The 144,179-nt window shown below is 44.4% G+C and overlaps 1 protein-coding gene across 1 annotated transcript; it reads right to left on the bottom strand.

The window, feature by feature from the left end:
* Window positions 1–27,306: 27,306 nt before the first annotated feature.
* PPP1R14C (protein phosphatase 1 regulatory inhibitor subunit 14C) lies at window positions 27,307–114,456 on the bottom strand. The gene is made up of 4 exons (XM_059176785.1): window positions 113,676–114,456; window positions 51,734–51,817; window positions 50,603–50,635; window positions 27,307–28,887 (listed from the first exon to the last, which is right to left on the bottom strand). The coding sequence occupies exons 1-4, from the start codon at window positions 113,982–113,984 to the stop codon at window positions 28,813–28,815; spliced, it is 501 nt and encodes a 166-aa protein (XP_059032768.1). The 5' UTR covers window positions 113,985–114,456; the 3' UTR covers window positions 27,307–28,812.
* Window positions 114,457–144,179: the final 29,723 nt, after the last annotated feature.

Consider the following 144,179-nt stretch of genomic DNA (forward strand, 5'->3'; position numbering starts at 1 on the left):
CAGTGTAGGAGTAAATGAAAATAAATCCAGGACACAAAAAGGAGCAACAGAAGACTCATAAGTCTCAACTTGCCTTGGGTGAAGGTAGGGAAAAAATATTCCCTGGAGAATTTGAACCCAAGCATGTAGGACCCTCACCGAGATAGCTGTAGATAGACCTATCCGCAGATCCCCTATTAAGAAACTTGATTTCAATCCAAGTTGAATGCAATTGTCAGAGACTTTCTAATTTTAAAGGATGTTAAAATGTAGGAAAATATGCATATTAAAATCAAGAAAGCACAGTAAGCCCTATCAGGGGAGATTCAGGTAAAATGTTCAGAAATAGTTTAGAGTCAGCATTCTTTAGGGCAAGATGACAAAAATGAAATCTTATTTTTGAAAGAAGAACAGAACCTTGGTCCATCTGCTGTGTTCTGTTGGCCAATACTGTGTCCTTTCTCACATCAGTTTCTTAGACTCAGCTAATTACAGAAGCAGAATATGAAGAAAAGCAGAAAGTTAAGATGGAAATCAGTGTAGAATCAGTAGAGATAGGATGAGGTTGAATTAGACCTACACCTGAGACCCAGGTCTTCATAGCTTTGTGAGCTTGAGCAAGTTGTTTTACCTCTCTGGGTCTCTAGTCATATGATCTTTGACAATGACCTACCTTTCAGAGTTGTAAGAATTAAATATTACAAGTATGAAACACCTAGCATGGGGCTTATCATATTTGCTCAACAATGATAAATGTTATGATTACTACTTATCAGTTTCTAAGACTACACACATTTTTTGAGACTTTTTCAAAAGCCTCAACAAACAGGAACTCTAGGATCCAAGGAAGGCTACCTTTCTCCTACTGTTCACTCAGTAACAGCTGTAAATATTGATGGAGTAGTCAGTCTTAATTGCACATGGGTCCTGGACTCATGAGTTATGCCAGTCCTACCACCTAGGCAGCCCTGCCTCCTTCCCAAGGAGCTGTAAAGATAATGAAGCTGGTTCTCATGGCTTCCTTCCCCCAACCATCACCAAAAAGAGTCCCACTAAGTCTCCATTCTGAAAAAGTTACTTTTATTGATTTGGAGTGAATGGTTCTTTATTCTACAAACATTTACTAAGTATCTTCTAAATTCCAGATTCTAAGTCAGTTTGCAAGGACATAGAGATTTATATACATGGCCAGTGCCCTTGAGAGGCTGACAATTCTGTGGAGGAAAGAGCAGGGAGAATGAATCATGACAGCCAAGTGAGAAGTCCCATGAAGGAGATGTAGGTGGAGGTTGTGGGAACAACTAGGACACATCAACTCTGTCTGGTAAGACCAGGGAAGGCTGAAAAGAGGAGGTGATGCTTGGCAAATCTTGAAAGATGAACCATATTTTGCCAGATAGATACTATTGAGATCTTAGGGGTTCGACAGCATATAACACTCATTTATTACTTCCCTTCTCAAGTATGGAATCACTTGGGAAATAAGACATCATAGATTGACCCATGGAGGTAAAAATCTCAGCTTTATTACTGAGAAAGCCAACTGGAGTATGTGGCTCTAGACCCATGGTTAAAGTAACTTTATGGTGGGGAAAAACCTGAAAAGAGACCTCAGCCCCATGATCAAGGTCAGGATCAATAGTCATAAATCATGTTGATAGCAAGTACCCTTCATATGATAGGATAAGAACACTTTATGTCCATTGCCTTCCTCCCCAAACCCATAACCCAGTCTAATTATGAGAAAAAATTCAGACAAACTCCAGTTGAGGGACTTTCTACAAAATACCTAACCAGTCCTCCTCAAAACTGTCAAGGTCATCAAGGCAAGGGAAATCTGAGAAACTGCCACAGCCAAGAGGAACCCAAGGAGAAATATAAAAAAATAAAAAACAAAACAAAACCCCCAAAACTGCGATGTGGTATCCTAAGTGGGATTGGGAAATAGGAAGGGGACATTAGGTAAATGCTAAGGAAATCTAAGTGAACTATGGACTTTAGTTAATAAAAATGTATCAATTCTGGCTCCTTAGTTGTGACCAATCTACCATAGCAATGTAAGATGCTAATAATAGGGGAAAGAGTGCAGAATATTTGGGCCTCTCTGTAATGTCTTCTCAAATTCTCTTTAAATTTGACCCTGTTCTAAAAAAAATAAAGTATCAAAAAGGAAAAAAAAAAGGGGTGGGGATGGGTTGCCAGTATACCCCAGCCCTCCATCCAAGTGTAGACAGTGGGATGGATATTGGGGAAATGCAGAGCAGGCCCCCTGACACAACACTGCTGCCCAAAACAATGAGGAGAGGACACTGAGTTTCCCAGACCTGAAGACATTTAATAGGGTGGCCCCACCCAGCCGTGGCCCACTGGCTATGACCCCCATTCAGATACGAGGGCGGCCTCCATGCAGGGTCAGAGAAAGGTTGCAAGAGGTCAGATATGTTTCCAGAGAGGTCTTTGGCAAAGCAGTCAGAACACAGGTGCGGGAGCTCAGCCCCTGAACTCAAAGCTTGGGTTTGCTACTTTTGACCTGCGTGACCTTGACAGGATGCTTACCTTCTCTGAGTCTCAGTTTTGTGATCTGTAGGATAGAGATGGTAGGGCTGACAGATTAAATGAGATACTACAAGCAAAGTTGCTGGAACTGTTCCTGGTACCCAGTAAGTGTTCAATGGGTATAAGCTATTATTTATTATTCTCGTGGAAACATAAAGCCAGGGAAAATGTGCCCTCCCTGACCTAGCAGTCATCATGGAATAGGACACTGGGGGCCCAGGAAGCAGCACCTACATGGTCAGAGAAGTGAAAGGGAATGGGTCACATCATTGGTGTGGCTGCAGCTCAGGGTACACATGGGAATTTGGGCAAGATCAGTCTGGAGCACAGCTGGGCTCAGCCACAAAAGCCAGCAAACGTCAGGATTCTGAACTTTTCTAGGGATGGACAGGAACTTTTAAAGCTATGGTAGGCAGACTGTTTCTGTAAAGGGCCAAGGAGCAAATACTTTAGGTTTTGCAGGACAAGAGGCAAAATCAAGGATATCATGTATCCTTGTTACATAACTATAAATAAAAATATGTGTATATACATATAGATAGCTATGCATATTATATCTACATCTATTATAGTTACAAAAAAGAGAAAATTATCCATTAACAAAAGTGGATTTCAAGAAAAATGGCAAGAACAGTTATTTTGGAACAACAAATCGGTATTTAAAAACAACCATTTGGTAAGTCCAGTGCAGCTGTAAAGCCAAATTCCACCCCCCCACCAATCGCCAACCCCCACTGGGAGCACAGATTTAAAAATTAAAAGAGCCAAGGTAAATTGGGGACTCTTTGGTTTACAATTGTCTGCAAAATCATCCCTAGCAACTACTGACTAGGAGCCTAGAGATTCAGATTTACTCCCCCTCTTCTCCTTAGCTCTGTACTCTGAAGCCTTTGGAATAATTGGTCATAAAAAATAAATTGGGATATCCTAGAATGGCAGAAGGGTGACACCCTAAACGCCGTTGAGTTATAACAGCATCATTCCAATTCATAAAGCGCCAAGGGGCAAAGCCTTGTGGGGACTCTGGGCAACTGCTGAGTGTCAGAGCAGAAAGCAGCGGAGACAACATGTGCACAAATGGGAGGGGCTGCGTTCCGATAAAACTTTATTTGTGGGTATTGAAATTTCCATTTGAAAAATGGAAAAACGACCCTACAGATACAGACATCAGGTCGGATTCTGCTCACTGTCCAGAACACCCACTCCTGGTTTTTAAAAAGTATTTTTATTCATCTTACTTTATTATTACTTCATTTAAATAAAGTTGACACACATTGTTACATCAGCTTTGGGTGTACAACGGAGTGATGCATTAGGCTGTGCTCACAGCAAGTGTACTCACCACCTGTCACCATGCGACTCTGTGTCCTGGGCTCCCCTTTCGTCCCCATAATGCCTGCTTCTCTTTTAAAGGATGGTCCTTAAATAAACATTGAATCTTACCAACTCCTTAGAGAACAATGTACCTAAAGTGTCTCCTCTCCATGTTCTAGGGCTGAGGGGCTCTCTGTCTCCAGGGTTCAGGAAACCCCCTCCAAGTGACTCATGAGCTGTCTGGTACCGTTTGTGGCATCTCTCCCCTCCTTCCATAAGGTGCTGTCTCAGAGGGAGCAGAGGGAAATTCAGAAAAATTCTTATCACTCCAAACGAAGGGGATCCCAGGCTGCCACCACCATTAAGAAAGAGCTTCTTTTAGCCTCGTGACTATTGCCAAAATGGAATAAGCTCTATTCCGTTGCTGTAACTCACTGCTACAGCATCCCCCTGCTGTGCAAGGTATGATGCTAGATGGATGCTCTCGGCTCCCAGCCTCTAGGAAAGGGACTTAGCATGTGCTTGGGGAGAGTGACATGTAGGACACTAAGGATATAATATGCTATAGAAGCAATAGACCCACAGTTGCGTGGTTTTTGATCTGTAATTGGGTTGGTTTGTATTTTGAAAGGTGTTTTGAAATGAGTCACAATAACCATGGGTGCAGCATTCACAGGTTGGTGCAGAATGAGGCGTGGGTGCTGGGTGAGAAGGGGAGAGGACAGAAAAGGAGAAGACGGGCTGGAGTGCCCTCCCCTCAGTCAGCACTGGCCCGGAGTGAGGGTTCATCTCCCTTGACAGAGAAGACAAGTCCACAAAGGCCAGTGGGTCTTCTAAGTTCACAGAGCTGGCAGCTGCACCCACTGTTCCTGGGTGGGAAGGACAGGTGGGCCGGACTTCTCTGATCAAACTGGCTGAACCCACGGGGTTGACATCAGTTTACACTGACTATCTCCAGTTCCTCCTCTTACGGAAGTGGACACTCCGTTGAGTGTCCGGTAGAGTCTTATGGATATTTTTTCCAGGTCGCTAAGAGCTCCCTCTTCACTCTCAACAGCGTGTGGCTGAGAATTAATGAAATGGTCATCCTACTATTTAATGAAGGTAAAGAACTTAAGGTTCTGGACATGCCTGCAAGTGCCTGCCAAACCTCCTGGACAAGTAAGAGGGAAGGAGTCCCCAGACCCAGCTGGAAGACCACAGGCCCCCTAAGATGGCCCAAAGCTTGTGTCCAATCATGCTTGTTTTCTTCATCCAGCTCTTTCCCAAAGTATTGGTTAAGTTCAAAGTCTTTTTCTTTTTTTTTTTTTTAAACACTGTGCAGCCATGTTCTTCATGCATACAAAGCTCATGGCTTGTTTTCTGAGAAACCAGTTCCGGAGCAAGACCAGACCAGGTGCAGCACATCTGCACATCTGCCCCACCCCTCCCCATGGAACAGTGCAGACCCTTCCAACAGTCCCGGGGAGCAGCGACAGCAAAGCTCGAAAACCCTTTTCACTTTGAAGTTCTGGTTTGACATTGGGTGCTCTTGGAGGAAGGAAAAGATTAGAAATGTTTGGTGTTGAGAACACTTGGTGTTGGACAACAAATACCCAAGTCTGGACAGAAGAGAGTTAAAGGTAAACATCAAGTGGTCCCTAGAAATACAGTGGGACTCTGAGCATCCTGGCACTCAACAAAGGGAGGAGAGACAGTGGGTGACAATAAGGGGAGGAGAGACAGTGGGTGACACTGCTCTGAGCAGATTTCTTGAAGCGTGAACTGAGGACTTCCTGGGGATGTGGTGACTACAGATTCTTGATCCGTGTCCAGGAATCTGAGAACAAGGTCAGAAGCTACATCTATAAAGACTCCAGGATCTTCTAAATCTAAAACGCATACTTGAAAGAAATTGATTTTGAAACGTGTTTCAATACACTCTGACCATTCTTGTTATGCCTTTTCTACACCACCATGTGGTTGCTTAATGGGCCTTTTCCCCGAGATCCCTGAAGACACATTTTGATTAATGATGGAAAGAATCAATCAGTCAATCAATCCATCCATCACAGAGGGGCAAAGAAAAGCGAGGAAGGGAGAATCAATCATGTGAACATCCAGCTGTCTACAGTGAACTGCCCCTCCCCCTCAGATAACATAGCTGACTGGGCTCATGGGATTCAGAGTATTTCCCCCTGGTATTGTCCTGGTGGGTTGCAGGCCTCATCTCCCCATGGCCTCACCTTCTGCTCATCCTATTTGCTGCAGGGCGCCATCAAATATCTTTTTCTCTCCATGCCACGAGGCAGAAAAGATGGAAAAGTGCTGAAATTATTTCACCACACACTGTTAACCTTCCAAGATTCTGCACCTAATTCTAAGGGGTGCAGGACTCCCCACGGAAGAGGAAGTCTCCCACAACGGCTGTGTGTTCTGCGATTGAACTCAAGTCTGACGCTATCTACCCAGAGATAGCATCCAATCCCACAGGTTAAGGACTCGGTCCACAACACTTCTCCCCCAGCACCCCAACTTCAAATGCCAAGTGCAAGCCCAGATAGTCACCCATGTTTCTAACTGCCCAACTATGGATTGGAGCTTCCAATGACCCCCCTCCTTGGATTCTACTGAATTTTCTAGTGTGGCCCACAAAACTCAGAGAAACATTTTACTTAGTAGAAGAATAGTTTGTTATAAAAGAATGTAACTCAAGCTGGAAGAGAGGCATAGGGCAAGGTAAGGGATCAAGGGCAGACTGAAATGCCAATTAAATATTACCCCCACCTTAAAAGACCACCAGAGACGTGAGTCAAAGCCAATCAGCAAGGGTCGTTTATTGCAGGTTCGAACCTGGACCTCTGCGGCGCTCGTTGCCGATAACACCGAGAGGTCCAGAGCAACCTGGACCTCTGCGGCGCTCATTGCCGATAATACCGAGAGGTCCAGAGCTGGGTTGGTGCAGGGTTTTTATAGACAGGTACAAACAAGTGTCGGGTAGGGCTGAGCATCCCTGTTAATGAGATTTAGGTTTAGAAGAAATTTAACTTTATTTACTTTTCCTTCTACCTCCGCCTCCTTCCGTTTCTCATGGAGGGGAGGGTGACATTAGGGCTATTGATAAGGTAACTTCTTTGTTGTGAATCTCAAGGATATTTGCAAACCAGGGGAGACTCCTACCTTGCAGGACTGTGATCTCTGCAAGTTAACTATTTATCGTTTTATGGCAGTCAGGGGTGCCTGAGGAATGCCACACATATGGAGGGGAGCTGGTGAAGGGGGGGGTGCAAGGCGCCAGCTTTTGCTTTGTCCTCAGCCAGCCTCCTGCTCCTTCACAGACCTTCCATGCCCTCTCTGGGGCACCACTCTCCTGGCGCCTTTCTGTGTTCACCAGTCTGGAAGCTCTTCCAACCCCATTCTTTGGGTTTCTATAGAAGCTTGGTTACATACCGATGATCGATTAAATTATTGGCCACTGATGATTGACTCAACCTTGAGCCCCTCTCCCATGTCCGAGGTTAGGAGGTGAGATTGAAAGTTCTGAACTTCTGATCCCACATCTGGTTCCTCTGGTCACCAGCCTCCATCCTTGTGGCTACCTGGGGGAGGGGTGAGGAATGTTTTCCAAAAGAGACGTCATCTATAAAACAAGCGATGCCTTTATTGCTGTCATCACTTAGGGACTTTCAAGGGTCTTAGGAGCTCTGTGCCAGAAACAGGGATGAAGACCAAATATATAATTTTTATTATAAGCCACAGCACCACATCCTCTTTCACAGGTTGATTTTGGGTGGAAAGTGCTTTCCGTTCGCTTGTTACTGAGTGGGGCAGGGAAGCAATGTTGTCTTATCCGTGTGTTCTTTGTCAAAGTCCAACCATCAACACAAGACTAGTTTATCACCAGAACAGATGGAAGGTTGTCTGTCTGCCCATAGCTTCTCTTCAGAAGAGGCTGAAGCTCACACACGAATTCGACCTGAAAACCTCGCATCTTACGCCTCCCTCTTCTCCCCCTGCTTTCCTTCTGAGTTCACTTCTCCTGCCACGTTTGCTGGAGGCTTGTGAGGTGTCGGCAATAAAAAGGAAAAGCGTGGGGTAGGGGTCGGGGGAGTATCTGAGTGGAGAGGAGAACAGGAAGTGCAGAGATGCTGCTCACCAGCCCTGCCCAGCCCAGCTGGTGCCCGTCTGCCTGGCAGTCTCAGCGGAAGGTCCGAGAAGCCAATGCATTTCAGACCTTTTATGTCTCTGCAAACTGTACGGCTCAAGGAGAAAAAATGAATATGGCTTTACCTCTGAGAGAATCCATTTAGGACCGATTTGCCCTTTCAAGTCCTGCAAGTGTGACGCCAGAAGATGTGGGAGGCTCTATTTAACCTCCACCCCAAACCCAAACCTCAGCCGTGGTCAGGGTGAGGAATCAGCCAGCACTGGCCTTCCCTCTCACCCACAACGGGGTCAAGCAAGGCCAGACCGGCTGGGAGCCCTCTGAAGGGTATTTATTGGTAGCAAAGCCGCAGACACTGCTTTTTCCAGAGCAAGGCTGCAGCAGGCTAGCGGACTTGCCCTGGCCTGCTGTTTTCCCCTGGGGGAAGAGAAAGGAAACCATATGCTAACTTTTTGTGAGCTTCTGTAACGAGTCTGACCGGATGTTAAGGGAGTCATGGAGATGCTCCCCGTTTAGCACGACCTTTGTCCACACGCTCTGGGGAGAATGAAAAGCCCTTATTCATTCAAGGCTCTTCCTCCGACTGGCCAGAAACAAGTCAGCCGCTTGACGATTCTACCAAGAGTCTTCTTTGTTGACTGGAGAAGACTGTGAGCCTTTCTTTATACCTTCCGGAGAGTGATGGCCAAATGCTATCTATCAGCATGGGCAAAAGCCTAAACATACAGGCTGTAACTATACCAGTTTTTTGTTTGTTTGTTTGTTTGTTTGTTTTTAGTTAGCTGTAAAAAATGAATTTGCTCGGGGTGATGACTGCTACAACGGTAAGGGGTGACGTATGCCTCGAATGTGGATCTAGAAAGATCCGCATTCACACAACCACCTCACTCCGCTATATGTACCTGGGTCTTGTTGGGTTGTTTTTAAAATCCCAGACTCTGAGGGAAAAAATGCCCAAATGTTACTGTGTGGGACAATTAAAATTAGTTTTCTCTTACTTCCTGTTAGACACATTTTCCAGTGTTCTGCAAAAAGCCATCTAATACCTTTGTCATCAGAAAGAAGGAGACGTGTTCTTGGCACTGGGACGGCTCTATGTGGTGCCATGCAAATGGGCTCCCTTTGTGGCAGGTGCTCTGTTCCGTGGCATGGAGGCGTCACCTCCGTGAATCCTGCAGGTGGAATCCATCGTCAAGAAGTCTGCCACCACGTGGGCAGACCTGCCCTCCCTCAAGAATATGGCTAGACCCAGAACCAATCCAGCCCTGGAGTTAGGTAGGGAAGCAGAGGTTCATGAGGTGTGACTCAGCCACACTTCCAAATCCCATTGTAAGCAGGCTTCCAGAAACCATCTTGAAAGTTCAAGAACCTCTTTCTCCAAAGAAGACATCCCAATGGCCAGCAGACACGTGAAAAAAAATGCTCCCCATCACTCGGCATCAGGGAAATACAAATCAAAACCACAGTGAGATACCACCTCACATCGGTCAGAAGAGCTAAAATGAACAAGCTGGGAAACAACAGATGTTGAGAAAGGGGAGCCCCTGGCACTGTTGGTGGGAATGCAAGCTGGTGCAGCCACTCTAAAAAACAGTATGGGGGGGTCGTCAAAAAGTTGAAAATAGAGCTATCCTAAAACTCAGCTATTGTACTACTGAGGATTTACCCCCCAAATACAAATGTAGTGATCTGAATGGGCACGTGCACCCCAATGTTTATAGCAGCAATATCCACAATATCCAAACCATGAAAGAACCTAGATGTCCATCAAGAGATGATTGGATAAAGAAGATGTGGTATGCACACACACACACACACACACACACACACACACATACACACTGGAAAATTACTCAGCTGTCAAAAAGAATGGCATCTTGCCATTTGTGATGACGTGGATGGAACTAGACAGTATTATGCTAAGCGAAATACATCATTCAGAGAAAGACAAATACCCTGTGATTTCACTCATATGTGGAATTTAAGAAACAGAACAGATTAATATAGGGGAAGAAAGGAAAAATAACATAAGATAACCATAAGAGACTCTTAATTATAGGAAACAAATTGAGGTTTACTGGAGGAGAGGTGGGAGGGATGGGGTAACTGGGTGATGGGCACTAAGGAGGGCATTGAATATAGTGACCACTGTGTGTTATATGCAACTGATGGATCACTACATTCTACCCTTGACACTAATAGTACATTTTATGTTCACTAAATTGAATTTAAATTAAATTTTTTAAAGTTTGAGAGCTCTCAGCTTTAATGAGAGCTATCATCAACCATCCAGTCTTGGCGAGGGGTCTGGGAACAAGATTTGAAGAGAAAGAAAGGAAGATGAATGGGCTGCCTTTGGCCCAGCTGATTCTGTCTCTAGCTCATAATAGTGGCTATTGTCAGAAATCATCGTGAGACTTGCCTCACATTGGTTTAGCAAGTCATTTCTCCAAACTGTAGTTGCCTTGAGCACAAATTGGGTACAGGGGACAGAGTAAGTGTTTGGATTTTCTAGGTAGATCTATATGGGTTTCAGTTAGGAAACTCATGAAAATATTCCCTCTTTCCGTCTCCCAACACTAAGCTTTAATAGCATATACTAGACAAAGGCATATTCAGATACTTAGTGAAGTAGAAATGCTCACCTGGTAGCTCCTTACTCCAACATTTTTCTAAGGACTTTCATATATTATAGTCCTTTTGAACAGATTCTAAGCAGAATTTCCCAGACCCCTTGCAACTAGGGTTTCTGGAGGGATTGGAATTTACCACTCAAATGCACTCATGCAGCCTTGAAGAAGCACCTGAGTTAAGTTGGGGGGGGGCGGTGGGGAGAAGCAGGACTCATAGGCATTGTTTAGTTTTGCAGCTAACAGGTTGGATAGTAGCTTTTTTTTTTAATTTTTAATTTTTTATAAACATATATTTTTATCCCCAGGGGTACAGGTCTGTGAATCACCAGGTTTACACACTTCACAGCACTCACCAAAGCACATACCCTCCCCAATGTCCATAATCCCACCCCCCTCTCCCAACCTCCCTCCCCCCAGCAACCCTCAGTTTGTATCCTAGGATCAAAGCTGGGCCAGTGTGTTTCTGGAACCAGTATTTGGAATACCTACTTCCTGATCCTTGGAGTATGTCTAAGGGATAGGACCTGGAGCCTTGTATTTGTTACAGTGGCTTTGCCGATCCCCTAGATTCCTCAAATTCCCTTAGTGGCTCTGTCCTGCACTCCTGTTTTCCTGAGAGTCATTTCTGGGGGCCCAGCCTATAATCCCACTCCTTTCGCCCTTCTGACAATTTTGTAAGCAGCTAATTCTCTGTATTGAATCCTTTTCTACTTAAAATAGCTATTGTGGACCCTGTTACCTATAACGGAACACCAGCTCTCAGTAGTGGTATGCTGAATGCCCATAATATGCCAGGATCTGTGCCACCCAGAGACTACAGATATGAATTAATCTGTATTGAGCACCTCTTCCGTGTCACACATCATTCTGATATCCCTTTCCTTCAAGACCTTATTGGTGATAACTACATTTGGATATGTGTAAAAATAATGACAGATGGTTCATTATTATGTAACCAGTTGGTGTTATAATAGGAGATCTAAATACAGTTAAGGAGGAGCAGAAAAGACAGAGAGAGTTGGTTTCAGAAGTGGGGTTGCACACCCCCATCCTTGTAGGACTACTACCAGCTGCTGCTGGACCTGCTACATTCTCTGCTTGTGCACCTGCTGGGGTTTGCCCCCTTCCACTCCAGCCAGCTTGGTCTTCTCAGGATTTCCCACTTCTCTGTCTTTGCTCATTTTAATCCCCAACACTTTAAGTGTGCCTCCCTGCCCACCAAGATTGGCTTTCTCATTCAGCTCTACTTTCTCTGTGTTCCTGTATTACTAGGGGGCCACACTCACAGTTTTGGGCTCAGTCTCTGTCGTGTGGGGCCTGGATAGTTTGTCACTGTCACCATTCTGCTTATTCAGCTCCCCCGGCACTTGGAAACAAGGGACTATTCATTAAGCATGTGACAGTCGCTGCACAAGTGGGTAGACACACTTGATTTGCGAGTAGCCACCATATCATGGTTCACCTGCTTATGCACAGGCCCTCACCCTTGCTGTCCTGAAATGAGATCAACCACAACTGGAGTTCAAGGAAGATGGGGCGACCAGTTTAAAATTGAAGAGAGGACAAGAAAGGCAGGAAGAAAGGGAGTCATGCACAAGAAAGGAGATGAAAAAGGGAAAGGTAAAAAATACTTTGAACCTGGCTGGCTCAGTCTGAAGAACATGTGATTCTTGATCTCAGGGTTGTGAATTTGAACCCCGCAATGGGTGTCGAGCTTACTTTAAAAAATAAATAAGTACACTTAAAAATTAAAAAAAAAATTGTTTGCTCTTAGTCTAGACAATACTTTTCTGTCTTCATTTGGTGGCATTTCCATCCTAGATGGTACCAGTCTGACTTTCTAAGGGCCCAGTCAGAATATATGAGTCATGCTGGATCCTTATGATGCCCACAGGAGTGTAAAAACAGAGTCCAAGTTCCCAAGAAGCCCCTCCCCACAAATTAACCCCCCCTGCCAGCCTGCTATTTGTAACCCTCATCAGCTAAGGTTATGCAAGCCACTGGAATTTTCTAAGCATGAGTTATTCTATTATCCCAGGACCAAGAACAAAACCCTATCCATCCTTTTCTGCCCACCATACTGCTAGGAAAATCAATCTGTCTCTCTTCCACCAGTAAGCTCAGGAAAATAGAATACTTCCCCTGGGAGCAAACTGGGGTTTGGAAGGTCTTACAATATTTATGTCATCTACTCATCCTCCACATAGTCCCACACACAGTAGTCCATGTGACCAGCGAAATGTCTTGTCGGCAGCTGACCTGCATATGGCATGAGCACGGGTAAATACCGGCCGACACCCAGAGATACATGGGTCTTCAATGGGTCCAAGGTTTTTTAACCTGGAACTCATAGGCCCTTGCTTTTAACCCAGAGAGATTGCTTGTGCTGTTTTATGATTCTTCCCCAGGGACTCTTTCTAGACATCACTTACTCATCTAGACACTCCCAAGAGTGAGATGCGGATATGTGGTATGACAGTGTGTATTCAGGGTTATCCAAAGACACAGAACCCACAGGCAATGAAAGGTGTGTGTGTGTGTGTGTGTGTGAAGGTATTTATTATAAGAAATTGGCTCACATGATTATTATTGTAGACAAGTCTTAAGATCCGTAGAGTGGGTCAACAAGCTAGAGACCACTGAGAGCTGATAGTTTCATTCCAGTCCAAGTCTGAAAGCCCAAGAACAGGACAGCCTATGGTGTAATTCCTGCCCAAAGACCAGCAGGCTAGAGATCCAGGTAGAGCTATAGTTCTAGTTCTCATCCAAAGGCAGAAAAAAACCCAAAGTCTCTGTTCAAGGCAGTCAGGTGGGAGAAATTTTTTCTTACTTGGGGAGAGTCAGCCTTTTTTTTATCCTGTTCTGGCCTTTAATTGAGTGGGTGAGGCCCACCCACCCTAGGGAGGGCAATCTGCTTTACTTAGTCTACCAGTTTAAATGTTAGCCCCCTTTAAAAACACCTTTGCAGAAACTCCCAGAATGATGTTTGACCTAATGTCTGAGCACCCTTTGGCCCACATATTGACACATAAATTAACCATCACAGGGTGCCCTGAGGACAGACAGCTAGAAACCCAATCACGGGCTTCCATGATTCCCCCCAAGACCCCACTCAGGGTCTTTTCTCTCTGTTCCATAGTCCTCATCACAGCCCTTGTCAGAGCATAAAGCTGTTGGTTTATGTGTCTCTCCCACTAGACTACAAGCTCCTCAGCGTTTCCACAGTGCTGCTAAGACCTTGCTATGAAGTCACACCAACTAGGTCAACGTCCTGGCTTTCCTACATTTCTTTCTTTTTTATTTTTCCTGAAGATTTTATTTATTTAATTGACAGAAAAAGAGAAAGAGCACAAGCAGGGGGAGCAACAGACAGAGGGAGAGGGAGACACAGACGCCCCGCTGAGCAAGGAGCCCGATGCGGGATCTGATCCCAGGACCCTGGGAACATGATCTGTTGGCTCTCCTACTTTTAGCTGGATACGTGGGCAAGTTTTCTAACAACACTGAGGTTCAGTTTTATTTGTGAAAAGGCAGCCTCACAGGAATGCTGTGAGGATTAAATGACATAGTAAATGGGAAGTGCTTAGTGCTGTCTGGTACACAGTAGGTCCTCAGAAAATAGTGGCCATTACGGTCACTCACTGGGGAGCTCCCAGCTTGTGACCAGCCCCATCCAGTCAGATCTTCTGTTCACAGAAAGACTGACTTCAATCAGGGAACTCGTTTTTGGCCAATCACTTTTGAAAGGAGCAGAGCTCCAGACAGTCCATTATCAAGCATTTGATTTCCACTTGAAGGAGAAACAATATTCAGGGGAATGAATCAACATGGGACAATTTCATCTTTTTCCATCAGTAAGAATGTGTCTTTCTCAAGAAAGAGACTTTAGTTCCTTGTTAGTCTGAACCCAGTGGTGGGTTCAGGTCGCCTACCACAACCTTCCACCTGCGGCTGCCGAGTGAGTCTAGGAGGGGGATCTTCCTTCAGACCCTGCCTCTCTCTACTCTGTATCTCAGTTACTGCACCTGTAAAGTGGGGCCAATCACCTTGTCTATGCTTCAGGGTGATCTCTTGTGATAGGATACCTGTGTCAGGGAATAATGGTAAAAGGGGTGGGAGAGTACACAGTGTTACACACACACACACACACACACACAGCAGTAACACTACATGGGAGGAATTCAGCCTGAAGGCCTTGAATAACCAAAACTAATTCTTACATGGGAATAAATGTAAAGTGGGAGAAATAACTTCTCACAGCATGTAAATCAACAACCGAAGTTGTAATGCTTTAGAAAATTATCTAGCATCATCTCTAATTATTTCAGCGAGCTCCCTTTCTTCTGAAGCTAATAGCATCGTGTACCACGGTGCCTGGCCTTCATCATAGCTTTTTGTTTCTAGTTTTCATTCCAACCCATCCTTCAGCACTAGCACCACCAATTTAATGAGCTAAAGATATAAAGATAAGCAATTTAAAAGATGCTAAAACATAACCACAGTGAATTTCAAAATAACAGCACAGTGGCCCCCAGCTTCACTCTGGCTGGAGCCCCTGGGCATATTCCACTGTGTACTTTAGAATTAGCTCTTTATTTATCAGCTAGAGAGCACTGCCTCAGGGACAGAACATAAACACAGCTTATCATTCAATAAGCCCAGTATGAAAGCTGGGTATTATGTTTTGAACCATGTCCCTCTTAAAAGATACTGAAATCCTAAGCCCCATCCTTGTGAATACGACCTTATTTTGAAATAGCAGATTTGCAGATGATGAAGGTGTAAGATAAAGTCATTAGGGTGGGCCTTAGTCCCGAATGACTGGTTTTCTTATGAGAAGGGGAAGTTTGGACACAGAGATAGACACACCTAGAAAGAGGATAAGGACGATGTGAAGACACAGGTAGAAGATGGCTACCTACAAACCAAGGAATGCCTGAGAATATTTTATCAATTATTTAAATATCAGACAGCGTATGATCTGCACAATAAGCAGTAGTAACCTAATGATCTAGAAAATGTTTGAGGAAGAAGGATGTGTGGATCTCTGGACTTCCTACAGACAAAGAGTGTGGGGCTCAGAGCGAAAGAATTAAGTGTTGATATGTACATAATAATAGAATTGATAACTAATATTTATTGGGTAGTGCCATGTGGGAGGCACTGAGTAAGCCCTTCACATGCATTAATTCATTTAATGTGCACAAGAGCCCTATGTAATAGATACAGTGATCACCCCCATCTTTTGAATGAGGGGAATGGTCGCAGAGAGGTTTAGTTACTTGCCTAAGGTGGCATAGGTAGCAAGTGGGAATGCCATGCGTTAGTCCCTCGCAGTCAGGCTCCAGAGCACACCTCTTATGGCCAGAAAGACCTGAAGCCATTGGTTTTACAAGTTGTGGTTAATTCCATGATTTGCCTCTCTGAGATAATGGGTGGGTGACCCAAGGCAGGTGGATACATATTTACGGATGGCCTATGGTGACCAGGTACTATTCTGGGTGTCCAGGATCCCAAGCTGAACTTGATGTAGACCCTTCCTACAGGCAACACATCATCTATCAGTTTCATTTTCATCCCACTGTATTGTCTTAGTTCTGTCCCCCACAAAACTGAGACCTACTAGAAAGATTTCTATAATACCGTTGTGATGGTTAGTTTTATGTATCAACTTGACTAGACCATGTACCCAGGTATTTAATCAAATGCTACTCTAGGAATCCCTGAGAAGGTATTTTGTAGATGTGGTTCATGTCTGTCATCTTGATCTTAACCTTGACAGTGGGGGTGCACGTCATCCCATCAGATCCATTAGATCCGTCCATTCAAGATCCTTAGAGCAAAAACTGAAGTTTCTCAGAGAACAGGAGCTCTGCCTGAAGACTACAGGGCTGACTGGTACTTGCTCCTGTCAGTGTATTGCAGAGAGCTCAACAGTCATCACTGGAGTCTTCCCGAAGCCTCCACTCCTCCCTCTTGTCTTCTCACATCCTTCACAAAGCCAGATGACATGGCGCCTGCAGGGCCACAGGACCACTTAGCTATCCCAGGTCTTCCAGGTTTATCCAGGCCAACAGACTGTTTCTGAGAACAAAACGTTTTCTTTGCAGATCCAACAGAGCCAACACTCCTCTTATACTGTAATTATAATTTAAAAAGTGTCCAGTGTGGGGCACCTGGGTGGCTCAGTCGGTTAGGCTAACTCTTGATCTCCACTCAGGTCATGATCTCAGGGTCATGAGATCGAGCCCTGGGTCAGCCTCCCTGCTGGGTGTGGAGCCTGCTTAAGATTCTCTCTCTCCATCTTCCTCTGGTCTTCCCCACATGCTCACGTACACATGAGCTCACTTGGTCTCTCTCTAAGAAAAGTGTCCTGTGTGACTGGCATGGGTTTGTTGGACACCTCACTGCCCACAGGCTGGGATTTCCTCATTTTCTAGAAGCTCCTTACCATACATATTCATCATAAATATTGATCCCATACTTACCCCCTGAAGACTTGTCATACTTTTATATTTTCAAGACTGTTCAGTGTTAATATTTGCTTTGTCTTCCAGGATTACCTCCATTCCCCATATATGCTTCCCTCTACGTAGTCATAAAAATCAAAAGCCTGAATCAGTATGCGCCATCAAGTATGCCAAATAGTTCAAGCATATTTATGGCTCCACGTCCAGTGGGCACTATCTACCCCATTGTCTCCATGACAGCATCTGCTCTGGAGCTCCGCCCCTAGAGGCAGCAGACTGTTTCCACACTGCACCCCTGGCCAGGCCATCACTTGGGTTTCTGGAAGTAGGATAAGCCTCATTCTAGAATTCTTCAAATATAATTGGTAAACATCTGAGTTTAAGCAAGAAGGTCCATTGTATAAAGAAATGATTGATGTGTGTGCAAACAGCATGTTGGAAGGAAGGAAGAGAGGTAGGAAGGAAGGAAATCAGTCATCATGGACCACCAGGCAGAAAACAGAGATGCCAGATTTTGTGCCTCTTCAAAATCACTGTGAGCATTTGATGATACCTGGTAAGTTTAGAGGTTCGGATAGCCTCATTCCCAGCAGATGCCAGACCAGGGCCCGGCACTCTGCCAACAAGATGGCCAAATCCAGCTGGAGTAATATGTATGACCCTTAAGTTGAAAATGGTTTTTACATTTTTATAGGGTTGTTAAGAGAAGGGTGGTGGGGAGAGATGAAATGGTAGGACTTATCAAAAGCTGTGTGGCCTGCAAAGCTTAAAAATACACAGGATCTAGCCCTTTCCAGAGAAAGTTTGCTGCTCAATCTCAGGACCCTGAGATCATGACCTGAGCCAAAATCAGGAGTCTGACGCTTAACTGACTGAGCCACCCAGGTGCCCTGTAGCATTGCTTTTAATCACTAGAAGTCAGAGCTGGTCTCACTCATGAACAAATAGATACCTCCCTTAGAATAAATGAAGTGGCCATGAGTATTCAAAAAAGAAATTCTCACATGTAAAAAGCATATTGCAGATTAAGAAATGGAATATGATAGGTGCGCCTGGGTGGCTCAGTGGGTTAAAGCCTCTGTTTTCAGCTCAGGTCATGATCTCGGGGTCCTGGGATCAAGCCCTGCATCAGGCTCTCTGCTCAGCGGGGAGCCTGCTTCCTCCTCTCTCTCTGCCTCTCAGCCTACTTGTGATCTCTGTCAAATAAATAAATAAATCTTAAAAAAAAAAAAAAAAAGAAACAACACATTCTTTAAAAAAAAGAAATGGAATATGATATTCTTTATATGAAATTTGAAGTGGAACATCATTTATGGAACTTACATAAGTAGTAAAAATATAAAGAAATACATGGGAAGGGTAAAGATCAAATCCAGGTTAACAGCTGCCCCTACAGAGGGAAAGGGGTAGAGGCTTCAATTTTATCTAGAATCACAAGTAGATGGACAGATCATAGATTGCTATAAACAGAGGTTGGTATTCCAATATCATTGCCTGGATTTTTCTGGACACCAGAAATTGTTTATAATAGTGATCTTTAAAAATATTACTGCTGATCTTCCTAATGGATATTCCAGGAAGCCAAAGTCTTTTAGGGTTACAGTGTGGGTCACATGAAAGAAACCCTGCATTTCCTGGTTCCCTTTTCAAGGATAAATTTATTGAGTGAGGGAGATTTTTAAAAATCAACTAGGTTTTTCTGATTTTAGTAAGAAAAGTCAGCAGGGTCCATGCCTGATTAAGGAGGTTTTTCTACCTCTTCTCCCAGAAATCCTTTTATCCCCTCGGAGTTTCTGGCTGAAAAAAGGGAATATCGCATCTTTCTGGAAACAGCAGGAAATGCTGGCCAACATCTTCATCAAAAGACTGTGGACAGGTGGAGGCCAATGCAGGGGAAAGCAGGAGTGAGGGCCACTGGGGTGGTGATGAGCAGGAGGTGGGGAGTTAAGAGAGAGCAGGCTCTGCCCTTCAGTGGCTCACAGCCAGACCCACTGGAAGAGAACAGAATGCAAGCTGAGACAGCAAGAAGAAATCCTCCAGATGACGCTTCCAGATAGGAGCTGCCAGGGAGAGGCCAGACCTGTGAATAAAACCTCGAGGCCAGCGGGAGGTCTCTGCTAATTAGAGTATATAATTTAAGAGGTGAACGCAGCACAAAGCCCTCGAGGGACTGACTGCAGGTTTAATTAAAGATGATCTTCCACAACCTTGTCCTTTGTTTAAGATCACTGGCCCGGAGAAATGCTGGGGAAAACAGGTATGCCTCGTTAAACGAATCTCCTCCTTTTTTGAACCTCGGATCCGAAGGCCATTTCCCGCTCATAATTTGGCCCACTGGGATGGCTGTTGGATTTAGGATTTTTGCTCAAGGACCACCTCCCTATGCCTGCCAAATAGGACCCACCAGGAGGGAAAAGTAATACACGTACATTTCAATATTAAAAAGTAGAAAGTCTAACCCACAGACAACAACAATCAAAACACAAGTTTTTTCAGGACCTCGAAGTGTCTGACTACAGAACTCCAGAGCTTGAGAATTCTGGGGTACGGATGCTTGTCCCCCACAGGCAAGTGCTCCAGACTTACTTCTAAAGACACCTCCTGCATGTACCCCAGTGCCTTACGATGCCCCTGAACTTCCTATGGATTCCTCTCTTGTGGGTTAGCAGAAGCAGATGAATCATGGGAACTGACCAAGAGGGAAAAAAAGGGAGGAGGAAGAATGAAGAGTCTTTAGGGAAGTGGTTGTTTTTTTTTTTTAACTGAAAATGAGCAAGAAAAGTATTCTGAGTACTTACATGTTGTCTTTTCCTAATTATAGAATCGTAACAGGTGCTTTTTATAGAACAGGCTTATAGACCTGTAAAATCTAATCTTGGATTTAGATTGGAGTCTGCTTTAGACTCTCTCTCCCATTCCCTCTGCTCCTCCCCACCGCTCTCTCTCTCTCTCAAAGGAATAAATAAGTGAATGATTAAGTGAATAAATAAATAAATCTTTTTTTTTTAAAGAAAGTAAATACTCAGACACGACAGAAATGTAATCAATAGTAAGTGGTCTCCCCAACACCTGACCCTATATTGTTATCAGGATAACAATTGATGACAAAGTATTCTTCTACTTTTTAAAAATGTATATGATCACATGTATATATTGTTTTTAAGAAGTGGGATTACAGGGACGCCTGGGTGGCTCAGTTGGTTAAGTAGCTGTCTTCGGCTCAGGTCATGATCCCAGCATCCTGGGATCGAGTCCCACTCGATCCTTGCTTGGAGGGGAGCCTGCTTCTGCCTCTGCTTCTGCTGCCACTCGGCCTGCCTGTGCTCGCTTTCTCTCTCTCTCTCTCTCTGGCAAATAAATAAATAAATAAAATCTTTAAAAATAAAAGTGGGATTACATTAAATTCTCCTGTGTAATTTCCTTTTCTCTCCTGGCGACCAACACCACGTTGGTGTATCTTTCTTAGAAAACCCATATAATGTTTGTAGATAGGCATGAGTTGGTTTCCATTTTTCTCTATTACAAAAACACTAAAAAGAAACTTTACACATATATTTGTATAAGTATTAGGTACATATTAAAAAGTGTAACTATTGAATAAAAATATTAACATTTTATATTTTAATAAATATTTCGAAGTTGCCCTCCTAAAGTATGGTATCAGTTTATATGCCTCCTCTGCTCAGTCTATTGGCAAAGACTTTGCCCTCCTTTTAGCTTGACTTCTTGCAAATGGAACATGAAGCTGCTCACATCACAGGGTTGCTGTAGGAGATAACTGAAAGTCAAATGACATTCAAACTGCCATTGGTCAGGTCCCCATTTCCCACTTTAACTAGGCCTCACAGCCTCATAACCTAACCCTCCTCCAAAATAAGGAATTGGATGAAAGTAAATATGCTTATAGTTTAAGGCTTCTACCTGGTATATGGGCGGGTTAACTTGAAGGAGAATGGGTGTCTGGTTGTAGGATCTCCGGCACGGACGTGGTGGGGGTGTTACAGAATTAGAGCGGAAGGATTGCTGGGCTTCTGGAAGCTCACCGACTGGTGCCGCTGACTCCACCAATTCTACTAACCTAAGCTTGTTCCTTAGAAGATTTTTCCTTTTGAAATCCAGGGCACATAGCTTAGCCTCATAGCCACCATTTAGGAGGAGAACAGAGGGAACCGGCATTACTTTAAAAACCTGATGGGCAGTATAGTGGGCAAGCTCCATTCATCTTCTTGAGGAGCCAATGTGCTCTGACAACTACAGGTAATTTAAAAGCTTTTATGGAGCCTTGGGTGGGACCCAGTGAAACTTCCAATCCCAGGCAATTCAATACAAGCATCTGAAAATTTAGTCATAAAACATCCTTTCCTAAACCATAGCAGACATTAACGTTGACTTTCCCAATGACCAATGAATAACCCTCAAGGACTTTTCGCTAAAACTGACAACACAGAAATTATAAGCCCCTCAGTAATGAAATTAGTATCTGAGGGAGACACTGAATTGATTATTGGTTAGGATTTTAAAGCCCCTTCCTTTCTGCTTGTTTGTGTCTGGATAGTCATCACCGAATGAACATTAAGTTTGATATTATTGACAACAAAATGGGAATTCCAGTTCTTTCACAGTTTCTGCCTCCAGGGTCTGGATCTCATTAGAAATATGACTTTGTGTGTCCCACAGTAGGGGTGGATGGGTCATTCTGAATCTCAGAGAGTGGGAGGGGGAGCGAATACTCAGGCAGGGGCCATTTCTGCTGCTAATATGACATGTGCCTCGTGGCATGAAGTATCTTTAGTATTTCCGCCATACAAAGACCATAAATCATGGTCCTGTGCTTTGGATTAAATGAGACTCATGATAAGACACAAGCAAAACAAACAGCTAAGAGCTTCCTTCCTCCTAGAAGGTATAAAATATTTTATGGGATTTAAATTCCCAGCCCCAATTAAACACCAGCCCCAATAAAACACAATAGTTTTCTTTCTTTGCACACCTATGAAACAACAAAAGAATGTTTCAAAAAGAAGTGGCTTGTTCTTACCTTCTTTTCCTCTTTTTCTCCCCCCAGGGACAAGACGACCAAGTATGGACTTTTCTCCCACCCGTTGCTCTGCCCCGTATACCAGTATTCACATGCCCATCTCAACGTGTTTGTTTGAGAAGCTAAACAAGATGGCAGCAGGGAGTGGAGGCGGGGGTTAGGCTGAGGAAAGATCTTTCTGCAGGTGCCCTCTGGCACCCACCGCAGGCTTGTTAGCCAACGGGGCTGGCGGTTGAAGCAGACTGTGGAGCTGGGCATGTTGGAGGTGAAGCTGTTCTGGAAGCTTATGATCATGGGAACCCCTGCACAGAGCCCAGTGCTGACGGCAGAAGAGGAAAGACACCTGGAATCTGCCTCCAGAACAAGCCTGTTGTTCTCTGCCAGGCAGGCTGTTACTTGCTCCTGGGGCAGTGTGTCTGGGAGAGAGTCCATCATCCATGGAAGGAATTCAGCGAAGTGGAACATCTGAGCATGAGGTGGGAGGGAAGGAGTTTGGGGAGTGCATTCGGGGAGGTCTGAGGCCGAGGAGGAGAGGCTGGCCTTGCCACCAGCTCTTTGGGGGGCTCCTGGCAACCCTGGCTTCCTGCACAGCTGTGGCCTCCAAAGTTCCACGCCCTGGTTCTTCTCCAATTTTTTGGTATGGACATTTTGAAAACCCAGTGATGGCACAGACCCTCTCCTCCCCAAATTGTCCGTGCCTCTCTGCCACTTTTTGTATCCTTCTTCTTTCTGACACATGATCTCTCTCTGCTGCTCTGTGTATGGTTCCGTCTCAGTCTGTTCTCTCTCTCTTTCCTGCAAAGTCTCAGAGGTTTTGAGGACTCCCCAAAGCCTCCATGAGCTGTAGCTTTAGGAAAATTTAGCTTAAAGTTATTGGCAGGGAGTTCTCAGTATACCTATTCAAACAGAAAATAAGATTCAGAAGGAAAAAAAAAAACCAATTTCTCACTCATCACTAATTTCAGGAAGAGAGAGGTCTCTAGGGCTTTGAGGTATTCTGTTTAAAGTGAGGCAAACCTACACTACCGATTGTACATTTTGGTCCCCACCCCCACAGCCCGAACACTGATCCCCTCTGGGATTATAACTGAAAAGAGTAAGGCTCTGTGCAAAGGGCTATAAAAATATTTCTTAAAGATAAATTATCTTATTTATCTCCTTATCCATGAGCGATCAGAAAGGGGGTTTTGTCAGTGATGTCCCCTTTTAGGAATATAATCAGCCACAAAGGAGCATTTTCCTGCTACTAACAATAGAAAAACCAAATAGTAAATCTCTTGGGCTCAAGCCACTTGTGACCCAGAAGGGCGTGTTGGGTTACACTTTCTATGAATCATCCTGCGAACTGACAGGAACCAATCTGGTAGCAGCAGATATGCCATGAACTCTTTTTCTATTTTTGGCTTCAGAAACTGGGCGTACTGGGATACACAAAGATATGACGGTCACATACCTGCTGTTGGAGTTCAGTTTGGGCACTTCAAAACCACAAGCGATAATGTGCTACTCGTATTATTCAGCCCCTGCCTGCTCTTTGCTTTAGAGGGAGAAATGTATTTCTGTCTTCCAATACTGACATTAATTCAAGCATGCAGAAACACAAGAGACCTGTGTAGAATTGTCTCCCAACAACAATCACACAGAATTAAAAATATGTATGTAGATGAGATCAAGTGTATATAGCCATGATGGTAAAAGTGTACTTTTCTTTACCCTCATGTGCTTGCTAGGACTATCTACCTCTAGAATCTACCAGAACAAGGTCAGTCTTGAGAAGGCCATCCAACAGAGTCACTCCTGAAGATGAAGGAAAACTGTACTTGAGATTAATCTAGACTTCTTTCTCCAATGGATCCAAGGAAAGCCCTAGAAAACCTGATTTCCAGGATTGGATTTGTAGTTGTTTTAACGTCAGTGTTCTAGTGAAATGCCTGTCCACCATGTTGTAGTGAGAACACCATGGAGACAAGAGAAGGGTTGAACGATCCAGTCTTTTAAAAATAATTCATCCTCAGTCGAGATATGCCATGATGGCTTAAGTACACTGAGAAAGTGAAACGTTTCTGGCATGTGCATCCAAATAGGGGTGGAAAGAAACCCCACCAAGTCTGCAGAGACTCTGAGAAGCCAGCCATTTTTTCACAGGCAGAATACAAACACACAGTAAGGGATATCCTGAAGCCCAAAGGAAATGGCACTAGTTTTTAGTAAAAACTCTGCAGGCCCCAAGTAAATTCGAGAAGAGGAAAGCAATGGGGAAACTACTGGTATTCCTACTTATGTCCAATTTGAAACGGGCTTTTTACAAAGTTTCAGTTACTGAATACATTGAATTATTTTGGTTTTTTAAGACTGCAGACCAGGGGTCCCTCCAACCCCAAAGTACTTCCCACCAGGCCTTCTTAGGTCCTTTGTGCCATTAGAGGGCCCTGAGTCTAGTGACCAAAGATGGGAAAAAGGAGGAGGCAGTGGGTTTGGGAAGAGGGGAGAGAGCACCTCCAAAGTGGCTGCTCTCAGAGAAGTTTCCTGAGAAGTGGAGGGAACCCTGAGGATCTTTGCCTCAGAAGCAAAAATGATGTGAGGATAGAGATGTGTCCATCAGCTGTGTGGCCTGCCTTTCCCCAGCTGTTAGTCACACAGAAGCCTAGCTCAAGGTCTGGGAGTCTTGCAGAGCAAGAAAGTGGTAAAATCCTAGCACTGGGTGGGAGCAGTGCCCACCACAGAGCTAAGCCATGGAGCACATTTCTGGCCCCCCACTGGCAGCCTCACTGGGGGACATCTCCCAGAAGCTATCCCACCTGCTTCTCCAGGTGCTAGGCTAAGTGCCTGGGCCATACTGGCCGCTCTCGGTGGTGGCCCCTTTGGTCATTGTCTCCTGGGGACACAGTAGCCATGGTTCAAAACAGCACATGTTCTGAACCACTGGGTCTTCTGGGAAAGAGCCAATATAATCGTGTACTTATCTATTGTTGATAACGGATTCTGCACAGCACGCTATCTTTTATGGGGGTTTTAGAAGTAAATGAAAATCAGGTATCTGTGTTACAGGAATTGAGAAACACCTTCCTTGAGCTGTTCTTCCTCCCAATTTTGCCTCCTTGGGAAACTGATGGGAGGTATTCCATGCTGAGCCTCCAAGGCCAAGTCCAAGAGCTTTCTGTCAGGGGAGAGAGGGCAGGGGACAACAGCACAAAGCCTGGGAGCCCCTCTTCTCAGGAGTGAGAGAGAGCCCATAGGGAGCCAAGGAACTGCTCCAACCACAGAGCCTCCCACTCCCCACCTCTCAGCTCAGGGGCTTGGCTCACTTTTGATGCAGCTCCTGGCTTTTACTCTTATGGGGGGAGCTGAGAGCAATCCCCCTCTAAGGGGCAGAAAAGCCTAACAGTCAAGGGGCTTTGAATCAGACATAGCACTGGGTTTCAGTATCAGCTCCGGGACCACATGACCTCCAGGAACCTGCTCAATGTGTCTGAGTTTACTTCCTCTTCCATAAAATGAGGATAATGCAATTTACCTCATAACATTCATTTCAGGATTAAATGAAATAAGGCAGATAAGTACCCAGGACAGTGATAAGTAAGTGGGGACTATTATTATAATTGTTATAAATGGATCAAATTTAAACTTAGATTTCTTCACACTCAAGTGGAGCACCAAACTAGAAGTTGGGTACTTTGGAGTCATTCCCCTAGTGCTGGACTATAAACTCTTCTCCAGCAGAAGACAAAATGAGAAATAGTCAATGTGTTAAAGCCACAGATGCCACCTGCTGTAACAGCATCCAAGTGATGAACTGAGGTCAATGAGGTCAGACTTGTATGCCAGACTCCATGAGAATGAGCCAACGGCCCAGCTGGTGCTCAGTCTGGGAACTTGAAAAAGAAAAATGTCCAAGGTCTGTTCCTTCAAATTTTGATTAAATGGGCTACGACTTGTTTTTAAAGATTCCCAGGTGATACAAATGCATATTCAGTCCTAAGAACTGCTATCCCTGCCAAGAAGGAAACAGTTGAGTTTTCTTGAAGAATCTTTTATTATATTGATTCAGTTGCAAACATGTATTGACCCCTTGGATGGACCAGACTCAGGACTAGGTGCTGTATTTCTAAGACTTGGTCCCAATCTCAAGGATCCTAGAATCTAAAAGAAGAGATGAACAGGCGAATAGACAGTAATAATATGGCGGGTACTTGCTGTGATTCGGGGTAAATACTAGAAGCTTGGGAAGGGCTGTAGACCAGTTTTCCAGATAGAACCCATGCATGGTCAGGGTATTCCAGACTGAGACAGTTTTGCAAAGCTTCAGGGGAGAAAATACCTATGTTCTGGAAACCCTAGTTATTCAGTAAGACTGGATGTTAGTGGAAAGCCAAAAGATGAGGAAGGAGAGGCAGCGACTAATGCCTTGTAAGAAATGCAGAGGAGTTTGGGTTTTAAGTAGGGGGTAGAGTGTAGAGTGATCTTAGCTGTCTTTCAGAAAAATTATTCTGGCTACTGAGCAGATCAGAGATAGGCAAGATTGGACATGGGGAAGCCAATCCCCAAGATGGTTACAGAAATCAAGGCAAGATTTAACTAGGGATATGAGAGGCATTAGCAGAGGAAGAAGAGCCTGGTGATTGAGGGTGTACTGGAGGCAGAGATGAGGAATCAAGGAGGGGTCAGGGGAGTCAGGTGATGCAAGGCCCTCAGTGACGGAAGGACAAGAGTAAGCTGTGTGGCAGCAACAAAGGGCTTCCTGCTTCATTAGCCCATAACCTGAGCTGGTCAGGCCTAGCGGAAATCTGGCACATGCAGTACTTTTGTGTTTCTAGGGTGCATGGCATTCTTGCATAATTGGAGTATCTGATTAATTTGAAATTTTCTTCAGAATTTCTATCATATGGGTAAAAGGGAGTTTAAGTTAAATGCAAAGCCCGTGGCCCGAGAGAGGCCCCAGAGCACACGGTCAGGCAGGACCAAATACACAGAGCTCATTCTCACTTTCCTTCCCAACCCAGGAATGTGTCCCAACACCTCTGCTCTCCTTAGGAGAGACCCAGGATCAAAGGCCTGAAAATTTCCAGGGGAATGAAAAGCGAGGTGTAAGGACTCGGTACCCCTGTCTGCGGAACATCTCAAAGACTCAAATTATCCTTCAAACGTGGCTTGCAATGCAAAGGTGGAAGCAGATTTGTAAGCAGCTCCATTTATTTGAGTAAATAGCTTGTAAATAAATCATTGGTAAACATTACAAAATTAAATACATTTTCCAAAGCTTGCCAGTATACATAAAATTCACAAACATAGTTCTTTTAAAAAATAAAATATGTTCAGAGCACCCTTGTTATAAAATGTCTGACTCCTGTCCTCTGACAGGGCCGCCTAGAGATGCCTTACAGTAGGTGGGGTTTCTGTGGGGAGGCGATGGGGGCCTCCGGGGGGGAAAGGGAGAGTTTCTACTCTGACCTTTTACCCAGCCCACATCCATCTGAATTTTGACCCGTCTCCAAGGAACTGATCTATCACTGGGAGGCAGGGGCCCTAAGCCTAGCTCCAAGCAAGGAGGCCGGGGTGCATAACTGGGGCCAGGAGCCAGAATCCTCAGCACATGCCATTGAGAGGAGCCAGAAATGCAATCTCCACCACCCTTCCAAAGCAGCCAACACTCCTATATCAACTTTCTTGAAAGCAGGGGAGGCTTTCTCACCTCTTACCATGTTCAACCCTCCGTTGACCCGCTCTGGTCTAATGCTACCCAGGCATGGAATTGACCAGAGCTATTTCTAAGGAGGAAAATAGGTGATTTGTTAACTTCCTTATGACCTGCTTTCATGGACAGAGAAGAATACACAGTATTTGGTTGAAAGCAGAGAGTTAATTGCTACACAGTGCTCCCTTTTTCCACTGTGAGACACCCCTTGCAGTGGGCTTCTCTAGAAATCTGAGTAGTTCTTCAAGTGAAGGGTTCATAAAATTTTAAAATACCACGAACGAGGCAAGAAGTACATGACCTGGCAAAGCATCTCAATGAATGAAATAATATGAAGTCCATGAATTAAGCCCTTGACCAACTCAACTTTTTGTGGCGTAGCTCATTAAAATAATGGATACGCTGAATTCTTTCACTTTGGTGCAGAAAGTGAATGCTGGAGGTCAGCTGAAGTCACATGAAGAATAGCTAGTGGCTTCTTGAAAACCCATGTGCTGTGACCTCCAATTAAAGGACAACCACAAGTGTATCCCATCAATGTGAAATAAAACCCACGTCTACATTTTAACTTAGTCGCGTGTAGATATATACAAGTACGAGAAATTTGACATCTGAGACAACTGTACAACTTAAGAAAAAGTATTACCAAACGAGTCGTGAGAAAACCATCATCCCTGTATAGTTAGGTTCTAAACCTGCAATTTCTCAAAGAGTATGCTGCTGGGATCAACCCATTCCTGCGTGTCTGCCTGGTTTGATAATCCTTGGTCGTATTGAAACCAAAGACCTGCTGGTCTTGCTATTAAAATAGTACACTAACAAAACCTCCCCAAACAAAAAAGGAACACTCTTGAATAAATGTCTAATAGGCACCCCCCCAAAAAAAAGTTTCTCATAAGGGCAACTATGCTTTAATAAATGTCTTCATGAAGCCCAAATCCCAGGACCCTTCTTCGTCTCTGGGAGAGTTGCACCCTGTGCCAGCATTACATGGTCTTCTTCTGTGGAGGGCTCAGCTTCCTCATGCCTCTTATTCGAGAGAGCAGCTCCTGGATAAATTCCTAGAAGAGAGAAGAAGGAGTTAATATGACAGTCTCACTCTACTACAATTGGGGATTAAAATCTGCTTGAAGTCATTGTGGTCAATGGCAGTTATCTTAGGTTGATGAGTTTGGTGGGAGGTGTCAAGCCCAGGGTCTTCAGGAAAGGACATTTTTAAGCAAATGAAGCATGCTTGAACCTCCACCACCATGAATACCTTCTCCCTGTTGCTCTCTTTGGGGGAGAAACACAGGCTGCCTTCACCCACTGACAATGTCTACATGGCCTCTGAAGACACTTGTGGTTTTAGATCAGCCTTCTCAACCTTTAATAAACCTTTTATAGGAGCACACAAGTCACCCAGGGAGCTTGTGGCTTCTGACTCAGTAGACCCAGGCTGGGGCCAGAAACTGCATTTCTAACTGGCTGCGAGGTGATGCCCATGTTAGTCTCTGGACCATGCCTGGAATAGCAAAGCTTGACCAGTGGTTCTCAGATGTAAGTCCTCATCTAAATCACCAGGGGGACTTATGAAACCAGAGTGCTGGGCCCAAGAATTTGATTCAGTAGTTCTTGGGATGGTGGTTGGGGGGCGGGGGGTGGGTCCTGAAAATGTGCACCACTGAGAAGTTCTCAGCAGACACCTGCTCCTGGCTCCAAGGATCGTTCTGAGAACCACTTACCTAGATCTCAAAAGAGTCTTCTGACTTCTCTTGACTGCTAATCAGTTTTTTTAAAAAAAGCCAAACACGTTTTACATTTACAATTCAGTATATTCAAACACATACCTTCAATAAAAATCTAAAGAATGAATACTTAATATATAGAATACACCCTCTATTTTCTATTCTAATTTCATTTAAAGGGGTTGCAGAGGGAGATCCACTAAAATGATTCCATGTCCTAGTCACAGACGAACACCCAAAGATCAAAGAATCTAGAATAGTTCCTATGTTCTACCATCAGGAATCTTTCCTTGTCACCTTCTGTTTTAAAATATTTGCTATCTAAACAGTCACATTTATTAGATAATAATTACTTTGTCTTTCTATTTTATATGTCACAGACAAAGAGGAAAGCCAGACTTTCTGATCAACAAGTGGCAGTCATGGGTACATCAGGAATTTACCAAGAGTGAAAACACTAAGAAATCTTCCTCTCCATTTGGCCTTCTGAGAAACCATGCTCAATCTCCCCTTCCAGTCATGAGCTCCCAGGCCAAGTGATCCCAGCAACTACTCTCCAGCTCTAAAACACAATAAGCTTAAGCATTCAGTATTTTGTTAGCCACCCAAATTTTAACGTTTTTGCTCTTATAAAGTAATATGTGCTTTTTCTAGACAACTTGGAAAATATAAGCCAGCAACAATTACCCTCAGAACGAACGACTAATGTATTTTCCCTTATGCAAATGGATTTTTACCTAATTAAGATCACACTGAATAAATATGCCCTTTTCTTCAACGTAGCATTATGCCAGAAGCTTTCTCCCACAACACTAAATAGCCTTCCTAAAAATTTACCTCAATGGTTATACGAGCCTTTATTATATGGATATTCTACCATCTGCTTAATTCCTCCATTATTGGATATGTGGTTGGTTCCGGACTTTTCAGAAGTAGAAACAATGTTACAATTAACATCTCTGTGTATAAATCTGCAGTTTTGAATATTCCCTTTGGAGAGCTTATCCAGAAAAGCATTTGCATCACCACCATTTCTGATCTTGGGCAGAGTGGAACACATATGAGGCCCTGTTTTAACTTTCTGAACATTATTTTAATTTAAAAAATTCTTAGGATAAACTAAAGCCAAATTTTCACACTTACATTCAGTTTTCATTGTGTCAAGTTAAGTGCATTTCCTGTTTCTCCTCTTGCTATATGGTTTCGACAATATAATATGTAACATATACTTTCAGTTTTATTGATTTGGAACCTACTACTCAAATGAATTCTGTAGAAAGTTCCAGCACTTGAGTGTAGATCTCCTTTTTTTTTTTTTTTTAAAGCAAAGGTCAGAATCACAAATCCTATCACTTATCCTGTTAATAGCTAGTAATTCTTCTGCACTATTTCTATAGCACATTTTTTATAAAGATCATTATAAAAATAAAGATTAAACATGATAAGAAATAATATATCCTAAACTACAGACCTTTCTTCTTCAAGACAAAAGTAATTTGGTAATTTAAATAAGATTCAAATTATCTCAAAAAAATCAATCATGAGGTATATTAATCTCAGTGATTAAAAAGTTCAATAAATAGGGGAGCCTGGATGGCTCAGTGGGTAAAAGCCTCTGCCTTCGGCTCAGGTTTTCTCCTGAGATCAAGCCCCACATTGGGCTCTTTGCTCCGTGGGGAGCCTGCTTCCCTTCCTCTCTCTTTGCCTGCCTCTCTGCCTACTTGTGATCTCTGTCAAATAAATAAATAAATAAAATCTTTAAAAAAAAAAGTTCAATAAATAACTTGCATTTTTAAGAAATTAACATCAATGAAACTCTTAGTTTTATGTCAACTAATTTATGTTAATATACTGTATTACACATATTTTAAAGTGTTCATTAAATTTGTATGAGGTATTCCGCAGAGTTAAAAAAAAATAGCAAGATCAGTACTTATGCCCTATATAGAAACTTATGCAGGATTTTAATGATTACAGATGATTCTCAAAGAAAAACCAAGAATCTCTAATCAAAAATACTTTGATGACTCTTGTTCCTGTTACTCAAAAATTCTCTATGTAAATAAGAACCTAGCTCATTTACTTCCAAAATAGGTCACTCAGCCTTGTGTTGTGGACACTACTTGAGTCAGAGAAGGGCTGCCCCTTTGAGGAAATGACATCTGATGTGAGACCTGCATTAACAAAGAGAGGCCAGCTGAGAGAAAGTCTGGGGGTCTGGGTCACGGCCCATGTTCAAAGGCCCTGTAGAGAAACAAGCAAAGAAGTGGGTGTTTCTGGCAAAAAAAAAAAAGGCCAAGAGGAGTGGGGTGGGAGCCATGCTAAGGGTGTTAGGGGCAGCTTACCAGGGTCTCGCTGTCCACAGTAAGATGGGTCAAGGCCAGTTCATGGGTTACCACCCACAGTTTGTAAATACATGATGTAGACCAAGGCTAAGAGATGCTGTAACCCCCAAGCACATATACAAGTAGTATAAATATAAGTAAATATAGATCCATCTTCATAGTATATATGTAATATATATTTCTATATTCTATAATATGAATGACATAGTGTGACTACTTAAATGTAAATCAATTAAAATAAAAACATTTTAAAATTCAGCTCCTTATTCACACTAGCCACAATTCAAATAGTCAGTAGCCACATGTGGCCAGTGGCCACCATAGCAGACACTGCAGCTATAGAATATTTCCATCATTTCAGAAAATTCTATTGAATACGCAGGAGCAATGCTAAGGCTCAATGAGATAAGCTTGGAGGAAAGTGGAAATAGAGGGGAAAAGAAGGCTAAAGACCAAAGCCAGAGGCGCCCTAGCAAGCAAGGTCTGGAAGAAGCACTGGCCCAGCAAAGGAGACTGAAAAGGAGAAACCAAGGAGAAGGGGGGAAAACCAAGACAATGTGCTGTTAAGAAGTCTTCTACTTTTTTGGTTTCTTTTATGCAACATAATTATTTTGAGATTCAGCCACATTATTGGATTTATTTATTAAAAGAGCTCCTTTTGGTTGAGACTGAAATCCATAAATCAGTTTGTGGGGAAAAAAAAACAATGAATGTTCTCAGCAACGTTTTCTAAATCTCAGTGTACAGAGATTACACATCTTTCATCAGATTTATTCCTATGTGTTTAAATTATTGCTGTTATTGTAAGTAGTATATTTTTATTCCAATTTCCAACTGTGGCCAGCCATAGATTTTCATAGACTTACCTCACATCCTGCAAGCATGATGAACTCCCTTGTTTATTCTAGCAGCTTTTTGTAGACATTTACCTTTTGCAGATGTTTTTTCTAGAGTTTAGAACTTTCCCTTCTATTCCAAGTTGGCTGAGAATTTTTAACCACGAATAGAGAGATTGCATTTTGCCAGATGTTTTTTTCTGTATCAACTGACATAATTATAGGAAGGGCTTTTTCCTCCTAGTTCCTTACCACAGTGACTTACATTGATTGATTTTTGATATTTTGAGCCTTCTAAGTATATATATGTACTGTTACATTCAATTGGACAAAATTTTCTTTAGAAACTTTTCAGCTATGCTCATGTGGAATAGTTGTGTACATTTCTGTTTTTATGTCTTTGTCTGGTTTTAGTATCAGAGTAGGACCGTCCTCATAGAATGAGTTAAGAAGTATTCCTTCTTTCTCAAGTTTCTGGAAGACTTTGTATAGAGCTCGTATAATTTCTTCCTTAAATGTATGGTAAAAATTCCCCTGTGAAGCCATTTGGGTCTGGAGGGTTTTTGTTTGTTTGTTTGTTTGTTGTTTTGCTTTGTATTGGTAGGTTGTGTCTTTCAAAGCATTTGTCTATTTCATAGATGTCGTTGAATTTATTGGTAAGAGGTTCATAACCTTGGTTGAAACTGTACTGATGTCATCTCTCTCATTCCTGACATTGATAATTTGTCTCCTATCTTTATTTCTATTTGGACTAGAGGTTTATCAATTATATTGCTCTTTTCAGAGAATGAGCTTTTGTTTCACTGATTTTCTTTATTCAGTTTCTGTTTCATATTTCACTGATTTCTGCTTTCATCTTCATTATTTCCTTTCTTCACCTTACTCTGATTTTAATTTGTTCTTCTTTTCCTAGTTTCTTAGGTGTATTTTAAAGCCATTTATTTAAAACCTATTTCTATTATATATAACACTAGAAATAGGTTTTATATATATATATATATATAAATTTATATATATATATATATATAAATTTATATATATATATATATATATATATATATATATATATATATATATATTTTCTCACCTCTAATCACTGCTTTGGCTGCATCTCACAAATTTTGGTATAATGGGTTTTTACTTCACTCATTTCAAAATCATTTCAAATTTCATATTTGATTCCTTCTTTGGCCCAGGAGTTATTTAGGAGTATGTCATTTAGTCTCCAAATATTTGGGGATTTTCCAGACATCTTTCTGCTACCGATTTCTAACTTAATTCTATTATTCAAAGAACGCACTTTGTTTGACTTGAATCTTTTAAAATTTGACACTTGCTCTGTGGCCCAGAATATGTCTGTCTTGGTAAATGTTCTGTGTGCATTTATAAAGAAACAGGCTAACTTCAAGCAGACCTTCTACCACTGTGTTCATATGGCCTCCTGCCATGTGACATGTACACATAGAGAACACACCAAAAGAAGGGATGAACAAAGTGGTTCCCCCAGATGCAATATTTCTACAAGAAAATGATTCCCTAACCACAGAGGTCATGATTTTTTGTGATACTCAAAAAAGGACCTTCATGACTCTTTTTTGACCTTTTAATCTCCAACTAAAAGGATAGGTGAAGATGGAGGCAAACCCCATGGTTCATGTGGGTTCCTGTATCAGGATCTGGCTCTGGTCATGCTCAGTCTTAAGAAAACAAAGGGAATTCATATTTGCTGAAGGCCTTCTCCGTGTAGCCTACTTATACATACCACCGTATTTAATCTAATGTAGTTTTATCGTGTCTGTTGTACAGATGAGAAAAATAGATGTTCTAGTTCATTAAAAGCCCTCGTCCAAGGTCACAAAGCAAATATTTTGAATCCAGATCTCTTGAAGTAAGTTGAACTCCATAACTAGGTACCAAGCCCCCACCATGTGCTAGACTCCACCCTACTTGCTGGGATGCAGAGGAAGGGAGAGGCCCCGCCTAACAGGGGCTCCCAGGCCAGCAGGGAAGGAAGACAGAGAAATAGGTTCTGTCCACCTAAGACACGGGCCACAGTGCTCAGTGTGTATGTGAGAGCCCTGTGGGCAGGCGACAGCACACACCATCCCTGACCAGCCCAGGCCTGGGACCGTCCCTGCCTCTCCCAGGGACGGTCATAAATCTAGGAGACTTTGAAAGATGAGAAGTTCTGTATCAATACAAGGTATCGAGAATCTAGCACCACTGCCCTGGAGTGACAGCCCAGCTTCCTCTCCCTCCTCCTCTCTCCTTACAGGTATCCTTTTTTTAGTTGAATCTCTCTCTACTGGTCTGTAGGATCTGACCATTCTAGTTTCCTAATGTTTGAAACAGTATTTTATAGCAAACCGCTGGAATTTTAAGGAGGCAAACAGACATTGCCCTGACCCATCATTTCAGAATGACTGGCATCTATTTTGTTAGGCCACCTGAGCAGTTTTGTCCAAATACTCTCCAAGATCCCAGGTCTGCAACAACCACCCCCCACCACCCCCGCCCAGCTACACTGTCTCTGTGGGCTGCTGAGGGCCAGGCTGTGCTCAGGGCCCCGAAACTTGACTCTTGTTAAACATCTCGTGGGGCGCCTGGGTAGCTCAGTCAGTTAAGTGTCTGCCTCCAGCTCAGGTTCTGATCTCAGGGTTCTGGCATCGAGTCCCCGGTCAGGCTCCCTGCTTAGCAGGCAGTCTGCTTCTCCCTCTCCCTCTCCCTCTGCCCCTCCCCATGCTTGTGCTTGTGCTCCCCCCACTCTCTCAAATAAATAAAATCTTAAAACAACAACAACACCTTTCTAAATGACTCTGGGCCCCTACCCCCGACCTCAGTCCTGGGCACCACTTTCATATCTGAGCTGAGAACACTCTGCATTCCCATTTCACCCATTAACCTACCTGAGGACGACTCCTTCCCACAGTATGTACCTTTCTATTTTGTCTGGCATAGTGCCATGTTCTCACGAGCACTGAATTTCTGTCTGGGGTTCAGACACAACTCATACTTCCTGGGCACCCTCTACGTGACAAGCACTCTGGGCATTTTCATGTACTGTCTCATTCAATCCTTATAACAGTCTTATAACATAGACTCAGAGAGGTTTAGAGGTTTGCCCAAGGTCACAGAGCTACTGAATGGTCAGGCTAAGGTTCAAACCCTACATTTCTAGAAGCCGTCAGAAACCGGGTCTCATCGCTGGGGAACGGATGGTACAATTCACTCTCTCTGTATCATGATGCCCGGGTGGGGGGGGGCATCTTTTTTAGTAAGCAACCAAGATGAGTAATTTTAGTCTAACTGCAAACCAAACTAAAATGACTTCAAGTGTGTGTGATAAACACAGTGATCCTTTAATGTTTACACATGGGGAAGGGCTGCCCAGAGGTGTAGAGGACTGTTTCATAGGTAAGCTCTGGGAAGCTGTCTCCAGGGCACGGACCTGCCCTCCATTCTGCTCACAGCCTCTTCCCAACACATGAATGTCTCAGAAGCCCTAAGTTGCTGCCTTCTAGACTCCAGCGAACTCATAAATTAGAGAAGAAGAAAAAGCGGAGGAAGAAGAGGACGGAGCAAAAAGGAGAGAATGAGAGAAGGAAACAGGGAGAGGAGAGGGAAGCCGGAGTCTTGACCTTTCTTCTGCCCACTGAAACCCAGGTTCTGCCCAGCCAGCTGACTCCTCGGGGCTCCCCACGGCCACGTGCCCCTGCCAAGCTCTCTTCATCGGACCCTGCTCTGATGGAATGTGGCCATTCCCCAAAGCCTGGTTCCCAGCCTTCTCAAGGCACTGTCTCCCAGCCAGCCCATTTCCTCATACTCTCAGGCCTCCTCTGTCTTCCCCCTTGAGATCCAGGCCTGCATTTCCTGTGGCTCCCGGAGGTCTCCACAGGGAAGCTCCATGGGCCCACCAGTCTCAAAATGACCAAAAGCAAACTCACTGTTACCTATCCTTTCTTCTAACTGTCCCTCACCCTGAGGAATTCACAGTTTTTATTATTGGGTCCTGAACAAACCATCATAAAGATCTCATTTACCCCCCAATTAATCTATAAGTTTAATACTGTTCCAATCAAAATATAAATATTTAAGAATAGTCAAGATATTTTTAAATTTTTTTATTAACATATAATGTATTGTTTGCTTCAGGGGTACAGGTCGGTGAATCATCAGTCACACGTTTCACAGCGCTCACCATAGCACATGCCCTCCCTGATGTCCATCACCCGGCCACCCTCTCCCTACCCCCAACCCCCAACAACTCTCAGTTTCTTTCCTGAGATTAAGAATCTCGTAACGGTTTGTCTCCCTCCCTGGTCCCATCTTGTTTCATTTTTCCCTCCCTTCTCCCTGCTCCCACCCTGTCTCTCACATTCCTCATATCAGAGGAATCATATGATAATTGATTATCATCAATTATGATGAGAGATCATATGATAATTGATCATATGATAATTGTGAGATCATATGATAATTGTCTGTCTCTGACTGACTTACTTCACTTAACATAATAGCCTCTAGTTCCATCCACATTGTTGCAAATGGCAAGATTTGGGGGTTTTTTGATGGCTGCATAATATTCCATCCTATGTATATTGAATAAGAAAATCCTGGCCCTTGCTAAGAACTGATTATAAAGCCCTGGCAAGGGGCACCTGGGTAGCTCAGTCAGTTAAGCATCCACTTAGGTTGTGATCTCAGGGTCCTGGGATCGAGCCCCAGCATTGGGTTCCCTGATTAGCAGGGAGTCTGCTTCTCCCTCTGACTCTCCACCGTCTGCTCCCGCTCATACTCTTCCTCTCTCTCTCTCTACAATAAATGAATAAAATCTTTAAAATAAAATAAAATAAAACAAAATAAATCCCCGATAATTGTGATAGTGTGCAGTGATAGACAAACAGCAAGTTCTGCATATCAGGAAAATCTGATATACAACACAAGATGATTTCCTATCAGTGGGAGTAAGGGCATAAGGATGGACTGACTGCGTAATAAACGGTACTAGAACAACACAGCTAAGGTCAAGTTAGATTTCTATTTCACACCATACACAAAAGTAAGTTCAAGATGGTTGGATTGGGAGGGAGACAAACCATAAGTGACTCTTAATCTCACAAAACAAACTGAGGGTTGCTGGGGGGAGGGGGTTTGGGAGAAGGGGGTGGGATTATGGACATTGGGGAGGGTATGTGCTTTGGTGAGTGCTGTGAAGTGTGTAAACCTGGTGATACACAGACCTGTACCCCTGGGGATAAAAATATGTTTATAAAAAATAAAAAATTTAATAAAAAAAAATCTGAGTGTGAAAAATAAAAGTGAAAAGTTGTAGCAAAAAATGTAAGATGATTATCTTTTTTTTTTTTTTTTAAGAGAGAGAGAGTTCAAGCTATGGGGAGAGGGGCAGACGGAGAGGGAGAGAGAGAATCTTAAGCAGGCTCCATGCCCAGCACAGAGCCCAACCCTGAGATCATGACCTGAGCCAAAATCAAGAGTCACTCACTCAACCTACTGAGCCAATCAGGTACCCGAAGGAGACTGTCTTTAAGACACCGGAGTAGTAAAATCTTTCTTAGGCGCACATCTTTTAAAAGCATATGCCATAAAGGATGTCACGGATAAATCTGATTTCAATTAAAATGTAAAACTTCTATACATAAAAGACAACACAAGCAAAATAAGCTTCACAGTTTGTGAAACATATTTGCAACCTACACAAAGGTCAAAGGATTGTCATCCACAAAATATAAAAAACTCTTAAAAATCAATAGGAAAAACACAAACAACTTGAAAGCAGACAAAGGATTTGAAATGGAAACCCCCAAAAAGGAAACATAAACAAACAATAAGCACATGAGGAAAAAAATGTGTTCAATCTTACTAGCGAGCAGTCAGGAAAAGGTGTGCTAAAACAATGAGATCTCCTCAGATTGGCAAAAAAATTCTACCGTTTGGCAATACCAGGTATGGGGATGACGAGGTTAAGGAGAATTCTTAAATTCTGCTGGTGGGCAAGCAAGCCGGAGCCAACTTTTAAGAGCAACTCCATTTCTTGGTATATTCCTGGGAGACTCTTTGTATGTGAGTCAACAGATCAGAAGTTTTTATCACATCACTATTCATAATAATAGAAAACTGGACACAGCGTAAATGAGTGTCCGCAGAAGAAGGGGTAAGTACATTAATACATCGGAATGCCACACAGCAGTGAAAATGAATGAACCAGAGCCTCCTACATCAGCAGGAGCAAATCTCAGAAATCTAATATTGGGCAAAATAAGCAGGCTGAAGGAAATTTGCAAAACATTACTTACATAGTTCTACAGCATGCAAGATAATCCACAAACCTTTCTATCACTCCTGCTTCGTTGCCAGAGCCCCATTCCTGTCTTCCCTAGCATGGTGTGTAATATAAAAGAGTTCCTGGGCAAAGGTTTGCAAAGTAAAGGAATACATGCGTGGACTCATTAAATCACACAATAGTGGCCGTGAGGGGAAGGAGCAGAGAGGGGAGTCACTAGCATCCCTGTGCACTGATTCTGCGTGTGTGTGCATGCATGGGCATGTGTGTGTGTGGGGTGAGGGGGTTGTACAAAGTATCTATTGGCCCCCACTACTATGGAGGAAGGTTCTAAAAGTTCTCCTTTAAGCACTGGAAAACTAGCCAACGTCGGGGAGTTAGGCAAGAGGAGAAGCATCCGGGGAAGCATGCAGCCCAGGAAGCGCGTGTGCACACACGGGTTCACAAGCGCACGCACACACGCACACACGCACAGAGAGCTTAAAGAAACAATAGAAAGAAAAGAAACAGTTCCAGTGACCTCGTAAACCTGACTACATAACACGCAGCCCCCTGACTGATGAGAGACTTCAAAGAGCCAAAGCATGTTTGTGAAGGGATCTGGCAGCAGCCCTGAAAACAGACGGTCCTTCCTCGCTCTGGAGTTTCTGCCGGGTGGCACTGTCATGGGGCACGGCGTCCCAGTGCCACGTTCTGCTCTGAGCTCGCATCCCCGCATCCCTCCTGGGCCCCGTGGCTTTCAGCTTCCACCCCCTCCCGCCTGCCCCGGCCAGGACCAGAGGCGGCAGATGGACACTCAGTCTGTAATTACCACCGTGGCCAGGCGTCTGGGACCTTTCCCTTGTCACTCACAGTGATTCATGTTACATTCATTGATGTTCAGCGCTGCCGTAACAATGATGGTTCCAATGGAAAGTAGGAAAAGGAGAAACCACAGTATCTTTGCAGATCACTGCTTTGTGCATAATTAAACCAACTTCTGTCATAATTTCAGTATTTAGAGTCATTTAAAAAAGACAAATGGATATTATGTGGCAGCCTTTGAATTATAAGTCTTTCCCTTTCAAAAAAGGACTTTTTGAAAGATTGCTTAAAACTGTTGCTTGGTGCGTACTGTCACGGATCACAATAGTTGTGCAGATCAAGTGAGCTCCCGTAAAAGGTGGGTATTATAGAGGGCACGGTTTGCATGGAGCACTGGGTGTGGTGCAAAAATAATGAATACTGTTATGCTGAAAATAAATAAAAAATAATTTTTTTTTAAAAAAAAGGTGCCCAGCAGAACTCTGCAGAACTCTGAAGACTCAAACCGCTTTTCCAAAAAATATCATCCACCCCTGATACAGAGTCCAGGGTGGAGTGGAGAGAGAGAGAGCAGGTGAAGATTCTGAAGGCTGGGATCCATGCGGCTCAGTGACTCCCCCTTGTACTGTCCCCTCTTTGTCACCCCAATCAATGCATCAGTCACTTCCTTAAAAGGCATATTCACGGGGACCATCTGCTTAGTCTCTCTGCCCAACGACAGCAAACCCAAGTCAACCACCCAACTTTCACAGATCAACCTGACAGTTCCCAAAAGCCTGACATGCATCAGAAGACATGGGGATCAGGCAAAGCATGATCAGGGAGAGGGGAAGAAGAATTTCCAAATCCACTGAAGTTTAAATATGTGAGGGTGATGGAAAGGCAGTACTCGCTTCTTTCAAAAGTGATGGCAACAACTGAGAACTATTCCAAATGGCAAAACGTCCCTGCTCCAAGAATCAACCAGGCATTTAGAAAAATCACACTGTAAGTTTTTATCAGCTTGCGTATGCATGTCACTGACAACAGACAGGCAGTGAATCAGCACTGACAAACACCTTTGGGGGGTTCCCCAGCCCTGTGTCCTCCAACCCAACCAGGATTTGCTCCCTACCCTCTGAGGCATTTCAGCACCACAAGTGCCAGCATCACTCACAGGTGAATATTTAATTGTCCCCCTCTTTTTAGAGGGTTTGGGGAGAGTGTTGTTTATCGTTAGAGAGGTTCGTCTGCTCACCGTGCACAGCAGAACGGTCCATTTTCATGATCTGAAAAGAGGTTTATGAAATCTGTTACGGGGAATAGTTTTATGCCTGCTCTCATTATAACCCCTGCTGCCCACGGAAATTCCAGAAGGTCATAAGTGCATCCTGGTTGTTTCCTTGTTTCCTTCTTCAAACTTAAAGCCACTTGACACTGTGCTGTCCATTTATGTTTTCGACTGTCTGCCTTTAGAGATTAATTTGTTTTGCTGGTGAAAGTGGTCCCATTAATCTATTTTAGAGACTCGGGCCACTGCTCTTAGACTAATTATTTTGTACCCGGAGTCTAACCTTCATTTGTATGTGGCACAACCGTTCACCTGCCCTCCCCATACTCAGCCTCTTCGGCATTCAATTCTTCCTTCACTTACTAATGGCTGGCTTCTCAGAACTAGTACACTTGCTATTTGGACAATGTAAAATAAAACCCACATCAATAATCCCACTGCAATAAACCACCAGTGGAGTAAATCCAGCAAAATTTTAATCTCTAACTTTATAATCACTAAGAAAAACTGAAATAATTTTATCAAGGGCCCCATTATCAATGAAAGAGAATATTACTTGTTACCAACACCTAAATCTTGTTAAAATGACATCTTACTGAATTTACAAGCGGTGAGATTTGTTTCTGATTATGACTCCCTTTTCTAACGATTTAGAAATCCAAAAGTCATGTGTCAAATTGTCTTTAATTGGCGTTCTTTCTTCTGTCCAAATTAAGTCCAAACTCAAGAAGAGAATGTGGAGCTGTTTATAATTTGGGTTGATCAGCTTGAAAAACATGTTCATTCTGAATTTAATGAACAAGGAAAAGGCCATAAAATCACCAACAATCAAAAATGCCAGCCACTTAAAGACCCACTGTCCTTGAAAGCCTGTACTGCCTCCATCGTATGTTTTTAAAAAATAACCATCGTTAATTACTGGGAGGAAGGGGTTGGGTTCCCTGGGTGGCTCAGTTGGTTAAGCAACTGCCTTCAGCTCAGGTCATGATCCTGGAGTCCTGGGATTGAGTCCCGCATCAGGCTCTCTGCTCAGAAGGGAGTCTGCTTCCCCTCTAATTCTCCCCTTCTCATGCTTTCTCTCTCACTTTCTCATTCTCTCTCTTTCAAATAAATAGATAAAATCTTTAAAAATAATTATAATAATTACTGGGGGGGGCATCTAAAGCCAGACCTATATGGCTCATCCTATAATAGCATCTACCTCTTCTTTCCTTATGTTCCAATATTGTCATCATCATCATTATCACTCTTCTCATGGCCATCCTGCTTGGTAAAGAATTTCACCTTGCCCCAGAAGAGGTCATCTTTGCCCTCAGTTTCTGGGAGGTGAGCTCTAAGCTCTTGGACTGCCTTGCCTGATTAAAGGGCCCTTGACCCACACGAGAGAGACTAACAGTGTGATTTATTGGGGGAGGGGCTTTGGGTGATGTGATATCAGCTCAGTATACCAAGGGACTGGTAACTGAAGTCAAGCTCATGGGCAGTCTATGTAATCAAGTCCCAGGAAAAACTCTGGGCATCAAGGACCTGGTGAGCTTCTTCCCTGGTTGGCAAGACTCTGTACACAGTGTTGCACATCATAGCTAAGAGAATCAGTGCTGCCCAGGATGCCACCGAGAGAGGACAGCTGGAGGCCCCGTGTTTGGAACTTTTCTGGACTTGTGTCCCATGTATTCTTCCCTTGGCTGATTTTCATCTGTAGCCTTTGACTGTAACAGAATGAAAGAAGCATATAGAAGCGCACAGTGAGTGCCGTGGGTCCTTCTAGCACATTGTCAAATATGAACAGGGTCTTGGTGACCTCTACACTTACAATAGGTGCTGGAAATGAGGATGGGCTTGTGGACTGTTCCCTAACTCTGCAGAACATGCTGAATAAAGACGGAAGGAGACATGTGGAGTTTTGCTCCATGACTTCATGTCCTTGGCAAGCTTACTTAACCCTTCCGGGTTGATTTCCTCAAGGAAGACAACCTGAACCAGGTTTACAAATATTCCAAAGGGGTGCTGGTGCTGACCTAGTGAGAGTTCAGAGAAAGGCAGTGAGAGGTAGACAGAGCACAGATGTGGACTCAAATATGAGTCCAAGTGCGAGCTTCAGCACCTCCTGGCTCCTTCTCCCTGGGCAGAGGATGCCTGGTGCCTAAGGAGCCCTCAGGAGAAAGTATGTGAGTGACGGGCATATGGGGGCCAAAATCCTTTTGGCTACTTGGTAAAGCTACTCCTGTTTCTGGTTAATAAATCCCAGTCCTTTATTACTAGCCACCCTAATTACACTAGAACATAACAAGGCTTTCCTAGCCAATGGCTACAACTTCTAGAATGTCATAGTCATTGATTCCAGGCTTTTCTTGGAAGCTCCCAATGTCCTCACTCTTCGGAAACATTGTTCTAAAGCTGACAGCTTCCAACAGGTGTATTTCAACTCATTAATCCAGCATTCAGGCTCTCTTCCCCATTCCAGCCCCAAACTACAGTCTTTCTTGAGCAAACCCCATGAGAGCTGAGAAGAAAGATTTCTCTGCATGGAGTCACTCTGACCCATTTATAATGGAGTGAAATGGCTATGCCCTTGTCTTTCTCTAGCAAGTGCGGAGCCACTCAAAGCACATTCCAGTAGGCAGTTTGGTAACTAACTTGGAAAGTGATGGGATAAGCTGACATCCTGGCATTTCTGGCCTTTATTCCTATTTTAATATCCTTTGAACACTTAATTCTCACCATAGTCAACTGTGAACTTAGGAAAGACTGTTTTCTCAATGGATGCCCAGGTTCACTGCGTTATCTAAGTCCCTAGATTCATTATAGGCACAGAGATGTTCAATAAACATTTGTTGGGCAAACGAGTAGAGAGAAGATAGCAAAATGCCAAGCCATGTCTCCTCCGGTCACACACACAAACTTTCTATGTTAGAAATACCCAGTTTATCTCTTCTGTCCACCGCAATGAGCTCAGAACAGGAGCTCTGAGCACTACCATGACTTCCACGTATACACAGCTGAACGATATTTTGCAAGATGGCTTAAAATGCTAAATGGAGCAAGACCAATGTGAGCGGGGTGAGTAACAATGGGCCCCACAAAAGTCGGTCAGAAAAGTGAAATGCAGTCACCAAGATGCCGTGGCGAAAGAGGAAGATCCTACCTTCCCACCATCAACATGGGTAGAACAACAATGCACGCCTGCGTTTTCGAAACCACTAGTCAATTTCTACTGCAAACCATGATCAGACATCCATTTCCTGCATCATCATGTGGCTGTGACATTTCCGTGACCCCACAGATTACTAGGACCCAGATATGCCTCTCACCACCTATTCATAGGCAGTCATCCTGTGTAAAAGCCTGATGCATATCAACCTACAGGCTCTGATTGCTAAATGCACAGAAAAAAAAATATGATGTTTATCAGAGAACAATGGCAGAGCCATCAACTATAAAAAGAGATTCCTACGAGTCCATTGACTGGACTGACAACTCCTGTAACAGATGGTAAGACAGATGCCCTCGAGCCCAAATTAAAAGCATTTTCTGTCCACCATAGCAATAAGTGGAAATGCTCCTGTGTGATCCTAAGATTTCAAAACCATGCAAAGTAAGAATGAGAAATAGGACAAGAAGCTCTTCCCCAGCCTGGCTAGCTGGCCCCAATAGCCCATCTCAGATTTCTATAATGTTCACCAGGCTGTCACTACTGATCATTCAAATCCAAATATCAACCAAAATTAAATGACTCCTTTTCCTCTTGCATTATATAGAAACATTATTTTTCTACATTTAAATCAGCTCTGTTTTGGGATGCTTGGGTGGCTCAGTGGGTTAAAGCCTCTGCCTTCGGCTCAGGTCATGATCCCAGGGTCCTGGGATCAAGCCCCGCATGGGACTCTCTGCTCAGCCGAGAGCCTGCTTCCTCCTCTCTCTGCCTGCCTCTCTGCCTACTTGTCATCTCTGTCTGTCAAATAAATAAATAAAATCTTAAAAAAAAATCAGCTCTGTTTTAATATCAGCTACATCAGAAATGTCTTCTACTCAGGGGGAAAAAAAATTAAAACACCAAATCAACCACAAATACATTAGTGTGGTGACCACAATTACATTGCTTTGTCTTGAAAGGCCTAGTCAGAAAAGATTTGCATATTGACAGTCCACAGCTAAGAATATGAATCAAAATGAGAACATACAAGTTCTTTTTTGATTAACCAGCGCCCCTCCCTAAAATGGAACCATGGACCCAAAGCACATGACACACTAAAAACAATATCACTTCTGTGAAAATAGCAAGTTCTTTAAAGCCCACTCTTCAAGCTGAATAATTCAAGATGTCATTATTGGCGATCTGGGGCATTTTGCATATTTAATATGTAATAGAGAAATATTACCTTATATAGAACAAGATTTGACTAACATGTGTCAAGCTCTATGCTGGGTGCTCTTGTACATATCCTGACTTCTCCAACTATTAATTATATCACTTCAGGCAAATGACATAGTCCTTCTATGTCTCAAATTCCTGATAACAATACTGTCAACCTCACAGTTTTGTTGTGAAGAAGAAATAAGTTAATACATGTAACGTACTGAGATCAGTCCCTGACATGTGCTTAGTAATTATTGAGCTATTATTATTATTATTATATCTCTAAAATTATCAGTGCAAATACTGGTTATGAAAACCCAGAGAGGTGGTTATTACCTCCATTTTACAGGGGAGGAAATGGAGGCTCAAGAGGTTGAGAAAAGGTTGAAAGTCACACAGATGTAGTGCTGTTGCTCACATAAAACTCTTGTTTTAGAGGGTGCCTCGGTGCTCAGACGGTTGAGCATCTGATTCTTGATTTTGACTCATGTCATGATCTCAGGGTCCTGGGATGGAGGCCTGGGTGGGGTTCCACGCTCAGCAGGGGGTCTCCTTAAAGATACTTCTTCCTCTCCCCCTTTCTCACTTGCATGCTTACTCTCCCTCTCTCTCAATCTCTCTTTAATTTTAAAGAGTATTGAGAGTCACACTTTAAAATCTAAAATTTTAAAATCTCTTAAAATTAAAAAAAAAATAAAAATTAAAAAAAAAAGACTCTTGTCTTAAAGTCCAGTCTTCCTACCACACACCCCACCTCAGCAAGGAAACTATAAATAAATGTCCCCGAATCAGCAGAGATATTTTCCTTACATTGGTTAACTTCAAAGTGACATAAAACTGTATGCAAATTCCTTTGATCAAAAAAATAGCACCTTCTGGGACACCTGGGTGGCTCGGTGGGTTCATCCTCTGCCTTCAGCTCAGGTCGTGATCCCAGGGTCCTGGGATCGAGCCCCACATCAGGCTCTCCGCTCAGCAGGGAGCCTGCTTCCCTCTCTCTCTGCCTACTTGAGATCTCTCTCTGTCAAATAAATAAATAAAATTTCAAGATTTTTATGGAATAAAGATCACACAGTACTTGAAAAAAAAACAGCACCTTCAGAATGGGCTACTTTGAAAAGAACATTGTTAATTGGTAGGCACTTAGTTGAGATAGGACAAAGTCCTTTGATGTCCTAAATGTCTTTCCAAGTCTAGTAGCTTAGGGAGCCAAACAGGGGGAAAGAATGAGCACAAGATCAGGTGTCTGAAACTCAGGGTTGAGTCTTCCCTTTGCTCACTGCTGTGAGGTCAGAGACAAAATAACTTAACTTTCTTCTTCAGGTCAGGACTGTGAGGATTAAATAAGATAATGTTTATGACTGTGATGTGAACTCTAGAGCTTTGGGAAAACAATAAGCTATAATTTTTACCATCATAACCCAACTGCCAACCTTCTCTGAAATGACCCCTTTAATGGATGAATGAACTTGACTGAAATTCCTTAGCATTTGTCACCATTTCTATTTCTAGAAACCATGAGCTAAAGGACAGAGAGAAGTTCACATGTAAATGCTTTTTCTTCTTTCTTCCTTTGGAAATCCAAAGAGAATTCAAATATTACATCTTTCATCTCTTAAACCTCATCATAAAAACCAGATGAAGAATACTTTTATTCTTGGGGGAAGCAAGACTCATTGTTTTCATTTAACTGCCTGGCTTTTAACAAGTGTGAATATTTTGCTTCCTAGATACTGCACAATTGGAAGAGAATAGGTCTCATGAAAGCCCAACCTTTCTTACCTAAATACCAGAACATGAACTGTCCCACTAGAAGGAGAAGTGAAGAAGGGAATGATTAACTGAGTAAATGGCACGTCTACACCGAGTCTGAATCTACTTTCAACAGCAACCCTCCCACCCCCACATCACACGTGATCAGTGACACAATCTATCACCTTTCTTGACTATTCTACTATTCTTGTTTAACCTTTCACAACAATTTAATATAACTCTCCAAATATATAATTAATTTCTTTTTTTAAGATTTAATATATTTATTTGAGAAAGAGAGGGAAAGCACAGAGAAAGCGAGAGGGAGAAGCAGACTCCCCACCCAGCAGAGAGCCCAACACGGAGCACGACCCCAGCACCGAGATCATGACCTAAAGGCAGACACTTTAACCAAATGAGACACCCAGGTGCCCCTAATTAATTTAACTCTTCCATTAATTCCCCAGATAACTATAAACAAAGAAGTTCTTTTCCCAAAAAAGCTGATGGTGAGGTCTCTTGCCTCCATCCTTGTCCTTGTCTCCAGAAAGCCTCTAATCTAACTATCAACTCCTCAAGGAGTTTATATGGTCCAACTCTTAAAAAAACAAAAACAAAACCTGAATCTTTTCAGTAAAAAAGTGTTCAAATAGTGACATTTTGAGTTGAGTTGGGACCACTTCTTTTGCACACATACACACCATCACCACCACCACCACCATCACCAAAAAAAAGTTGGTTTGTAACCTAATCACTCCATGGTGAGACCCACCAGTAGACAAGCTGTGTTCATGCTACATGAATTTAATCAGTTTACTGGGTCCTAACACTCATGGACAAGCTGCCAAAAACAGGCAAGGACAGATGAAAACAAAAAGAAAAAAGTGAGATTCAGAGCAAACAGAGACCACACAGGGAGCAGAAAAATCTTAAAAACAAAAATAAAGAAATCAAACATTTGTTAATATCCTCAAAGAGAAAAAAATTATAAAATGTGTCCATGAAACACTAAGAAATAGTAAAACAGAATAATGAACAGAGAGCAAGAAAGTGCTCTTAAATATTAAAAATAACACAGCTGAAATTTTTAAATATCAGTAAAAAGACTAGATAGTAAAGTCAGAAATCTCTCAGAAAGTAGAATAAAAAATCAAGGAGATGGACAATGAAAGGAAAAAGATAAGAAATTAGAGGCTCCATCCAAAAGACGTAACATCTAAATAAAAGGAGAGCCAGTACTATAGAATACTGAGGAAGAAATTGATAATAAATAAATAAATAAATAAATTTTGAAGAATTGAAATACATATAACTACAGACTAAAAGAGTTTGCAAAGTACCCAGCATGTGAATAAAAAAGGACCCACACTGAGGTATATCACCGTAAAATTTCAAAGTGTGGATAATCTTAAACGTAATTGAGGGGGGAAAATAGGTCACATACAAAAGTCTGAGAATGGAAGTGGCATCAGACTTTTAATATGAGAAATGATTAAAAAATAGGATAATGCCTTAAAATCCCAGAATTCTATACCATCCAAACGATTAATCAAGATACATTTTTATACAAGCAAGGGTTCAAAACATTTACCTTCTATGCATCTTTTCCCAAAAACCTACTGGAGGATGTACTCCCACAAAAATGAGGAAGACTGGGATTTAAGAAACAAAGCATCAAACAGGACAACAGTGAACAGAAATCTTATTACAGTAGCTACTCAGTAGACCCAGAGAATAACTTCTCCAGATTGTTGCATAGGGGTACTACGAGGAAAGCCTGGGTGGGAGCATAGTAATGACAGGTTTGAGTATACAGAGAAGAATCTACCTATTTGACAAAGATATTGGAGAGTTCATTAAAAAATAGCAATAGGCACTAGACAAAAATAAAAGACAAGATAGCATGAACTCCAGAAAAAACAAAGAGCTATACAAAAAATGAGCAATGGTTATATGTTACTGTTTGGCTTAGCAGTGAAAAATATCTGTTTAAATCATAATACTGTAAACCTTCACCACTGATTCAACAAAATACTGGTCAATAACTTTATCAAGGGGATGAGGGAAATGAATTACAGGGAAAGTGAGAGAGTTATCATATTTCTCCTTAGGTGAATAAATGAAAAAAAATAGCAGTTGCATATTTAGGAATACAAGAGTAAATAGTAGGAAAACAGCCAAAAGTGTTGATGTATAAATCTATTTGAATATAATATATAAATATAAAATATATACCTTTAGGAAGAGGGACTGAAGAATGAAACAGGCAATGTTATATTTCCTTTATAAGCGTAGTTGTATATATGGCTTTCAAAACTATGACTATATGCTACATTGATTTAAAAATATACTTAATATCTTTACAATTTTAAAATTAGAATTAAAAATCTCTACGATACAATCAGCATTAAGGAACACTGGAGACTATAAGAATAAAGCTCAAGTAAGTAACTGGCCCAAGCCAAACAATCACAAAACACCATATTCATTTTAATCTTATACAATCTAGGGGAAGTATGCTTTCCTCTCTCTTTGTAGCTACATCACTTCAAAAATCAGAAGTCCTAGTACCACTTCTCCAATGTTGCAAAAAACATTGGATGGATATTCTAATTTCTCTGATTTATCACAGGAACAAATGAAAAAGACTTCCTTTATCATTTTTTTTCATGATTGATCAAATCCCTAATTTCTCCACCATGCTTTCACTCTTTGGAGTATACCTTAAATGCTTTGGTCTAACCAAACTAATACCCAATGTTTTTTATACTAATATTTATCCACTTGGTGGTAAATACGCAAACACAGCATAAAACTTCTTCCAATAAAGGCAATGCTTCTGAATGACAGACTTCACTTAACATTTCTTAAAAATGCATATCTATTTAATAAAAGAATGCATTCTCCAGTTACAGATCTAACACTTTACTAACATTTTCCTAAAACACTAACAATTCACTAAAATGATTCCAAACCCTCTCATAATTACCTTTGAATTTGGCTTTTGGGGATTACTGGGTGATTGGCATTAGGGAGGGCACTTGATGTAATGGGTGTTATGCACAACTGATGGATCACTAAATTCTATCCCTGAAACTAATAACAGAGTATATGTTAATGAAATCAGATATAAATAAAGAATTTTTTAAAAAGACAAGCAACACACCCAATTCCATTAGTTTTAAATCTTCTTGAACCAGATAAGCCTGGGCATACATTTAAGGAAGTTAATACTAGTCAAGCATGCACTTGACCTACAGGTAAGAATAATTCCTTAGTATACACATAACCAAACCATGTATTGCTGTTTGGCTTTAAAAATATGCAAACTGGTTTAATAAAAACGAATTCAAACACAGCATTTAGGAAAAGCGATTTGTTTACCTCTGTTGGTTTGTAGCAGTCTACAAGAGCTTCCTAGAATAAAATACACAGAAGGTAAGTTTGATTATTTTAAAATCCATTATCATTTAAAAAGTGAAATTAAAAATTATTTTCTCTTCATGGTGTTCTACTATGCATGGTAAATCCAGATTTTCTATCAACCATCTAGAAACACACTTTATTTCAGCACTCATCGGGTCGTCTTGAAGATATCGAAAGTTGTACATTCCTACGCACGAATGCTTTGCACTCTTCAGAACACACACGTGCCTTTCCTTTGGGCTACTAAAAGTAGCTAAAGCCCCTTTGAAGTCCTTAATTTTACAAAAAACCTTCTATAGGCCACTACATTTTCTGCAGAACCTGCTGCCTGCTTTACTGTTTCTAACTTTTGTAACTAGATGCTAATGCATAAATTTACCAATAAGGAATGATCACTAAGCTGAGACTGTTCACCACACAAGGGTCACTAGTAATTATTAACACACGGAACACATTAATACATTAAAATGTGTCCTTTCGTTGCCTTTAGAGATCCCTTGCCGTTGGTGATGACCAACGACCATTAGCAGTAATTATCAGTGACCACAAAGAGCCATGACAGGGCAGAAGCTAATTGGTTTTAGAAACTCCCAAATGCAGATATTAAAATGATAGATCTGACCTCCTGTGGGAAGGGAAAGAAATGTTGTTTTGCTCTGGACTGAGGAAACAGGAGACAGCTTCAACATCCGCTGTTGTACTAGGAGGTTACCAGGCAAGTGTACTCTAACAATCTTTCTTTTATTAGGTTGTAAACAATCTGCTCTAGAAACTGATTTCCTGGGTGAGAGAATCCAAAACCAGGAGACCAGAGTCCTGGCTTGGACGCCCCAGATCTGGCCCAGCACCTCTCCTCTCACATAACTGGAACATTACTTGACCATAGTCAAGAACTGCTTTACCATCAGAGACGCCGTGCAGGGGGAACGGATACTGAGCACCCTCCCTCCTCTCCTCTCGGCCCACTGCCTGCTTGGGTCCTGGTGCTAACACCGCCCTAGGGCAGGATCAGTGCACACCGGGTTCCGGAGATGCAAGCCGATTCAAGCACTCACAACAGGCAAGTTCTAGATTTTGAAAGCAGCTTACCCGTAACTTTAAAGCTCTCTCTTCTTCGCTGTCAGCATCAAGAAGATCATCAATGTCAATTTCTACTTCGGGCATTTCTTCTTCCTGGTTCGGGGAGGCAAAGGGGGAGGCATTCTATTTAGTGAGAAACTACATGGCACCAAACCAACCTAGTTGACTTATTTAAAGAAATAACTAGATCACGGATGGGGCAGGGATCAACAATGGAAGGAGAGACCAGATGGAAGAAGAGGGAAAGCAGGGGATGGGGAAGAAGTAGGGGAAAGAGAGAAAGTGGGGAGAAAGGGGAAGCCAGAAGAAAAGGGAAGAAAAAGAGGGAGGGGGTGAGTGGAAGGAAGGAGGGGGAAAGGAAGGGGCAGGGGAGAGGGAGCAAAAAAGATTGAAGAGTCACAGAACAGTAGAAAGTATTTCAAAGATGACAATTTCCTACGTTATGGCAGAAAGCTACAATTATGGGTAGAGGATGGGCGTCAGAAGATTACAGAAAGAACAGCGACACCTTCCCGGTAGGGGTCACCTCCTCCCCAGCTCCTCCCCGTCGCAGGGATGGGTCTGCAGAAGCTAGAGAGAGACCTCTATGAGGGACATCTGGGCTTAGTCGCTCAGTACTGACTGCATCACGTGGTCCTCGGGGGCAAGGCTCACTTCCTGAGTGTCTCCTTTCTAGTTAGATGCGTTCACTAATAGTGCTCAACCATTCTCTTTTTTCTATTCCAACAAACAAGAGGACCCAAGCATTTGGAGGAAACCAAGGAATATGATATACCGGTGCGAAATGGTAAGAAATGTATGTATTGGTCTCTACCCTGGTTCCTGGCACAGAGCTCCTAAAACCCTCATGAATGGGGGTGCCAACATTTGTTCTAACATTTAGTCTCTGACCCCAGTTCCTGAAACAGAGCTCCTAAATCCCTTAGGATTTCCTGGCTGGTAGGAACATCTTGAGTTTTAATGAGGTAACTCTTGGTGGGCTCCTGGATGGAAGCTGCTCACAAGAAAGACCAAACCATGATCGGAAGTTTGGAACTTTCCACCACATCCCTCACCCATCCTTCTAGAAAAGGGGGGGCTGGAAATGGAGGGAGGCACAAACGTAGCCTCTATCCAGGTTGAGGCTGCTGAGCAGATCCGCACTCCATGGTCAGGATGCTGGGAAACCCTACACTGGATGTGCGTGCTGCTTCCGTCCATCGGTGGCTTCCAGCCTCCCTGGCTGCCACCATGTCCCCTCCCCCACAAGCTGGTGCTCTGTCACTCAAAGCTGCCCATGCCCCACCTCCTATTTTTGTGTGTATGTGAAATCTCATCTGAAAGGAGTCATTTAGAAAGCCACAAACAGAGGGGTGTTAGAGCTCTCAAGGGTCTACCTGACTTCCCACAGTGAAAGGACATTTGGAGACTGAAACACCAACAGAGAAAATCACCAGTTTCTGAAACAGCCAGTAGCCCACAAACACAGACCACAGCTAGGGAGCCACAGTGTGGACGGAGCCCACAGGGAACCTCCCCAGGCCCATGAATGCTGAACCAATGGCCATCAGAGCGGAGCCCAGCGCACACTGGCTTACGTTCTGGTAAATGTGGTTAGAGTTACATCCACAGCGCAATGTGGCTCTAAAAACTACCATATAAGGCCAAAATACCCACAGCCAGTTTCAGCTGCTTCTACTCAAGGAAAGCAAAAGAGACAAACCCACGATTTCCTATCTGACAATCCACACAGAACCCTCTTCCGTTTCGCCACTCCTCCCCCCAAAACAGTCATCTGCATTTGGCATTAATTTTTGGTGAGGACACGAAGTCTATATTTAAGTCAAGGTTCAACGTCCTGGAGCAGGGAGCAGAATACAGAACCTGCTTGAGGAATCACAGCTAGGGGAAGCTCAACGTCTGCTATTCGTAAAGGAAATGACAGAGTAAGTCAATAAGGCTCTCCTCAGAAGAGTAAGGCAGTGGGTTTCCCTGCAAACATTATTCAGCTCTGATGCCCAGCCAAATTCGGCCAAATGGGCCTTTATTTGTTAGCAAAGCAGACTCCCACCCCTGCAGGAGGCATCTACCATACTCTCATTAAGGAATGCACTCAGCTCTCCCTCAGATACTACATTTGACCCATTTTCTCCAGCCCGTGAGATCTGGACTGTCCAATATGGCAACGGCATGTGGTATTTTCATTTAAATTCACTAAATGAAATCCAATTAAAAATTCAGTTCTGCAGTCTCATTAGCCACACTTCAGTGCCCAGCGGCCACACGTGGCCCGTGGCTCCTGTGCAGATGCGGAGCCTTTTATTCCATTGGACAGGACTGCCCTAGAGTCCACTCACCACCTGGCCCAGATATTGGGAAGCAAAGCCTCCTTCCCTCTCAAAGGAGCTTGACAGGAGGAGAGAAAACGCCCGTATCACAAGGTCAATACCATTACCAAGGGTATATGGCAGGGAAAACCTAGGTTTGGCTTTCCTGAAGCAGACTGTCTTCACCGACTGAGTAATTACAACAATCATTGGGCATGGACACTTTCTACCAAACGAGGATGCTTCTCATTACCACCACCCCGTCTGTCAGTGGCTGGGAGGAGTCCGAGCTCCGTGTACACCCCAGGAGGGTGGAGTACGGGTGTGCTGTGAAGATCGGTGATGGCGAAACCAAAGCCCGTGGCACAATGACATGGAGACATGGGCCATGGAAGTAAACATGGGAGAGACCTGGGGATCAAGGAATGATCTAGTATCAAGTAGAGAATCCTATGTATATTTGGAGGCACCTGGGTGGCTCAGTGGGTGAAGCCTCTGCTGAAGCCTCTGCCTTCGCCTCAGGTCATGATCTCAGAGTCCTGGGATCGAGCTCCGCATCAGGCTCTCTGCTCAACAGGGAGCCTGCTTCCTCACCTCTCTCTCTGCCTCTCTGCCTACTTGTGATCTCTGTCTGTCAAATAAATAAAATCTTTAAAAAAAAATAACCCTATGCATATTTGGTATTTAAAATTTTTAATGAGGAATGCAGAAATAGTCCACATTTCATGGAAATTCTCTTTGGCGCTATTCAATGTATAGAGCAGTGTCACCAAATAAACAACTTTAGTGACAGATCACATTGTCGACGAGGGAATAACCACAGCCACAGCTTACTCTGATGTCCTCGTGTTTAGCTGTGTTTGAGGATTTCCCCACATTAAAAATAAATCAGGGGTTATGGTAACACTAAGTGAAACCATCTCCTCAGGATCCCTAGGCTAAGTCACCAGCCAACATATCCCCCTTTTAGTCAGAGGCCTTCCTGTTGGTACCACAGAACAAGCCCCTTGATCATCACCACCCATCTTCTTGTTCATACATCTGTTGGGAACCCACTATACGTGAGACATTGTGGGCCAGGCCCTGTGAGACTCGGCCTGCAAGGGACTGTCTGTCAGTCGAAGCTTGAAACAAAATAACATACAATGGCACCTAAAGAGAAAGACAAACCCCAAGTTCTTGAGTAATTCAAGAGAGGGAAACCTTCCTCCAAGGGCTGCCTGGGAGGGTTTCACCAAGGAGTATGTAAGCTGGCTTTGAGGACTGGCAGGATTTGGAGAGGGTTGTGGGGGAAGGAGAGTGTCCACAAGAGGCAAAATGTACACAAGAGGCAAAAATACAATGTGAGTTGTAAATATGGCATGTAGGAAGGTCCTTGGGCCAGGAGTCAGGCAGCTCTGTGTTGTCAATTTGAATGCCTATGGTGAGCAGAGGGGTTACAGAAATGAGCACTAAGGTAGCTGGGGGCACTATAAGGAGTAGTGAGGAGCAGGGCAAACTAGAATAAATATGCCCTGAAGAAAAACAGCAAAAAACACTCCATTCCTGCCAATTAGAGCCACCAGATTTTCTAACTTCTCAGAAGTTAGAAAGAAATAAACTAACTGTATTTTTTAAAAATACAAGCACACTTGACACCACGCTGAACAGGGGTCATGGTGTAAATTTTCTGGCAAGTGTGTGTGTATAAACTAACTTCTCAGAAGTTAGTTGAAATAAAACATTGCAATATTTTAAAAGTTGGCTAACAATCCCTTAAAATCCTGTCAAGGACAAACAAAATCCATCCCCCTGCAGGCTGCAGTTTTTCCTCATCCTGCAGAGACTGGCCCACAGAGGGCTCCGGAGCAAGGCTGGAAACTGCAAGAAGGGGAGCCCGCTGCAGGGCCGTGGGCCAAAGGGAGGAGGAGAGGAGAAGCGGAGGCCTGCGGAGAAGCACACACTCACCCCAGAGTGAGCGAACCGGGCTTGAATGAGTTGTGGCAAGAACAAAAAGATCTTAAACCAGGATTAACCGGGAGGGAAAACGGATGGCATCTGGAAGTGAGCAGGGTGGCAGGTGAGGGAGAAGGAAAGGGTAAGAGAAGATCCAGGTTTCAAGCCCCAGAGGTGTTGGGGGAAAATGCCATAATAAGGAGCACATCTGGGACCTGGAGTGCTGTTCACAACCAGCAAGCAGTTCAGAGGTAACCGATCTGCCATCCCCGCTCCCCGCCCCAAAGCTCCCAGCTCTGGAGCAGATGCCAGAGATGCAGGACCCCTGCCGTTGCCACTGCAAAGGGACACGCTACAGTGCTGAGCAGCAGAGGCCCAGCCCGGAGTGGGCAGAGGCTGCGGCCTGGAGGCGGCCATCTCCGCTGGGAGCGCACAACAGGCCCCGGCATGAGGACATGCTCAGGCTGCCCACGCAGGCTCCCGAAGCTTGGCCGGCCTGTGGGAACACACACACCCTTGCACACGCACACATTCTCACATACTCTCATGCATACATACACCCTCTCCCACGTGCATTACACACACACACACGTGTGCATTCACATGCATACACTCTCACAGGCACATGTGGACACACTCATGCACATTCTCATATATGCATACACTCACAAGCTCACACTCACATACACCCACACCCAGGCTCATACGCACACTGTCACATGCACACACACTCACATCTCTCACTCTCATGTGCACAAACTCATATACACACACTCTCACATGCAGTCTCCCATGCGCACACACGCACATGCTCACACTCTCTCACATGCACACATGTATACACACTCTTACATGTGCACATGCACTCAGATGCACACAGTGCCATGCTCATACACTCATGCACACACATTCACGTGTGCACACACAATCACATACCATATACACACACACTTGCCAGAAAATTTACACCATGAACCCTGTTCAGCGTCGTGTCAAGTGTGCTTGTATTTTAAAAAAAATACAGCTCCGCGGCGGTGATGGGGCCAGGAGCGCAGGAGCTAAACCAGCTTGTACACGGATTCTGGTTTTCTAGCTCTGTGACCCACTGCCTAACGGCTTCCCAGAAGTGCCAGAGGCTCCCGGTTCTCAGCAAGCCTCCAGCTCCAACAGGGCTGTGAAGGGCTGCGGGACGGGAGCCTGTGACCCTGGCGGGGCGCAGATGGACACACTCGGGGTGGGACACGCAGGCGGCAGGGTAGAGCACCCAGGCGGCAGGGCAGGGCTGAGCAAGGGCCCGAGCCCACAGCCGCATTCACAGCCGCCTGCTGTGAACATGCAGGGCAACTGGCTTAGGAAGAACATAAAGAGAAGAGAGGCAAGCGGAAGCCCAGGGGTTCCGGGAGTTCCCTCTGAAAATATTTACATTTCAGGTTCTCATTTTAATGACAATCCCCAAAATTTCTGTAAGCAAGAATATGTTGTCTAAGAATCGTCTGGACGACCACCCTTTAACCTTCAACTCGACTCTGTCTACACATTGGCATCAAGCAGAACGATTGTAACCGTCCTGGGGCTAATGAGTGGAAGGCCAAAGGTTTAACACCAAATGGATGTTAAACACAGAGACCTGTTAGATTCCTACCCCCGCGAGTATGCCCACCAGGTGAAGCCAGAAGACCTCTCTCACGGGATGCACAGGGGCAGGGCGGGGCCTCCTTCCTCACTTGGAAGGAGTGACATTAGCTGCCACAGATGAATTCATGTTGTGTCCCTCAATTCCACTGGCTGGGTGCTTTCCAGTCAATTTGCAATTTTTATTTGATTTTATAACTGAAAAAACCATTAGCATCAAGAGTTACGCTTAGTTTTAAGTATCACATATTTAAATATTATATTACATGTTCAAGCAAGTCCTGGAAACTGCCAGAAATCCTTTCCACTTAAAAAGGAACCTGGCCTGCCCTACGGCACCTTGCTGTGGAATTTCAGAACATCGGGGATCAAGAGGAGACACTGGAAATGTCCAGAAAGGGAACAGGTCACGGAGGCAGGCAGAGAATCGGTGTCATCAAGCAGAGGAGCAGTAATTTCAAAATCCTGAGGGAAAACGATTTCCAAATGGGACGCCTCCATGCCCACAAACTGCCAACCGAGAGAGAAACACCACAGACATTTCAAGACACCTCAGGTTTTACATCTTAATAGATGTGCCTCCCATCTGAGGAAGAAGTGCTCCAGTGAAACAAAGAACTAGGAAAGGCATCTGTGGTTGATCTGTGGTTGGCAATGGTGCAGACTGGAGGGCACACGCCCCAATCGAGCTGGAGGAGGGTACCTGGGGGGCCGGGAAGTGAAGAACAAAGCGCGGGGGCCCTCAAACCTGGGAAGCTGAGCAGAAAGAACGGAGCTGAGTGTACTGGGCAACGGAGGCTTGGGGTCGGGCACACACCTGCCTGGGGCCAGGCATTCAGGGGGCAGGAAGAGGATGGCCTCACGTGGATCCAAAATGGGGCAACACATGAGGTCATCCCAGCTCCGATGCCCTTGGCAAGTCCTATGATCCCACATTACCAGCCTTTCCATTAATACCCACTCATTTTAAAATTTAAATAAGCTTCAAGGGTTGAAGCTGGCTTCAAGCCAAAAACAGTAACCCCCAAACTCTTCCTTTAAAAAAAAAAATGAAAGAGCCTAACGAAACTTGATCCTGTGGCGAAGGGACTGTTAAGGTAACACCCACGAAGGATGCTCTTCTTGCCATCCAAAAGAGCAAGTCTGTGTCTCCCTTTATCCCAGACATTTCCCAGCTGAAGTTCACCTCCAGAGTACGGAGAGCACCCCTCCATGGTCACCACCCACATCCACCTAGTACCCCACACAGAGAGCCACCCCTGTCCTCTTGCAAAGAAAACATGATGTGATACAGGTGAGCAACACTGACGTGATTTGATAAACACCATAAACTGTTCTAATATGTTGATAGTTCACGTGCTTGATTTGGTACTTCCCACCATTATCATTGAACAAATGACCTGTCACACAGCCTCAAGTCACAGCAGCCCAGGGGAGAGCTGCCGCCTTAACATTCAACAACAGAAAATGAATGCCGACTCACAGAAAGATTCGCGTTACTGGTCTTGTGAGATTATTCTAGGAAAAGGCATATCTACGGCAAACGCTAAGAGCACCAGGAAGATCCACGCAACATCTACTGGCGGCATACCTACCACCGCCGAGCACTTTCTAGACGCCAGAGAGAAAGAACAGACAACCGACAAAAACACCCGTTCTTGTGGAGATCAAACCTTGGAAGGGGAAGACACACAATAAACATGTAAGCACCACAGATAGCACAGCAGACAGCGGTAAATACTTTGGAGGAAAAATAGGCAGAGGGGAGGGACAGGGAGCAGCAAGACTAGAATTTTACCCCTGGTGAGAGAAATATCCGAATAAAAGACCTCAGAGAAAGAGAGAGAGGGAAGCGGGTTGGATGTCCGGAGGGAGACATCGAGGGGGACTAGCAAGTGCTCAGGTGTATCTGAGAGCTGCCAGGAGTCAGGCGTCACTAGAGTGGGCTTGAGGTGGCGCCCCGGTGAGGACTGACTTGTCCAATCCGTGAGAGAAAAGCCACTCCGAGTTGGAGCAGAGTGGTGGTGCGATCTGAGTCACCTTTTAGAAAGGATCACGCCGGGCTCTGCGAGCTATGGGCGTAGGCAGAGTCCCTGTTAGAGGCGGCAGAAATCACCTGGTAAGAGACAATGTTGCTGTACACCAGGCGACAGAAGTGCAGTACGTAATTCTCCTCCTACTTGGTTCGCTGGAAGTCAAGGCTGGCCGCTGAGATGCTAAGGAAAGGAGCTGCTGTGCGGGAAAGCAGCAGGACGGCGCCGAGCCGAGCTAGGGAGGTGCTTTCCTGGATGCGAACCCCATTCCCTGGCCCCCATGTCAATTGTTCCTCTGCTGACGGGCTACACGGCACAGGCCGCTGCCACCCCCAATCTCTGCCACTCCCCAGACCTGCACAGACTCAAGGATCAGTAGTAACACGACCTCAGACATGGCTAAGGTTTCCGAGCCCATCTGATCAGCGGATCCTTCTTTTAAAAAATTTAATATAAATGTTTCTTCTGGCGCATCTTTCACTCCTTACCCCTGAAAATCGCATGTAAAGACCTAACACATCACCAACTTACTCAAAACCACAAGGATTAAACGGGCAGGGCACGGACAAATGTAAGCAAAAATCCCCAGAAGCAGAGCTTTCAGGAAACAGTAACACTTTGCGTTTCTGCGTTCTGCGTATGAACGCTCAACATGCACAGCGGGTCATGAACAATGCCAGAGTGACCAGAAAAAAAATCAGAGGTTGTGTTCTTAAGCAGGTATTTGACAATAAGGGAGAGCTAAGGCAGTTCGCAGAGACGGCGAGGACGGCCTTCTCAGCCAAGGCAGAATGGATGTCCTGAAGGTTCTGGCTGCACTGGACGGCCACCGCCCCCTGTGCTGACTCACAGCAGGGGGACGCCTTTAGGTCCCCAGCCCCCGAGAGCAGCACCTGCATCACCAGGAGCACCATGTGCAAGCTCCCAGACCAGCACGGAGAGGGTGGTGGACACACACGCTCAGAAGCACGTCAAGCAGAGGACAGGAGGGATCAGGTGGGTCAAGAACGTGGACAAGACAGTGGGGCCATGAGCTCAAGTTGCTGTGGGGCCGCAGGCAACAGCTAAGGACATGGGAGAGAATACAGGGCTGTCCCAGAAGAGAGGGCTGCTGTCATTCACAGGGAACAAGAGGCAATGGGTGTGCAGCCTGTCCCTAAGAAGTCACACTGGGCTATGACCTGCTTCTCCTCCCTTTAGTCATATGGCCAAGACGGTCTTTGGATGGATGATGATTCATTCCTACGCTGAAGGGCCCAGCAGAACTCTTCAGGCTGGAAACACTCAGACTCAGGGTGTCACAAAGGCAAACATCTGTTCCAGCTCAGTTCTTAGAAGGCAGTCCTCCCACACTTTCAAACCGGTCACCGCACTGTTCGTGACTCAGTCGTTCCAATGGGAAACCACGTGACCAGGGTGTTGGGATAACGGGAACACAGAATACTGAATGCGGACATTTTCCCATCTCCTATCTTGGGAAAGCTGCTACATCTGCTATGGCTACATGTGTTCAGGGTTGACAGGTACACAGAAGAGTAAGACCGAGAAGGAGTCGTAGAGCTGCTATTTGGAAGAGATGCCAGACACCGAAAAGAAACTGTGATTCCCCTCTGGAGACTTCCAGGTACAGACCGGCAGGCACGGCGCACTTGCAGTGTGGCAGACTGTGGGTAATATGAGCTCTCAGGTCACAAAAGAGACACGGAGGAACCTTATATACCTATCGCTAAGAGAAAGAAGCCAACAGGGAAAGGCTCCATGCCAGAGGATTCCAACCATATGACGTTCTGGAAAAAGGCAAAACTATGGAAGCAGTGGAAAGATCAGCGGTTGCCAAAGGCTTGAGGGGAAAGGAGGGATGAACGGGTGGGGCACAGGACAGTTAAGGGCAGTGAGAGTATATGACATTGTCGTGGTGGATCACTGTCCTTAGGGTCAAGCCCATAGAAGGGACAACACAAAGAGTGAGCCTCAATGAACACTCTGGAGAGTGGCTGAGAAAACTGTATCAAAATCCTTTTTAAGTGGAAGGCAGGCAGGCAGCGACAAGGGGTTCCCCCAGCCCCGCCCTAAGGGGAATCCATCTTTACTAGGATTTTACACCACCCTGGAAGGAGCCCTCCACCCTTTCCCATATTATAGATCGGTGACAAAACCCTGATTGGATGACAGGTGCGGGGGGGGGGGTGGCATTCAGAAGGTAACAGCCCGCCAACAAGCCCATAAAAACCCCTGGACTTAGGAACTCTAGTGGCAACCCCCTTGGGCCCCCTCCCTCCTTGGGAGCTCTGTACTCTCACTTTGCTATCACTCAATAAACCCTTGCTTTGCTGCCCACCAAAAAAAAAAAAAAAAAAAAAAAATATATATATATATATCAATACTGGCTCAACTGTTGTAATAAATACACCAGACTAATACTAGATTTAGCAACAGCGGAAGCAGGAGGAGGGAGTGTATGGGGGTACTTTCCGGAAGCTCGGTACCTTCTAGGGTACAGGTGAGAGCTCAGGGCCACCCACTGGGACGTTCTGCCTGAGGAAGAGAACTTGCCAGAAGTTCCTTCCATTACCTCCCTCACATGGCCAGGGAGGGGAGGGTCTAGAGGAGCTCTTGCTCCAGGGACCACAGTGGGGTCAGAGCGCGGGTCCCTGGGCACACTGGGCACATCCAACATTGGTCAAAGTCTAGACTCAGAAAGAAAGGCCAGCCAAAGAAAGTGACTCACCAGCACTTCTATGCGAAAGGAACAGACCGAATGGAGCGCTGCTTCACTAACGGCCACGATCATTTCCACGTAATAAGTGCTACTCTGCCTCAGCGAGGTCACCGTTCCAGGAAGCGTGGCCCCGGACCCCGCCTGCTCCTCCATTCCCCTCATCTAATCCATCGCCAAGTCTATCTGTTCTCTGGCTTAAATGGCTCCTGAACCTGCACTTTCACCTCCTGCACTACCCCACACCTATACTAAATCATCTCTTGCCTGAATTATTGCCCGTTTCTCCCAATGGCTGCCACACATCCAGTCTCATCCCTCTATCGGTCCAGCCTCCACTCTGTACCAGGGTAGCAACTTTAAGAACACGAATCTGGCACTGCCCTGCTGAAGACCTTTCGGTGGCTTCCCATCAGTCTTAAAAACCCATAGAAGGGACAACACAGTCTTAAAACCAAAATTCCTGGCACGGCTTACGTGGCGTGCTGGGTGCCTGCCCCTTAACCCCCACCCTGCCCTGTCCTGATCCCTCAACATGCTCCCCACTGAGGCCTCCACAGGGCCTTTGCACATGCACGTGTGGTATGCTCTTCTCAATAGCTGAAGTCAGCAGTCACTTCCTAAGAGGGAACGTCCTTGGTTTCGCTTGTGCCGAGGTTAACCCCCCCACCCCTGAAACTGTATTTCTAAGACCACACACTTCTTTGTTGCAGGTACCACACAGGTCAAGTTTTACACTTGTTGGTGTCCCTCCCTAAACTGTAAGTCCCCAGCGCAGTGCCTTGCATGGAGTCCGGCACACGGGAAGCCCTTGCTAATCATTTCTTGAATTAAAGTCTGAACAATTCACTGAGTTAGGTCTTATCTTTGCTGCGGTTTCTGGAAATGTTTGAGTATCCTGACTCATGGGCTGAGGGCTTAGTTTCAAACTCAGACAAGCTGACCCCAATCTGCATGGCTTTATGCCAACATGTGTGTTCTCCACCTTTCAGAATGCAGCGTGCTGAGCAAAAGATTTGTCCCTGCTGATTTCAGTGACTGTGGGCGCAGCAGGAGAATGGCAGAGCCCTTTCCAGAGTGCTGGACGGCAGCCAGAGGGCCCTCCAGGGATTGCTTCACTATCATGGCTTCTGGACGCTCCAACACATCAGAAATAGCCCAGGCACTCACCAATCTGGAACCCGGGAGGTGATTCCAAGTTTCCATGATAGCTGGAAGACCTGAGCCTCATGTGTTACAAACATGGTGGAGATGGTCGGTGTAAGCACTGTTTTTTCCTGGGGCTGTCACAGAAAAGCCCACGTCCACACCGGAGGATATGATCCATCGGGACAGACAGTTGGGATGTGGGCAAGGGACCAGTGTCTGTACTAGTCTACATTACCTACTGGTCAGCAGTGCGAATGGGAACTGGACAGAGCTACCCTAGGGTGCCAAGTGAAACCTAAGTCTTGGACAGAGAAAGATTCAAGATTATAAGGGAGTGGGGAAAAGGCCAGTTGTTCCACAGAAGCAAGTAATTAGGAAGCTACTTGGGAAGTGGCTGTGATATATTGCCAGTCTCCTGGGGCTAAAATAGAGTTTATTTAAGATCTGGTGCTTTGGAAGTTTAACCGATTTTTAATTGTAGGTCTAGTAATTTATTTTGTGACTGCTCTTCTACAAAAGTACTCAATTTTTTAAATGTCAACAGGTTTCAGCCATGCCACTGAATAGTTAGAGTGTACTTGAAGAGCATGGCAAAAGGGTCCCCACGGGACTCGATGGCGCAGTACACAAGAAATCAAAGGTGTGGAAAATTCCGGGTGTGTGATCAAAGCAGCGGGAATGAGTCAGAGTTCCTTCTTGGATTGTTGACTCCCCACTTGAAAAGCCTACTCTCAGAGCACTCTGCGGCGAGAAGCAGGAAGCACTCCTTCTCAAGTCCTGACCTGCAGAACACCTGCCTCAGAAGCCCCATGTGAAATCTCAGACCCCTGAGCACTGCCCCCCACCCAAGAGCCACTGGACCACAGCCTCTACACAGGTAACGGGAGCCACAGAGGATTCACAATCCAATTAGTTTGCTTCAGAAGGGGTTGAGTGTCTTTGCAGAAAGGGAAGACATTCCATACCAGAGAAGGGCAACAAAAAGGAAGAGCCACTCCTCACATAGGGTATCCACTCCCCATCTAGAACCTTCGTTCTACCATGATGGGCTGGGTGCTGAGGATTCTACCACCAACGAGACATGAGACCCCCCACCTGACGTTTGGGGAGCAAGACAAAGGCAAATGGAATGGCAGCTACACAGAAGAACACTGTGGCATGTGGTTTGGCTGTGAAACACAAGCAAGAAGTGGCTGTTCCGTCCTACTCAATCAGGGGCCAAAGACCGATACCCGCTCAAGGCCACTGTTGCTCGGCCGCTTCTCCTTTCTGCTTTTCCTAGACCCTCCGTGAACAGATGGCACTGCTGGGCTCACCTGAGTGTCCCTCAGCTCCTGCCAGGGGCTCCATTTTGAAAGTGAGTCAAAAAATCCATCCTCCACAGCGTTTGTCATTGTACAGGTCTTCAACACAGGATGAGGCGAGATCAGGGGGAATGCCAAAAAAAAAAAAAAAAAAAAAAAGCAAAGCTCTGGCAAGGGAACTGAGCCCTCTACACACCTCTCACCATGGAGCAGCCCTCCTGTCCCCGTGGAGGGAGGTCTTCTGATATCAGGTAGCCAGGCCACACACAAAACCCTGAAGCCAGTCCTCCTCCTCACAGCCTGTGGTGACAGGGGGACAGATGTCATAACCAGATTGTTTCCACCCTGGAAAGCAATGCTTCAACCGCTTGCATACCCACCACCAGCTATTCCATAACAGTCTGGAAATCAGCAATTTGCCAATCCTATAAATCAACCCTTTAACTCTGGGGCCACCCACACCCATCTCCCTAATCCTACAGATCCCGGGCAAGTAGCAAACATTCAATTCAGTTCAAACTCAGTGCCTTCCCCACATGAGCCCAGAGCCCCCCGGAGCCAGAGATCCACTGGTGTGGACCTTCTGGGAGTGGCTGTTGATGAAGGGGGTACACAGCATCACTTCCTAGACAAACACCAGCAACTAGAAGATCAGCCTTCACCCACAGTGGATATGTAGCAGGTTTTCCTTGAACTCAACAGGCCAGAGCTGAGCCTCTTACACTGGGCTCTTCTGACTTTTTCCTCCCCAAGAAAATACTCCCCCCATCCTCCATCTTGAGGAATGCAAGTTCAGGAGATAATCCTTAGGAACACTGGGTTGAGATTTAAGTGCCCCCCACCTTAAGGTTATGGGTCTGGGAACCAAAAGGGGGAAGCCAGGGGCAGAAGTTTGAGCTTCAGTCTGTGGCAGGTGGGAGGTCACGTTTATGTGAAGGGATGGGAGAGAAAGAGCGAGCGCCCAGACCTTTCTTATACCTAGAAACTCTCATCTGCCTTCCAAAATGCTGTCAGCCCTGATTATGAAAGAGTTTCACCTTCGATTCCAGGCAAGTCGCACAAAACACAATTCCAGTCTTTTCAAAAAGGCCAATTCTGTTATTCTGATTCAGCACAAAGTAAGCTTCAACTAAGACAGCAAGTTGTTACCTCCTATGCATCTGTCACTTTTGCTACTGGAACAGACACTCATTTTAGCACACAAGTAATGGCAAATGCACAGAAAGAAAGGGATGCCATGCTTTATTTTTAATTTCCACAAATGGACTGATCTCCATGTCAAAGGAAAAAAGCGGTGACAGATAACAAAGGTGCAAATGCCTTACTCCGATCTATGTTTTTATTCCCAGAAAGAGGGGTGACATGGTCAAAGCTTTCCCCAAATCCTTATTTAGTTTCTTCCGGGCGGGGAATAATTTGGATTGAAGATGACATCTTCTAAACAACCTTACAAATTAAAACAAAACAAAACAAAAACTCCAAAATCAAAAGTTCTCTGGAACAGAAATTAATTAGATTTAAGAATCTGATGCCCTGTAGTCTGCTAACTTCTGACATCAATGAGAGAGGAGACAGAAGGCCTCACACCTAGTGGGCACTCCATAATTGTCTGTTGAGTGTCTAATCACATGATTTATCCCAAGTCCCAAAGGCTCTTTGCACTTGCAAGCTAATTCAGTTGTCATAAAGGCAAGCAAGGTAGAAGATTTATGATTACCCGGTTACCCCAAATGACCATAAATCCTTGCCAACCTCTAGGATGTTCCAAGCAGCCCAGCTAGTAGTTCGGCAGGCATAATGATGGTATATTATGAAGATGCCCTTTGGAAGGCCTTGGAGATGCTCTTATTTAGAAAGTGAAGGTCTACCAGGAGTACAGTTCTTAGTCGGCCTCTGTAACACAGACCAGGAGAATCCCATCTCTCTACTCACGGAGATGGGTTCTTCAGCCCAGAAAGGGACCAGCCTGAAGGATCTTGGGCCCTCCATCCTCGATACCCAGTGCACATCAGAAGATGGGGTGAAAGGCATTCGGGCTGACCCACTGCCCATGACCCAATCTGGGTCTGGATCTCCTGTCCTCTTAGGACCTGGATCTCCTGTCCTCTGGCCTCCCACAGCTCTGTAGTCACGGGCACATTACATTCCATCATGATCCCTAGCACATTAAAACCCTAAAACCCATCAAGATGTATATATCTGTTGTCTCCACCACCACAGTAAGAGGTCCTTGAGGGTAGGGACTATGTCTTATTTTGTAACGCTCACAACTATCCGGCCCATGTACCTGCATGGTGAATTTTTTATCAAGTGAATAAATGGAAGCTCTCACCAAAATAAAATAGTTAGGCCTAGAACTAACTACCTTTAGACACATTTTCTAGGATACTGACGTTAAGAATAAAAGGAAATCGTGTAACACCATGAATACTTAATTTCTTCTTGAAATTGACCCAGAACTGGAGATAAAATGGTCGTGCAGGTTTATGTAAGAAAAGGGCTATAAATAGAAACTTCTCTAGCTGTGTTAGTAAAGAAAATGCGAGGGAAAGTAGAAATATATTCTTTTTATAACTCTTGCCTTCATTGATTGAGAGACAATGAGACAGCCTCTTGGATCAATTACTGTATTTATGAACTGTCTCCATCTCACCCAGAAATTTCTTGTCAATAACTACATTCAATGTGCATGAGCACTTCAGTGAGCAGACTTCCCCCTTGACTCATTGAGATGCTAAAGAACAGCAAATATCTAGCACCAAGCAATTTTTTGATTATTTTTTTTTACCCAAGTGTAGTTGATGTACAATATCATATTAGTTTCCAGCATAGAACACAGTGACTCAACATGTATATTCATTACAAAGTGATCTCCATGGTAAATGTTGCTATCATCCCTCACCATACAAAGTTATTACATATTACTAACTATATTCCTATATGCTCTACATTGTATCCCTGTACCTTATTTATTTATTTTATAACTGCAAGTTTGTAGCTTCTGCTCCCCTTCTCTTATTTCCTTCATCTGCTCCCTCCCCATCCCCACCTTGTTCTGGCAACTACTGGATTGTTTTCTGTATCTATGAGTCTTTTTTGTTTTATTGTTCATTTGTCTTGTTTTTTGAGATTCCACATACAAGGGAAACCTCAGGGTATTCTCTTTCTCTGATTTATTTCACTTGGAATAATACCCTTTGGGTTCATGGCAAATGGCAAGATTTCATTCCTTTTTGTGGCCAAGTAATATTCCATTGTATATAAATACATCTTCTTTATCCATTCATCTTATCAATGGACATGGACTGCTTCCATAACTTGGCTATTGTCATAAGGCTGAGGGCTAATCCCTGAGGCCTCCAGTAGGTGAAATTAGAAGTGGAGAACCAGCAAAGTGACTGGAGAGCATTTGGTGCTTGGGAAGCCAGAAGAGGAACATGCCTTAAGGAGGAGGGAATGAGATCACCTGTGCCAAGCTATGAAAGTGAGACAAGGACCAAGACTGGACCATTGGGTTGAGCAACAGGGAGGTCACGGTTACTCAACAAAGCAGCTTTGGAACAGGGCTGAGGCAGAATCCAAGAGTCAGTTCCAGACACAGTAGGAGACTGGGACTGGGTTTGGTATTCAAGAAAGCAGCCATCCTACCCACCGTCTCCAGTTTCAAATACCTGTGGTCAAAGTTGGTCTGGAAGCAGATGACCCTCCTTCTGACCAAGCAGCAAAAGTTCAAGAGCAGCCTTAGCACTATATCACAAAGCTTAGGTCACTCCCCTCATCTCATCACACAGGCTCACACCATTACACTATCACACCACACAAGAAGCAGGCTGAGTGCAGTGCAGTAAGGTATCATGAGAGAGAGAGACCATGCTCGCAAACTTTTATTTCAATATGCTGCTGTAACCATTCTATTTCATTACTAGTTATTGTTGCTAACCTGTTACTGTGTCTAACTTATTAATTAAACTTTATCACGGGTAGGAACACAGAAGGGAAAAACACAGTATATGCAGGTTTTGGAGTTAGGTCCAACTGGAGGCATCCAGGAGCAGTCTTGGCAGGTATCCCCTGCAAAAGTGGGGAGCCGCTGCGCAGAAAACTTTCTCAAGTTGTTTTGAAGAGAAGGACAGGGTTGTTAGCGAACAGGAGGAAGTGCTGTCAAGAAAGGATTCTAGACTTTTTTTTAGGGATGAATAAATAATAGCATGTTTCTACTCCGCGGGGAACGAACGAAGCAGGAAAGTGAGGAAAAGCTACCAGAACAATATCCCTGAGTAGACCAGAAGGGTGGAGTCCTCTGCAGAAGGGAGGGTCCTTCTTGGGCTGGAGACAGCTCATCCGCCGCACTAGGAAGTGAGCAATGTGTGTGGGCACACGAGCCCGTGGGGCCCGGGGAGGGCCCTCCAACTGTCCCCGTTTTCTCTATGGGAAACCAGAAGGCTGAGGCGGGGCCTGCGGAACGTAGCTGCCTCTGGCATCTCAGGGAACAGGAGAGCAGCCAGCCTGGGCTAGCTGGTGCACGCAGGGCCTGTCTCCAGTTCATCGTCGTGAATTTACAGTGTGTCCAGGCAGAGTGGTAAGAGTGAGGAGAGAGCCCCAAGCCAGAATCTCTACACAACAAAGTCTGGCTGCCTCCCTTTTGTCCTCCAAGATGAAGTCTCAGCAACACTGGGTACCATAGGTAATGGGTCCTTTTCCATGGGCCTCAGGCCCCTCCTTGCAAATTGCTGTCCCCTCATGAAATATCTGCTCTCAATAAATGCATATCCAACGTCACTTTTGCCTTCAAGTGGGAATAGTACTTCCAGAACACCGACTTGCGGCCGAGCAGACCAGGGGCTTGGTCCCAGCCCCGCCCATCACTCGCCATGTGACCTAAACCTCTCTGCGACTCTACTTCCTCATCCATAAAACGGGACTAAGTAAGAACAGTCCTCACTGGGCTGCCCAAAGGATTAAGTAGTATGCCCTGTGCCTCACACTGTGTCTGCCTTATTCTGTGTGCTTCACCAGCGAGAGCTACGATCAGTCTGAGGAAGTCAAGAGCAGACCCAGGCCAGAGAAAGATGGGTCCCGATCAAAATTCCTTATCACATCTGAGCAATGCCTTTGTTGGCAGAGCTCAAAATGTAAGTTTTCTTAGTGGTTGTTCAGGGTTCCTGACCTCTGTCCAGATGACTGCTTAGTACCACCTGTCTACACCCTCTAAGATTCAGTAAATCAGTCCCAGAGCAGAGACTATTACGTTCATTGATTAATAATAAAAAGACAAAGTTTCAAGCCATAAATCAGCTGCGAATGAGTGACTTAGAGTCAATGTGTATATTTTCTTTAAGAAACTTGTGTAAAAGCCAAATTATCACAAAGCATGGTCCTAGGTCTGGTCAAGAAGTACCAAGTGGGGTATTATTTTTTCAAAATAATAATAGTTCCTATTTGTAGTACCACTGTGCTGGGCACCATGCCAATAACTTCTACCATCAAGAATTTAATTACAGCTCATCTCGACCCTCGCAGCAGGTGCTATTATTACAAATGAGGACATGAAGACTTGGAGAGGTGACAGGATTTGTCCTGGGTCAGGCAGCTTGATCTACAGGTGGTTTGAACCAAAACCATCTTTCTTCCCTCTTTAATGTGCAAGTGGAGTGGGAAACTAAGGTCCAGCTAGGAGCCTTGCTGAACAGGGACCCTCTTGGCCTTCCCCTTCCTATAGCTTCCGGGACCTCTTCTTGTCTGGGAGGGGAGTGGATGATGACCCAGACCAGATTGGTGTGATCCAGCTCAACCCCACTAGGGAGGGGGTAGCTGAAAGAGTCAGTAGAGAACCAGCCGGAATTACAGTTCCAAGCTACGGTTGTTGATGTTAAGGTGTCTATGGCTTTCAAACGGCATCCAAAATTGTGTGGGGACAAGGAAACATTCGAAATTGGTCTGAAGGAAAGTTTTAAAGGTTCCAAATGAGAGTAGCCTAGAATGTGAAGTCAGAAAATGTTCCCACTGCAAGAGAAGTTAAAACACGGAGAGATGGAGAGGAAAAGGGAGTTGGGGGAAAATGGAGGAGGAGAAAACCATGAGAGACTATGGACTCTGAGAAAAAATCTGAGGGTTTTGTTTTGTTTTTTTATTTGACAGACAGAGATCACAAATAGGCAGAGAGGCAGGCAGAGAGAGGCAGGCTGAGCAGAGAGCCTGATGTGGGGCTCGATCCCAAGACCCTGGGATCATGACCTGAGCTGAAGGCAGAGACTTTAACCCACTGAGCCACCCAGGCGCCCAGAATCTGAGGGTTTTGGAGGGGAGGTGAGAGGGAGGTTGAAGGGCACATATTGCATAAAGCACTGGGTGTGGTGCATAAACAATGAATTCTGGAACACTGAAAAGAAATTTAAAAAATAAAAAATGTTTTAAAAAGAGAAGTTAAAACAATCGATATCAACATGATGAACTTAGCCGTCACCAGAAATCCCTCTGTCATACAAGATGGTGTGGTAATGTATTACAGATGAGACTTGGGTATTTTTTTAGCCCTCCACGAGGAGGCTAGAACTGTTGCTAGATTTAATCAGGGACACCCAGGTGTCTTCCTTATCCAATCAAGAGACCAGAGTCCCCCTCAAATCCAATAACTGTGACCATGAAAAATGGCATGAGGATGTCAATTAAGTCATCAAAGAACACTGCAAATCTTCTCTATTGCATTAGGTCCTCGGTCTGAGTGGGTGCTATGTCAACAAAAAGAAATATAGGAGGACGGGGAGTGAACGCAAAACACTGGAAACTTATCGCTCTGCACCTGGCACTTTTGGGGAGAAGGGATTGCACAGACCCTCAAGGGTTGATTTCAGTTATATCCAGAAAAACGAGCGCAAAGGAGTGGGAATTTCGTGCGCAAACAAAGTATTGAGCAGAGGGAAGGCGGCTCCCTTTGTTCTGTTCATCACCAGCCAAGCTTCTGATTTCCATTCCCGTCTCCCAGGTGCACTGCCCACCTGGACAGCGTGTCCTGAGCAAAGGACCACTGTCACCTTCCTGCTGGACATCACGCCCTTCCACCGGCAAGTCCCGTCTATCCTACCTCCAAAGAACACCCCATCGGCACACCCCGCCACATCCCCACCGCTAACATCTTGGTCCCCCTCGGCCCCCTCCAGCTCTTCACTCCTCTCGACCTTTGCCACTTGCCATTCCCCACACAGCAGCCACACCGCACTTCTCAAAATTCTAATCTGCCGTCAAGTCATTTAGGAACATAACTTCAAGTTTCTGAACGTATCGTATAAACGTTTGTGTGACCATCGGATTAAACTATTACCAAAAGAAGAAAGATTTGAATGAACAGAGTATCTCACCACAAAACTGACAAAAGCAGCAGCAGATTTGTCTGTTCTAAACTAGAAACCCTTCACGCTTTAAATCCATACGTACAAAGTTAAATTTTGACAAGATAATGAATTGTAGCAACCACCTAATGAAACAAGCCCTGAGAATAATCAGACCTCTCTCTCTCTCTCTCTCTCTCTCTCTCTCTCTGCTGTGACTGAGTCTCTGTTACCGTATAACATTCCACTTCAGTTTTCTCACATGGCTAAATTTTCTGTGTGAGTGGAAAAAAAAAAATACTGGAAATGATCAGATTTAAATGCGGGTATTCGGTGTAAAATAGAACTTGAGGTTTAAAACAGAAAGTAATTAGTTGTGGAAATGTAAATCATACCAAGAAGTAAGGCATGTAAGAAGTAGTGAACAAATCCAGCATAAGTTAAATTTAAAATTTCAAGGCATTTTGTTTCGAGGCATCTTTGAGCTTGCCGAGCAGACACTATAAGCAAAACTCCTCTCCTGAGATGAAAAAAATTATGGGCCAGAAGTTATGGTCACAATTAAATGGTGGCAGACGAGGCCAAGGAGTACTAAGGGCATCTGGTCCCTTTATGATTCTTTTGATGGATGACCGTGTGGGGATGAGGCGACGGAACTATGTGGGAATAATGGGGACAGGGGGGAAAGAGCCTTGGCGGAAGCACAGGTGACAGCCATGTTCACCCAGTGACAACCACTCTTTCTGTATGTCCCCCTTCACAGCACCTTTTTTTCTAGGAGATAAAAATCCTAGGCGTGTACCTTCTAATAATGAAGTTTTCTGTTCAATACACTTTTGTAATAGTAAAAAAGTAAGATTCTGAACTGACCACCTCATTCCCCTGTGTCTGTGGTTTCTAACTAAACTTAAAATTCTGACTCCCTTACTTGGCCCGCAAAGTTCTCATGATACGAAGCCTCTGTGTCTCCCGATTTTGCTGCGCTACGGCCTGGAACCATCTCTGGACCACGCCCCTCCTCTTCACCTCAGGTGAGCAGATTTCTCAGCCTTGGAGAATCTTCTGGGGGAAGCCCTCCCCTACCTGCTCTCTCTTTTGCTTACTCTCTGGCATACTTCTCTTTGCTGCTTCTTCCCTCAGGCTGCCGTCATTTTATTAGCCATTCTGCCACCTAACCTTAGAACCCCAGCTCCCAGCTCAGGACTGAGCCCAGAGGGGCCAGTCCCCAGAGGCTTGTTTATGCTTCTTACGGTGGATTAAAGGTCATATAAACCCTGAACACACGAAAGGTCTCAGCAAAAGCCCAATAAAATAATGAGTCAACCGAGGGGCTTTTCATGTGAATCACTCTCCTTGGAGGCCCAGCTCTAGATTACTTAGGATATTTTCTCTTCAGACAGATAGTTATTTCCTTCAAAGTGGATGAGTTCCTCAGAGCTTTGGAAGGAAAACTCCATTTTGAAGCTTCCTGGGATTCATGCCTTTTCTCACAGACTAAATTATTTTGAATGAGGATGGAGATGCGGCATGGAACAATCCATTTGAAGAGTGACAGTAACGATTAGGAAACACTCTCTTTGTCAGCAAAATCTCTCTCTGGTCACAAGTATCTTAGTGGCTCCTTCAGGCTTGGCTGGTCCCTCTAAGGTTAGATGTGGAGTGAGACTGGCTTTGGCCAATGAACTAGGTGGTGGGAGCGATGGGTGCCCTTCCTGGTGGAAGCTTTTGGAGTCAGTGGGTGTCTCTCAGGGTCCTCGCCCTGGCCTGCTAATTATAGAAGCATGTTTCTAGATGCAGCCTCATGGGTCTGGGTCCCCGAGTGACATTGAGGAGCGGAACCCCCACATCAGGTCAACACTGGTTACACAGATTGAGTGGGAAATACAATGTTATTATTTTTAGCTGGGAAAATTTGGGGTCACTCCTAGCCTATCTGGACTGACACAGCGAGCTGATTTGTCTCCAGTTGCCAGAATGATAAATGATCTTTCGGTTCCTGTCACAGGCAGGAGGCTGGAGAGCCACCATGCAGCAGCCTAGAGCCTCCAGTACGGGGCGAGGCCAGCTCACAATCTTCCAACTAACAAGTGTTCACTGATGTGGTTGTTCATCAGATGCTAAGCTGAGTGCTAGGGAGACAGTGGGCTGTCGCTAGAAGATTCCAATGGATGCTGTGAGGAGGGTCCCCCTGGCAAGCTGAACAAAGTCGGGAAAGCATGAGGTGGCTGGCAGGGTCAAGAGTATGGGGGAGATGGCCTGGGCCTCAGCGGGGGCAGCTGTATAGGTGCACGGGACAGGGTGGGTGACTCGAGGATCAGAACAGACTACCGCAGGCCCTTTCCCAGGCAGCCACTCCCTGCATACCCCCAGAGCCTACGCGATAGGAAGCATCACCGCTGTCATTTCCTACACAAAGAAAGTGACACAGAAAGAAGTTACATTAAAAAAACAAAACAAAACCCAGTTACATTAAATAACACCCCAGCTGCACTGAGAGGCAAGGGCGTGAAAAACACACACATTAGAAATTAGGAAGGGTAATAATAAGCTAGAGTGGAAAGGGGAAAGGCCTGCCATACAGGGTGACAGCCGAGACCCAACCACAGGTGGCACGGTCGGCTGAGAGAAGCTGCTGGCTGCCCAGACAAGGAATCAAGCCTATGAAAGGGGAAGTGGCCATTCCAGTCCTGCTGGGGGAGTCAGGACCATGACTTCCTGCTTACTGGTCTCTCAGCTGGGCCAAAGGCATAAAGTCATCCATCCATTAACTCAGTCACCCATCCTCTGGGGCACCTGCCGTGTGTGTCACTGTGTGCTCCAAGATACAACAGTGAAGAAAATGGGGCTGTGGCTGCTCTGAAGGAGCCCTTCTTTCCAGTGGAGAAAACAGACCTAAACCAGAAGTGGGGGGTCGCACACAAAACGGGGTTCTCTTAGCACATCTCGGAGAGGAAAAAAGCTCAAAACATGGGTCAAGAGGCACCTGGGTGGCTCAGTCGTTAAGCATCTGCCTTCGGCTCGGGTCATGATCCCAGAGTCCTGGGGTCAAGCCCTATATCAGGCTCCCCACTCAGCAGGAAGCCTGCTTCTCCCTCTCCCACTCTCCCTGCTTGTGTTCCCTCTCTCGCTGTATTTCTATCAAATAAATAAATAAAATCTTAAAAAAAAAAAAGATTTTCTCAAAATAGTAAAAAAAAAAAGAAAGAAAGAAAACAACAACAGCAAAAAAACATAGGTCAAGTGGATGTCACCCAAATGCAAGATGTGGTAAATCACACCCTGTGGTCACAAGGGGAATGAGGCAGGGGAGGGGACAAAGGGCCAGGCATCCATATTCACCGGAAGGTGACAGGAAGTGCTCACCCAACAGAAGTCAGACTTGCCCCTGAGCAAGAGGCAGAGTCTGTGAGTGAGACAGCTCCCACACTCCATGCATGAGCCACCGCAGCTCGAGATCGTAACGGCCCAACAATGAGCGTCACATACCACATGCTACCTGGGACACCTGTTCACCAGGTGTGGTGTTCACAACACTCTGACATGACACCACCCCTGCAAATTAGTTCCTGGAGAGTACAGATATTAACTTCTGAGTCCATCTAGATCAAAAGAGAAAATACCCGATTTAGCTTGTCAAATTCGGCAACTCCTCTTCTTCAAAAGCTCAAAGAATCGCTCCCCTGACATCAAAAAGGACCACTCAAAATGAGAGAAATGTGTGAAGAGTCAAAAGGTGAGCATCACACCACAGCACATCCCTTCACCTTTGCTAAGTTGTTGACAATAAATAGGCTTAAAAAATAAAGTTAAATTGAATTAAGTTGAGAGGCTTATAAATGTTTGCCTCAATATGAATTTGATATAAACCACTGAATCTTTTCTATGCTGTGCTTACTTATTTCAAGAAATTCCCCAGTCTGATGATTCAGGTAGAAACCCACACTCTTTCTTCCTTTTTGAACCTCTTTTTATCCCCTTTCTCCCCACTCACGATTTTGGATCTCTTCTAATTTGGTTAAAGCATATTTTCCTGGGGTTGTTGCCACCCTTTTAGTATTTTACTTGCCCCTTCATTTACTCTTATCTGGACAAAATGACAAGACGTAAAAATTCAACACAAAAAAAAGAACAAGAGGCAGTACCGAAGGCTAGGGACCTAATCAATACAGACATTGGAAATATGTCAGATCTAGAGTTCAGAAGGACAATTCTCAAGGTTCTAGCCGGGCTCGAAAAAGGCATGGAAGATATTAGAGAAACCCTCTCGAGAGATATAAAAGCCCTTTCTGGAGAAATAAAAGAACTAAAATCTAACCAAGTTGAAATCAAAAAAGCTATTAATGAGGTGCAATCAAAAATGGAGGCTCTAACTGCTAGGATAAATGAGGCAGAAGAAAGAATTAGTGATATAGAAGATCAAATGACAGAAAATAAAGAAGCTGAGCAAAAGAGGGACAAACAGCTACTGGACCACGAGGGGAGAATTCGAGAGATAAGTGACACCATAAGACGAAACAACATTAGAATAATTGGGATTCCAGAAGAAGAAGAAAGAGAGAGGGGAGCAGAAGGTATACTGGAAAGAATTATTGGGGAGAATTTCCCCAATATGGCAAAGGGAATGAGCATCAAAATTCAGGAGGTTCAGAGAACGCCCCTCAAAATCAATAAGAATAGGCCGACACCCCGTCACCTAATAGTAAAATTTACAAGTCTCAGTGACAAAGAGAAAATCCTGAAAGCAGCCCGGGAAAAGAAGTCTGTAACATACAATGGTAAAAATATTAGATTGGCAGCTGACTTATCCACAGAGACCTGGCAGGCCAGAAAGAGCTGGCATGATATTTTCAGAGCACTAAACGAGAAAAACATGCAGCCAAGAATACTATATCCAGCTAGGCTATCATTGAAAATAGAAGGAGAGATTAAAAGCTTCCAGGACAAACAAAAACTGAAAGAATTTGCAAATACCAAACCAGCTCTACAGGAAATATTGAAAGGGGTCCTCTAAGCAAAGAGAGAGCCTACAAGTGGTAGATCAGAAAGGAACAGAGACCATATACAGTAACAGTCACCTTACAGGCAATACAATGGCACTAAATTCATATCTCTCAATAGTTACCCTGAATGTGAATGGGCTAAATGCCCCTGTCAAAAGACACAGGGTATCAGAATGGATAAAAAAACAAAACCCATCTATATGTTGCCTCCAAGAAACTCATTTTAAGCCCGAAGACACCTCCAGATTTAAAGTGAGGGGGTGGAAAAAATTTACCATGCTAATGGACATCAGAAGAAAGCAGGAGTGGCAATCCTTATATCAGATCAATTAGATTTTAAGCCAAAGACTATAATAAGAGATGAGGAAGGACACTATATCGTACTCAAAGGGTCTGTCCAACAAGAAGATCTAACAATTTTAAATATCTATGCCCCCAACGTGGGAGCAGCCAACTATATAAACCAATTAATAACAAAATCAAAGAAACACATCAACAATAATACAATAATAGTAGGGGACCTTAACACTCCCCTCACTGAAATGGACAGGTCATCCAAGCAAAAGATCAGCAAGGAAATAAAGGCCTTAAACGACACACTGGACCAGATGGACATCACAGATATATTCAGAATATTTCATCCCAAAGCAACAGAATACACATTCTTCTCTAGTGCACATGGAACATTCTCCAGAATAGATCACATCCTCGGTCCTAAATCAGGACTCAACCGGTATCAAAAGATTGGGATCATTCCCTGCATATTTTCAGACCACAATGCTCTAAAGCTAGAACTCAACCACAAAAGGAAGTTTGGAAAGAACCCAAATACATGGAGACTAAACAGTATCCTTCTAAAGAATGAATGGGTCAACCGGGAAATTAAAGAAGAATTGAAAAAAATCATGGAAACAAATGATAATGAAAATACAACGGTTCAAAATCTGTGGGACACAACAAAGGCAGTCCTGAGAGGAAAATATATAGCGGTACAAGCCTTTCTCAAGAAACAAGAAAGGTCTCAGGTACACAACCTAACCCTACACCTAAAGGAGCTGGAGAAAGAACAAGAAAGAAACCCTAAGCCCAGCAGGAGAAGAGAAATCATAAAGATCAGAGCAGAAATCAATGAAATAGAAACCAAAAAAACAATAGAACAAATCAATGAAACTAGGAGCTGGTTCTTTGAAAGAATTAATAAAATTGATAAACCCCTGGCCTGACTTATCAAAAAGAAAAAAGAAAGGACCCAAATAAATAAAATCATGAATGAAAGAGGAGAGATCACAACTAACACCAAAGAAATACAAACTATTATAAGAACATACTATGAGCAACTCTATGGCAATAAATTTGACAATCTGGAAGAAATGGATGCATTCTTAGAAACATATAAACTACCACAACTGAACCAGGAAGAAATAGAAAGCCTGAACAGACCCATAACCAGTAAGGAGATTGAAACAGTCATTAAAAATCTCCAAACAAACAAAAGCCCAGGGCCAGACGGCTTTCCGGGGGAATTCTACCAAACATTTAAAGAAGAACTAATTCCTATTCTCCTGAAACTGTTCCAAAAAATAGAAAGGGAAGGAAAACTTCCAAACTCATTTTATGAGGCCAGCATCACCTTGATCCCAAAACCAGACAAGGATCCCACCAAAAAAGAGAGCTACAGACCAATATCCTTAATGAACACAGATGCGAAAATACTCAACAAAATACTAGCCAATAGGATTCAACAGTACATTAAAAAGATTATTCACCACGACCAAGTGGGATTTATTCCAGGGCTGCAAGGTTGGTTCAACATCCGCAAATCAGTCAATGTGATACAACACATCAATAAAAGAAAGAACAAGAACCATATGATACTCTCAATAGATGCTGAAAAAGCATTTGACAAAGTACAGCATCCCTTCCTGATCAAAACTCTTCAAAGTGTAGGGATAGAGGGCACATACCTCAATATCATCAAAGCCATCTATGAAAAACCCACCGCAAATATCATTCTCAATGGAGAAAAACTGAAAGCTTTTCCGCTAAGGTCAGGAACACGGCAGGGATGTCCATTATCACCACTGCTATTCAACATAGTACTAGAGGTCCTAGCCTCAGCAGTCAGACAACAAAAGGAAATTAAAGGCATCCAAATCGGCAAAGAAGAAGTCAAATTATCACTCTTCGCAGATGATATGATACTATATGTGGAAAACCCAAAAGACTCCACTCCAAAACTGCTAGAACTTATACAGGAATTCAGTAAAGTGTCAGGATATAAAATCAATGCACAGAAATCAGTTGCATTTCTCTACACCAACAGCAAGACAGAAGAAAGAGATATTAAGGAGTCAATCCCATTTACAATTGCATCCAAAACCATAAGATACCTAGGAATAAACCTAACCAAAGAGACACAGAATCTATACTCAGAAAACTATAAAGTACTCATGAAAGAAATTGAGGAAGACACAAAGAAATGGAAAAATGTTCCATGCTCCTGGATTGGAAGAATAAATATTGTGAAAATGTCTATGCTACCTAAAGCAATCTACACATTTAATGCAATTCCTATCAAAGTACCATCCATCTTTTTCAAAGAAATGGAACAAATAATGCTAAAATTTATATGGAACCAGAAAAGACCTCGAATAGCCAAAGGGATATTGAAAAAGAAAGCCAACGTTGGTGGCATCACAATTCCGGACTTCAAGCTCTATTACAAAGCTGTCATCATCAAGACAGCATGGTACTGGCACAAAAACAGACACATAGATCAATGGAACAGAATAGAGAGCCCAGAAATAGACCCTCAAATCTATGGTCAACTAATCTTCGACAAAGCAGGAAAGAATGTCCAATGGAAAAAAGACAGCCTCTTCAATAAATGGTGCTGGGAAAATTGGACAGCCACATGCAGAAAAATGAAATTGAACCATTTCCTTACACCACACACAAAAATAGACTCAAAATGGATGAAGGACCTCAATGTGCGAAAGGAATCCATCAAAATCCTTGAGGAGAACACGGGCAGCAACCTCTTCGACCTCTGCCGCAGCAACATCTTCCTAGGAACAACGCAAAAGGCAAGGGAAGCAAGGGAAAAAATGAACTATTGGGATTTCATCAAGATCAAAAGCTTTTGCACAGCAAAGGAAACAGTTAACAAAATCAAAAGACAACTGACAGAATGGGAGAAGATATTTGCAAACGACATATCAGATAAAGGACTAGTGTCCAGAATCTATAAAGAACTTAGCAAACTCAACACCCAAAGAACAAATAATCCAATCAAGAAATGGGCAGAGGACATGAACAGACATTTCTGCAAAGAAGACATCCAGATGGCCAACAGACACATGAAAAAGTGCTCCATATCACTCGGCATCAGGGAAATACAAATCAAAACCACAATGAGATATCACCTCACACCAATCAGAATGGCTAAAATCAACAAGTCAGGAAATGACAGATGCTGGTGAGGATGCGGAGAAAGGGGAACCCTCCTACACTGTTGGTGGGAATGCAAGCTGGTGCAGCCACTCTGGAAAACAGCATGGAGGTTCCTCAAAATGTTGAAAATAGAACTGCCCTATGACCCAGCAATTGCACTATTGGGTATTTACCCTAAAGATACAAATGTAGTGATCCAAAGGGACACATGCACCCGAATGTTTATAGCAGCAATGTCCACAATAGCCAAACTATGGAAAGAACCTAGATGTCCATCAACAGATGAATGGATCAAGAAGATGTGGTATATATACACAATGGAATACTATGCAGCCATCAAAAGAAATGAAATCTTGCCATTTGCGACAACATGGATGGAACTAGAGCGTATCATGCTTAGCGAAATAAGTCAAGCAGAGAAAGACAACTATCATATGATCTCCCTGATATGAGGAAGTGGTGATGAAACATGGGGGCTTAAGTGGGTAGGAGAAGAATCAATGAAACAAGATGGGATTGGGAGGGAGACAAACCATAAGTGACTCTTAATCTCACAAAACAAACTGAGGGTTGCTGGGGGGAGGGGGTTTGGGAGAAGGGGGTGGGATTATGGACATTGGGGAGGGTATGTGCTTTGGTGAGTGCTGTGAAGTGTGTAAACCTGGTAATTCACAGACCTGTACCCCTGGGGATAAAAATATATGTTTATAAAAAATAAAAAAATTAAAAAAAAAAAAAAAAAAAGAAACCCACACTCAGATGTTAGACAGTTAGGTTTGTAATGACTCTACACCATGACATGTGGAAGCACTTTTCTGAACACTGAACTTGCCTGAATTCTTAAAACAAAATGCAAAATTTTATTTTCCATTCTATTTCTTTTCTGTCAAGGTAGAGAGTTACAGTTGGATATATAAACCCATTTTCCCCAACTCATTTTCCTTTTTTATAATTTTCAGGCTAACTGTACTATAGAAAAGTCAACTGAAATTTATAACTAACATTAGCCACAGTGGCTTGCTAACAATCCAAGATACCTCATATTAAAAAAAAAAAAAAAAAATCACTCCCTTTCAAAAGTGAAAAATGTAAGGTACCACAGTAATCAGGAAAGCTATAATCCACAAACCAGCCAAATATTTATGCTTTAAGTGGGTATTTATGGAGTTCTACAATTACACTGTGCTTACTTGGTGAAAGGTACTATACTCTGCACTACATTCACACCATATCATCTCATTTACTCATCACAGTGACCCTGTAACGTAGGTACACACCTATATTATTCCTATTTTATAGTTGGAGCAAGGTACCCAGCTTGGAGTTGATAGAGCCAGATTCAAACCCAGCATGTCTGGAAGGACAGGGTGCACCTTCAGCCACCATTCTAAGATTATTCTGTTTTTGACCATAACCTAAATATCTATACATACCAACTGATTTGGTGAAAGTGGCTGAATTAAGTCAAGTAACAAAACCAAGCTTTCTTTTTCTTTAATATAATTTGCACCCAGGCTAGTTAGCAGTACAACCCAGATCAGACATAGCACTTCTAAAAAACTAATTCATATTCTACCCCAGCATCGTGTTTCTCACTTTATCTAGCAACTGCTATGGGAGAAGAAGAAGAAAGGGGTAAACATATTGCAAACCATTTACTGCACAGAGTAATTTTATTTCAAGTCTTAAATTAGAGAAGCAATGAAAAAGAAAACCTGTCATAGCTCCAAATCCAAAATAAATCAAGTCACATTAATGAAAGATCTTAACAAAGATACACTCCAAGCGTGCTCTGTTTGTCAGAAAGATAGCTCACACAGACTCCAAGCCAACATCAGTGGCTCAGCTCTCCAGCATGCTACAATCAAGGCTAAGGACAGAGCATCTTCTTATATCCGGAAACAAGACAGCTAGGTTCATCTGTGTCGTTTTTCCTAATTAAGGTATAAGCAAGAAAACCATTACGTGCCAGAAACCATTTCGTAACTTGGGAAGTGGGCTACCTGGGGAACAGGAAGCGGACGAAAAGGGAAGAGCTAGGACGACGGAAAAGAACGATGTTCATTCACAGTTACGTATTCAAGACAAGATTTTTCAAATGTTCTGCCATACTTTTAAAATGCCTCCTCTCAGGACAACCTGAATCTCAGAGCAGAAAGGAAGGAAGAGGCCCACTGGCAACCCCACCACTCACCCTGAAAAAGCACAAATATCCATTGCGCCAAGCAGGAGCTCGGGTGCGTGGCAGGCTAGGCAATGCACACCCAGAATCTCTCCTAAAAACGCAGCCTTGCTGGAAGCAGCCAGCCACTTCCTGGCAAATAGATGAAAATAGAGGGAATAAAAATTTCAATTCTGGGGACGCCTAGGTGGCTCAGTCTGTTAAGCGCCAGAATCTTTTGATTTCTGAACAAGTCATGATCTCAGGGTCATGAGATCAAGCCCCGAGTCAGGTCCATGCTGGGTGTGGAGTCTGCCTTAAGGTTCTCTCTCTCCCTCTGCCCCTCCCCATCCTGCATGTGCTCTTTCTCTCTCTCTCTTAAAAAAAAAAAAAAGTAATTAAAAGAGTTGCAATTCTGAAGATAGAGGCACTTGATTTCACCTAAAATACACACACACACACACACACACACACACATCACTTACTTCTAAATTTAAATCTGACCTTTACTTCCAAAGGGAGAAGCTGTGGTTTCTCCACCTTCCTTTCACCCAAATCAACCTAAACTTTGACATTCTGTCCTTATTTCAGATGCACGGTGACAAGAATGTGGACACTGATGAATTTTCCTAGTGATGATGCAGAGTATCACTGTCACATCCTGTTTCACCCGGAGCCCCTCTTACACCTGTGGATGTGGTCCAGGATCACTATTCAGCAGTAAAAATGCACCGCTCCGAACAGGCTTCCTTCAAATTCAAACCTGCAGTCTGCCCACTCCACACGCTACTCCCCCAGCCACACTGCTGGTGACAGTCCTAAAAAACTCTGCAATCATCCTCATGTCACTCACATCAAGGAGCTTATTATAAAGACTGTGTTCCCTGTGTCACCCACCGAAGGGACCCCAGGTAGGTCCTCAAGACACACACTCAAAACAGCTACTCCAAGAAGGGCTTGTGTGGCTGGGACAACATTTGCCGCAGAGAAACCAACCAAAGGCAAACTTGGGAGCTCGTGAGGTTTATCTGCAAATGTAGAGCACCGTACGCAGCCCCGGAGAAGATACAAAACTACCCCACACCTTACACCCCAAAGGGCTTGCATTTCACTAAAGCACTCTCCCCAAACATGACCAGGTGTAGCTCTCGTGACTACGCTTTCATGGAGGGAGAACTAAAATTACCCCTTTTGACAGATGGAGAAACTGAGACTTGTCATATGTCCACAGTAACACAGCTGGAGGGGCAGTCCAGACCTTTCTCCACTGCTACTCCTCTGCCTCAACTCTAGAAACAGCTGACATTTCCTGAGCGCTTACCATCAACGAGACACTATGATAAACGCTTTATTACATAGAACACCTTGGTTCACTCACAACATCTCGTTACCCACTATTTGACAAGTGGAGAAACCAAAGAACAGAGAGGCCAAGTGATTTCCCCAATTGCACAGTCAGTGTGTGACTCAAACCACATCTTCCTCACACTATGGTTGGCATTATTCTTGGGTTTCATCACGCCTATTCTAAAAATACTAATAAGCTTGTTTCATCTCAGGGATGTAAGAGTCACCGTGGATAGAACCAATTATTTGTAACAGTCTGAAAAGCAACAAGACTTAACATGAGACATACACCTCAGATTCAGAGTCTAACAAATGGTAAAGCTACAGAGTTAGTTTCCATTTCAAAAGGCCCTTTTGGGGGCACCTAGGTGGCTCAATGGGTTAAAGCCTCTGCCATTGGCTCAGGTCATGATCTCAGGGTCCTGGGATCAAGCCCCGCACTGGGCTCTCTGCTTAGTGGGGAGCCTGCTTTCCCTTTTCTTTTCTGCGTGCCTCTCTGCCTACTTGTAATCTCTGTCTGTCAAAGAAATAAATAAAATCTTTAAAAAAAGAAAAGATAAGATAAGGCCCCTGTGGCCAAGCCCCCAGGTCTAGACACTTACTGGGACTCTCCACACAGGGTAGTCCATCCTCCTCACTGTGAGGATGAAGGCCTCTGTGGGTGGTCTCTCTTCCCTGGGTCTCTTCCCATGCCTCCCCATGCTGGTTCTACTCTTAGGACAGGCAGACCCCACAGGCCTCTCTTAATCTCAAGAGGAAGTGAATTGGTAGGGTATTTTAGGAAGCAGAACAGAGCTTTGAAAAGGACTGCACTCATAGTAACAGGCAGACTCTAGAAAGCGAACAAGTGCAGCTGGCTGGCTTTCCCTGGAGAGCTCGCCCTGCCTGCGACATCCACTGTTTGGAACCCATCCTCCGAGAGGTACCTCCAAGAGGATCTCATTTTTCTCCTTTTCTGTGAATGATGAGTCACCTGTAAGATTTGAAAATCCGCATATCAGATGTGGATGCCTCCAGACCTCCCTGAGCTGGGTCGGGGTTGGAGAGAAACCACTAGGAGCCACACTCTCCTCTTGGGTGACCACTTCAGTGCACTCACACGGTAACCAATGGCACAAAGATCCTCTGTAGTATTTCTGGACACAGAATTTTGTATTGCCATGATAATTTTGAAAGCCAGGTATAATCTTATCTTTAATGATTCCCAAAAAACAAGAGAGGAAACAGAGAGCAATCAAGGTGATGCGTCTATTACATGGTTAGGTCAAACACACAGCCATTTCTCTGGTTGAGATGTTTCCAGTAGGTCTATGAATGAATCGCACTGACTTAAGTTGAAGGAGGGAGCTAAAGAGGCTCATGCATATTAGGAGAGTAACAAGTCTCCACCACTGTAACTCCTTTCCCCTCCAGGGATCACCCAGAGATCCTTGAGCTGGTCCTGCCCCTCTCCGTCATCCCACATAGGGTTCCCATTGACCTTGTGGCCCCAACACCCTCCCCTGCCCACATGTGGTGTTTCCTCCAGCCTTTCTACATGAGCTGGGTTATCAGCCAGGCCATCTGGATGCTTCCTTCATCTAGGTCTCCCCACAAGGATCCCAGGTGGGCCCGAGACTGGTCACTGTAAGCCTTTTCAATATGGTGCCTATCCCCGATCACAGGACACAGACAGACAGGAGGACACAAAACCTCCACACAAAAGCCCCACAGTACCTACTGGGGTGGTGAGGGGCCACACGGGGGTCAGGAGACACACACACAAAGCCCTCTAGGAGATGATGGTCACAGCACTCAAGTTGTGGCAGAAAGCATGTTCATGAGTAAGGTAAAACATTAGACTGATGAGCAACTGGACAACTGCCCAGAAAAGAGGGAAGACATAGACCGCAAAGAGAAGCCCATCTCCTTGGCTGGCAATGGGGTCTTGGTAGTGAGGTCTGTCCCCATCTCCTCACTAGGAGAGTCACTGGACAGGTGGGCCTCTGGGGTTCTGATGTAGGTCTGATCAGTCCCATTAAGGTAGCTCCCCCAACCCACACTCTAGCTCCCTCTGCCAGGAAGACAGGGACAGGAATGCACAGAAAGTAGAAGAGAAAAAAAGCCTAGGCATGAAACCATTCCATGTTCACAAAAGCTCTATCACCCGAGACACTCCACACATGACCCCGTGTTGTCAACAGAGAGAGGCGAGTCCTCCGTCACACTGGCAAGAATTCTCACTTCTTATCTACCAAGATAGTTCCCTTCCCAATATAAACCTGGCCTGAAGGTGCCACTAAGACCCATATATAGGCCCAAATTATCATTTCATTTTCCATCTCCTCTTCCCAGGTTGCTTCACAGAAACAACAACAGGTAGAGAGAGAAGCAGTATATCTTAGATCTTCCAGAACTTTCAAGATGCATCTCTCTTTTTTTTTTAAGATTTTATTTATTTATTTGTCAGAGAGAGAGCGAGCACAGACAGACAGAATGGCAGGTAGAGGCAGAGGGAGAAGCAGGCTCCCTGCCGAGCAAGGAGCCCGATGTGGGACTTGATCCCAGGACGCCAGGATCATGACCTGAGCTGAAGGCAGTTGCTTAACCAACTGAGCCACCCAGGCATCCCCAAGATGCATCTCTTGAAGCAGAAGCTCATTCCCATTCTGGCTGTCACATGGCATCTGGGAAAGGCCCGCTTCCTTTCCACTGAGTGTTAAGGCTGGCTTACTGGTGTCTGGAGGGCAATGTGGAGTCAGAAACTTCTAGAACAAAACCACCCAGAGAGAGATCTTGGGAAGTAGGTTTAAGTTGTAGGCTGGGTAACACGGACGTGAGAATTTCTGGTACTGAGAAGGCAGCAAACAGGACGTGGAGTTAGGAACACAGGAAGCCAGAAGCCGAAGGCTGGCTGACACACAGGGCCAACGTGGGCTACTTGCCTGGTGGGACTGCCTTAAATAATTGGCTGTTCCTAGTGATCCAGCTTCCCATTTCCCAGGGTGGCCTCATCGGTCCTCCACCCAGGGTCCTCCACAGCACAGGAGTCTCCTGATTCAGCCCCTCCTTCCAGTCCTCTGTTAGACAGACCTCTGTGGCAATGACAGGGGCCTGCCCTTCCATGGGTCTCACTCCCAATAACACTTAAAAGAACATCTCGTTTCTATGAAATGAAAGAGTGTGTCTGAATGGGAACGAGTTGAAGACGATCACAAAACTCTGCCGGCTCCAAGACATGAATCCACTGATTCACCCAAACATCACAGGAAGAAACAGATTATGCATTCAACCAACAAGTCCTTCAAACAAACTAAGGAAGCTGTCACAATTACTGAGCCCAATTACCTCCTTGGCACTTTAAATAAGACTGCATGGAGTGCGGCATCTGGGGGGCTCAGCGCATTAGGTGTCTGCCTTCGGCTCAGGTCATGATCCCAGGGTCCTGGGATGGAGCCCTACCTCAGGCTCCCTGCTCAGCAGGGTGTCTGCTTCTCCCTCTGCCCCTCCCCCCCAACTCTGCTCCTGCTCTCTCTCTCTCTCTCTCTCTCTCTCGCTCTCGCTCTCTCTCTCTCAAATAAATAAATAAAAGCTAAAAAAAAAAAAAAAATTTCACAGGCAGAAACAGGATGTTGCTTTTCTATCATCTCTTTGACACCAAGACCTACAGTCATGGGGAAAGGCCAAGTTAAACTGAATGATAAGCCGCGAAGCCGGAAAAAAGACAAGAGGTGGTTGCCGAGGGAGCCAGACACAAATTGTACCAAGGGTGACCTGCCTCAAGCTTAGTTTTTAGGGGCAATTGCTGGCTTGGTAACTCAAGGAAGCCATGGGGCACCCCTGCAGAGAGGGCATCCTTCCACACTGTTCTGTCCAGATTAACCAACAGGGTGGCTGAAAACATTGCATGGGCTCCTCAATCCCAACCCCCGCCGGCCCCAGCCCCTCACCTCCTAGAGCCCGACAGGGTCCCTCCTATTCACTGTTATCAGGAGAACTCCTTCCCCAAAAAACCAGGTAATGAGTCAAAAGGAAAAACCTACAAGAACGGGGGGAAAAAAAGAAAAGGACAGAGACATGTCGGGCCAGTACTCTAAAAAGCCACAGTGGAGTTGTGAATTCTTCTTGAGCAGAGGAACATAATTATGACTTAGGTGTGGCAGCTGTGGGGATCCTGCTGCCAAAGAGAGAGAACCTTGGAATGTTCGGGACCCACCAGAGCAATCGCAACCAGCAAGCCAAACATCAGTTCCAAATACCAGAGGTATGCTTGTGGTTAAACCACATTACCCAAAACAGGCCATGGGTATGACATCCAGGTTTTACTTTAACTGATTCTAAGAAAAACACCAGCCTTAAACCTAGCAGAGTGAGGAGCCATGTGCTATGGTGACCCAGTAACACAGGGTTAGATGCTGTAGAATGATTAAGCATTAGAACAGAGAAAACACACAAAGTAGCAGTTCTGATAATGCCCTACCACCCCCCACCCCCGGTCCTGGGGGGACCAAATCCCCACCCAGAAAATGCCAGAGCAACTTCCTTGCATTTAGAAATCCTCCACACTTGGGAGCTTGCCTTTATTTGGGTTTTTAATTGGTAAAGTATTGTATTACAAAGGAAGTTACTAAGCAGTCCTAAAGAGCAAGAAGTTAAAGATTTATAAAGACTCACACTGGCAATGAACTCACTTAGAAAAAAAAAAAAAAAGACACTCAGCACATCAAAGTTCTGTAGTCTTTGTAAGTGACCTCTGACTTCACAAAAAGAAGAGGTGAGTTCTGAGGCCACTGAGACCCCACTGAAGGAGACCCAGGAGATCCAGCCCACAGGGGACAGTCCTTCCTGCCCACCAGCTCCTCTGTGTATCTTAGTGAGTTACTGATCTCTCTGTGCCTCTGTGCCTCGTTCCTACCCTTTTAAAATGGGACTGATGAAAATATGCACCTCAGATGTTTGTTAAGAGGGATGAAGAGTTAATGTGGCAGGTGGGGGTGGTGGCACTGGGTGGCTCAGTCGGTTAAGCAACTGCCTTTGGCTTGAGTCATGATCCTAGGGTCCTGGGATCGAGTCCTGCATCGGGTACCCTGCTCAACGGGGAGCCTGCTTCTCCCTCTCCCTCTGCCTGCCGCCCCCACTGCCTGTGCTCTCTCTCTCTGTCAAATAAATAAATAAAATATTTTTTAAAAAAGAGTTAATGTGGGAAAGGCCTTAGAATTGAGCCCAGAATCTAAATAAACACTGATGCCCATTATTATTGTTGGTTTGGGTTTTATTTGGTCAAGAGTGATTCAATGCCACAGCAGCTCCATAAGCAAAGCTCGAGCCATCAATAATATCTTTCAAATAGAATGAGACACTCTTCACTATTTATTATCAAGTGATATTCCAGGAAATCACACTTAAAACACATTTACTCAACAGAGACTGTACACTGGACTTTTTGGATGACATAATACATTATAAACCAAAGTTCCCTGGAAAACAGTATGGAGATTCCTCAAAAAGTTGAAAATAGAGCTACGCTATGACCCAGAAACTGCAGTAGGGGGATTTACTCCAAAGATACAAATGTAGTGATCCGAAGGGGCTCGTGCACCCCAGTGTTTATGGCAGCAATGTCCACAATAGCCAAACTATGGAAGAGCCCAGGTGTCCATAAATAGGTTAATGGATAAAGAAGATATGGTGTGTGTGTGTGTACACACACACACTACACAACAAAATATTATGCAGCCATCAAAAAACTGAAATCTTGCCATTTGCAATGACATGGATAGAACTAGAGGATATTATGCCAGGCAAAATAAGTCAACCAGAGAAAGACAATTATCATATGGCTCACTGATATGTGGAATTTAAGAAACAAAACAGAGGATCATAGGGCAAGAGAGGAAAAAATAAAACAAGACAAAACCTGAGAGGGAGACAAACCATAAGAGGCTCTTAATCATAGGAAATAAACAGGTTTTCTGGAGTCTCTCCCCACCTCCCCCTCCAGCAAACCTGTTTATTTCCTATGGGGTAACCGGGTGATGGGCATTAGGGGCATTAGGGAGGACATGTGATGTAATGAGCACTGGGTATTATATAAGACTGATGAGTCACAGATCTGTACTTCTGAAACCAATAATATATTATATGTTAATTTTTTTATGTTAAAAAAATAATAAAATAAAAAATTAACCAAGTTCCCACTCTCTAGGAGCTTACAGTCAAACTGGGAAGATTAGATGCACACCCATAAGAAATCACACACACAGGAAGCATATGGTAAGTGCCAGCTGAGAGATAAAGCCTTTATTCTAATTGATTTATAAGTATTAAGAAGGCTGGGTAAACAAACTGATTTCAGTCTAAAATGAAAAAAATAACTCTTGGAAATGAGATTTCAGTTTGGCTTTGGAGGATGAGTAGAATCCTCACTAAAAAAAATGGAAGGGTTTGGTGAAGAAATGTGGGAATGGCATGAGCAAAACTCACGGGGCCATCTTGAATTTGAGACGAGAGACTGGAGTGCTCAAGAACTTAAGGTCCACAGTTAGACTCTCTCAGTGCAAATCCTTGTTCAACTACATACTGGCTATGTGACCATGGCCAGTTACTCCCGTTTCTATGCCTCAGTTTCTAACTGGTCTCCTTCATAGGTATTGCCCTAAAGACCGAGTAAGATAAATAATGAAAGAACATAGTTCCTGCACACAGTAGGACTCAAGGTTGGCAACTGTGAGATAGGAAGCAATGTTAGGGAGGCTGCCAAGAGATCCCCCAGTCTGCAGAAGAGGGCCAAAGTAGAATCTGGGAAGTAGTGCAAAATCATGTTTGAAGGGTTAGAAAAGAGGCTGTGAGGAGCTCAGCTTTCAGCCAGGAAGGGTCTGAGCTACCTCAAAGGGGTCCATTTTCCGATGGTTCCCTGCCCGTTCTGGGCAGCTCCCAAGAAGGTCAGAAAATCTGGGGACAGGAATCCAATAGTAATATGCCAGGGTCCACAAGCGAGTTAGTAGTAAGTAGCTGAGGCTAAGCTCAGGCACTTTCATGAGAATGGAAAAGCAGGGCGGGTATAAGGGACTAGATTAGGTGGCTGAGAGTGGGTGGGACATGAGAGGAGCCAACGACAAACACCACCAGATGCGATCTGATAGATCCTGGATTAGGTCCTGCTAGAGAAAAAGGACATTAGTGGAAAAAACCCCAGGGAAATAGAAATAAAGACTGTGGTTGAGCTAATAGTATTATACCAGTGTTGACTTCTTGGTTTTCATAAATGTACATGAAAAGATGTTAACATTGGTGACAGGGGAACAGGAAAACTCATCAGTGTCTCTGCAACTCTTCTGTAAATCTAAAATTACTTCAAAAACAAACACAACCCAGGTCTGTTGGGGTGATTCACCACACCATCAATAAAAAGAGGGAAGCCATAGCAAGTGCCAGTTTGGCCTTAAAATGATTTGACTGAGTAACACTAAGAGCAATATGGCTGACGCTAGACCCAGGAGATACCCAAGCATGGGATGTGAGAACCTGACCTCACCCCCACATCTGGCCACCCGATGAAGCTGGATGAATCTGGCCTTTTAGGGACACGGAGCAGCCTGACTGTCCCTTCAGATTCCTTGCCGGGAGCCCATCTCTGCACCCATTATGCACAGCACCCACACACCCACTGCTTTCCTGTTACAGATCTGTGCCCACCAGGAGAGATGTCAGATAGAATTTCCAAAGAATTTTATCTTCAGACTAAGGAGCTTCTATTTTGAGGCCCATAATAAACGAAGTCTTCTTAAGGAAAGAAGAAATATCCATAACACCAACTCCCAATAGCCCAAAGGAAGAAGAATCACAAGCTGGTGAGCAGAGCAGAGCTGGGCTTCAGATTCAGGTATGCCTTGCTCTGCAGGCCATGTGCTTCCCACCACTCCACAGGGCCCCATATGGGAAGTCTAGTGTGGTCTGCCGCATTAACACACACACACCAAAATACAGCTTTACAGAAGAGCTCCACCACGTAATAAAGGCACCAGTGCCCCACAGTTAGAAAGATCTAGAAAGCTGTCTGGTTTCATTAGCCCAAGAGAATCAAATATTTCCTATCTATAGGAAATTAAAATATTAGTTCTGAATGTCAGAAATACCATATAATGAGTATATATGGATATATATATAGGTTTTATATATATACATACCTATGAATACATAATAAGCCTGTATAATAAATATCCTTTATAGATGGGTGTTGAAACAGTAAAATAAACTCTTCATCAAAAAATCGGAACTACAAACCACCCACCACATAACAAGCACTAATAAACGTTTACTGATTTTACTTAATGACATGGAGGTCTTTGAATGAATCTTTTCCCAATAAAACATGTCTTGTCCTAAATCATGGAATCAGGAATCATGTTCTTTTCATGAGAATGAAGCTGGAGAGCAACAGGCGAAAGACACTAAATTCCAGGGATGGTTTGGGGCGGAGAAGCCCGTGTCCCTCCACCGTCAAGCGCAAAGGTCAGCGGTAGATTCTGTACCAGGACAGGAGAAACCTGAGCGGCGGAAGCCTGGGACTATCCTTTCACTGGCTGTAGATGGAATTCAAGTGGCGGGTGAAGAAGTCAGAATGGATGGGGGGGTCTCTCTTAACTAAAGGTTTCTGGGATTCTTTTGGAGAGTTGGTTGGACTGTGGTTATGCTCGGATAAGATGGTGTCACCTCCCTCAGCTACAAGGGACTGGGTATGTGCCGGAAACGGCTCACAGCTGACGAGAGACAACTGTTAACCTTCCAGGGATTTTATGAGCCAACTACCAAGCACAGCCCCTGAAAATTAAATTATATAAACATACAAGGAAGTTAGTGACAAGTAAAATAAAGTTAACAAATGCTCAAAGTTTAGCACTTTTTAATGACTTCATTACCTTTCACTCCAGTCTACACTTCGGAGGTTGCTTACATCTACTGGGTCTGTATGGAGGAAATATTCGTCCCTGCTCCACACTCAGTGACTTCACAGTGGGAGCCTGAGATCAAATTGGTGGGGGGGTGGGGCACTAATCCACACCAACAAAAGGCACAAATGCTATAAATCAGGGTTGGTTGGTTGGTTGGTTGGTTTCCTGAGGACCAGCTGTTGAACATTTACCAGCAACCCACGGGATACCTGTGTCCTTCAGAGACAAATGGGAAACTGCACTGTGTTGGGCAGGGGTGGGGGAGGGGAGGAAAAGCAGTTGGGCAGGGGAGGGAGGTGGAGGGACCAGGGTAAGGAAGAGTGGGGAGAGAGAACAGCAGGAAAGGAAGCAAGAAGAGCCAGACAGAGAGAGGGGGAGAGAGAGGAAGAGAGAAGGAAGAGAGAGAGAGAGAGAGAAAAATACTTATTATCCTGAGGAAAACAATGGTTCTCTATAAGCAAGTTATTTTAGATAAACTACACTGGGCCTCTTTTTCTGAAAATCTCTCTAACATATTACTCATGTGTCTGCCTTCTGAAGCAGAGGCTACCAACAGAATTAGTATTTTCTTAATGACTCAGGTCAGCTCTGTGAGCAGACGTTCCTTTGTGCTGCATTATTACCCTCCAGGCCACTGGCACGCATGGAGCTCTTTCTGTCTTCTGTGAGACGGCTCCAATCTTCTGAGCTTTTTATAGATTCTCTGTCAACCCCTCACCGGCAGGCTGTCAGCTGTCACTAGGAGACTTTTTCCCAGTACTTCAAGCGAGCAGCATGGTGTGCGGCTTCTAGAGCCTGGTGAGTTAAGAAGTCAGGAGGCCAAGCTTGTTGGAATTGTGGCTCAAGGAAGAGTTGACATGCTCTCCCCAGCCCAAGACTCCCCCCCCCCCCCAATAAATGAAAACATAAACTGCAGGGCAGCTCCTCAGGTTCTCGAAATCCCCCATCTGCTTTCTCCCGGGTTCTTTGCTGTGTTTGAAATGGCTGAAGTCGCAGAATTAGTGGCCTCGGGATAGCTGAGGTTTCGCTAAATATGCTACACGTTCAAGGAGAGAAACTAAAAACAAAACAGAGCCGACGTTGACTAATATGAAAGCAAATAAAAGTTCTATCAAGTAAGTGACAGTCGATAGCACAGACACCCTGTTCTCTTGCCAGTCTCTTTGCTTTGCCTGAGGCAGAGGGCAGAGCCAGCCATGGCCCGGCTCCCTGCCTGTCTCTTCCAGAGTCCACAAAAGGCTCCAAACAGGAGGAACTGGAAACTATCAGAAACCAGGCAGCAGGGGCGCCTGGGTGGCTCAGGTCATGATCTCAGGGTCCTGGGATCGAGTCCCGCATCAGGCTCTCTGCTCGGCAGGGAGCCGTCTCCCTCTCTCTCTCTGCCTGCCTCTCCCTCTACTTGCGATTTCTGTCTGTCAAATAGATAAATAAAATCTTAAAAAAAAAAAAAAAAAGAAAAGAAAAGAAACAGGCAGCAGTAGGCGAGAAAGAGCTGACAGGGGCAGCCCCACCTTCCAGCAGCTAATGTCAAGCGCTGGCCCCAGCTTAGACCATCAGCCCACCCCAGCCCACCCCACCACGCCTCATGAACACCCCTGTGGGGAGGCAAGGAGCAGAGAGGTCCTGTGATGTGAACCAGGGCCCTACCATAACCAAGCAAGATGGCGGCAGTGGAGACGCCATCCATAGACAGGCTCCCTGATGGACAGGTACCAGCAACAGTGGCTCTTAGCATGCCCCCCATTTGTAGTGCAATCTGATGTAAGGACAACTGACTGGCCCCTTCTGGGCACAATGCCAGCCTCCAGAAAACACGCGTCTCCATTACACTGGATGTGGTCTTGGGGCTGGCACTAAATTCTGAAAATAAGGAAAGCATTTAACTGCTCATTGAATCCACTAATAGTGCGCTTTTAAAAAATAAATAATGTGCTTTTTTAAAAAAAAAAATTTAATCACTTTTCTTTTGTAGGGTTCAATTTGTTTTAAAATATTCTGATAGCAACATAAAAGTTCTAATGCTTAGGCCTATTGCCTGTTTACCCAGACTGTCACACACAAAAAATTTTAAATAACTACAATAGAATAAGCTATCCTAGCAATAGAAGAAAATTCCAAAAATTACCCTTCTTGTACTGAGTATTTAACTTGTAAAGAAAGAAGCATTTAGCTTATAAAGAAAGAAACAACAAATATTCTAAAATTAAAAATGGAAACTCTGGAAGGAATCCCATTATTTAGTAGTTCTCCTTTATGCCTGGTACATAGTAGACCCATAACAAATTTTAATGGGTGACTGGCTGGATGGTTGAATAGATACAGTACTACCGACTAGATGGTCTGAAGTTAGCTGACCTTCCCTAGGACTTCCACCAGCAGGATGACTCCAAAACCATATTGGGGCATGTTGAAGAAATATAATTAACTAGTCAAGTAAAGTCTTTTCTAAAATGAAATCTGAGTATCTTTTCTTTGAGCCTGAGCCTAGAGATTTTAAATACACTTGTCTAAAGGCAAGTTCAGACCTGCCCCTTGAATAGTTGATATTTACTAACCATTTACCATTTTAGTGCACAGGTCACCGTGCCAGGAAATGAAAACGGAAGTATTGTGCGCAAGACGGAAGGCTTAACCCAACATTAAAATACACTCAGCAGAATCTGTAACAGACCCACAGAGAAGCGGTCCCCTGATTTGTGACAATAGTGCACTGGAGAGAGGATGACACTTAATGAATGGTACAGGGTCAACTGGAGGGGAAAAAATGAATCTTGATCCCTACCTTATACCATAAAAATCAATTTCAGATAGATTACAGATCTAAATATAAAAGGTAAAACAGCGAAGCTCCAAAAAGTAACATACAAGAACATCTCCATGACCTTGAAGCAAAGATTTCTCCAACAGGATGCAAAATGCAGAAAACTGGTAAACTGAACAATATTACTATTAAAAACGTCTATTCATCAAAAGATACTTACCATTATAAGAGTGAAAAAAAGGCAGCTCACAAGGTGGGAGAAAATACTCAAACAACATGTTATTTCTGACCAAGGACGCTTATCTAGGATGTATAAAGATTAGTAGCCAGGATTCATAAAAATCAGTACGACTGACAACTCTACTCAACGTTTTACTTTTCAGTGGGCCAAAGATTTGAACAGGCACTTCGCAAAGAGGATCCCCAAAGTATCAATAAGCGTATGAAAAGGGGCTGAACTTTCTAAGTCCTTGGGTAAATGCCAACTAACACCCCAATGTGATGGTCTCCCTAAGAGTGAAAGTGAAAAAGAGAAAGCACCAAGTGTTGGCAAGGATGGGAAACAACTGGTCGTCTCATTACCTCGGTGGGAGTGTAAGTCAGTCTAATTACTCTTGGCTGACATATATACAATCCTCTGGAAATATACAGTCTGCAAAGCCGAACATATGCACTCCTACTAAGCCAGCAATCTCGCCACGATGCGTAGAACCCAGCAGAAACGCAAACATATGTTCACCAAAAGACGTGTGCGGTAACGTTCACAGCACCTCGATTCGGAACGGCCCCAAACTGGAAACCTTTCAAATGCCCATGAGAAGCAGAACAGATGAAAAAGAAGTGTGACCACTCACATGTGGAATGGGATGGCCACTAAAATGAGCAAACTTCAGTGACATGTACCCCCAAGGCCTTTGCCACTGCAGTCATCTCTCATCATAGAGGTTCAGGTGCCCGTGTGACCACTTACCTTGGGAGGCCCATCCTTGGTCCCACCAAACAGGCCACAGTGTACCCTTTATCCCCCAGGCCTGTTCTGTTTCCTTCACAGCACTTCTCCTGAGCTGAACCCACTTCGGTTTGCTTACTGTGTTTGTGTTTGGAGCACAGACTCTTGGCGCCTTTGGTTCACTGCAGGGTCCCCGGCACCTGGGCCCTGCCGTCTGGCATAGTTACCCAACTGATCTGAAGCTTATATCCACAGAACAGCCTGCATGCAAATGTGTGTATCGGGTATATTTATAATTGCCCAAAACCCAAAGCAACCAAGATGTCCTCCAACAGCCAAATGGACAAATAAAATGTGGTACATTTATACAATGTGACATTATTCAGTTATAAAAAGAGCTGAGCTACCAAGTCACAAAAAGACGTAGATGATTATTAAATGCCTATTGCTAAGTAAAAGAAGCCGGGCTGAAAAGGCTTTATACTGTCTGGTTCCAGTTCTATGCCCTTCCAGAAAAGGCACAACTACAGCAATGTTAAAAAGATTGGCGGTTATCAGGGGCTTGGGGAGAAGCAGAAAGAGCTGAATGGGTGAGGCACAGGAGACTTTTTTACGGCGATGATATTATTCTATGTGATATTGTTTTTTATTATTAATTTTTATTTTTTATAAGTTTTTATTTTTTTATTAACATATAATATATTATTAGCCCCAGGGGTACAGGTCTGAATCATCAGGTTTACACACTTCACAGCACTCACCATAGCACATACCCTCCCCAATGTCCATAACCCAACCACCCTCTCCCTACTCCCTCCCCCTGGCCACCCTCAGTTTGTTTTGTGAGATTAAGAGTCTCTTATGGTTTGTCTTGTTTCAATTATTCCTTTCCTACCCCCCAAACTCCCCATGTTGCCTCTCAACTTCCTCATATCAGGGAGATCATATGATACTTGTCTTTCTCTGATTGACTTATTTCACTAAGTATAATACCCTCTAGTTCCATCCACATCACCGCAAATGGCAAGATTTCATTTCTTTTGATGGCTGCATAGTATTCCATTGTTATTCTATGTGATATTGTGAGAGTACACATGACACTCTACATTTGTCGAAACCCAGAGAACTCTACAGTGCAAAGAGTAAGTCTTTCGTATGCACATTAAAAAAAAAAATCATTTAGGGGATTGGGGGATCTCAGGAAGGGATGCAGAATGTGACAAACTAATCTTACCAAGGACACCATGATTTCCCAAAGCGTTACCAGTACTTAGTCGGCAAAGGTAAAGAATAGAATATGAACAAAATTGTTAGCTTACTTTTTCCTTAATTATTTGCACTTGAAAATAAAAACATCTACTGGGTATTTACCCCAAAGATACTGATGTAGTGAAAAGAAGGGCCATCTGTACCCCAATGTTTATAGCAGCAATGGCCATGGTCGCCAAACTGTGGAAAGAACCAAGATGCCCTTCAATGGACGAATGGATAAGGAAGATGTGGTCCATATACACTATGGAGTATTGTGCCTCCATCAGAAAGGACGAATACCCAACTTTTGTAGCAACATGGACGGGACTGGAAGAGATTATGCTGAGTGAAATAAGTCAAGCAGAGAGAGTTAATTATCATATGGTTTCACTTATTTGTGGAGCATAACAAATAGCATGGAGGACAAGGGTTGTTAGAGAGAAGAAGGGAGTTGGGGTAAATTGGAAGGGGAGGTGAACCATGAGAGACTTTGGACTCTGAAAAACAATCAGGGTTTTGAAGGGGCGGGGGGTGGGAGGTTGGGGTACCAGGTGGTGGGTATTAGAGAGGGCACAGATTAAATGGAGCACTGGGTGTGGTGCAACAACAATGAATACTGTTACACTGAAAAGAAATTTTTAAAAAAAAGGAAAAAAATTTTTTAAAAATAAATAAAAACCTCTTGGCTGCCTCAGAAAGGGGAGAAGGCAAAGCCCCAGAAAATTTGCTCTTAACATGGTAAAGCTCTGTGACAGGGGAGCTGGTGTCCTTGAAGGCGGGGAGCCCTTTCCTCACAGGTGACGACAGGCATACCCACGCCCACCGCCTTTTTAAAAGAACCATAGATTTCTCACATAAAAGGAATGCATTCATTGGTTTACATACATTGTAAACAAAATAAAAATTATAATAATGACACTAAAAACACTATTAATATTTATTACCCATCTTTGCAACCCTTTTTCTAGGCATACATGGAAGATAACCTATAAAAAGGACTTTGATCCAGAATGAATGTTATATGATAATAGATATATTATCACTTAACTCACATGCAATAATTCTCTTGAACTGAAAAGGTAATTCTCTTGAAGCAGCCCGGCAACATTTTTTATCCCGAGGCACTGGCAAGGTTATTCCATAATCATAAATCCTGGTGTGTGACCAAAATTTTCAACCATGGCCTAATTTTTTTTTTTTTTTCAAAACAAAAACTTCAAGAGCCTCTGTTCTCTTTTTGGCCAAAGAATGTATCTTTACCTTGAGTATTTGTAATAAGAAGACTGAATGAATCGATCGTGGTAAAAAGAGCAGAGATGTTGCTAATGGTACTTTCATAAATACCGCGCGCTTCTTCTGGGATGATTTTCTTAACGTTATTAACCCTCAAAACATCCCTGACAGGGCTGGATCATTTAAAAGGGGAAATTAAAGGAACCCAAGGCTGACGCCTCAGAAACTTACTGTGAATAAAGGCAGGTGCAGGGAGCCTGCTTCATCCTTCTGGGCAGACCAAGCCCATTTCTGCTCCAGGGCGATGCCCCATCTCCCTTATAATGTGATGCCCGCACCATGCCGGACATCTAGGCATTTGTTTTTTTTTTTTTTTTTTTTTTTTTAAGATTTTATTTATTTACTTATTTGTCAGAGAGAGAGAGAGAGAGCGCGCACAAGCACGGGGGGGCAGCAGGCAGAAGGAGAGAGAGAAGCAGGCTTCCCACTGAGCAGGGAACCTGATTCGGGGCTCCATCCCAGAACCCTGGGATCATGACCTGAGCCAAAGGCTTAACCCACCGAGCCACCCAAGCCAGGCATTAAGCATTTAAAAGAAACCCAAGGTCAAAACCAATAAGGGATCCTGAAATGAGACAACTTATTTCCTACCACCAGCAGGAAGCTATATGTAGGAACCTTCCCATTTGTTCTGATTTTCTAAAGTGGGGCCAGAGAGAAAAAGACAGCCGGCATTCCTTGAGAAGAAGGCTGGTCTACACCCCACACACCAGACCGGCTCAGAGCCCCCAGCCTCGCACCTGCGGCGGGGGACAGTGACTTCGTCATAATAACTGACTTGAGAACCAATACTTTGCTAAATGTTCTATGTATTCTCTGTATCTCTCTTTTTTTTTTTTTTTTAGATTTTATTTATTTATTTGATAGATCACAGGTAGGCAAAGAGATAGGCAGAGAGAGAGGGGGGAAGCAGGCTCCCCTCTGAGCAGAGAGCCCGATGCAGGGCTCGATCCCATGACCCTGAGATCATGATCGGAGTCGAAGGCAGAGACTTAACCCACTGAGCCCCCAGGTGCCCCTCATTCTTTGCCCTCCTTCAGTGTCTTTAACTGCTTCACGCAAGGTGTCAATGACAAACAGACCAGTTCCTCATTTTCTTCTTCTTTAGAGCAAAACGAGTTAATTCGAACTTGGGATATTTCACTTAACAAAGTGCAGCCCACTCTCCCTCTCTGATTTTTATATGCGAATATCCTAGAGGTTTGAGACATGAATGGCAGCTAAATGCTTTTAAAGTCTCAGGCTAGTTTAGACGATGTTCTGTTTACCTAAATACACACGTTTTTATTTAAACATCCATCCATACAAACTGCTTCTGGCAGAAGATTCCTGAATGCTGAACCATCTGGGCTTTGCTGCAGAAATGGGATATTCTAGCTTAACAAAAGGCACTTGTCTACCAGAGATAGTACATGTTATTTTATTTTTTAGTTGTAATATTTGTAGGCTCTTTTCGTTGTGGCAAGCATAATCCTGTTTTCACACCAAATCAATGACTCATCTTCTCTTGACTTGTCGGAGAGCTGCCACACCCCATCACCAACAGAAGAAAAACCAGCTGACTAATGAGAATTGTTAGGTAGAGCACTGGCCCTAAGAACCAAAGATCATCTTTACCAATCTGAAATCTCAACACCTTACCTCTTTGGCTTGAAACAGATCGGATTCTTTTAACATCTGCAGAAATGAATGGAGCATCTACATCCATTGTACGACTGACACATAAAATAGAAAAGATATTAACAGATGATTGAAAAAGCAGCTCAGGGCAAAAATATCCTTTAACAAAAGCGAAGGAAGCTGGTAAGACGTCTGTACATTTTATTTAGAAGCCTCGTTTCTCTACTTCTATCACGTGACAGGTAAAAGCTGACGCTTTCAAACAGGTTGGAGAAAAGACCCACTGTGCAACCAATGCTTTATTTAAAATGAGTTTCCAACTTCACCTCAAAACTCCATCTGTGTGGACAGCTGAAGAGCGCAAGGGCTCGCGTATACTGTTTGTGCAGACTTGGCCATCCAAGAAATACGCAGTACTCTTCCTATGATATGGACCTGAGAATTGATAGATTTGAATTTTTCCAAAGAAATGCCTGAATCCTGTTGATGGTTCATCTAATGAATTGGGAACAAATATATAGAATGGGATCCTGTAAACTGTTCAACTAAGATGAAGCATGTTTGGAAATGTATCCAATGATTAGGCACAAGAACTCTGCTCGAGGCACGGGGGCAGACGTTCTAGAATAGCTGGAAATGACCAGAGTGGTGGGAGGTGACCCTCGAGGTCATGGTTTCGAAGTGTGTATCTTCCTCTTTTTCCTGCCAGTAACTTACACTCGGGCAGGGAACTGAGTCTCTCTGAGCCTCAGTTCTGTTGTTTTATTTTATTTTTTTTTAAGATTTTATTTATTTGAAGGGGGGGGAGCAGAAGTGGGGGGAGAGGCAGAGGGACAAGAAGACTCCCTGCTGAGCACAGGTGTGGACTCCGGGCTCTATCCCAGGACCTTGAGATCATAACTGAGTCCAAGTCAGATGCTTACCCAAATGAGCCACTCAGGTGCCCTTGAGCCTCAGTTCTGTTGTTTTAAAAATGAGGTAGCTACTGGGACACCTGGGTGGCTCAGTCCGTTAAGCATCTGACTCCTGATTTCAGCTCAGGTCATGATCTCAGGGTTGTGGAACTGAGCCCTCACTAGGCTGGGAGTTTGCTTAAGATTCTCTCTCTCTCTCTGACCCTCCCTTCCGTGCTTGTGTTCTCTCTCTTTCAAACAAATAAATCTTTTTTAAAAATGAGGTAGCTGGGCGCCTGGGTGGCTCAGTGGGTTAAGCCACTGCCTTCGGCTCAGGTCACGATCTCAGGGTCCTGGGATCGAGTCCCATATCGGGCTCTCTGCTCAGCAGGGAGCCTGCTTCCCTTCCTCTCTCTCTGCCTGCCTCTCTCTCCGTCTACTTGTGATCTCTCTCTGTCAAATAAATAAATAAAATCTTTAAAAAAAAATGAGGTAGCTACTTATATGACAGAGTCTTTGTATGGATTGAAAGGGTTATCTGATGGATTGCCTTACGGATTGCATCATCATACAAAATAAACAAATATTATTAAGAGCAAAAAACTCTGCTTTCCACTCCCCCCCAGAACTGTGCATGAAAAATCTCAATTTATTTTTTTTCTATCCTGTGTCATGCTCATTCTCAAACTAACTATAAAATGTCATTCTAGGGATAAATTCCCCAGTGAAAATCAATTTGTTTATACAGATTTCTTCAGCCCCTTTTTTAGGCTACTTCATCTTTTAAAAAAAATTAAATTAAAAAAAATTTTATTTCCTAAAGCTGCTACCATTTGCCCTCTCAGATGCTCATTTTATATCAACGCAAGTTAAAAATAAATACCACTATTACTTCATTGTGAACGGCCAAGGTAAAGGACAAATAAAGGAAGAGGAAAAGCCTCCCAAGAGCCAATATTATAAGTTAGACACCAAAAATTTTTAAGTCAAATACGCCAGCTCTTCTTAAAGGTTAACCTAATTAAATTTTTTTTTAAAAGGCAGATAGGGTACCTATGATATCAGCAGTGTCAAGATTTCAAATTTAACCTAGAAGTCAATAGTGGGAAGTGCTGGAGGAGGGAAATAAAGTGTTTTGTTTTTTTCTTTTGTTTTTTTTTTTTTTTTTGATGATTTGAGAATTTATTTACAATCACTGAAAGGAGATGGTTCTAAAAAACATACAAGGAATTACAGTCTCCTTAAACTTGGAATGTTTATTACATATATTTCAACATTTAAATAGAAGCCCATTTTCAAAAGCAATTTTCTACTACTTTCTCATAAAAATATAAAAAGGGACAACATTCATATTTTTAAAAATCCATATTTAGCCCAAATCAGGGTTTTTCTACAAATGGTACCTCTTTCCAAAAAGCTTAAAAGACATCACAGAATGATGTCATGCGAAACTAAGTAATTTCACCACAGCAGAGTATTTTACTTTTAAGAAACATTGTGCAGTATTTCTCTCTAACTTACATGCTACATTTCAACTGTGTATATGGTATGTAAACACACCAGATTAATCCAAGTCACTCATATTTATGTAGTAGAGTGTCAGATATGACCAATTTCCATGTAAACCATCAAGCTGAGATCAAGAATTGGAAATAAGGTGTTTCAAAAGGTTTCTCAATCTGATTCTTCCTATCCAAGCCATGTTACCCAAGAGACTACACCAAGGGAAGGATGGATACACTCTCATTGAGCTACTGGAATTAGCTCTGCAAGTAGATGCTCCTTTGGTGAACTAGCCTAATGCCTGTCTCACGTTTGCCTTAAGAGAGAAAGACCCTTCGGTTACTGCTTTAAGTATCACCCTGTCTTCAATAAACCCCATTTTCTGCAGTGCAGGGCACCCCTATCATAGAAGCTCTGAAGCGTACAGCCTAAAAACCCTAGACCACCCTCATTTTTTCAGATAAGGAAAGAAAACCTGAAAACAGAAGTCTGGCATGAATATGACTTGCCAAGACCATCCAGCTAATTAAGCAGCATCCCAACTAGTTCAAGTCCCACAGGCCGGGGTCTCTTCCCATGACATCCTGGGAACAATGGACGTGCTTTGAGTCCATAGATTTCATAAATGCCAAGAAGGTTCCAGAGCCCACAAATAATATATTCATTGATTCCTGTTCATTGATTCCTGAAGTTCACTTGTTAAGCGATTACTTTGTCTTACTTAAAGCCCTACTTCCTATAGATAATTAAAGTGTGCTTAGTCATTTACATTTTCAAGTGAACAAATTTATCATATCCTTTCCTGTGAAAGGGCTTTGAGTAAAAGAAGCAGCACAGAGTCACTATGTAGTAAAAGAACGTACTGAACTAAGACAACCGCAAACAGGACATAGGCTCTGCCCTCATAGGACTTCGATCACATGGACACCTCCATTCTTCTCCTGTAACAGAAAGGATTCCTTTCTTTTTCTTTTGCCCTTAAACAATGTTAAAGGACAAAGGCTTCCTAGTCCCCTTTCCTCATTTTGCAAATATCTGCTGGAAATGAATGAACCCCATCAACCAACCCACCAATCCATCAATCTTCCAAAGTTCCTTCCACAGTTGGCCCTGAGGAATCTTCAGAAAAGGAAAAGCCCTTCATTGATCATTTTTTTCCTCAACCATAAAGTCATGTGTTAGAGATGAACCTGCACTCCGGTGTCTTCTTTTTTCTCAGGTCTTACACAGTGAAACAGATTTCCAGAGCACCAGTCCTGACTCAGAAAAACCTGGTGAGACCTTACTGGCCGAAACTTTGAAGCGGACGCAGCAATCTTGGCTCTCATTCCCTGTCCTAATAAGACTTGTATGAGCCTGTTGCTCTGAATCTTATCTCCTGATGGAAAAGAGCTCGCCCCCTCTTGGCCCAGCAAGCACAGCCACTCTCAGGGAAATGAACAATGACTGTGCAAATAAAACAGGATTCTTGTACATACTGAAAATATAAAATTATGGAGAAGAATGGCAGTAACCTGTGATTACGCCCTCAGAAGACTTTCATCCCCCTGCCTCTGTGCTTTATTCCATTGCCACTTCCTTGCCATTCACGGGTTCATAGGGCTGCACAGATATAATTCACAACCAGGGGAGTGAGCTGAAAGTTTGAGTCAACAATGAAAAAGTAGACTTATAAACCAGGCAGATCCAAATGACATTAGTGCAGTTAATTGAGGTGTGTCTTTCTGAAATGCACAGTTCCAGAAGACGGTCTGGAGGGCGAGTTTCGGTCACACTCACTTGAGGGCCAGGTGCTAGACACCTTAGGGCACCCAGGTGTGTGAGAGACACTGGGGCCTCAGGGAACCCCCCCCAAGATCATACCCTCATGAAGCTGCAAGAGACAGGATTACAGACGTGTTCCAAGAAAGGGGGAAGGAAGCACAAGCTCCTGGAGGCCAGTCAGACAGGCTGCCATGAGGGGACGTACCAGAGAAGCTTCTAGAGGAGATACCCCAAGGGTGAGTCTGAAGAACAGGTAACAGGTGGACAAGTGAGGTAGGAGAGGTAGGGAGAGGTGGTCTGGCAGGAGGAGAAGCAAGTCTGAAAGGATCCTGTCTGCCCTGCATGAGGATCTCAGAGGGAGGGGACAGGGGCAAGAGATGGGGTTACAGAGGCAGCAGGCAGGGCGAGCCCCTGAGCACTGGTTGCAGCCTAAGGGCGCATCTTTTGCCATGAAGGCCCATGGGCCATAAGAGGATCCAGTCTGGATTTCAGAAAAACACTCTGAATGGCCGCAGTGAGGGACAGCTGGAGGGGAGGGCTCCGAGGGGGAGGTCCCGGCCCAGGAACCAGAGACCACTATCTGTTCCTGATTATGTCATCCAGAAGGATATGGCCTCTGACTGGAGCCTATTGGTCAAGCCCTCCATAGCTCTATTCCTTGCAGAGTTACTGCAAGGAGGGGTTATCCAGTAGGAACTCAATAAATGGAGCTGCTGGGCGCAGTGGCAGCATCACAGCTATGTGCCTCTGGGGTCAGCATGATCGTAGACAGGGACAGGTCACAGCTTCTCTGGTGCCCCACGATTGCAGAGGAAGAAGAGGAGGTCTGCATAGGAAGGTAAACTCATCTGCCAGCCAGGGAATCATGAGGTTTCCGTGGAGCATCTAAGTGCAGTTGTCCATTTCTTTTTTTTTTCTTTTTAAGGTTTTACCTATTTATTTGACAGAGAGAGAGAGCGAGCGCACAAGCAGGGGGAGCAGCAGGCAAGGGAGAGGGAGAAGCAGGCTCCCTGCTGAGCAGGGAACCCGATGTGGTACTCCATCCCTGGACCTTAGGATCATGACCTGAGCTGAAGGCAGATGCTTAACCGACTGAGCCACTCAGGCGTCCCTGGAGATGTCCATTTCAAAACTCTCTGAGTATGTCTGGTCCTCAGAAAACTGATCTGGGCTAAAAATACAGATTGAAGAGCTGTCAGCATATAGCCAGCAACTGAAGCCACGGGAATATTCGTACCACCCAGAAAGAGTGTGCAGGGTGGGTGGGTTGGGGGGGGATCATCACAGAAGGCAGCGCAGGGGTCCAAAGACAGACCCTGTGCAACATCAGACCAAAGAGATGGACAGAGAAAGAAGCCAGAAGGGGGCTGGCGGAGTGGGAGACCCAACGAGGCTGCCCCTGGAGCCAAAGGTTTCCCCAAGGAGTGGCAAAGGGTGCCTACAGAGGCAGGAGTCCAGGGAAAATAAAGACTCATGAGGTCCCCCTGGACTGAGGAACAGCACGGTCCTCAGGGCAGCTGTGGTGCATCAACAGTGTCTGGAGAAGGATCCAGGAAAATAGATAGTAAGAGTAGCAACCAGAGGGGATACAGGATTGAGGAAGGGAAGCGTTTTTCATGGCAGGCAATGGCTGCTCCTGGTTCTAGCAGGGAGCTGGGCTGCAAACCCGTCCCAGGCAGGAGAGAGATGGAGGGAAGAGGGCCCTGGGCATCCGCACTGGCTGGTGCAGGACAGGGCCAAGGACTGGGCTGCAGGGAAGGAAAGAGCAGGGAAAAGTTGCCTTGAAAAGACAGATGATGGTTTGAAATAGCCGTGAAATAATCAAGCACGGCCTGGGGAGACTAGGGAGTAAACCGCAAAATGAGATGGTGCCCACAGTGGGAAGAAACCATGCAGACCTGGCTCTTCCCTCCTCTCCAAACAGGGGCTCCTCTGCGGAGCGCTGTCAATGAGGTATGGTTGGCCAAGAGCAGCCAGGTGGTTTCAGAGCTGGGAGAAAAGCAAAAGACCCTGGAAGCAAAAAATGTGAATCTCAGGCAAGAGCCCGAGGCACAGCTGGTGTGTCGGGGCACAGCAGAAGCAGAGGGAAAGAGGGTGGGCAGGAGACGGGGGGAACATCAGATTCTCAAAAGAATTCCCTCGATCTAAGCTGAAAAAAAATCAATGCACTGCAACCACAATTTGTAAACTCCTGTTTGGAGCAAGTAAGTCAATGAAGGTACGTGTACTTTTCAACAACGCTGAAATAAAACAGTCATAATGCAAGAGTGGGATATGAATTACTGTAACAAAACCATAAATCTGGTTTTTCTTTTCCTAGCCGTGACTCTTAACAAAGAAATGCCACCAACTCATTCAATGCTAAAACATGTTTTCTGGTGATTGACTCTTTTTCATTCATTTCAGTAAAGGCTTAATGACTGAACAACTGTGCTCTACCGCACCAGGACAGGCGCAGAGAAAATTAATGCAGATTGAAGTTTAATTTCTCTATACATACAAGAAAACCCACTGGAACTTCCAGAATAAGGAAGATTCTAGGAGAAAAGGGAATGATAGACGATTTGCCCATGTTCAAGTTCAAACACATACCAACATCCCTGACCCAAGTATCCACTCATCTTCTCCAAGTTCTACCAGCAAACAGATGTGAATGCCTTTTCTCTTCCTTCCTGTCCTCTGCCCACATGACAGAGAATAAGTGATAGTGGCTGGTTATGGTTCCAGGTCCAAGGGCAACTGCATACCTACTGTGTTCCAGATCTATGTTCCATGCCTTTCCCATCTGGTCCACACAACAACCCTGCCAAGAGGGCAGGGTGATTGATCCCCTTAAATAGAAGGGGAAGATGGGGCTCCAAGAGGTTATGAAAATTGCCTATACTCTCACGACCACTGAATGCTGGGTCACAGTGAGACTTCAGACTCTTCAAGCAGTGGAGCACTGACTGTCTTAACTGCCGCCTTCACCCCGAATTTCCCTAACTCTGTTCCGAGGGGAAGCATGTGAAGTACTTTTCTTCCTTTGGCAATGGAGAATTCTTTTATTCATAGACTTCCAACATGCTTCATTGACTCCTTACAGATTGCATTTATGGAGGTTTAAAAAAAAAAAAAAGCAGGTTTTTAAAAAAGTCTATTCATTCTCCAATACCCAAACCCATGATGCTTCACCAAATAACCCACAAACCAAGCTCTCGGCAACAGGTTCTACCTTCTGGCTCAGGTACTAAGAAAACAGCAAAACAGGAGAAGATGATGTCGTAGAGTGGGACTCTATATACAAAACAAGGACCTGAACTTCAAACGAGAAGCCTCATCCAGGCATAAGAACAGCTCCCTGATGGTGGGATTTCCCTGTACACGCAAGATCAGTCAACTCAGGGGCTCCAACAGCCACTTCCGGGGAGTAGACAATACACGGAAGTTCTTGGAAGGTGCCCAGTGCTGTCCTGCCTTGAGGAGCAGTCGGTGCATGGGGAAGGGATGGGGGAACGTGGACCTGCACGGGCACGTTTCAGCCGTGGGCCCTGGGGCAACTTTCTGGCATCTCCATGACTCAGTTTCTATACCCACAAAATGAGAATATCGGGAACTGTGACTAGGACTACATGAACCATACTTGATGCATTGAGAGCATTTCATAAACACCAGCTAATTCTATTACATATGTTCAGGTTTTTCTTTCTGGAGGAGTATTTTTTTTTTTTAAGATTTATTTATTTATTCTAGAGAGACAGAGAGGGAGAGGGACAAAGGGGGAGAGAGAGAGAGAGAATCTCAGGCAGACTCCCTGCTGAACATGCAGCCTGACGCGGGGGGCTCGATCTCACCACCCTGAGATCATGCCCTGAACTGAAATCAAGAGTCAAACGCTTAACTGACTGAGCCACCCAGGTGCCCCTCGAGGAGTATTTTTAAAACTGCATGCCACTGTCCAAAAATGTTATGGAATCTATTTATTTTTTAAACTAACTTACTTTGTTAGAAAAAGAGCATGAGCTGGCAGGGAGAGGGCGAGGGAGAGAGAGAATCTTAAGCAGGCTCCATGCCCCACAGAGTGGGAGGTGGGGCTCGATCTCACAACCCTGAGATCCTGACCTGAGTCAAAATCAGGCATCAGACACTTAACTGACTGAGGCACCCAAGTGCCCCTAAAATCAACTTAGAGAGTCACAACCAGCAATTCTGGAAAAAGAAATAAAACAGAATATTGTATTTAAACATGAATAAAGTCCTATTTTGGATGACGCTTGTCATTTTTTCTCTAGCATCCACAGTAATATTGAGCACAGCTTTGTGAATCCATGTGTCTTTCATACATCCATGTGCCCGTGTGTCAGGCAGCAGTCTAAAGGGTATTTCTTTCTAGGGTCACCATCAAAACATTTGGAAAAACACTGATTTACAGAACGAACAATGACAGGGAGTCAGAGAATAGGCAAAGGTATAACATGACAGGAACCACATTTTAAAATGCAGACAGCTGGGGCACCCGGGTGGCTCAGTCATGCAGCATCTGCCCTTGGCTCAGATCATGATCCCGGGGTCCTGGGATCCAGCCCTGCCTCGGGCCCCCTGCTTGGCAGGAAGCCTGCTTGTCCCTCTCCCACTCCGCCTGCTTATATTCCCTCTCCTGCTGTCTCTATCTCTCTCTCTCTCCAATGAATAAATAAAATCTTTGAAAATAAAATAAAATAAAATAAAATAAAATGCAGACAGCTGCAAAGGGAAAGCCTAAGTGGACCCTCAGGGTAACCGAGGAAATGCCCTCCGCACACAAGTCTGTTTACGGGGAGCTGCTACAGGAATTGCAATAATCTGAGGTTAACAACAGGCTTTTATTTCCAAAGCAAACCAAATTGCAACACTGGAAGTACAGATGTTATCTGGATGCTGGGCAAGATGAGAAAAAATGATTATGACTTACCCATCTTGCAATACTTGTCAAAGGAGATGCAGTGCCAGATTTCAAATGTTCTTAAAAACTGTCTGGGTTTGGACAAGATATGAAAATGTCTCAAAACAGAAATCCTTCAATGTGGCTACAGATCCATCCTCTAACAGTTCCATTATAACCAAATCCCTGGCTGGAAAATTTAACTATCTGTACAAGAAGATGAAATGGAAAATAACTATAAACATAACTAAGCATTTCATAACTTAGAAAAACACTTCTCTATACATCCAAAAGCCTGTTTGATGTGGTGTGCCGGAATACTGCCCTTACACTGGGTAGGAAGGGCCATGGTCCTGGGTCTTAATCTCCCCACACCCAGCCCCCTGCAGAGTTCCCAGGACCCACTGGACCCACCCAGAAGTGCTGCCCCTCTCATTTCAGGCCCCACTACAGCTCCCCAGAGTTTCCTGATCCAATACCAAGCCATTTCCAGCGTATGAATAGGCTCCTCCTGGATCTGTCCCCCCAAGGGGGCCTTTGCCACCACTGGCCTGAGCCAAAGGTATGACAAAGAGGGACAGAGGGTATAGACAGAGAGTGGGTATGGGAGTGGACACAATGCTCTTCACCAGGTGAGACTGTACCACGGGAAGAAAAGAAAGCAGGCCCAAGGCCTGGGGATTCTCCAGCTGCATACCAGCTGTGAGCCCTGGGAAGTCCGAGAATTCAAAATTCAAACTTCGCCTTCCAAGTCACTATGGAGATATCACTGTCAAGGTAGGCAGACAGAGTAAATTTTATATCATGCTTGTTACAACTGCATTATTTTTAAATAGGTAGACCTCTGCTTTGAGGGCCTCCATCTGTTCTCTTTGCCTGGGCCCCTGCAAACTTACGAGGCAGGCCTGGTGCTGAGCCGGTGGGTTCATACGGCCATCCGTATGAACCCATGTTCATACGTGCCCTGCCCTTCACCAGCTCTGCGGGCTTGGGAGAGCCGCTGACTCTGTGTCTCAGTTTCCTCGTCTGGAAAGCAGATAACAGCACCCTCTTCATAGGGTTGTTGTAAAGACTAAATCAATTAGTCAGCACACAGTGTCGAGAGCAGCGCCTAATAAGCACTCCACACATGCCGTCTCTAGATTTTTCTCCATATCGAATCGACAGTCACTGCAAACTTCGAACTCAGACTACAGCCAGGAAGGTGTTCTGTGTATTTCTTCCTTCCCACTCCTGATTTAAACATCGTGCTTTACGCCTCTCCAAAAGATCACTATTTTCTATTCCGAAAAGGACAAGTCTTCCAACTGCTGACCGGCCTGATAGACATTCTTCTGAAATTAAATAGGGGTTCATCATCTCCCCCAGCTTGGCAGAAAGCTCAGGCCTCTGGCCAGTTTGAAGTCTGGCAAATTCGCTTTCTGTGTCAATTGCATGAAATGAAAATTTGACAACATTACCAATTTTAATTGTAAAAGGGACAGTCCCTACCCTCTGTATTCATGAAATTCAGAGCTATTAGCCCAGGACAGTCCCTCTCGATTAAGAGCAGAGGCTGAAATACTTGAAGCCATCAGCAAGGAAAGGCTACCAGACCAGAGAAACTAAGCTAAAAATAGAGCCCCACCAGTGCAGAAATAGAGGGAAGAAAACAATTCTTTATATGTCTACTTAGGAGCCCACATGCTTTTTGTCATTAAGGGAAGCTGTATTGTCAGCTTGGTAATTAATTACAAACTGCCAACAACCTTCTCAATGACCAATATTCCTTCAACCTACAGTGAGAGAGCAAACAACTTGAAGAGAACACTTGCCACATTGTAATGGCACACTGAGGGCACAGAGCCCCCTCTCAAATCTCTAGTTCGCTGTAGGTCAGAAGGTCTAAAATGGGAAGCGAAATGTACAAGGAAAAGATTCAAGGTCATGTTTACCCTTTCCAATATATTTTTAACCTACACATTCAATACAGTGAACATCCAATCCACCATCCCCCCCCTCCGCCAATTATTCTGAAGAATTTTTAAGATTTTTGATTTGCCAATATGCTAAGGGGCCAGAACTCTCTAGCTTCCCCCCAACTACCCCTAATTAGTCTTCCCTAAAAGGAGTGCTGCTCAAGCACTGTGCATTTCAACAGCAGCATTTCTATTAAATCTTCTCCAAATCCAAAATGGAGTATAAAGGTCAGTATGAAATAAATAAAAATTAACTGGATTCTACAGAGGCAAGACCGAGCACATCCATCCACCCAACAGTCATCCCATCTAAATCAAATAGTGTTTCTTGCAAGAGTTTTGCCAACTTCCTACCAAAAAAAAAAAAAAAAAAAAAAAATCAATCCCAGGAACACTTCCTGTGTTGGCCAGTGTTTATTTACGCAATTAAGATGGCTTTTTGTAAGAGCCAGGCTGGAGAAAAAATATATTTTTACAAGCCCATTAGTCATATAGTCAAGCTTCATTATATGCTGATCATTCATCAGTAGTCCCTAATGAGGATGCTGTTGCCTCCTGCCATGAGAACGTGAAGGAAAAGGATGTGTTCACAATAGGCCATAAAATGTGTGAAAAACAGAATACCCCAAACCAGGAGAAAAGCCAATGAGTTCATCTGGCTCTCTCTCTCTCTTTTTTTTTTTTTTTTTTTTTTTTTTTTTTTTTTTCTGAACAGCGTTAACAGCCCTATGGACACGAACCTGCTTTAACTGAGAAGCCGTCTCCTTAATTATTAATTCCCTCCATTTTCCCACCCTTCCCAAACTCCACGCCCTTAAGAGAAGTACAATACTTCATTCAGAATCGCTGTTATTAAATACTCTCCTGGGCAATCATTTTGGCTTCAGGCATTTTTCTAGCAGGCGTCTGCTACAGCTTATTCTAAATCTTCCTCCTAACACCAGGCATCTCTGCAACCGTCGGACTCGGGTGTGAACCTTAGCCCCTGAACCGTGGGAAGTCACAGGGTCCTCGCGGAGGGAAGCTGGTGGATTCCGAGCATCGCGCAAACCACCCGCAGAGCTACCTTCCTTTCATCCAGGCACCTTTCGAGGCTGCCAAAGGCTCTCACTCGGCTCCCATCAATGGGAGTAACCGAGCTCGACCAAGGGGGTTAAAATCTGCTTCAACAAAGCCTAACGTGTGCGGCTTGGGGAAATGCAAGGATAAACTATGGGAGCGCGCGTCGGGGCTGGTTGCAAAAGGGAAAGCGTTCATCTCCTGATTTTGATGTAGAATTTCAGAAACCAAGGGGTCCTCTGGGATCCCCAGAACCTCTCCTCTCCGATAAGCAGCTTTCAGGTCCCTTCCCTGCTCCCTCCCCACAAAAGCCGGGATTGCTAGGATCTCAGCAGTTAAGAACTGTTCTTGTGGGGTTAGGCGCAGCTGGCGTGAGCCCTTCCGAGCCCCGCTGCGTGGAGCTGCCTCTGGAGCCTAGAAGCGCCCCCCACCCCCGGCTCCGAGAAAAGCAATGTGCTTAGCAAAACCCATCCTTCCTTACTGCCATCCAAGGGGCCCGCACCTCTGAGGGCACCGGGCATCTGGACCCAGGCAGAGGCGTCCCAACTGTCGCGCCCCGGCGCCAGAGGGCACCCCGGAGAGAGCACGCCCTGCGCCTAGCTCCCAGAGCTGGGTCCCAGGGAGTCAGGGGCCCAGGGACAGAGAATTCCTGTGTGGGCACCAAGCGGCGAGGGAGGCCCACGACCCTCCCGGCCCCGCGCTCAGGTACCTCGCAGCCATACAGCTGACCCAGCTGCTCCACGATCCACTCCTCCAGCACGAGCCGCTTCCGAAGCTCCTTGCGATCGTATTTCACTGTCACTTTTCCCTGCTGGTGGCGTCGCTGCTGCTGCTGCTGCTGAACCTGCCCCGCCGCGGTCGCCGTGGCCACCGGCGCCGAGTCCTCCCTGGAGGAGCCTGAGCCACTGCTCGAGCCCGGGCTGCCGGCGCCGCCCCGGGGACTCTGGAAGAAAACCCGCGCGCCGCCGCCGCCGCCGGCCCCACCGGCCGCCTCGCTGCTGCCCGTCGCCACCGACATGTCCCCGCGCGCGCCAGAGCCCGAGTGCTGCCCGGAGGAGGGGCGCGCGGAGCGCGCCCGGCGCCGCTACCACCTCCGGCCGGGCAGCGGCATGCGAGGGGCTCGCCCGCACCTGCTCCGCGCGCCGCGCACGCCCGGCAGCCCGGCTCCAGGGGAGGTCGGGAGGAGCCGAGGCGACAGCGAGGAGGACGGGCGGGGGAGGGCGGGGAACAGGGAGGGGCGGGGACCGCAGCCTTAAAGACGCCGCGGAGGACCCTCTCGCTCCAGCCCCGGGAGGCGGATCCCGCGCGTCGCAGGCACTGGGCCCGGGGCGTGGGAGCGGCGCGCGGAGGCGGGAATGTGTGCGCGCAGGCACGCGCAGCCGCCTGCGCGTAGACACCGGAGAGGGCTGTCTTGGGTCTGGTGCCAGAGATGGTCCGCCGCGCGGATGACGGTGTCCTCTCCGGCCAGAGACGCGGAATTGCGCTTTTTGCCCCCAGCGGTGCGGGAGCGCACGCTACCTGCCGCCTCCTGCGGCGTCGGCCCCGCGCTGCCCCGGGGGCAGGGTTCCGCCGGGAGCGGGACGCGCGGAGGGACGGCGCCGCAGGTTCCTCGCGAAGCTTTCCTTGCCTCTCCCTCTTCGGGTGGCGGGGAAGCGTCTCTCTCCCTCCTGGCCCCACCCTCCAGCTCCAAACACATTCCTATTCATGCCACTTCCTCTCTCAGATTGTGAGAAAAATTGACGAGGCGATGTTTGTGCAATCAGACGATCAAAGCGCCTGAGAAATTCTCTTCAGACCAGTTTTTCTCTCCTTACAAAGTGTCTGTTTATTCGGAGACGGAGCATTCTTATATCTTTGTATCTAAAGGACCGCAAGCTTGATCCACCGCTTGGCTAAGAGGCTGGGGACCTCCAGACAGCAAACATTTCTCTAAAGGAGTCAGTGCTGTTCACTGGGCTTACATTTCTAGTATTGTATTCCCTGCCTAGTTTGCTTTCCTCTCTCTCAATACCCCTGCCAAGCTACCCCTTTTTACCGGGGAAAGCCACCGCACTAATTTTACTCTGAAAACATCAGGCTGCCAAGTAGAGTTACAAATGAATGAGCTTATTATAAGGTTTAGGGCAAAGAGATGGGGAGGGAAATTATAAACAGAAAAGTGCATGTGTATGTGTGTAAAATTATAGGGAGACACTACTATATGTCTCCTCTGCATTGCATTTCTGTTCAGGCAACAGAAAGAAAACACAAAGGTGCTCCAACACAGGTAAGTGGCTTTCAAGAACTTTTTGAAAAAGCTGGTGAGGTTTACCAGCAGCTACTCAAAAAAGTTTCTCAGAAGGAAAGTAGATAAAGTTGATTTCTTCTGAGCATTTTCTAGGGTATCCCCCTGTGGGATTCTAGACCAACAGCTGCAAAGGGAAATAAAAGACATAACCAGAAATTTTCTCCCCAGCTTTTCTGGCTCTGCAGTCAACAGGTGTGCAGGGCTTCTCTACCCAGATTTATGATCACCTTTGTTCCGTCCCTTTAAGGTTTTCACCAAGAGCCTGAGAAGGGATTTTCCCCAAGTTCCATGCCTGAAGTTCCTCAGCAGGACAAGGCAGGCCCTGAAGAGTGAAAGGAAAGGATCTAATGGGGGATTGTGTTAAATGGGATGGCTGGTGCGGGGGCCCTGGAGTCCTATCACCATTAGAGGGGGTCAAGGCTGAAACCTTTCTTCCCATGGCAGAAGCCAGCTGTCCTCCAGTTAGGTTCCCCACCCAACTTTTCACAGACAACTACCAGGATTGGCCCCTAGAGACTGATGACTGTTTTCCACATCACCTCCACACCCACCTGCCTGGGGCATCAGAGGTTGTTCTAAATTCTGAGTGGGTAGCCAAGAGGGTGAGCACCTCTGCAGGCGAGGAGGAAAAGGTTGGAAGGCAGTGGTGATCAATGACAGAATAAGCTTGTCTGTCTCCAGCCATCTGGCCCTGGTCCAAGTTAGCTAGCACCAGCTTTAACCGGCCGAACGAACCAGGAGAATTTCAATCAAAACAAAATCAGCTAAAATTATAGTTAGCGAAGGAGAAAACTGCATAAAATCTGCATAAAAATCTGCCCCTTATTCTGGCACTAGGACCAGGCTCTACCAATATTTTGAAAAATTGTGCCTATGATCCAGGAGTATGGCAAAGAGTGGAAAATTCCAACCAATTCCAGCTCCTTTGAGTCTCTGGACAATGAGTTCAGTCATTCAAGAACAACTTCAAAGAGTTTATAAAAATTCACTAAGTTCTTTCTGAGAAATTCTTGTGTCAATTTTTTTTTCACTGTGTAGGATCCTTTTTTCCTTTGTGCTTAAAACTCAGCTTTCTCTTACGACTTCAAAAATGACAGGTACTAAGAGATATGTAAGAAGAAACTTAGGGTTTTCGGCATCTTCACTTGTAGGTAAATAGCCAGTGAGGAGTCAGTCAGTGTCTTCCCTCACATACACTGACCTTCAGTGGCCCAAATGAGTCACCTTGACTTACAATTAGGAGTTGAACTAACATGAAAGTTCCTTTTCCTGTAAATCCACTTGCCCCACCCAGGACATGATATACACTCGGAGGGATTTCCCCACCACACAGACACACACAGACAGATACACACACACACATGCACACAAACACACACATGCACACTTTAATTCCATGTTTCAAAATATTTGGGAGTAAGGGGCTTATTCACAGGCCAGAGACCCTTTACATAGATGACTATATTCAGCAAAGCCAGCAATATTTCTCATCTTCAAGACTATTCATTTTTGTTCAAGGCAAGCACTTTCATTTCTAAACTTTTTAGACAAGATTTTTCACATGCTGGTTAATCAAAAACAATGAATGGTTTTTAGTGACTTGAATGGTCTGAGAATGTTCTAGAACACAAGAGATGAGCTTTTTCCTTAAGGCAGTTACTCACTACTGTGAAAGCAACCTAAGGAAGATTCATCAATATCTTTTCTTCATAGCTTCACACTTTCTTAAATTGCTCTCTGATTTGGAGAAAGTATCTTTTAGGAATTATATATAGTTCCTTCATCTCTGAAAATGATCTTTATGCCCAATGTTTGTTAAATAAGATGACTTTATCAGGGGTCCCAATTTTCTTCACCACCCAAGGGAAGCAAAGATTAAATACAAATATTTATGCTCAGATGCAATTTCCTTACTCCTTACAGACTAGATGTGGCAATAATTATGCAACACCTGGTAACCTACCTTGAGGTTGTGATAATGATAGTCCCGAGGGCCCAGGAACCTGAACAGAGAAATCTTATCTGGACTAGTGAATGTCAGCGATAAGCTTCCTACATCCGAATTCTCGGCAAAAGTGTGGTAAAGCCAAAAGACAAATCAAAAGTAATTTCAAGTCTGGTTTTCATTGTAAAAATAGAAGAAATTCAGTCTGTCCTGTTGGATTCTATCTGTTACCCATGACATTTTCTGTTTTCAGAATACAGTCCATTATTTCATTATTCTTTATGCAGTGAGAGCGCTAATGTTGATAGCCTACCAATGTCATTTTTCTTTTGGCTACCGTTTCATCCTCTTTTTCTTTTCCTCCTCTAAACTCTGGGATTTTGATTGTATTGTGCATTACAATTTGGAATCATAATTCCCAATTAAACTTGGCCACTGCTTGTATAAGTAACCAGAGTAACAGCAGTCATTGTCACCATTCTACAATTTTGTCTCCACAATTACCAGAAGTTCTTACCCAACTGTTCGGAGAGGATGGGGGTTGGGGCTGCAAATCCAGAGCTTCATCTCATCCCTTCTAACAGAGGCTAAATGTCCTACACCTTCTTATAAGCCTAGCTTATATTTTGTCTTTCTGTAACACTAGGGCCAAATTTGTCTCTGGAGGAGCCCATTATCCCCCACTTGGCCGATACCTTCTTGCCCTCCCCATTTCATTGCCAGACATTTTGGAAGAGCTGCCCATTCCTCCCCTGTGTCTGTCTTCCCCGGTCACCATTCAGTCCCCCACAGTCCAGTGGCCACCACAGACTGAAGGCACCAACCAAAGTCACCAAGGAACTCCATGTTGCTCAATTTAATGTGTGCCTTCCAGCTCTTACCTAACTTGACCTCCTGCCACATTTGACAATCTTGAACCTCTCCAGGCTTTTCAAACTCTCTCCTCTTTTGGCTCCCGTGCCAACATCCTCCTGCCACGTCTTTGTCTGTGTCTTGTGAGCTCCTTTTCCAATACCCCTGCCTTTAAGATTCTACCCTCTTCTCTTTGATCATTCACACACTTTCTCCAGATGATTTTGTCTCTGGCTAAAGCTTCCATTTGGACAAGCTACCATCTACGTGCCACCAACCCCCCAAATCATGAGCTAGAGCAGGTTTCTGGTTGAAGCTTCAGATCCGCAGAAATACTGTATTTCCTGCCAAAGCACTGAGCATAGATGTGTGTAGTTAAAGTACACAGGTGTACGCCTATATCAGTTCCTTAGAGAACAAAATACAGTGGTCCCCCCTTCTCCACTGGGGTATATTCTCAGGACCCCACCTCATGGACATCAGAAACCACAGACAATACCAAACCCTATATATGCTATGCTTTTTTTCTCTACACACATACTTACGATAAAGTTTAATTTATAAATTAGGCATAGTAAGAGATTAGCAACAATAACTAACAATGAGGGCTCTTGGGTGGTTTAGTTGGTTAAACGTCTGCCTTCGACTCAGGTCATGATCCAGGGATCCTGGGATCGAGCCCTGCATCTGTCTCTCTGCTCAGTGTGAAGCCTGTTTCTCCCTCTCCCACTCCCTCTGCTTGTGTTCCCTCTTGTGTTGTGTCTCTCTCTGTCAAATAAATAAATAAAATCTTTAAAAAAATAAATAAAATAAATAATGAAATAGAACAATTATAACAATATACTGTAATAAAAGTTGTGTGGATGTGGTGTTTCTGTCTCAAAATATCTTATTTGTACTGTACTCAGAACATCACTCTCGTGATGATGTGAGATGATAAAAGGCCCACGTGATGAATGACGTGAGGGGCGTGACATAGCGTTCGTTGTGCTGCTGTTGACCTTCTGACTTGTCAGAAGGAGGAACATCCACTTCTGGACCACCCTTGACCATGGGTAACTGATACCATAGGTAAGGGGTAGGGGAGCTACCATACATAGTTCAGTGAGTGTGTGTTTGGCCACGGACTGCCCAGTAAAGGGTGCTCTGGCTCAGCATTTTCCAGACATTCAATAAAAAGCACATTTATGTCATGACCCAAATATATATGCACCCACATAACTTACCCAGATTCCATGTAATACACTCCTGACATGGCCTAGTCTCTTCTGTCCTTTTTCATTATTTGGAAGGAATGCCGGTTACGATCTACTGACTGATTTCCCAACCCACTGAAGGGTTGCAGCCCTGAGTCTGGAAAGAGCTGCTGCCAGCCAGAGCTGTGCCTATGAGAACAGGTCTTGGCTCTTCTTGGTCTTCATGGCACACTCCAGGCTGGTTATTTATTCCCCTGGCACTCTCTTCCTGCCGTGATTAGGTTATCAAGTGTTCTGGTAAACAACTCTGACCCAAAATGGCTGACCTAGGGCATGTGTGTGATCCTCCTGAAAGCGCCATGAGAGAACTAAAGAGGAAAAATATTCTGGACATAAAGGTATACCTTTTGCCGGACCTCCGTGCTCCTCACTCAGGAAACGGTGGAAGGCCTGGAGGGTAAAGATCAGGAGGACACTAGGCATTGGTAGAGCCTCCGGCTTGAGGACAGGTATGTTGTGGTGGTTGTCAGCCTGAATCTTGCCTCCAACATGCCTGGATTGAATCTGGCCTCTGCCACTTAGGCACTGTGTGACCTTGGCAAGTCACTTCACCTCTCTGTGCCTTCACGTCACCATCTGGAAAATGAACAACAGTGCTTGTCTAACACGTTATTCTGAGTGAAAATGAGTCACAGGAAATAAAACACATAAAACAATGCCCTCTGTTATGCGTGAACAAAACATGCCATAAATGCGGAGGAGAGGACACACTGTTGTTCCAACCATGTCCCCAAGAAATTATGGCCACAGGCACATCGTGATTTCAGAGATGTGAAGCAAGCAGTTGGAAATCATCTCCATAGGCATCCTGTTGAGAGCCACTCTACAGGTGACTCAGCTGTTGTTCCCATTGGCAAATCCCAGTAAAGAAAGGTAAGATGTGTCTCCAACGGCTTACTCAGTTGGGACCTGCACCTGCATGTCTTGTAGTCACCCCCAGTTAATAGAGTCAACACCATCTGTCCCGGCTGAACCTACTTCACTTCCAGTTTCCCTTCTGGAGGGGCTGTCTAACAACACTAGAAGTTCAACAACTGTCTAACAACATCTAGAAGTTCCTGGTCTTATCCACCATGTCCAATCCACCCGTAAGCAAACCCTAATGATCCCATGCTTGTCTGGGTCCGATCTGCCCCTCCTCTCTGACTACGCATTCTGCCTGGGTCTCTCCTATGGTCTCCTTACTTGCCTCCACACCTTGCCTTCCACTCATTCTTTCTATTGCTCCCACAGAGAGCTTTCTAAAAGCAAATGTGATCATATCATATGCTTAAAATTCCCTCCATTTTCCCTGTTCCCGTCAGGCTATTGTCCAAACAACTTCACATCGCCCATAAGGCTTTTCTTGCTTTCTTTCCCAGCACCTGTTCTCCCCAATGCATCCCCAGACACAAACCCCTCACTCTACCCAACACCTTACATAGCCTGGGGTTCCCAAATACAGAACATTCCCTGCCTGATTTTGTCTGTGCCTACAACATCCCATGCCAGTTTCCTGTGGCGCCAGCCTGACCCCTCACACCCCCAGCTGGGGTTAGTCACCTCCCTGACTAAGCCCTTCCCACTTTCCTAACAAGGTCTCACTCTCATGTCTGCCCCTTGGCCACCACCCGTCACATCGCACATCAAACCTTTCTGTGATCAAGTCTCTGCTCAAATGTCACCTCCTCAGACAGGTCTTCTCTCTGCACCTCTTGCTCTGGCCTCTTGCTCTCTTTCTTTCTCTTTTTTGCTCTTATGACCACTTGAAAATTATTATATGTCCTGCCGAAGCGAGCACCCACTTGAAAATTATATGTGTAATTATGGAAGATATTACATTTTATATATTACATGTGTATTACATAACAGCACACATTATAGGATGACGGAAGGAGTCTATTGGGTCATCTGTCTCTCCCACCAGATTATAAACCCCTGAAGACAAGTATGTGGTCGAATGGAGTGCGTGTTCTCAGGACCAACAACAGTGCTTACAACAGGGTCGGCACCCCAAACAGTGCGTGAGTAAGACTATCTCCACTTCTGGTTTGACACATTTTTTTTCTTGATCGTCCAATAAAAATATGCAAAAATGGAGATCTCATCACTCCTCAGTACAGGCCCAATCTGGTGTTGGGTGTTCTTATAAATCATAGGAAGTTATACTTCTCCCTTCTACAGAAACACTTCCAGGATTCTTACTAGGTTTCTGTAGGAAGCAAAGGAAACGGTGACCACCCAAACTTCCCAAGACCCTATACTTGAGCTGGAGTCTTCTGTTCCTCCAGCATTAGTCTTGGCTTTGGAGCACCTGGTTTGTTGGAGGTTGTTATGAGACACGGCTGAGGCATCAGGTGTGAAATCAAATTGTCATTCCAACTCTACTCCTATCAAGACTCTACCATCAGTTGGTGGCAGTTTCCCCAAGCTATTATTTTCAAGCTGTAAAAGGAGGACTGGTCAGAAGGCCACCAGCTTAGGCCATCTGTGAAGCAGCACCAGTTTTGTTTCTTTCCAGGTCATTGTGGGAGGAGGTGTGGTCTTTCCTGTGGGGCACAGCTGGTCTGTAGCTTGAACTACCTTCAACACACCGAATCTGATTTCTGCCTTCTGACCCCGGGCTGTACCACTGGTCCTATGACAACGTCAAATGTCTCTAGAACTTTTGAGACACCATTTCTTGAGTTCTGCACTTACCTCAGCAAGGACCAGACACTAACAGTTCTCAAGTTGGCACCAGGTCAGGAACCACGCCCCACAAAGCACCGTGCCATTTTGTAATTACAAATGGCTTATAAACTTCAATAGTTATAGTAATAGCAATAATAATTGGGCATCGTCCTCTAGTTAAAGAGAAAGAGCCACTGGTTTTATTTCCTCCTCTGGAAATCTTTGATAAATCCAAGCTTAGTCCAAAGCTATAAGCAATTTAAACGGAATGGTATTGGCATAAAGACAGACACACAGATCCCTGAAACAGAATAGAGAGTCCAGAACAGAGCACCTGGGTGGCTCAGTGGGTTAAGCCTCTGCCTTCAGCTCAGGTCATGATCCTAGGGTCCTGGAATCGAGCCCCGCATCGGGCTCTCTGTTCAGGGGGAGCCTGCTTCCCCTTCTCTCTCTGCCTGCCTCTCTGCCTACTTGTAATCTCTCTCTCTATCAAATAAATAAATAAAATCTTAAAAAAAAAAAGAAATAAACCCACATATATATGGCCAATTCATTTATGACAAAGTAACCAAGAATACACAATGAGGAAAGCATTCTCTCTACAATAAATGGTGCTGGGAAACCTGGACAGCTACATGCAAAAGGATGAAACTAGACCAGAATCTTATTATAAGGTCATAAGATACAGAAAAATTAACTCAAATGGATTAAAAATTAATTCCAAATGCTTGAGTGTAAGACCTGACACCATTAAACTCCTAGAAGAAAACATAGGTAGTAAACTTCTTAATATCAGCCTTGGTAATGTGTGTGTGTGTGTGTGTGTGTGTGTGTGTTTAAAGACATCTTTTTTTTTTTAAGATTTTATTTATTTATTTGACAGAGATCACAAGTAGGCAGAGAGGCAGGCAGAGAGAGGAGGAAGCAGGCTCCCTGCTGAGCAGAGAGCCCGATGCGGGACTCGATCCCAGGACCCTGAGATCATGACCTGAGCCGAAGGCAGCGGCTTAACCCACTGAGCCACCCAGGCACCCTGTGTGTGTGTGTGTTTTAATCTGACAGCAAAAGCATAAGTAAATAAATGGGACCATATCAAACTACAAAGCTTCTGCTCAGCAAAGGAAATCATCAACAAAATGAAAAACAATCTGCTGAGTGAGAGAAAATATATGTAAATCATGTAACTGACAAGGGACTAATATTCAAAATATATAAAGAGCTCATACAACTCAAGGGCAAAAAAAAAAAAAAAATCCAAATTAAAAAGTGGGCAGAGATCTGAACATTTTTCCAAAGCAGACATACAGATAGCCAACTGGTACTTAAAAAGATGTTCAACATCATTAATCCAGGGAAATGCACAACAAAACCACAAGATATCATTTTCTATCTGTTAAAATGAGAATATCAGAAAGACAAGAAATACTAAGTGTTGATGAGGATGTAGAGAAATATGAGCCCTGATGCATTGTTGGTGGGAATGCAAACTGATGCACCCTCTCTGGAAAACTGTATGGAGGTTCCTCAAAGAATTAAAAATGGAGCTACCATAAGATCTGGTAATTTCACTTCCAGATATTTATCCAAAGAAAACAAAAACACGAACTAAAAATACCTGCATCACGTGTTTATCATAGCATTATTTACAATAACCAAGATATGACAACAACCTAAGTGGCCACTGATGGATAAATAGCAAAGAAAATGGGACATAGATCTCTTTGCACAACATTGCTGTAGAGAAGGGCGTGAGAATCCTTGCTTTAGAAATCAGCATCCCTATTCCCATATGCGTCTCTCAAGACTGTGGGGATTATCATGTTGTGTTGATTGTGTTGTAGTGTATGTTGCATTGTGTTACGATGGGCTCCATCCCAGTGGACAGCAGGCTGGTTATTCATGAAGGGCTTGACATTCCCAGTGTCAATTGTCTCAAGATCTGGAAGGTCCTTCTTCCGTAAAGCGAACTCTAGTTGCTGCAGAGGGGGATAGGAGAAAATGTTTTTTTTCCTTGGCCTTGTGATTACACTGGAGAAGATGTCTAGAACTAATTCTGTTCTACTTACGGTGTCCTCCATGGGTCAGTAGACCCACAACAGGGTTGGCAGGTCCTGAGTTGGTCTTATCTGGAGCAGATGATACAGGGTGAGAATATTTTGAGTCTAACAATAGCAAAAGCTACTCATCACTGACCTCTATTAGGTGTCAGGCATTTTATTATAAATGCTATCTCATTAAACTTCCTACAATCCCACATGATTATGTACCTACAACAATGATGACTATGTTCATTTGAAAGATAAGGAAATCAAGCTACCGGAAGCTAAGTAACTTCTACCTCTAACCTAAGGTTTTATAGGAAGTGGAGCTGGGATCTTATTTTGCATCTGCGGGCCTAGTTAATAATAAAATCTGACTTGAATGTCCCCTGTCTGCCCTCAGTTCTATGCAGGGGTTAGGACAGGGCTATGTTTAGGGCAAGGCCACTGTGTTGTGGGAATACAGCATCTCCTTTCCTTCCATTTTGGCTTGGCTCGGTGGAGCCTGGAATCATTGTGAGAGACCCCCAGGGGGACAGTCAGCCTCAGAGGAGCTTAAGCTCACCCCTCCCAAGATAGCTAGTCTACTTCCAAGTCTAGAGGAGCCAAGTTTTGTTTTTATGGATGAAAAAACTTTTCCTCTCCCTTTCTCTTCTTTGAAAACTGAAAACCTCTGAAAAGATCAGCAATTATATATGGCATCTGCTGGCTGTCCAGTTCCATGTTCCCTGCCACGTGGGAGGCAAACCTGGTGCTAGGCCCACCCCACACAAATTATGTCAAAGCCTTTGGAGGCCAGGACTGGGAGCTGGTGCTGCTCGGAATTCCTGGGTGATTTCCCCGTGCAGCTGGGGCTGAGGACCACCACCACAGACCACCTGGGGACAATCCTATGTGTGACAACTTTCTCAGCCTTCCTCCATTCTTTCCCACTCTTAACTCTCCTCTGGAGTTTTGCTCCACCAAAACTTTGGAATCATCATCATTGACTCTGCAAAAGTGCTTAATCAAGTACGCCAATTTCTCTAAAATCTGCACTATACAGTCACAGTGTGCATCTCACTGTTCCATCTGAAACCAGCGAAGCAATTTGTCCACCGTTTTGAAATATAAAGGGTAGATACTTATTGATAGACAAAACACCTTGATTATAGAATAATAAAGGGATTAGATAGAGTTATATGATGGTATAAATAAGTAAATCTCTCATATCACCAAAAAATCGAATTACCTAACTAGGAGGGAAAAAAAAAAAAAAAACAACCTTCCAGGGTATGGTCTATCAGAACAATGTGTAGAAAATCGTATCGAGGGACACCTGGGAGGCTCAGTCTGTTAAGCATCTGCCTTCAACTCACATGATCCCAGTCCTGGGATTGAGTCCCACGTTGGGCTCCCTACGCGGTGGGGAGCCTGCTTCTCCCTCTGCCTGCCGCTCCACCTGCTTGTGCTTTCTCACTCCCTCTCAAAAAAATAAATAAACTCTTAAAAAAGGAGAGAGAGAAAAGAAAATCGTATTGATCCTAGGAATGATAATGTGTTGAAAAAGTAGAGAATGGTGTGTCTTTCTGGCTTTCATATTTAAGATAACAGAAAAATCCATCGTGCTGTGTTGCATAAATAATGTTTGGAAAACAGACCAAATTATAACGTTCTATGTCATGGTACAGCAATAATGCTACAACCCAGAAAATAAGCCAAGCAGTAAGTGTGCCTGATGCCCTCAGTGTAGACAGCCAAGCAGTAAACTGTGGAGTAAGTAATAAATGTCATTAACTTCCTCTGCCCCGACTGCCCTACCCATAGGCAGGGAAAATTATTATTATTATTTTTAAGATTTTATTTATTTTTCTGACAGACAAAGATCACAAGTAGATGGAGAGGCAGACAGAGAGAGAGGAAGGGAAGCAGGCTCCCTGCTGAGCAGAGAGCCCGATGCAGGGCTTGATCCCAGGACCCTGGGATCATGACCTGAGCTGAAGGCAGAGGCTTTAACCCACCGAACCACCCAGGCGCCCTGACAGAGAAAATTATTAAAATTTCCACAAATGCCCTTTGGCTGTCTGAACCCTTCTGAAGGTTTCAGACAGAAAAGCCCAGAAAGGCTGCAGAGCATAATGAACGGAGATAAGCCTCAAGGAACTTCCAAAACTGTCACTGTATGTATCACAGAACTGCGATTATAATCACAGCCATCATTTCAGAAAATAAAAATGCTGGTACATTCATGCTTCTGGCGAACCAAGAAATGTGGAGTCTTTCCGCGAATGAGGGTGAGGATCTAATTCGCCTGTTGTGCCTTATCCCCTATTCCGTCCTATACAATCGGTCAGGCTGGGCCGTCTGCCATGGCTAATCCCGGCATGCAGCAGTGGGTGGGTTCCAGGCTGTGAGCCAAGCTGTGAGTGGGTGATGAGTGTCCTTCTTCCCGATTTCTGGGTCTCCCAGGGGCATATTGCAAGTGCCTGTCCCTCCATCACAGCATTTCACCGGCAGAGGTTTTCACAAAGCTCTCTCTCCCCTGCCCAATGCCTTCCGCTCCTCCCCTCCTCCCTGCCCCCCAACTTCCCAGCCCCCATCCCCCACCAGCCCTCTCTCATCTTTCAGCACAAATGCAGATATAATTAGCCAGGATGAAGCCATCCTGAAGTAGGGTGGGCCCTTATTCCAACATGCCTGGAAACCTTATAAGAGGAAAAGAGACCCAGGGATGCAGACACCCACAGAGAAGACCGTGGGTGATAGAGACAAAGATCAGAGTGACGCACCTCCAAGCCAAGGAATGCCAAGCATTGCTAGAAGCCAGAAGAACCAAGGAAGGCTCTTTGCCCAGAGTCTTCAAAAGATCATAGCCCTGCCAACAACTTGATTTTTTTTTTAAAGTGTGAGCTTCCAGAACTGGAAAAGAATAAATTTCTGTGGTTTGAGCCACCCAATTTGTAGTACTTGGTGAGTCTAGCCCTAAGAACTAATACAGAACTGAGAAAAGCAAAAGTGTCCCTGGTGGCAGGCCAGAGCCTCCTGCAGACTCGAGGTGGAGATGAGTTTCTTCTCCAATGTCAGCTCAAGTTTCCTCACAGGGCCACTTAGCACGAGGCTTGGAACTGGGCTATGAAGCCATGTCCATGCTCCACAGGGAAGAATGACATCAGGCACTAGCATTGTCCACCATGGACCGCAAAGAGAGAGGGACAGCTCACGCCCATCCTGCTGGTGGCACTTCCCAGGCTCACAGCCCACGTTTTCTGGTCGGTGACACCCACTCATCCATGATCCCTCATCCATGGTCCTACCACGTTGCAGAGTTTTCTGTTTTTCACTTTATAGGTTAAAAAAAAAAAAAGAAAGAAAGAAAATAAATACAACATAACATACTTAAAATTAGAAGTTAATTTTTTCAAATATAATCTGTAAGAAAAGGTGGAATTATTCATTCTTATACAAATGGACTGAATGTCAGCTGATTTCTTAATTACTGGAAACCAGACCCAATACCTTGTTAGTAGACTAAAGAATGTTGCAGAAAGATCTGGCAAGAGAGGACCAGCTTGTAAAAGTTTAAATAGATAAGACACAAAGTCAAAGTGGTTCCATAAAATTTGTGAGGCTGGAAAAAACACCATCTCTAACCAGTAGGGTTAAGATGATAAAATCTTGGAAGAAAAACAAAGAATGATTTGGCTTACTTGGTACCCCTACTATCTAGCATGGTATTTGGCAAGTAGTAGATTTAATAATGAATACATGACTACATATGTTAATTTAAAAAAGCTCATTTATTTAAATACCAAATACTACTTGGACATAAAAATACCATCTTGATAAGCTGTAACTCACTATATTCTTCCACTCAAGCTTATTAAAAGAGGAACATTGAGAATCACGTCAACATTCTGAAAGTCAATACTCAAGGAGAATATTAATACTACCACTGTAATAACAACAGCTATCCTAATGTATGCTCCTAAATGTCAGCTACTTTCCAGATTGTTTCTCTACATCTACTGACTATGCAATCATCACAACTCATTATTTGTAGATAAGGCAACGGAAACACAGAGAGGTCAAGTACTCACCCCAATGTAACTTGCCAGGGTAGCTCCCAATGCTATGCAACCTCTGATCAGAGTCATTCCTCCAGCAAAGCCTGCGGGAGTACTCATTCATCGCAAGTCTGGCCATTGCACTGAGACAAGCACCACGGAGTCGTGGCAGGGAAAATTACTCCTGGTCGCAACGCACCCATGTTCCTGCAAATGCCAGATTTGGACACGCCATGACATCCTTCATAAAGCTGATGTTCAAACTCAGCAAGCTTTCACTTCCTCAATTCTCTCTCCCCACTGAGTAAGGCAAGGACAAAGGAGCCTTTCCAGTATAACACACCATGAACAAGGTATGAAGCATGGTGTGATTGGAAAGGACCTGGAGATGTGACTTGGTCTTCCTGCAGGAGAAAAGGCAGTGTTTGCAAATAAATTAATTTAGTTTATTTAAAAAGCTGAACCATTTGTCTGCTTAAGTGGCTATCTTTGCAGATGTTACATGTCCCCTGGACATGGTAAGAATGGCCAGATTCCAACTAAATTTTAAACAGACAGGTGAGGGCACAGCAGTGATGGTTCTATTTGCATGATGAAGTGATGACTTCCTTTTGCCAAACCTCTGCAAGTTTAAGTAAATGTTTTTTAGTACAAATGAGAAATTAGAATGGGATGGAGGGGATTTTTGCTAATGGGGATGCTTTACCTGATGGGGCCATGATAATATGTGGAGTGTATTTATTTATGGACTCCTGGAATGGGCTCCCAGGACACCTCCTAGGTTAGAGTTAGGCAGCTGAGCCTTTACTGGCATTCAATGATATCTTAAAACTATTCAGAAGTACTGTAATCAATACATTCATTTTCTTGGAAATAAATACCATGCATGGATTTTACATGGCACTTGTCCCCATCTGGCCATCAGCCACACGCTCTGCTTATGCACTTGCTTACTATCTGTAATGCAGTGTGTGTTCATGAGAAGAGCTAACTGCTATGGCCAAGACCCAAAATACATAATGGTTCCACCCCTCCAGAAGTCTGTGCTGGACTCCCATATTAACTCTGGTTGGATGAACAGCGCCCCCCCCCCCACAATAGCCCCCTCCATGCAGTCACTAAAAAGAGACTCAGGCTATGAAAATTCTGTCATCTCCAACTGTGACTTTCAAGGGAGTCCCAGGTATAGAAATCAAGCCTTTCCAGAAAAGGAAAGCCTGGAAGACAGCGTGGGGTAGGTTTCCACAGACCAGGCCAGGAGATGGCACACATCACATTCTGTTGGGTAGGACTTTGTCACAGGTACCACCTCTAATGGCAGGGTGTGAAATTTGATTTATAAGAAATATTTATTGGGTCATTTAGATGGCCAGAGTATATTTCTTATACGTATTTGGGTTTCCTCCATAGTTTCTGTCTCAAAGCTCCCAAAACCCTTGCGATGTTTTAAGTGTTGAGAGTGATAAAGGTATCTTCTGTTACGTTAGTAACATGGCTTTGGAAGTTCACCAGGGGATGGCGGCCCCTGGAGTCCGCCCTGTGAATACAAGGTTGGAACTTTGGGTCTCACTCCCTGACCTCTGGGGAGAGGCAAAGGACTGGAGGTTGAATCAGCTGCAGATAGCCAATGATTTAACGAACCACGCCTAGCTAAGGAAACCTCCACAGAAACCCCAAAGGGCAGGGTTTGGAGAACTTCCCGGTTGATAAACACTTGGCAATTTGGAAAGGGTGAAGCCCCAGGGAGGGCATAGTAGCTCCACACTCTTTTCCCACTCCTCGCCCGATGCCTATCTCCCATCTCTCTGTTTCTGAGGTACACCCTTTTCCACTAAACCGGTGCTCGAGTAAAATGTTTCTGAGTTCTGTGAGCCAGTCTAGCAAGTAAATCAAACCCAAGGAGATATGGGAACCTCTGATTTATAGCTGGTCTGTCAGAAGTACAGGTGACACCTGGAACTTGCAACTGGCCTCTGAAGGTGGGGGGTGTCAATTGTATGTGACTGAACCCTTAACCTGTGAGATCTGGTACTATATCTGGGTACTATCAGAGCTGGGTTGAGTTGAGGGCACCTGGGTGGCTCAGTTGGGTAAGTATCTGCCTTCAGCTCAGGTCATGATCCCAGGGTCCTGAGACTGAGTCCCTCATTGGGTTCCCCACTCTGTGGAGAGTCTGCTTCTCCCTCTAGCCCTCCCCTCTTCTTGTGTGCTCTCTAATGCCCTTGACTCAACCCAATTCTGACAGTACCCGGATATAGTATCAGATCTCACAGGTTAAGGGTTCAGTCACATACAATTGTCCCCCCCCCACCCCACCTTCAGAGGCCAGTTGCAAGTTCCGGGTGTCACCTGTACTTCCAACAGACCAGCTATAAATCAGTGGTTCCCATGCCTCCTTGGGTTTGATATTTGCCAGACTGGCTCACGGAACTCAGAGAAACATTTTATTTACTCGAGCACAGTTATTTATTTGAGAGAAATAAATAAAATATTAAAAAAAAGAAGTGACTTGAGCTTAATTCGCATTCACCCTACTGGTAAAAGAGAATTGCTTGGTGTTCTGTGGGAAACACACACACACACACACACATGCTGGAGTTGGTCCAAGAACCTAAAAGGCAAGGACACCTTGGACACCTGGGAAATAGAGTTCAGCCATGAAGTCTCCAGGGAGAAAAGGGGAACACAGACTTTGATGAGCCCCCCGCCCAATGGTCTTTGCTACATAGAGCTATGAGATTATGAATAAACCCTGAACCTTAAGGTCCCACTTGCAATAAAGATGTTCCATTCTGAACAGTATAGCTATAGGAAGAGTTTTAGTTGCTACTTTCAAGTTTTGTTTTTAGGCCTTTTCTGGACAAATAAAAACTGACAAAAGTCTTCACTATTGCAGTAACCCTATTAGGTCCTGGCATCAGAGAAACCTGGATTAGAATCTGGGCTTTGACAGTAGCTGCTGGATCTGGGTAAGATACTCAATTTTCTTAGCCTCAATAAAATGAGTACAAGAATAATAGCTTTTTATAAAAAATAAAAAAAAATAATAAAAAAAAAAAAAAGAATAATAGCTGTCACATAGAGGTCTTACAAGGATGAAATGAAATCATGGGCTTAGATTCTGTATTATGGAATGATTAGCATGGGGCCTGGCATGGCTGTTCCCACATTCTCCTAGGAGATCTACCACCAATAGACGGAATTCTGATTTCGCTAAATTGCACAGAATTACACAGTGTTACACAAAATCACGCTCTGCTCAGAACACCAGAGCTACCGGTCGTCCATCAGTGGTTTACATCTCCTTAAAGCATCCAGTCTCAAAAATACCATCTTGATGAGGTAGGGGTCCCACTCTGGTTAAGCTCTGCCAGGACCGGCTCTACCATCTGGGGCGGGTGCCTAGTGTGAGGCCCTTGTTCAAAGATAGTAATAATTTCAAGAGCATTAAACCTTGCATGAGGCCCTTCCAAGCATGGGTGCTGTGTGACTGTTCAGGTCACACACGCATAAGGTCAGCCCTGGGCTCCACCCATACCACCCCAACCGGCTGCCTCCCCAGAACTGATTTTCTGTGACTTTTAAGGAACTTCCCAAGCAATACAACTTCTGAGTTGGTTAGAAGTGTTGACATCAGCCTCTCTGTGAACCATGTTTCATCAGGTCCTGCTCGTGCTGGGGCGGGGAGGGAACAACAGGACAAGCCCACCCACTTCGGAGTTTCACCCCAGGCCATCCTCAGAGGTCCAGGCCACCTCAGAGAACTGGGGACAGACAATAAAAGCCTTTTTTTCCTCCCCCAATCCCCCGCAGATGGTTTGTGCGCCTGGAGAACAGTGCTCCCTTCCAGACGTTCCCTACCCAGGAGTGAGAGCCTGACTCCTGACTGTGAGTTCGGGTTGCTAGCTGTGAGCTGGAGGCCCCAGCGCCTTGGCCGGGTGAGAGGCACAGAGCGCTCTCCTACCCCAGCAGCCCCAGGAGGAGCAAACACTTTAGGATTTGTTCATGCTTTCACTGTGGGTTTCTGTTTGATTAATTCTGCATTCCCAGGAAGTGCCCATGGCAGTTTCAACAACACAATAGCTCTTGTGGAGGTGTGGGTGGAGTGGATTTGGGGGGGTGGTGACAGCTTTGAGGGCACCTGATTGATGCCAGGAATAGGAAAAGGCAGTTGACTCCATTCTGTCCCAGAAGCATGCTGTGCCGCCAAGAGCCAGTCTGAGCAGGCCAGCCCTGGGGGACCGGGAAAGATGGGGCAGGAGCTAGAGGGGCAAACAGCTGACCCCACCCCACAGGCTCAGGCTGGCAGCTTTCTCTCCCAGACCATGGGGCCTAGGACATTATTAGGACAGAGAGTTAGGGCCATGTGCGGGCTGGCCTGGAGTGGAGCATGAGCTTCAGAGAGGATCTGAGCTTCCAAGGACGACTGGAAGGACTTAGAACCCTCTGTGGCCCCCTTATACCCTAGGGCTCAGATAAGTTATCAGACTGCCTAAGGCCACTGTTAACTGATGCTTAGCCACATTTGACCTAAGTGAGCATCAGTAGATTAAAAACCTAAGTGGTTTGAGGTGGGCGAGTGATTAGGGGTTGTCTGTATTCTTATACTGGAATTATTAACACCGTTTCCAAAAATCTATCCATGCAATATGGAGCCAAGTGAAAATTTGCCAATATGGCATTTTGCAGATTCACTCAAAGTAAATGAGGTATATTTTCTTGCCTAAATTACCCAGTATGGTTTGAACACTGACTACATTAACCATAAAGACTTTAACTTTCATTTCTCTCTAAATTGTATAGCTCCATGGCAAATGTTTAAATTAGAGACGGCTTGTGTTAGCAAACATTTTAAAGGAAACGTGCGTACCCTTAAAGTATTTGTTTCGATTTTTAGCTTTCTAAAGTAGGAGAATTAATCCTTACAGAATTTCATGCAGTGTTTTCCATAATCCTTGCCTCTAAAGCAATGCAGAATTTCCACTAATTAACTGAATGATTCAAATGCACTGGTTAGGATCGTAAAGATCCAGCTTATGACTGCGCCTGGTGTGTGAGAGCGTAGAGAAGGAAGAAGGTAGAGAAAGGGAAAACAAGGTGCGGGAAGATTCAGTGTCTCATCTCCCCATCAGCCAGGGCCCCTTCAGAAGCAGATGGCAGTGGGCCAGGCCACCTTTTTCAAGGCCAGAAGGAAGTAGCCCACGACCTCATTCTAGCTCATTCCATTCATTCTAGCTGGGTTTGTCTCCAGGCATACTTGTCAAGGCAACACTCCTGGCACGTCCACATGTGCCACCTTGTCTTTTGCAGGTTAGCTCTAGGGGGGTTTCACCCTTGTATGGACTTCTCAGCACATTTTCTCTCTTTCTGGGTTTGATGAAGAATGTCTTCCACAAGGTTCTTCAAAGTCATGCCATCCCCAGCACAGCAACCAGGCACGATGGTAGACATAAGAGGCACAGAGGTCCAGGTTGACCTGATGGGCCCTAATGGCAGTAATAATGTATCTGAGGGAGGAGCCAGGGTGGCCCCATGGAGGGAGCAAAGAGAGTCTTGTGGGGGGAGCAGGTAGGACAAGCAAGCCAGGAGGCAGTGCTAGGGGTCCAGGCACAAGTGAAGCAAGAAACTGAGGCAATCTCTCTATGCTGAGCATTTGACCAAACCGTGATGATTTATCCTTTATACCACTGAGTTTTACTTCTACCAAATGAATAGTCATATGCTACATATTGCTAAAAATTGATAGGACTGAAAACACAAGACTATGGATTCACAAAGAACCAGTAAAATCAAACTGCACATGGCATGTATATTTGTTGTCTACTACCACACAGCAGATTACCTCAAAACTTAGTGGTTGAAAACAAATATAAGCATTCATCATCTGACCCAGATGGTATAGGTCAGGATTTGCAGAACAACTTGGCTGGGATGGTCTAGCTTCCATCTTTCCTGAATTAAAGACAAGATGTTGGTTGAGGCTGTAATCATCTGGAGGCCTAGCCAAGGATGGAGCATCTACTTCCAAGAAGGTTCACTCACATTGCTGTCAAGTCAGTGCTGGCTGTTCATTGGCACATGGACCTCTCCAAATGGTTACTTCAGGTTCTCACAACCTGGAGACTGGCTTCTCCCACAGCAAGTGATCTAATAGGGCAAGGTGGAAACCAGAATGTCTTTTATAATCTAGCCTTGGAAGTTATACCCCATCAAAACCACAATATCCCATTGTTTAACATGGGATTGCTCCCTTATTCAGTGGGTCATGGGAGAAGAACCAGAAATACCAGGATGCAAGGACTCTTAGAGGTCATCTTGGAGGATGGCTGCCATACCATGGGAAATGCATGTGTAGGTAAAAATTCACTTAACACACATTCTTGAGGGAAAATGATCACCTGAAATCTTCAAAAAATTTGTTCAAGTTTCAATTCCATCCTGAATTTGAACCAGAAGTCCTTGTGGCAGAAATGACCAAACTCTACTCCTTCTCCTCCTCCTCCTCCTCCTTCTCCTCCTCCTCCTCCTTCTTCTTCTCCTTCTCCTTCTTCTTCTCCTTCTTCTTCTTTGTCATCATCATCACTATCATTTGTTCTGTGAATAGAAAGTAGGGCAGATCTGTGGAATGTTGCAAAAGTAGCATGGAAAGGACTAATGACCTATCAGATGTGGAATTATGAAGTGAGAGGAGTGCAAATGGATGGTTAAATTTATATTCCCAGGTGAACTGAGAGGATAAAGATTGCACTGAACATGCATGATGAACACAGTTAAGCTAAAGAAACAAATTAAGCCTCCAAATCCTAGGCTTAATACAGTAATGAATTATTTCTCACCTGGGAGACATCCCCTGCACTGGGTTGTGGGAAAATTCAATCCACTCAGTCACCCAGGGAGAGGGAATGCCCACCATCTTGGAGCTCCAGCTCTGGAAGAGTAGCCTCCCTGGTCACTGTGACAGGGGATAAGATTGGTGTCACTCACCGACCAGATCACTGCTGGCCCACCTAACCACAGGGGAAATTATATGGATATTCAGTGAACAGTAAATGCCTCTGAGGGCCATGGAATGAATGAATGAGTTTGAACAAGGAAATAATAAATTTGGTTTTGGATGTTGTGTTAGTCCTCTAGGGCTGCCATAAGAAAATGCCAAAGATTGGATGGCTTAAACCATGGAAATTTATTTTCTCACAGTTGTAGAGGCCCGAAGCCCAAGGTCAAGGTGCCAATAGCTTTGTTTACTCCTGAGACTTCTCTTCTTGGCTTACAGATGGCCTCCTTCTTGCTGTGTCCTCACTTGGTCTTTCTTCTGTGCCCATCCCTGGTGTCTCTATGTGCATCCAAATTTCCTCTTCCTATAGGAACACCAGTCCAGTTGGATTAAAGTCTTAACCAACTGCTTCGCTGTAACTTGACCTCCTCTTTAAAGGTTCTATCTCCAAATACAGTCATGGTCTGAGAAATGAGGGGTTGGGGCTTCAACATATAAATGGTCGAGGTGGGGGCCACAATTCAGCCCATAACAGATGTGCAGAGTTTGGCCCAACTGAAGCAATCATCTCACGGTTGCCTTAATAATAAATCATTTTTATCATATGTTGGGAAGTTTTGCCTTAAATCAAATGAGTCCATTCAATCTAAGAAGCAGTGATCATAAATGCTATTTCTGTCTAGTTTCTGAAAGAACCAACAAGTTAAATGCCCTAACCATGCAACAAAAGTAAATTTTCCTGTTAGGTGAAGAAAGAAAAATCTGACTTCTGGAATACACATGTGTTATCGAAGAATGGAACTCATTCACAGCTGGGAAGTAAGTAATGGATTTAACCTGGCATTCATTAAAGAAATTGAGGCCACACTGATGATTCTAATTAAAATAAAATTATTCTTCATGTCACGCAGTAAATACTGACAGAAGGCAACACGTCCATACTTACTTCCTTAACGGCTTTTGTTAGACTCTGACTGGAATCTCTCCCAGAGATTTGTCCTTTCTCAGTCTACAGGCTGCACACACTTGAAAGAACAGTTTCAAATTCAGTCCTGAGTAATGTACAGAATTGCCTAACCAATACGTTGTCACAATTGAAACTAATATAACATCCTATGTTAATTATCCTTCCATAAAATAAATAAAAATTACAAAATAAAAAAATTCAATCATACAAAGTAAGCAAAGAAAAACAGATGACTGAATTTCCTTTCATTCACATGTTTTGGCATCACAGAAAAATAGCTGAATTTTCTTATAACTAGAGTTATAAGAAAAGGTGCCTCGTGAACCTTCAATGAAACTCAGTCCGGTTGCCCCCTGCATTTTGAGGGGACTGTATCTTCCATATTTTACATCTCTCAATGCCTCTGCTCAAGGCTGAACATAGCTGGCCCACGGGAAATCTGTGTTATTGCAACATTAGCAATAGCTTACATGTTAACTGCTTTCCAACAGCCACTCAGTTAAATCTACCCCCCCCCCCCGCCTCGCCAAGGGAGTTTGACCAAAATCATCTTTTTTTCCTCCCAACCGGTAAGTGAAACAGGAAAGTAAGGTCAGGCTAAGTGCCAAGAAAGCCCTCCTGGACGGAGACTGTCTTCTTTGGGTGTGCCTTCCTGTGGTGTTCATGAAGAATGTTCTGTGTTGTAGTCAAATATCACCACCACATCTCCAGACACCACTAAATGAATACACATAGTCACACTGCAGCATGTCATAAACACTTGTGTATGGGGGACCAAGAGCAGTCCTGAGTGTCTAAGAGCCCACCTCCCAGCAGGTTACAAGTACATAAGCCATGGTAGGAAGGAGAGGGAATCACCTCACAATTATGGTAGATGTGGTGAACAAGCAAGAGACAATTTTGGTAATTGTTATAAAAAACCTCAGGTCCCACCCAGGCAACTTATTTTCTGTTGGTTGAGGATTGCCAGACCACGTGACTTCTCCTGTTCCATGCCCCACTCCCAACCCCCTACTAGGGGTCTCTGGACAATCAGTGACATCCTCCCAGAGTCCTCCCAAGACAACTGGCAGAAGAGACTAAAAGCAGAGCAACAGTCAGGAGGCCACTTGTGCCACAACCCAGAACAGAGGATACGAGGGCCTGGACTAAACCACCTCAATGAAGAGAACAGAGAGGACAGACTTCCAGATAGGAAGGGGTGGACTTGGGACTTCACAGCTAGCTGACCGTGGGAAAGGGTTCCAGCCCTGTGTTCCAGTCAGATGCCTCTGACCAGGCAAAAGGGCAAAATATTGGTGTTGGTTTCTGTCTCCAATAAGTTGCATGGTAAATTCTAGTGGAAAGATTTTTTTTTTTAAGATTTATTTATTTAAGAAAGAGATAGAGAGAGCAAGCATGTGGGGGGAGGGGCACAGAGAGGGGGAGGAAAAAGTCCTGAGCAGACTCCATACTGAGCATGGAACCCAACGTAGAGCTCAATCCCACAACACTGAGATCATGACCTGAGCTGAAACTAGCAGTCAGAGGACTAAACAACTGAGCCACCCAGGTGTCCTTCCTATGGGAATATTCTTAAGGATAATAAAGTAAATGGACCCTCAGCTCAGAAGAGAGACTGAGATGAAAATTTTGAGATGGGAATCATACAGACATCTGGGCTGCGGACAGGCTCTAAGGGACAGTATGTGTCTTGTGAGGCACCACCAGGTGATGGCATTCAGAAGTGTGATGTCTTGGTAAATCTTCAACTGGAACATTGTGTTGTTTTTCTAGTTCTGAGTAGACATATTAACTCTCCCATCGTCCATATTTGTGGGCACCAGGTGGGTTCTGAGGCATCCCGCTCTGCATCCACAGAGAGGTGCTAGTTTGGGTGGTAAGAGCTTTGAAGTGTACGTGGAGCTGACTGGAGCCATCAGTGGGTACCCTAGTGGAGGCTGAAACAAAAGACAGGTGTACTTACTGTACTAAGACTACTACCAGGAAGAAATAAAACAAGGCTGAAGACAATGGCTAACTAAATATTTTCGATCTATTTCTAAGATTTTCTATCTTGATGACCAAACCATTGTCCCATGCAATAAACTTGTGTGGTGTTACTGCTTCTCCATCTGTATGGGACATCTTATTTACCACTTTGGACCCCCTCAACCTCACCTGTCTTTTGTTTCAGCCTCCACTAGGGTACCCACTGATGGCTCCAGTCAGCTCCACGTACACTTCAAAGCTCTTACCACCCAAACTAGCACCTCTCTGTGGATGCAGAGCGGGATGCCTCAGAACCCACCTGGTGCCCACAAATATGGACGATGGGAGAGTTAACATCTCACAGGCAAACCCACAGAAACTGGGGGCCAGTCCTTCCCTTTCCTTCCCCAGATGGGCAGTCTTGAGATGCATTTCCTATGGCTCCTCAGGGTGTCCCAGTGATCCAGGGACCAGTGACCACTGCTGCAGGCAACTCAGTAACACAGCCTTCCTTCTTTCCCAGAGACCACACTCCCCAGGAAATTCTCAATATGCTTTCCATTCTTCCTCTGCCTGTAGCAGTCAGACCCATTCCTCCTCAGCCTTCTATCAGCTCACTCACACAGAAGCAGTCTTGGCCCAAAATGATATCCTGGCACAGATCCTGTTTTCAGGGATCCCTTGGTCTTTTCTCTGGAAGGTATTACTGAGAATAAGAGCCTCTGTAATTCACTGCAGAGATCTGGGATCCCTATCTGGGAAACCACCAACTCCCACGCATTCTGGTCCACCAGGCTGGGACCTCCTGTCCCCCGGAATCAGTGAATTCCAGGCCTTTTTTTTTTTTTTTTTATTCCTGATGCAAAGAAAGAAAAAATATTTTACATAGTGCTTAAAACTTTTTATCAATCTACTTATGAACACATTTCAGAGTTATTTTTAGAGTCTTGCTGTTCAAAACACCAAAGGCCTCTAGTGAGCCACTCAAAGATTTACTTGTGGTGGGGACATTTTGTGGAGAAAGAGAATGGTTATTCTTAAACTAACAACTAAAAGAAAAGGAATGTTTAGATAAAGGTCACTAGATCCTTAACTGATACTGACAGTCAGTTGGGTGGGTAAGTAACCAGTGTCCTTGATCAAGTCTTAATCCCATTAACTTCAGAAAATCTTCAATGTTCTAACAGAAATGCTAGTTTCTTCCCGGAAAGAAGTTGTAGATTCCATCACTTGGGGATCCAGGACAATTTTCTTTTTACAGTTACAACCCAGAAAATGCTTGCCTATATCACTGAACCAGAAGTCTGAAGATAACGATTTTTGTCCTTAGCAAGCTAAAAATGTTTGAATTTTCTCTTACTTTCTCTTTCCTAGAAAAAAAAAAGTGTTTTTCTTCCTTCACAACACACTGGTAGTTCCCAATCTGTAGTATGCAAAACGCTGCTGGGAACTATTCTGCTTGTGTGCCAAAGAGAAAAATAATGCCAGGGACTCACTTTACGACGTTGTGATTTACTTACAAGAATGATGGCATTTGAAATGGTCATTGCCCTTGAAGTGCGGAAGCCTTCATTTAAATGTTTGATGTTTCCTATTACTTGTCAAGGTCAAAGTGTCTTCCAGGAGACACATCTGAAATGTATAATAGAAGCCAATATTAAAAGATAAGAAAGTTCACATCAGTTCTACTCATAATAGTGGAAAACTGGACAAATGTCCATCAATATTAGAATGACTGTGCAGATGGAAGAATTGTGATAAACAAAGGAATGATCCTCACCATTTCAAAAACAAACAAACAAATAAAAATACTGGCACACACAGCCATAATCATCATGGTGACAAAGCAAGTCAGACATGAAAGAGAACACACTGTATGATCCCATTTATAGAAAGTTACAGAATGGGCAGAAATAAATCAATGGTGACAGAGTGGCCACCTCTAGAGGGGAGGGGTATTGGCTCTGAAGGGGCATGGAAACATTGATTTTAATCTGGGTAGCAATTACATGGAGATAAACATATACAAAATTGTGTACTTTTGTATATTATAGCACCCCCCCAAAGAAAACTAAAAAACACAAGGAATATGCTCTAAAGGAATTCTCTTTAAAGATAACTTCTTTAGGAGTGAGTATATGATGAATTCCTAAGTTTCATGAACGACATCACACGCTTCATAATGCCACGGGCCTTTGCAGCATGCTTTGCCTGTGTCCCCTCGCATGAATATGCATGGCTTGTCTCGGGCTCATTCCATCCTCACTTTATCTCTACATGGTGCAAAAAGTCAGGCGTTCTCACTCTAATTATATAAACAAATTCAGGCTCAAAAATATGAAAAGGCTTGTTCAAAATGACACAACTCCTCATGGCCAACCAGAACTACACCTCAGTCACCTGAATGCAAATCAAACAATTCTTCACAGTTATCAGCCATCTTTCTTTCACCCAAGAATGCAAGGACAACCCTAGGAAGACCCTCATTGTCATCTCCTTCTGATCCCCACCTCTCCTTCCCCCCACCCTCTCATCCCCCCTTTCTTACTTAAAGGAATGACTGGCGGGTGGCACTTATCGGGTAACTGCTCGCAAAATGAGTAAAGGAAACCTCATTTAAAGTGGAGTTTGCAAGCCCTGAGTGGGAGCTTTCATGCACTTGCCCAGAACCAGCCAGGAGCAAGCCTAGCTTGCGTTCCTTAGCGGGAAGAAAGAAGAGTTTCTCCCGACCCAGCAACAACCCCGCCAATGAGAACTGCATAACTCAGCCAATGAGAAGTAGCCACGACTCCAAACCCTTACTCTCCTCCAATGGACTTTCCTTCTAAACAGCTCCTCCCATCTATCTCCTTTCCTCTATAAAAGCAAGATCCTCTTTTGTTCTACAGACTTGCTTAAAGGTTATCACACTTTGGCCAACCTGGTTTGCAAATTCTTCTGCTTTTCCTGAATAAATGCATTTTGCTGACAAATTAACTGGCTATTTTATTTTTAAGGTTGACACTATGAATAAAGCTACCCTGTGTTACAGATATATTACATGCAAATAATGTTTCCCATTGTCGTGGTTGGTTTACTCCTCTCAACAAACTTATGGGTATATTTATCACCACTTTATAATGGCAGTAACTGATATCGGCAGAGACTCAGTAACCTGCCCAAGGTCACAGTAGGTAAATGGGAGGCCTGGGGTGATTCAAATCTGGATCTGCCTGACTTCAAAGTCTGAGTTTCATTGTTTTTTGTTGTTGTTGTTGTTGTTTTCTGTTTTTGTTTGATTGTTTATTTGTTTAAACGAATCATTTTTCCAAACAGGATGAGGAAGTTTAGTTTTGGGGTTTTTTTTAAGAGATTTTATTTATTTATTTATTTATTTGAGAGTGAGAGAGGGAGAGCATGCACAAGGCGGGGAGGAATGGGGACTAAGAGGTAGAAGCAAACTCCCTGGTCAGCAATAGCCTGACACAGGGCTTGGATCCCAGGACCCTGGGATCAAGACTTGAGCCAAAGGCAGACACTTAACTGACTGAGCCACCTAGGTGCCCCCAAAGTCTTGGTTTAAACAGTAATACTCCTACCTCTATTAGGATACTCCCGGGTCTTCTATCAAGTTTCAACACGAAGCAATTTCTTTAAGTGCACACAACGGTGTCCCATCTCGGGCCTCTTTGTTGAGCTCCAGGCCTTCAGCCTGTGGACAAACTGTCACCTAGTAGAACTCTTGTATTTGGATTCCAAGAAAAGAAATCCTTCTTGATGCACCATGAAGATATTGATGGGGTCAGAAGCAACAGAGAATCTGAGAAGACAACACTCTTGCCAACATTTAAGTAAACCTATTTATTTGTACAAAATTAGAGAAAAATTATTCCATGTTCCCATACAGGCAGTACCAACTAAAATGTTAAATGCAAATCTCATGCTTCATAAAAGAATATGTATTAAAAATGGAACCTGTATTTTAGTACTGAGAGTTTTGAGGTGAGACTTTTCCATGTGCTGCTCCAATATCATTCACATGGCTCCCATAGGTTGTCCATATCATGACAGAGGCTTCCCCTCAGCTCTCTGTGATTTGTTGGTGGGAAAGAGAAGCTCTTGACCTCCAGGAGCTGGTCTGACATGCACAGCTAGGTCCGGACGTTATTCTGTTAGACATAAACAATTTCACAGAATATCAATACCAGACAAAGTGATTGTGTGACCAGGATGGACCACGACAAAAAACAAGAGTCCTTCATAATAATGTCTGAGTACAAGTATAGACAAAAATAAGAACACTGCTTAAACAAAAATGACCACCATCTTCCTGTCCCAGGTAATGTCAATGACTGTTGCTTCTTTACCAGTCATAGCTCTAGCTAGCCTCCTCTGTTCTTTTTGCCTTCCCAATGAGAATTATTAAGATACCCAATCACAGAATTGTTTTAACTTAATGACAGCATCCAATGCAAAGCAAAGTTACCCTTCCTCAAGCCGTCCCAAAAAATCAATGAATGCAAGACCAGACGCTATAATTCTTTTCTCATGTTCACTTACTAAGATGCCTCAAGGTTGCCATGGAGTGTGTCCTCCCCACCACAACGAGTAACAAATCCAACCTTTTCAACCACATGTGAGTTCCTGGTGCCCTTTGGCTAAAAAGCAATGTCATCACCATCATCTACCTGCCTTCCCTTTTCCACCACTGTAAAGAATAACAAATTTAGGAAACAAGATGAAACATATTTCAGTATAAGTTGATTAATCCTTCTTTAAAGATTGACTTCTCTGTAATTACATTATAAACCAATGTCAAAGGGTATCAATGAATGAGCAAGTGCTTTTACTTATGAACAAAAACCTTAATGAGGACCTATTAAGCAGGTTTTCCTTCCAGCTTCTATGCTATGTAAGGCTCAACATAAGATGAAGTACAGAGGGGGATGATAAAGAGTGTTCGCATCTGGAGGAAAGATCCCAAGGAGGGGCATGCAGAAAGCCTAACCCAACAACTGGAAGGAAGTAAAATGTAGGTCCCTCACTATTCCAGGCATGAACACAGCAGTGAGCCAGGTGGAAAGTTCCTGCTCACTGGAGGCTTACAGGGACAGACAACCAAGAAGCAAACAAACAGGTTAATGTAGATCATGAAAGGAAAATGAGACTAGGGGATAATGTGAGAAGGGCTCCCTTACATGGTGTGGGCTCGTAAAAGATCAGTTAAAACTATTTAGAAATACCTGAAGAATAATAAAAAGATGATGAGCTTTATCTTTTCCTTAAGATGCATAGATGCCCGTTCGGTGCCCCCAGACTTCTGGAAATTTCTATGAAGAATTCTAGATGACATAACAACACTTTTTAAAACCATATCATATCCCATGACCAGTTGGAGCTGATTTCCCACTGGGAGTCCAGTTGGTGCCATCACTCCTGGACCCTGTCTGACTGACCACAGTTTTAAATACATGTGTTATCCACCCCTCCTCAAAATGAATATGGATGACGGCCCGCTGCCCTGCCCTACGCAAATATCCAGCTTCTAGATAACACTTCGTTGTACTATGGGATTGCTCACCTTGTGGGGAAAACCCAACACTGAGGAACACAAATGATCTGGTCATGGTTACCCAGCATTGTACTCTTCCACAAATTGGCTCAGAATCATGTCCTGGAGTTCTTCAGAATTCCGGTGTGGAAGGTCAGCGGGGCGGGGGAGACAGAGCAGCCATCCAAAGAACAGTGATGATGTGTATGTGTTTAAAGCATTTGTCCTACCTCCTGGCAACTCCCTCATGCTTAATTAACGTGTAGACTCTTCCTTAAAGGGGATAAGATACTAAGATACTAAGATACTAAGCAAGTGAGGTCCGAAACAGAACAGGATTCAGATCAAACCACCACTGAGAAGCGGAGATGGGGTCATGAGAATCCTTCATGCAGCATCACACCAAGTTGCCTCTCCAGGGCCCTGCCTTTTGTAACTTCCTTCTCACCTGGAGTTCTCCTACAGGCAGTGGCCACCGCAGCCGGAAGCAGCCCAGAGGCGCCTGGTTGCCCGGATGATTACCTGGATGATGTCATCATTTGTCATGAGCAGGGGGAGGTGGGCTTCTGCAGTCACCCTGCCCCAGAGCATTCCCCACAGCCTGCATGCCACTTCTTCCAGCCACGTCTGCAGGCCCAGGGTTCCCAGTGTCTCCTCACTGCCCAAGAAGGAATTCC

The sequence above is a fragment of the Mustela lutreola genome, chromosome 6 (genome assembly GCF_030435805.1).
Source record: "Mustela lutreola isolate mMusLut2 chromosome 6, mMusLut2.pri, whole genome shotgun sequence".
NCBI classification, from domain to species: Eukaryota; Metazoa; Chordata; class Mammalia; order Carnivora; family Mustelidae; genus Mustela; species Mustela lutreola.

Bases quoted from the DNA above. Each gene is read 5' to 3' on its own strand.
- PPP1R14C (XM_059176785.1), bottom strand. From the start codon at position 113,984: ATGTCGGTGGCGACGGGCAGCAGCGAGGCGGCCGGTGGGGCCGGCGGC. The intron at 51,818-113,675 runs GTACCTGAGCGC...TCCCCGAACCAG, and splicing joins GTCAGCTGTATGGCTGCGAG to GAAGAAGAAATGCCCGAAGT. The intron at 50,636-51,733 runs GTAAGCTGCTTT...ATTTTATTCTAG, and splicing joins AGAGAGCTTTAAAGTTACGG to GAAGCTCTTGTAGACTGCTA.